Source organism: Oncorhynchus tshawytscha, linkage group LG03, assembly GCF_018296145.1.
Source record: "Oncorhynchus tshawytscha isolate Ot180627B linkage group LG03, Otsh_v2.0, whole genome shotgun sequence".
Lineage (NCBI taxonomy): Eukaryota > Metazoa > Chordata > Actinopteri > Salmoniformes > Salmonidae > Oncorhynchus > Oncorhynchus tshawytscha.
This window is the reverse complement of record NC_056431.1, coordinates 73,316,906-73,424,553: the sequence shown is the minus strand read 5'-3', so window position 1 is coordinate 73,424,553 and position 107,648 is coordinate 73,316,906. Positions and strand designations below refer to the sequence as shown.

General features: G+C 43.6%; 4 protein-coding genes and 2 long non-coding RNA genes across 9 annotated transcripts; 3 read left to right on the top strand and 3 right to left on the bottom strand.

Moving 5' to 3' along the window:
* Positions 1 to 3,050: 3,050 nt before the first annotated feature.
* On the bottom strand, positions 3,051 to 8,725 carry LOC112243056 (ribosomal RNA processing protein 1 homolog B). Of its 2 annotated transcripts, none has more exons than XM_024410900.2 (15): positions 8,499 to 8,725; positions 8,070 to 8,152; positions 7,868 to 7,925; positions 7,601 to 7,686; positions 7,394 to 7,455; positions 7,118 to 7,247; positions 6,790 to 6,854; positions 6,466 to 6,689; positions 6,064 to 6,298; positions 5,926 to 5,945; positions 5,640 to 5,783; positions 4,239 to 5,533; positions 3,826 to 3,999; positions 3,644 to 3,713; positions 3,051 to 3,483 (listed from the first exon to the last, which is right to left on the bottom strand). In XM_024410900.2, exons 1-15 carry the CDS (start codon positions 8,626 to 8,628, stop codon positions 3,284 to 3,286), a joined length of 2,976 nt encoding a protein of 991 aa, XP_024266668.1. In that variant the 5' UTR covers positions 8,629 to 8,725; the 3' UTR covers positions 3,051 to 3,283. The 2 variants fall into 2 exon arrangements, with proteins under 2 accessions (XP_024266668.1, XP_024266672.1); XM_024410904.2 differs by having other exon boundaries at positions 3,051 to 3,474.
* Positions 8,726 to 8,910: 185 nt separating this feature from the next.
* rsph1 (radial spoke head component 1) lies at positions 8,911 to 24,202 on the bottom strand. 3 transcript variants are annotated; one of them, XM_024411197.2, is made up of 9 exons: positions 23,743 to 24,202; positions 23,365 to 23,555; positions 23,093 to 23,206; positions 22,914 to 23,019; positions 22,698 to 22,788; positions 10,371 to 10,506; positions 10,116 to 10,187; positions 9,167 to 9,278; positions 8,911 to 9,035 (listed from the first exon to the last, which is right to left on the bottom strand). In XM_024411197.2, the coding sequence occupies exons 2-9, from the start codon at positions 23,413 to 23,415 to the stop codon at positions 8,971 to 8,973; spliced, it is 747 nt and encodes a 248-aa protein (XP_024266965.1). In that variant the 5' UTR covers positions 23,416 to 23,555; positions 23,743 to 24,202; the 3' UTR covers positions 8,911 to 8,970. The 3 variants fall into 3 exon arrangements, 2 of the variants coding, with proteins under 2 accessions (XP_024266965.1, XP_024266957.1); XR_006083139.1 differs by lacking the exons at positions 22,698 to 22,788; positions 22,914 to 23,019; positions 23,093 to 23,206; positions 23,365 to 23,555; positions 23,743 to 24,202 and adding exons at positions 9,920 to 9,941; positions 21,261 to 21,889; XM_024411189.2 differs by lacking the exons at positions 22,698 to 22,788; positions 22,914 to 23,019; positions 23,093 to 23,206; positions 23,365 to 23,555; positions 23,743 to 24,202 and adding an exon at positions 21,261 to 21,889.
* A 779-nt stretch (positions 24,203 to 24,981) lies between these two features.
* On the top strand, positions 24,982 to 54,683 carry LOC112243164 (glucose-6-phosphate exchanger SLC37A1). The gene is made up of 20 exons (XM_024411005.2): positions 24,982 to 25,138; positions 26,767 to 26,991; positions 32,167 to 32,248; positions 34,364 to 34,469; positions 35,102 to 35,180; positions 35,467 to 35,602; positions 35,774 to 35,850; positions 36,402 to 36,568; positions 36,711 to 36,766; positions 37,319 to 37,396; positions 37,489 to 37,590; positions 39,553 to 39,643; positions 41,435 to 41,497; positions 41,776 to 41,861; positions 44,763 to 44,811; positions 45,012 to 45,085; positions 45,914 to 45,992; positions 46,156 to 46,253; positions 46,570 to 46,646; positions 53,476 to 54,683. Exons 2-20 carry the CDS (start codon positions 26,936 to 26,938, stop codon positions 53,489 to 53,491), a joined length of 1,572 nt encoding a protein of 523 aa, XP_024266773.1. The 5' UTR covers positions 24,982 to 25,138; positions 26,767 to 26,935; the 3' UTR covers positions 53,492 to 54,683.
* Positions 54,684 to 54,976: 293 nt separating this feature from the next.
* On the bottom strand, positions 54,977 to 56,458 carry LOC121846242 (repetitive proline-rich cell wall protein 2-like). Its single transcript, XM_042320104.1, has one exon. The coding sequence runs from the start codon at positions 56,456 to 56,458 to the stop codon at positions 54,977 to 54,979; it is 1,482 nt and encodes a 493-aa protein (XP_042176038.1).
* Positions 56,459 to 56,811: 353 nt separating this feature from the next.
* On the top strand, positions 56,812 to 70,321 carry LOC112243393. Its single transcript, XR_002952575.2, has 3 exons — positions 56,812 to 57,423; positions 57,487 to 57,673; positions 70,267 to 70,321. It is a non-coding gene; the product is annotated as an uncharacterized LOC112243393 (long non-coding RNA).
* Positions 70,322 to 99,172: 28,851 nt separating this feature from the next.
* Positions 99,173 to 99,827, top strand: LOC121846221. The gene is made up of 3 exons (XR_006083138.1): positions 99,173 to 99,190; positions 99,298 to 99,314; positions 99,381 to 99,827. It is a non-coding gene; the product is annotated as an uncharacterized LOC121846221 (long non-coding RNA).
* The last annotated feature ends 7,821 nt before the right edge of the window (positions 99,828 to 107,648 follow it).

The window sequence follows — 107,648 nt, the reverse complement described above, 5'->3', positions numbered from 1 at the left end:
CTGTGTCACTGAAGGACTTTTACATTTTTGTTCTAAAGCCATTTCAGCGTTGCTTTGGATGTATGCTTGGGGTCATTGTCCTGTTGGAATGTAAAATCTTCGCCCCAGTCTAAGGTTGTTTGCACTCTGAAGCAGGTTCTCATCAAGGATTTGCCTTTATTTGGCTCCATTCATTGTTCCCTCTATCCTTACCAGTCTCCCAGTCCCTGCTGCTGAAAAGCATCCCCATAGCATGATGCTGCCACCACCATGCTTCACAGTAGGGATGGTGTTAGACAGATGATGAGCTATGCCTGGTTTTCTCCAGACATATCTCTTTGCATTCAGGCCAAAGAGTTCCATTTCTGACTCATAAGACCACAGAATATTTTGCCTTATGTTCTCAGTCTTTCTCGTGAAAAAAGGCCTTTTTCTCAGGCGTGGATTCTTCCATCTGGCCACTTTCCCATAAAGCCCAGGGCTACATTCATTGTTAGAACCTTCGAAGGAGTATTGTTAAATCTCTAAGCTATTTCCCAAAACCATTGTTAACGTTGCACTTGAATACGCTCGTAATCTAACGGTTTGCTTCAGACCACTTGCAGAACAGCTAAGTGTATCGTTTTGCCTTCCAGCGTCACTTTACACACAGAACTATCGTGGAATAATTTGCATGTTTTAGGTCATATTTGAATGGTTAAAGCTGATCTGAGAGCAGCGTTCCCTTTCGATCCTATCAGTATCGTCATACGCCTCAACATCACACTTAGCGAACATTCTCTCAGTTGGGGTTTTGGGAAACGTTTGTTACATCATCGGCCCATTGTAGGAAAGATGCATTGTTAAAACCTAAATTCCATCGCTATCGAGAAACCGGGCCCAGATTGGTGAAGTGCTGTAGAGACTGTTGTTCTTCTGGCAGGTTCTGCCGTCTCAGCCAAGGAACTCTGTAGTTCTGTCAGAGTAGTCATTGGGTTATTGGTCACCTTCCTTCTTGCCCATTTTCTCAGTTTGGTCAGACAGCCAGATCTAGGCATAGTTCTGTGTAGTTTCATATTTGTTCAATTTCCTAATGATGGAGACCGCTGTGCTCTTGGAAACTTTCATCACTCTAGAAGTTGTTTTATACCCCCCTTCGGATGCATCGTTAAAACCTCAATTCCATCGCTATTGAGAAACTGGGCCCAGATTGGTGAAGTGCTGTAGACTGTTGTTCTTCTGGCAGGTTTCTCAGGAGACCTTCGGACAGTTCCTTGGACTTGATGGTACAGTTTCTGCTCTGACATGCACTTCTTCCCCGATGAGGTTTAACAGTGGTTAGCATACGATAAATGTTGCACCTACTAGACTGGAGTATAAATCCCTTATACTTCGCTTGAAAAAAAAGGGAAATAAATCAACAAATATCCTACCATTACCTCTACCCCAACCACTATATAAACCTATCTACCATTACCTCTACCCCAACCACTATATAAACCTATCTAGTCCTATCTACCATTACCTCTACCCCAACCACTATAAAAGTAAAACGAGTTCTATATCGACATAACCTGAAAAGCCGCTCGGCAAGGAAGAAGCCACTGCTCCAAAACCGCCATAAAAAAGCCAGACTACAGTTTGCAACTGCACATGGGGACAAAGATCGTACTTTTTAGAGAAATGTCCTCTGGTCTGATGAAACAAAAATAGAACTCTTTGGCCATAATGACCATCGTTATGTTTGGAGGAAAAAGGGGGAGGCTTGCAAACCGAAGAACACCATCCCAACCGTGAAGCACAGGGGTGGCAGCATCATGTTGTGGGGGTGCTTTGCTGCAGGAGGGACTGGTGCACTTCACAAAATAGATGGCATCATGAGGTAGGAAAATTATGTGGATATATTGAAGCAACATGTCAAGACATCAGGAAGTTAAAGCTTGGTCGCAAATGGATCTTCCAAATGGACAATGACCCCAAGCATACTTCCAAAGTTGTAGCAAAATGGCCTTAAAGACAACAAAGTCAAGATATTGGAGTGGCCATCACAAAGCCCTGACCTCAATCCCATAGAAAATTTGTGGGCAGATCTGAAAAAACATGTGTGAGCAAGGAGGCCTACAAACCTGACTCAGTTACACCAGCTGTCAGGAGGAATGGGCCAAAATTCACCCAACTTATTGTGGAAGGCTACACAAAACGTTTGTCCCGAGTTAAACAATTTAAAGGCAATGCTACCAAATACTAATTGAGTGCATGTAAACTTGACCCACTGGGAATGTGATGAAAGAAAGAAATGCTGAAATAACTATTATTCTTACGTTTCACATTCTTAAAATGTGTTGATCCTAACTGACCAAAATCAGGGAATTTTTACTAGGATTAAATGTCAGGAATTGTGAAAAACTGAGTTTAAATATATTTGGCTAAGTGTATGTAAACTTCGGACTTCAACGGCATGTCTCCTAATGATGATAGTGTACTTAACATACATCTCGTTCTTGCCCCATCAAGGACCGCCACGTTTAAACGTCTTCTTGATTATTCTGCATTTGATAGGCAGTGTCAACGGTGGAACCTTATATAGACCGGTGTTTCTTTCTAAATCATTTCCAAACAACTGAACTGGCCACAGGTTAACCCCAATGAAGTTGTAGTGGATTTTCCCAAGGATGAGCAAAGGAATTTGGATGTATCCAAGCTCAATGTGGAGTTTAATAGCAAAGGGGTGTGAATACATATGTAAATCATTTAAACATGTTTCACTTTGTCCTTATGTGTATTCAGACTGTTGACAACAAAATGTAGAATAAGTCAAAGTGTACGACTGTGCTGATGAAGTGTATGCGTGTTTAAATTTGTTTCCAAACCCTTCCTTTGGGAAAAAAAATAAAGAAATACAAATGTTGATTGGGATATGTATGACTCGTGGTCTTTCCTTCTAAAATATACTAATCCGATAATCCCCCACGCCAACAACCAAATCCTATATTATTCGGCAAAGCAAGAACGTAGTGCTGTTTAACACAAAAAAAATGCAGTCTGGCTCAAAACTAAAAAGACTGGCTGAAGAAGAAACACCCACAGTTCGATAGGTTCACTAAAATGAGGAAGTGAGTCTTTATTTGAAAACTTGCTCACCCACAGAACAGCAAAACACTGAAAATTTGAAATGACAAAAAAAATAAAATAAACATTTGTATATCAAGATCACTCTCTTCCCAACGGATGAATCTGTGGATATTCAGTTTATAATGATATATTCCTGGCAGACAAACAGTGGGGGTGGGACGGTCATCTGTCTCACCAGTCTCCTCACAGAAGACTAGAAGAAGTCAGCCGCGGTGGGGCGTTTGGGGGTGGTTTTCAGGGTGCTCTTGGTCTTCTTAGTGCTTTTGGTAAGAGAGGCCTCTGGGGACTTCAAGACCCCAAACAGGGGCTTCTGCTGGGGGTCAAACGGCACTCGGGACGACCCCTCTGGACTCACCAGCAGGCTGCGGTCAGTCTTCCTGAACTCTGGGGATCATGAATGGGCAAAAAAACAAATAGGAAAGTCTCATCAAAACTATGGAACGACAAAGAAATGAGGACCTGGAAACTAGATTATCACTGATAACAGAAGATATTTAGGTCATTATAAGTTAATTATAGAGTCCAAGTAAGGTACTATCCTGCCCTCGAATACCTGCAGTTTTGTTTTTATTGAGTCCGAAGGTAACCTTCTTGGATTCGGACTTTGGAGTCTGACACTTCTTCTGTGGAAAAAAAAAAGATAAAATATGAGGAATTCACATTTGTGAACGGAAGTCAAGGACAGATGGTGAGGGAGTAACTTGCTGAAATAGACTGTAGGTTTTGAACCAGTACCTTCTTGCTGGATAGCGGTGTGCTGGGGCTTCCCTTGGTGGTCTTGAAGAAAAGGGGAGTAGGGATGGTGGCATGGTTCTGGAACGTGATGAAGTCAGACTCCGCCCCTGCATTCTTGGGCGTCATTTTTTTGGTTTTCTTGGCGCTCACCGGCGTGGACAGCTCTTTGCTGTCCTGAAGAGACGAGGAAACAAAAAGTTAAAACAAGCTCATTAACTGGAAACCTGTTCAATGGCTGCAAGCGAACACAGCTAACTAGCACTCATCTGCTTCACTTACGCTAACTAAAATGGTACGCATTTACTGTAGCTACTAACTATTTGCATATTTGATGGATGGGGACAGCTATCAAATGTGTCAGGCTGACTCAACCTGGGCCTAGGAAGTGAAGTTATTGTTAACTTAAAACTCACGTTGCTCAGTTTGGCTTTCTTGCCTCCAGCCATCCCGTTGACCTCAGCCTCGAACTCTATCACTACCGGGACCTTCCTCTTCTTCTTCCCTTTCTTCAGGGGCGTGTCCAGGTCAGCATCTGTAGGCTGCTCCTCTGACACGCTCTCCTTCACTGTCGTGGTCTCTAGCTCCTGCGCTACCAGTCCAGAGCTCTTCTTCTTCTTCAGTGGGGTAGGTGTGGCGGCCTCCAGCGTCTGTACCTCAGCCTTGGCATGTTTCTTCTTCTTCAGTGGGGTAGGTGTGGCGGCCTCCAGCGTCTGTACCTCAGCGTCGATCAGTGTGAGGTTTGCGTCTGCTTTCGGCGGGGTTTCACTTTCGGCCCTGGCATGTTTCTTCTTCTTCTTGAGCTGGGTTGATGTAGCGACACATGCTGGCTCCACCTTGGTGTCTACAACCAGGACGTCTGCTTCAGTTTCTGGCCGTATGTCACCCTCGACGCTCTCCTCTCCAGCCTTTGCCACCTTTAGTTTCTTCTTTTTCAGGGGAGTGGCGGCGATGCGGAGGTCAACTGGAGGCTCCTTGGCTGGGGTAGAGTCTGGTTCAAGGTCCACCTCTGTTGTGTCTGTCTCAGCGGTCCGTTTAACCTTGTTCCTCCTCCTCCTCCTCTTCTTCTTCGGTGGGGTGGCCGTGGTCTCGTCTACTGTTTCTAATGTCATTTCAACTTCCTCTACAGTGGTCTGCTCCTCAGGCTCCTGCTTGGTATTTTTCCTCCTGCTTGGGGTGGTAGTAGCAGTCTCAGGGGCAGACGTTGCTGGTTCTGCTACCTCTTTCTTCTGCTTTGGTGCAGGCGTTTTGGACTTCTTGATATTTTTCTTCTTGGCGTCTGGTACCGGAGTCTCTGATTGTTTCTTCTGGTCTACCTCCATGACTGTGACAGATGACAAGTTACCTACCACTACATCCTGTGGAGTTCCTGATTGGACCCCTGTCTCCATGGCTGTCACCTTTGCCTTCTCCTTCAGGAGAGACGCTCCTGTATCGGTGCCCTTGGCTGGGATAGAGGGCTCCGTCTCTGCTTCTTTAGAGTCTGTCGTCTGCGGTGCAGAAGCAGGAGTTGTGTCCGTCTCAACCTTAACCTCCGACTTCGCCGCCACCCCGTTCTGCTCTTCAGTCTTCACCTCTCCAGTCTTCTTCTTCCTCCTCCTCTTCTTCTTCTTCTTCTTGTTATTGGAGTCTCCGGGAGTCTCTGCTGGTTTACTGTCATCTGTTGCGGCAGGCTGGTCAGACGTTCTTGCTTTGGAGTCTTTTTTCTTGCCTTAAGTACAAGATATTGATGATGTAAGAACAACAAATAAATGATGAAGTAAAAGAATAAGTTGAAGATCAAAGGCGATCGTTTAAATAAGAGGGGTTTTAGGTACCTTTCCATTTCTTGGCTGGTGAGCTCTCTTCCTCTTCCTCCCCGAAGCCTCGTCCCCGTTTCATCCTCTTTCTGCTGCCAAACATTTCATCATCATCCTCATCTGTCGACACCTCCTCTGGGTACTCATCCTGTGGAAAGACTCCTGAGAGAGAGAAAGAGAGGAGACAAAGGGAGAGAGAGAGAAAGAGAGGAGACAAAGGGAGAGAGAGAAAGAGACGTCAACTATCCTTGCACATCTATCATGGGGATACGCTGATGAAATGTATGACCATCAGGATTCCTACCTTCACTGAGATCCCGGAGACTGCAGGAGAACAGAGGGAGAGAAGAGGTGTCAGTCAACACACAAACTGAACCAACTCCTCTTCATCAGTGTCCATATCAAGGATTTCTAATTTACGAGTGTGTGTGTGTTTACTTACGTCTTAACGACTTTGTACAGTCTCTGTCTGTTGTGGCTAGGGGTGTTGCTGCGTCTGGCTAGCCCAAACAGCCTGTCTGCCAGGCTAAGGTAGTCAAACTGGAGAACAGGTCCGATCCCAGCGTCATCTGGCATCTCAGACTCAGAGTCACTCTCCATATGAAGCATTTCGTCTTCGTCTTCATCGCCCAGACCATCTTCATCCTCATCATCATCTTCCTCAGTTGACACAGTACCTAAAACCACAAATGAAAATGAGAACAAGACTTATGGATTATATCTGGACATTTGCAAATACAGGCTTTGTGTCATTAATAAGATACTTCCATATAATGCAACATCCTTGTGGTATTCAAGCTAAAGCTGATCCATAAATTATGGATCTTAGGATTTCAATGCCTACCGTTGGTCTGCCCTCCAGTGGTTTTCTTGAGGGCTTCCTTTGCAGTTTTTTTGCCCTTGGGGGGATCCTTCTCTACCTCCTCTTCAGAAGCCTGTCCCGAGTCGGACTCCTCAGCCCCTCCACCTGTAGCCTTCACTTCCTTCAACAGGTCTTCGATGGCGAAGGGAGCCTGGTCCACGATGGCGCTGAAAATGCTGCTGCAGATAGCCCTGAGCAAGATCCGACTGAGACAGAGGGAATGTGCATGAAGGATTGAACCTCAATATAAAAAGGTAGAGGTGATTATCTTGACCCCTCCCCAAAAAATGTCCCTGTAAAACTTACTCTTTCGTTTTAGACGCTGTTTTGCAGAAAGGGTCAATGAATGTCATGTTCTGAGCCGCTGTGAGCTGTAATCACAAGCAAACCACAACCAGTCATTCAACTGTGGTGGAAATGGAACAAATCAGCATACGACCAGCTCACTCACCCAATAGGACCACCTAACACCCAATCAAAATGTCAGATCTTTATCAAACTTAAGTCTCATTACTTCCCTATCCTTAAAGGTGGATTTATTGGTTGATTTATTACCTCCCAATTATAACTCTAATCGTAAACAACCAACTGAACCTAGCGCATCTCTTGGGTCATTAAAATAACCAGTTGATACCTCAGCTGAGCCGACTGCAGCCAGCTCGGTCATATAGATGTCCAGTATGTGGAACTGTAATCCGCAGGGAGCTCCGCTGGAGCTGTGGAGGACCTGGGCAGTCAGGAGCTCCAGAAACCTGGTCACCACACTGTAGAAAGACAGAACAACTCGTTCTAACGTCACAGGAAGCATGCATGCACAAAGACTTAAAGGGACAGTACACCCCCAAAATTAACGTTTGTCAAGTGTGTTCAAGTTTTTTTTTTAAGGGTCAAGGGTCAAAGCGTCACCCACCTGGTCTCCCATTCTTTCCTCTTCATCATCTCAAAAGTGTTCCTGAACACGAAACGAACCAGCTGTCCATCGGAGAGAATGACAAAAAAAAGGATTTGTAATCTCTTTCACGTACGAAATATTTTCTGTTTATCCTCCAAAACGATACACAATGATTTATTGCGTAAGGAAATGCTGATAACATTTTGATTGGATGAATATGCTGACCTGGAAGAACTTATCCATGCGAAGCCTGTCAATGCCGGTCCATTCTCTTTTGATGGTCTGCAGGAAGGTCTCCAGAAACATAAACTCTACAAAAAAAGGATACAAATAAATAAATCGATGTGAAAACAGGAACAGATATTGAAATTGGAGTACACGTTCTGTATAGGGTCTGTCAAAACTCTCAGAACATTTGTTCCCAGACCCGTGGGTAACTTTTTAAAGACAATATTGGATACATAGTAGTACGTAATAAAAATGAGGCCTTACGGCTCTGGATGTTCTGGAAGCTGTGTATCAGGCCAGAGATCTGATTCGACAGCTCCTCCTGTTGGCAAAAATCATAATCAAGCAATTTATAGTCCGAGTATTTTGTGTAGTCCGAGTATTTTGTGTATCAACTCTTCTAGTTTAAACTTTTTTTTTTAAAACATGAACGCAAATAAGTTGGGTCACAGTGGCTACGACTTACCTGAAGAAGTGGCTTGTCCTGCATCCACAGGCAATAAAAGAGGCCTTTCCATAGTTTGAGTAACTCGTCACCTTCAAACCCACCTGGAGAGAAGGCAAGTGCCGGTCAAACAACTAGATACAAAAATCACAACTATAAAAGGAGATGGCAACATTGTTGCTCGCATCGTCACTGGGCGCATACAATTTGTATTCCCGACCAAATGTGATCATTTTCTTTGACGTGTTACATTCTAAGCACTTTTATATCATTTTTCGTGCTCTAACGAGTCCACTATTGTATTGTTAAAACTATATAAATCAAATTGGTTTAACGTGCACAAACGAATCGAAGGTAGCTAAGCTAGGATCACGAAGAGATAATCAGACAAGCTGCGTGTGTGGAAGCCAAGCTCGTGGTCCATTTTCCTGGTAACCTCGTTAGCCTTACCTTGGATTTTCTGTGACCTAACACGAATATATTTTCTTAGCTTCTTGATGGCTTTTGTTCGCATGGGCCTCTCATTAGAAGCCAATCTTTGAGCGAACTGGATCTCTGGTTCTTGTTGTACCGGCGCCATGTTTCCAACAAATTAACGTAGAAACACGTTTTGCCTAGCAGAGACACATTCCTCTCTGCGCTTTCCGCATGCGTTTCCGCTCGTCGCATGACGATGACGTAACGCCTAAACTAAGTGGTCGTTATTCTGGATTTCCCCACAGGGTGGCAATATTCATTAAACTTTTACCCATATTTTCTACCCTGGCTAAACCACACAGTCAATTTGAGATTTTTTATAATCACATCAAACCTTTTCATACTCAAATAATTCCTCAGTGACTCTTATTAATCAGACCAGTAATTATGAGAGAGATGTCTTTATTATTGAAATGTGTGTTTGCTGTGTGAATCTGGCAAGGTCTCAGGTCTCTGGAGTGGGAGGTTTGGATCCCCCTTTCTCGTCTGCGGAGGCCAGTCCTTCTCCGTCTGTTGATAGAAAAACTATTTTAATTGATACATGTAAAAAAATAAAAAATAATTATTCCTCAGACAAGGTACTCTCTTCACAGTCACACGTGATACACAGGACTACAGGATACGTAAAGGGTCCTGCTCACCCGAGGATGGATCTTTGGCTGGGGTCCAGAGGGACAGGCCCGTGACAGCCTTGGGCTTCCACTTTAGGACCATGGTGGATACTGTCTCATCCTCCTCGGCATCCCCTCTGTCCTGTTGTCCATGGAGAAGCAGTAACAGAGGTCAAGAAAAGGTTGGCCATTTCTGCCTAAAGCACCTTTACGCATCTATTTTCATTTCCTCTTCTACGGACACAGTTGGGATGTTTTAAGTGCAATGCCGTGCTGTAAGTGTGCCGTGCTATAAGTGTTTCACTGTCATTGTGTTAGATCTGTGTAGTGCTTCCTATTAGATGGTTAAATTGTTCAAAAACAGCTCCTTCTAAAGCACGGCAAGCCTCAAAACATCTAAAACTCCAGTGCACAACTCAGCCAAAAACACACAGAGAGACTAGAAGACGAACAGTGGATCCATGACTACTGTTACAATATCATGAAGGATGATAATCATGCAAATATCCTGGTGTATGCACTTTAACAGACTAAGCCCAATAGCATTTTGAGAATTGTTGAGGGGGGGGAAAAAAAGCTTTATCTTTGCATCAATCAACCACTAAAGGGTGTCATGCAACAAATGGACACAGGAAGTGGAACTACTATTCTACAACAAAGGCACAGCACAGCAGCACTCTAGTAGTTGCTGTGGCACCTCCTCTCCTGAAGCCCCTATGGAGAAATAGCCCTCCCCATGGCCAGGGTAGGGAGACCTGGACTTCGGGGCTTTCCCATGTTTACCATTCTCCTCATCTGATGCAGTCTGGAGTTTTAGTCAAGAGAGAGAAGCAGCTCTCTGTTAAGTGTCTTTTGTCATGATCTCTTCCAGATACTTCAAACAACAAACATTTGCTAGAGATACATTCTGCTCTTGTACAGGTTATTTTATCATATCATTGCAATTTCTGCATATGCAGATATGTGGTAGTGGTCATACCTGATCCACCTGTAGGTATTCTCCATGCTGCTCACAGCCAATTTCAAACACATACTTCCCTGGGCCTGATGGCTGAAACACAAATGGCTGATAGTGACCGTTTATATATGCTAGTACACAACGATCTTGTTGTATGCTGATAAACTTGTAACTAAACATGTCATATTTGATTTGATCATGCTGTGTTTGTGGTTGGTTTCATTTAAGTCAGTGTTTTTCCTTTAATCATTTCAGATTCCTTCTGGGCTGACTTACGTTGTTGTTGAGGAAGTTGCCCTGGTACCTGTGGTTCAGGTGGATGAATTCTCCTGCTGACTCCATCTTGCCCATCACCCACGTGCCCATGTACCTGGAACCTGTGTCGTTGTAGTGGTATATACCTTGTCCATTTCTGGTATTATAAAGACAAAGAGTGGTAAGATCAGGTGGGGGACTGTAATAGGAATACGTTTCATTCTATATGTATAACTATTATCAGAAATGCTGGTAAATTAGCTTTTTTGTTTGTTTAAATGTAACAGTATAACTTTAGACCGTTCCCTCGCGTGAACCAGGGACCCTCTGCACACATCAGCAACAGTCACCCACGAAGCAGCGTTTACTCATCGCTCCACCGAGGCCCTTGCAGAGCAAGGGGAACCACTACTTCAAGGTCTCAGAGCAAGTGAGGTCACCGATTGAAACGCTATTTAGCGCGCACCACCGTTAACTAGCTAGCCGTTTCACATCCGTTATGTAAAGAACTTATGAAAGAGATGTGTGTTTTTTCACCACCTAATCATGGAATGGGGGTTTGTTCAATGATAGATGTCAAACAAATACATGTCTATCACTTGATGGTATCATTTCAGAGACAAACAATCACGTTGTTGTTGCAAAATGAGATATATTTGCCTGAGTAGCTAGGTTTCCATCCAATTGGCGACGTATTTTAATGCGAACATTCAAAAAAAATAAAAAATACGCATAAAAACAATGTGAACATTTTAACATCAGAGATGTGTTTCCATTAAATTGACTTGTTGCGGATAAAATAATGTGTGTGAAAAAAATTAAAAATACAAATGAAGTGTGCTTCCATCCCATGTTAAATCCTACTGATGGTTTTGTCACAAAGCATATTGCGTTAAATGGCGAACGTGCCCACTCTAGTATTGACACGTGCGAACTACAGCTCGCAGGTACTGTGCGCAGGTAGGCTAGTCTACATGATGAGATTATTATTCTACTTTGCACATTCTTCCATTGCAAAACTACCATTCCAGTGTTTTACTTGCTATATTGTATTTACTTTGCCACCATGGCCTTTTTTGCCTTTACCTCCCTTCTCACCTCATTTGCTCACATTGTATATAGACTTGTTTATACTGTATTATTGACTGTATGTTTGTTTTACTCCATGTGTAACTCTGTGTCGTTGTATCTGTCGAACTGCTTTGCTTTATCTTGGCCAGGTCGCAATTGTAAATGAGAACTTGTTCTCAACTTGCCTACCTGGTTAAATAAAGGTAAAATAAAAAATAAATAAATAAATAAAATTATGGATAAGAGCGAGAATATTTTTATTTGTCAAACAGCAGTCAAGCAACGATCATCATGTCATCGGAATAAGACCATCGATATTTATTGTAAAGGAGCATCAAGCTCATCACCGTGCTCGTTCACCACCCTGTGAAGTTCTGTAACCTAATAAACTATGCTTTCCCAATAAAAGCGTTTCCACCGAAATTTCTCGCACAATTAATTGTACAGACACAAAAACATCCCACTTTTTCTTGCGTAGTTTGTTTTTTCGACATTTGGAAAGTTTACCGACACATTTTCTGTTTTCCATCAGGCCTGTCGTGATATTTTTTATCCAACATGTACTTCACTGGCATCAAACGTCACACATACTGTTTTTAATAAAGAACTGTACAAATGATACCTTTGTGACGTCAACATTAAAAAAAATGTAAAAATCTATTTACATTTTTTTTTAAATCAGTACAGTAATATGAGATGCTGCCCAACTCGAGGCTAGATTTATGATGCTGCCCAACTCCAACCAAACACTACAGCATGAGGCTAGATTTAAAAACCAAAACTACAGCAGAGGCTAGATTTATGACTGCCCAACTCCAACCAAACACTACAGCATGAGGCTAGATTTATGATGCTGCCCAACTCCAACCAAACACTACAGCATGAGGCTAGATTTATGATGCTGCCCAACTCCAACCAAACACTACAGCATGAGGCTAGATTTATGATGGTTTCGATTTTGTATGTTAAAGATACAGGATTCAAACGTTCCATTCCAGCTGATCAATGGACATATAAACCCATTCTAACACACATCTAAAATCTATGAATACAAAATATTACACACACATAAAGGTACAACATAAGCATTCATTACTGATGAAAAAAACACAAATGCGTTTTGTAAATAAACGCTTCAATATTAATGTAAGAATAATTAACATAATGTTTTGCATATTTATATATTTTCCCTTTATGTAATACAAACAACACTGAAAATCATGTGTAACACTAGTTGACAGTCACTATGTTATGGATTAAACTCATATCTGTTGATAGAGATTGACACCTGACTGGAGGGACGAGGACCGAGGACACACGGATTAATATTGTATTCTGTGAAACAATGTGATTCTGTAGCAGCTGACTGTAACAGATCTCGTCCTCCTCTTCTGAGGAGGAGTAGCGAGAAGGATCGGAGGACCAATGCGCAGCGTGGTAAGTGTCCATAATGTTTATTTAAAGACATAAACTGAACACTACAAAATACAAAACAATAAACGTGAAACGAACGAAACCGAAACAGTACCGTGTGGCAACAAACACTCACACGGAAAACAAACACCCACAAACCAAAAGTGAAACCCAGGCTACCTAAATATGATTCTCAATCAGAGACAACTAACGACACCTGCCTCTGATTGAGAACCATACTAAGCCGAACACAAAAACCAACATAGAAAAACAAACATAGACTGCCCACGCCAACTCACGCCCTGTACTGTACACGACCGTACTAAAACAAAGAATAAAATAACAGAACTATGGTCAGAACGTGACACTGACAAAGACACTGGACTTTTTCTTTGACTTCTTACAAGACTCTCAAGCTGGTGTTTACAGTACAGATGTTTACAGTACACTTGGTGCTGTTTTCTATGCATCGTCATGACCCGACGGCAGACTCGGGGAGGACGAAGGGAGGACAACAGCTGTCTGTTAGAATACCTCATGAGGAGCTGCAGACCATACTATTTACCAAGATAGCTTTAAAAATATATATAGATTAAAACTGTCTATTTATCACCACAAACCGATGCTGGCACTAAGACCGCACTCAACGAGCTGTAAAGCACTGTAAGCAAACAAGAAAATGCACATTCAGAGAGGCCGTTTCTCTTGGTCGGTGATTTTAATGCAGGGAGAAACTGAAATCCGTCTTACCTCATGTTTACCAGCATGTCACTTCTGCAACAAGAGGCGACAAAACTCTACATCACCTTTACTCCACACACTGAAACGCATACAAGGCCGTCCCTCACCTTCCCTTTGGCAAATCGGACCATAACTCTCTCCTTCTGCTTCCTGCTTACAAGCAAAAACTCAAAACATGAAGTAACAGTGACGTGCTCAATGCAGAAGTGGTCGAATTAAAAGTATGCTAATCTACAAGACTGTTTCCCTAGCACAGACTGGAATATGTTCCAGGATTCATCCAATAACATTGAGGAGTTAACTGCATCAGTCGCCAGCTTCAGAGTGCATCGACGACGACGTCCCTACAGTGACCGTAAGTACCCCAACCAGAAGGCATGGATTAGAGGCAACAACAGCACTGTGAGAAGTTAAAAGCTACAGCTGCTGCTTTTAAGGAGCGGGACACGAATCCGGACGCTTATAAGAAATACCACTACGACCTCCAATGAGCCATCAAACAGGCAAAACTGACGCACGACGGATGTGGCAGGGCATGCAAATGATCATGGATTACAAAGGGAAACCCAGCCTCGAATTGCCCAGGGACGCGAGCCTACCAGACGAGCTGAATGCCTTCTATGCTCGCTTCGAGGGAAGCAAACCTGAACCATGCATGAGAGCATCAGTTGTTCCGGGCGACTGTGTGATCTCGCTCTCCGTAGCCAAAGTGAGTAACATCTTTAAACAGGTTCAAATTAGCAAGGCCACAGAGCCAGATGGAATAACAGGACACGTACTCTGAGCATGAATTGACCAGCTGGCAAGTGTCTTCACTGACATTTTCAACCTATCCCTGACCCGGTCTGTAATACCAACTTGTTTCAAGGCAGACTACCATAGACCCCATGCCCAAGAACGCCAAGGTGACAACCCATCCACCACGCTGACCATCAACATGGGGGCCCCTCAGGGGTGTTAAGACTGCTAATTAGTTAATCAAATGGCTACGCGTACTACCTGCATTGACCCTTTTGCACTGACTCTATGCGCACACACTGGACTCTACCCACACACTCACACATACTTACACCCCAACACACACACACACGCACACACGCATACTGACGCCACTCACACACCAGCTCACACTGCTGCTACTGCCTATTATCTATCCTGTTGCTTAGGCATGTTACCCCTACCTCTATGTATATAGCTACCTAAATTACCCCTGCACATCAACTCTGTACTGGTACCTCTGTACCTCTATATAGCCATGTTATTTTTTTACTCGTTATTCACAAAGTATTTATTCCTTTTGTAACTATTTCAATTTATTTTACTCTGCATTGTTGGAAAATGACCTGTAAGTAAGCATGTCACTGTTTTTTATGAAGCATTTGGCAAATACAGTATATTTGATTAGTATATTTATTTTACCTTCATTTAACTAGGCAAGTCAGGGGGGCTGGGTCAGTTTGTTATATCTGGAGTACTTCTCCTGTCCTATTCGGTGTCCTGTGTGAATCTAAGTGTGTGTTCTCTAATTCTCTCCTTCTCTCTTTCTTTCTCTCTCTCGGAGGACCTGAGCCCTAGGACCATGCCCCAGGACTACCTGACATGATGACTCCTTGCTGATGCTCTCGATTGTGCATCTGTAGAAGTTTGTGAGTGCTTTTGGTGACATGCCGAATTTCTTCAGCCTCCTGAGGTTGAAGAGGCGCTGCTGCGCCTTCTTCACAATGCTGTCTGTGTGAGTGGACCAATTCAGTTTGTCTGTGATGTGTATGCCGAGGAACTTAAAACTTGCTACCCTCTCCACTACTGTTCCATCGATGTGGATGGGGGGGTGTTCCCTCTGCTGTTTCCTGAAGTCCACAATCATCTCCTTAGTTTTGTTGACGTTGAGTGTGAGGTTATTTTCCTGACACCACACTCCGAGGGCCCTCACCTCCTCCCTGTAGGCCGTCTCGTCGTTGTTGGTAATCAAGCCTACCACTGTTGTGTCGTCCGCAAACTTGATGATTGAGTTGGAGGCGTGCGTGGCCACGCAGTTGTGGGTGAACAGGGAGTACAGGAGAGGGCTCAGAACGCACCCTTGTGGGGCCCCAGTGTTGAGGATCAGCGGGGAGGAGATGCTGTTGCCTACCCTCACCACCTGGGGGCGGCCCGTCAGGAAGTCCAGTACCCAGTTGCACAGGGCGGGGTCGAGACCCAGGGTCTCGAGCTTGATGACGAGCTTGGAGGGTACTATGGTGTTGAATGCCGAGCTGTAGTCGATGAACAGCATTCTCACATAGGTATTCCTCTTGTCCAGATGGGTTAGGGCAGTGTGCAGTGTGGTTGAGATTGCATCGTCTGTGGACCTATTTGGGCGGTAAGCAAATTGGAGTGGGTCTAGGGTGTCAGGTAGGGTGGAGGTGATATGGTCCTTGACTAGTCTCTCAAAGCACTTCATGATGACGGATGTGAGTGCTACGGGCGGTAGTCGTTTAGCTCAGTTACCTTAGCTTTCTTGGGAACAGGAACAATGGTGGCCCTCTTGAAGCATGTGGGAACAGCAGACTGGTATAGGGATTGATTGAATATGTCCGTAAACACACCGGCCAGCTGGTCTGCGCATGCTCTGAGGGCGCGGCTGGGGATGCCGTCTGGGCCTGCAGCCTTGCGAGGGTTAACACGTTTAAATGTCTTACTCACCTCGGCTGCAGTGAAGGAGAGACCGCATGTTTTCGTTGCAGGCTGTGTCAGTGGCACTGTATTGTCCTCAAAGCGGGCAAAAAAGTTATTTAGTCTGCCTGGGAGCAAGACATCCTGGTCCGTGACTGGGCTGGATTTCTTCCTGTAGTCCGTGATTGACTGTAGACCCTGCCACATGCCTCTTGTGTCTGAGCCGTTGAATTGAGATTCTACTTTGTCTCTGTACTGGCGCTTAGCTTGTTTGATAGCCTTGCGGAGGGAATAGCTGCACTATTTGTATTCAGTCATGTTACCAGACACCTTGCCCTGATTAAAAGCAGTGGTTCGCGCTTTCAGTTTCACACGAATGCTGCCATCAATCCACGGTTTCTGGTTAGGGAATGTTTTAATCGTTGCTATGGGAACGACATCTTCAACGCACGTTCTAATGAACTCGCACACCGAATCAGCGTATTCGTCAATGTTGTTGTCTGACGCAATACGAAACATCTCCCAGTCCACGTGATGGAAGCAGTCTTGGAGTGTGGAGTCAGCTTGGTCGGACCAGCGTTGGACAGACCTCAGCGTGGGAGCCTCTTGTTTTAGTTTCTGTCTGTAGGCAGGGATCAACAAAATGGAGTCACTGACATTTAAAGAGTGCATGGGTGGAGGAATTGACCGACAAATCTATGGATATAGCCTAATTTCATCAGTCAAACAGGTAGGCCCACCTCTTATTTCTTAAAGAGGAAGAAATAGGCTCCAACACAAAGCCACTTTTGTTGTTAGTAAAGTCTAATTAAAATTGAGACAGTTTGGGGCTCCCGTGTGGCCCAGTGGTCTAAGGCACTGCATCTCAGTGGCCACTAGTCCAGGCTCTGTCACAGCCAGCTGTGACTGGGAGACCCATGGGGCAGCACACAATTGGTCCAGCATCAACTGGGTTAGGGGAGGGTTTGGCCAGCAGGGATGTCCCTGTCCGCTCTGACACATTGGTGCGACTGGCTTCCAGGTTAAGTGGGCATTGTGTCAAGAAGCGGTGCGGCTTGGTTGGATTGTGTGTTGGAGGACGCACAGCTCTTGAGTCCGGACAGGAGTTGCAGCAATGGAACAAGACTGTAACTATTAATTGGAGACCACAATTGGGGAGAAAAAGGGGTAAAAATACACTGCTCAAAAACATAAAGGGAACACTAAAATAACACATCCTAGATCTGAATGAATGAAATATTCTTATAAAATACTTTTTTCTTTACATAGTTGAATGTGCTGACAACAAAATCACACAAAAATTATCAATGGAAATCAAATTTATCAACCCATGGAGGTCTGGATTTGGAGTCACACTCAAAATTAAAGTGGAACACCACACTACAGGCTGATCCAACTTTGATGTAATGTCCTTAAAACAAGTCAAAATGAGGCTCAGTAGTGTGTGTGGCCTCCACGTGCCTGTATGACCTCCCTACAACACCTGGGCATGCTCCTGATGAGGTGGCGGATGGTCTCCTGAGGGATCTCCTCCCAGACCTGGACTAAAGCATCCGTCAACTCCTGGACAGTCTGTGGTGCAACGTGGCGTTGGTGGATGGAGCGAGACATGATGTCCCAGATGTGCTCAATTTGATTCAGGTCTGGGGAACGGGCGGGCCAGTCCATAGCTTCAATGCCTTCCTCTTGCAGGAACTGCTGACACACTCCAGCCACATGAGGTCTAGCATTGTCTTGCATTAGGAGGAACCCAGGGCCAACCGCACCAGCATATGGTCTCACAAGGGGTCTGAGGATCTCATCTCGGTACCTAGTGGCAGTCAGGCTACCTCTGGCGAGCACATGGAGGGCTGTGCAGCCCCCCCAAAGAAATGCCACCCCACACCATGACTGACCCACCGCCAAACCGGTCATGCTGGAGGATGTTGCAGGCAGCAGAACGTTCTCCACGGCGTCTCCAGACTGTCACGTCTGTCACATGTGCTCAGTGTGAACCTGCTTTCATCTGTGAAAAGCACAGGGCGCCAGTGGCGAATTTGCCAATCTTGGTGTTCTCTGGCAAATGAAAAACGTCCGGCATGGTGTTGGGCTGTAAGCACAACCTCCACCTGTGGACGTCGGGCCCTCATACCACCCTCATGGATTCTGTTTCTGACCGTTTGAGCAGACACATGCACATTTGTGGCCTGCTGGAGGTCATTTTGCAGGGCTCTGGCAGTGCTCCTCCTGCTCCTTCTTGCACAAAGGTGGAGGTAGCGGTCCTGCTGCTGGGTTGTTGCCCTTCTACAGCCTCCTCCACATCTCCTGATGTACTGGCCTGTCTCCTGGTAGCGCCTCCATGCTCTGGACACTACGCTGACAGACACAGCAAACCTTCTTGCCACAGCTCACATTGATGTGCCATCCTGGATGAGCTGCACTACCTGAGCCACTTGTGTGGGTTGTAGACTCCGTCTCATGCTACCACTAGAGTGAAAGCACCGCCAGCATTCAAAAGTGACCAAAACATCAGCGAGGAAGCATAGGAACTGAGAAGTGGTCTGTGGTCCCCACTTGCAGAACCACTCCTTTATTGGGGGTGTCTTGCTAATTGCCTATAATTTCCACCTGTTGTCTATTCCATTTGCACAACAGCATGTGAAATTTATCGTCAATCAGTGTTGCTTCCTAAGTGGACAGTTTGATTTCACAGAAGTGTGATTGACTTGGAGTTGCATTGTGTTGTTTAAGTGTTCCCTTTATTTTTTTGAGCGGTGTATATTTTTCCCGGAGGTTTCAGTGCATTTTCCATGGCGATTTAGTTGTAGAATGGAACATTAGCTACTCACGAATCTGCTTGTATCCAATAGCCAGCTAAAGTTTAGCATAGAGTCACTCACGATAGCTAGCTAACGTTGACGTTTGGCGCGATGACTAGCCTTTAAACGCGGCACTTTTTCAAACTGCCTCCTGGGATGTAATTCTTCATTTACGTCGATGAGATCCAGGTTCTTTTGAGTACCGCTGCCACCAAAACACATTACTATCATCGGATCTTAGAATGTGCCAATGTTTGTGAACGATTCCCTTCATTTGATCAGAGCACTTTGAATAGCGGGAAGTGAGAACGCAAGAATGCTTATTTTTGCAAGACTGACCTTGGAAAAAGGTCATGTTATGTTTTGAATTTTCTCAATGGCAGTATTAATCTGACCATTGTTGTACCCTCTGTTTCAATATGCTTTGTGTTGTAAAGTCACAAACTTTACTAGGCATGTTGTGAACCAGCACATTAATAACGTAAGTAACGACTGGGTTCCGTTTCCTGTGTAACATCAATATTGCTACATCCTGTCTCCTTGAATATTATTTGAGTCTAAGCCATATGTCTGTCAAAATCGGGTTGGTTTTTACAAATTCTTTTGATTCGACAGAATTGGCTGTAGGGCAGACTGTTTTTCAAGGGAAGTGGGTGACAACTATCGGCCCTCAACAAACTGTTACGATCAGTAGGTTTCCTGTAAAGATCAGTGGATAGAACATTATCTTCACACAAGATTTAGAAGATCAAGAAAACTGATTTGACGTGTATCAGATTGCATAGTAAATCTCAGATGTTCAGAAACGCATGGAACCTTTAGGAGGAGAGCTGTTCTGAGATCATACTGCTGGTGTCCTTTAGGAGGGGAGCTGTTCTGAGACCATACTGCTGGTGTCCTTTAGGAGGAGAGCTGTTCTGAGACCATACTGCTGGTGTCCTTTACAAAGGAGGGGAGCTGTTCTGAGACCATACTGCTGGTGTCCTTTACAAAGGAGGAGAGCTGTTCTGAGACCATACTGCTGGTGTCTTACAAAGGAGGGAGCTGTTCTGAGACCATACTGCTGGTGTCCTTTACAAAGGAGGGAGCTGTTCTGAGATCATACTGCTAGTGTCCTTTAGGAGGAGAGCTGTTCTGAGATCATACTGCTGGTGTCCTTTAGGAGGAGAGCTGTTCTGAGATCATACTGCTAGTGTCCTTTAGGAGGAGAGCTGTTCTGAGATCATACTGCTGGTGTCCTTTAGGAGGGGAGCTGTTCTGAGATCATACTGCTGGTGTCCTTTAGGAGGGGAGCTGTTCTGAGACCATACTGCTGGTGTCCTTTAGGAGGGGAGCTGTTCTGAGATCATACTGCTGGTGTCCTTTAGGAGGAGAGCTGTTCTGAGACCATACTGCTGGTGTCCTTTACAACGGGGAGCTGTTCTGCAAGTGGTCTCATAAAAAAGTCAACAAAAGTCGATAGAGGGGTCGTTACAGCATCAATGGCCACTACAATAGGGCGCCCTGGAGGTTGTGTAACATTCTAGTGTAATTTCGTCAAAGTATAAAAAGTGGCAATTTTAGAGTGTTGAATAGCCAAAAAGTCGTGTTCTGTTTTGGATATCTGACCAGAACTTCATCTAGGACAGTAAAGATCATATTTTGAGATTGGACAGTGGGGTCACTTCTGAGTTTATTGTAAAAGGTGTTGTCAAATAGTTGTCTATGACACTCATGTACATAAACTGTCCTATCCATGAGTACAACCGACCCGCCCTGTAAGGACTGACGTATCAGACTGTAAATCAAGCAAAGCTTGTTTTTCATCCTGAGGTAAATTATGTAAAGATTTGTTCTCCTGTTTGTTCTTAAGGAGATCAACAACATCTTTTTCAACCAGTCTGCTATATGTCTCGATAGAGTGATTGTGATTGGCTGGGAGGTACAAAATAACTCTTACATCTAAAAGCAGTTGGAGAATGTGCAGGTGAGCAACTTACCTGTTCAGTAGAAACATCACGATTAGGAGAGCTAAAATATTCCCTTAAACGAACGTTTCTAAAAAAAAAAACGTAAACATGTCTACCTTAACATCACAATAGTTGCACTGAGTTGTAGGCACAAAATATAACCCTTTATTAAGCAAGGAGACATGGGCAGGGCTCCATATCTTGCTTGATAAATTAAAGACACTCATTCCCGTGGGTTCTGGGACCGTTCTGAATGGTCCCCTATGCCTCTGGTAGTTGTTTCTTCTTACCCCGTCGGGTGTGGCATCTCGTCGGTGCGCGTGCCCCCGGTCACCTCCGCTCTTCCGTCGGCCCAGTCTCTCGTTGGATGAAAAACTGGCACTGGAAGCAGATGAGGCGCTGGTTGTAGAGCGTTGATCAGACGCGGGTGGATCCTGCGTCTGCCATGGAGAGGAGGAGCAGGACCTCCCTTGTCAGGGTTTCTCCAGAAGTCGACTTTGTCCTCAGCCTTGCCTTTTTCGTCTTGGTTGAATTTCTTGATTTTAAGTTCCTTTATTTCTGTGGACAACTTGTTCTGGAGCGCATAGTTAGTGTTCATCAGTTCATTAAATATGCCATCATCATTAACAGCTCCTTGCAGAGCTGTGCGTTTCTCTTCAATCGTGTTATCCATTTCAATAAAATACTTTTTCAACTGGTCAACAATTAATGTCATTAAATCAATCAAGCATTTGTTCAGGATGGCACAACAGCGCTCACAGAAATCATCTGTGCGCTGTCCCAATGATGGTTATTTTTGCCACCTTTGTGAGTCCCTGTGGAATAATGCCTTGACGCACATAATCACTAAGAGTGACTATATGTAAATGTGTTCCCGTCTGGCGCACAGATAAATGTAACAGTTCTTTCGGGAGGTCAGAATTACCCCCCGGCATGTCAAAAGGGACTACGATACAATTATCTTATCACGCTCCCTTTGGCTATATTCAAAGGAACTCAGTAAATTTGTTGAAATTGTTACGTTTATATATTTTTTCAGTGTATTAATCTAAGATGTGTCAAATAAATTATATCCAGCATAGGAGCCCTAAGAGCTATGCATTTGATTACTCTACCCAGGCCCAATTGCTTCTGCCAAATTTAAGGCCTGGCCCTGCCCGAAACCAGGAATAACTTCCTCCATTAGTAAATCCATTAGCTGCTCCTCTCTGTCTGTCACACGCGCTCATGACGGCTCTGAGTCTGTAAGTATCCATAGCAACGGCTACGCTTGGGCTGCTCTGCTCAATGTAGAGACGTGAGAGCGGTTAGCTGTTAGCTACTTTTCGTCACTCTAAAATCCAACAAAACTCAATGAACATTTATTATTTTCTGTGAAATAATCTCTCCTGACTATTTGACGAGGTTGAAGCACTTCTGACACTTGTTATGATCTTAGTCAGATATGACTGTACTGTGCAGCAGAGCACGAACAAGTGGCTCAGCTTCAAAATGTTAATGATCAATTTAGTGATACCCAAGCCCTGCCCGTACCCTAGCTATTGATGAAAAAAAGGCCCTACCCGGCCCTAACCTAAAACAGGCCCTACCCTAGTTATTGATGAAAAACAGGTCCTACCCGATGTATAATGTCGGGCTCGGGTTGGGTAGCAGAGCTCTACCCTGTTGCCTAAATACAGAAACGGTATGAAGGTATGAGAATCTGGATAGCGCCCAACTCTAACTACCTTTGATGGTGTACCCACTCTCCTTCATATGTGTCTTGGTTGGGGTATGTGTAGAGGCCATGGCCCTGGCGCTGGTCATCAACCCAGCTGCCTGAGAGAAAGAGAGAGAGAGAGAGAGGGTAGGGGCGTATATGACAGACAGACAGACAGACAGACAGACAGACAGACAGACAGACAGACAGACAGACAGACAGACAGACAGACAGACAGACAGACCTTCATATTTGGATCCATCTGGGTAGTAGAAGATACCCTGTCCGTGCTTCAGGTTCTGGTAATATTCTCCAATGTACCTGGCCCCATTCTTAAATCGGTATGTTCCCTGGGACACACGGAAATAATCAAGGAAATGGTCAAAGGAAACAACAAATACTATTATTTGTGGTGAAAGTTACCTGGCCAGACCTTTTCCCGTTTTCATACATTCCTTGGTAAGTGTCTCCATTGGGTAGGACAGCTCTCCCGACCCCATGTCTCTCTCCAGCTTCATTTCGGTCCCCTTCATATTCCTGTGTCAGTCAATTACATCGTTTTGTCAATGTTGCGTAGGCGCAAGTAACGTTAGCTGTTAAAGTTAGCAAGCTAACGTTAAATTGGCATTGCTAGCTCAAAATCGGATTGTTGAGGTTTTTTTTTTCTTCCCAAGTTACAGCATACTTTTACTCACTCCAAGGTAACCCTGATCATCATCAAAATCCTCTGATCCAACATCCGACATGTTTTGCTAGTCGTTTCTCTTGGCTCCTGTAAAACTATAAAGTTTCGCCTCTTCAACTCGCCGCTTCCTCTGTTTACCGTTGCCATGACAACGACGGACTGGAGCGCAGACACGAGACCCATGGATAAACGTAGCAAAACCTACGAAAATATTATAAACAAAGCGTCAATATCTTCAAAACTGTTAGGTGTACGTTTTATTAACATTTTATATCCTAATTTATTCTGTGCCATGTAAAAGCTGTTCAGCCTTATCGTTTGGTGATAAGGATATCTCAGAAATTCCTGTTCAAATAGAGCAACTATAAGAATTTTAGTGTTCCAGTACCTAGGTTTCCATCGAAATCGGAGAAAGATTATATGCGCATTTTTTTCCAGAAGATATGTGTTTTTTATCAAGTTGACTTTGCTTGATGACGCAGTACCCATAAAAATTACTTTTACTGTTAAATTCCCGTGTACTGAATAAAAAATATAACTTAATCAAATGGGTTTCCATCGCATTTTAAACTCTACTGATGGTTTTCTCACAACAATGTCTGCGTTATAGTATAGCGAGTGTTGCCACTCTGTAGCAGGCACGTGTACTCTAGCCAAACGCGCTATGTTGCGCGCTGTTGGTTATGCCGCGTTCAAAACAACTAGGAACTCGAAACTGGCAACTCGGAAATCTCCGACTTCGGACCTCAGCGGCTTTAAAACTGGAAACTCATTTTTTAAAAATAGCCCCGACTGGGAAATCTCGTTTTAAACGGTCATCCAACTAAGAATTCAACTCGGGAACTAGAGCTCCGACTTTCCGACCTGAAGATCACTGACGTCATGATTTGACCTCGTATTTGTCCGAATTCCCAGTTGTCTTGAAAGCACAATTGTTATGGACAGAAAGCAACAACAAAAAATATGGACAAAAGCGCGAGATTGTTTTTATTTGTCAAACGGCAGCCAAGCATCGATTATTATGTCACCAGAATAAAACGCTCGATATTTATTTGAAAGGAGCATCAAGCTCATCATCGTGCATTTTCACCACCCTGTGAAATCTATCATAACTTTCATCTGTAGCCTAAAAACTGCATGCTTTTCCGACAAGTCCTAGTTGGAGGACCACACAACATGTCAACGCGAGACTCCAAGTTTACTTCGATAGAATGGTTATTTTATCAATATTTTTGCATAAAAGCATTTCCACCGACATTACCTTTACCGACACAAAAATATTCCACCCTGTCTAGCATATTTTGTTTTGTCGACATTTGGAAAGTTTACCGAAAATGTTGCTCTTTCCATCAGGCCTGTCATTACATGACATGTAACGTTACTTTACTCGCATAAAAAGGATGGAAACCTGGTTAGTAACAGATACATATTGTATCTGATTTCCTTGTGTTATTACATGTTTTCTATAATCCGATATGTACTTTACTCGCATAAAAAAAGGTTGGATGGAAACCTGTTTAGTAGCATATAACTATTGTATTTCATTTCCTTGTTGATTTACAAAGGCATTTTTTGATAATTAGGTAGGACCATCAAACGCTCACCAGTTTCTATGTACTGTTCTGACGTCATTTGTAGACCAAAGTGGAGGTTGGGCGACCAGTGTGACTGTGAATGACAGTTCCACGAAGCTCTGTGAAAGAACAAGGAAGTGATAGCTATACCGCCCGAGTTGGACGAGAAACAAGACGGTTCTTTTGAAATTTTCCGCGATTTCAGCCACGGTAAGTTTGATCATTTATCCCTCCATGTGTGTGAATTGATAGGGTCGGCGATTTTCCACAGATAGACCGCTGTTTTTGTCTTAGTATCGAGGGCACGAGGATGAGCAGAAAGTGAAGCCATGGATATTTGAACACAATGGTTTAAACAAAGAGCTGTCGGATACATTGTAAGGAGGATTCTTCATCTAAAACCATTGTATCTTTCGACTGGAGTATCGATTTGGTTACAATGATGCTGATGATCATAATGATTGGGAACATTGATGTATGTGACTATCAAGCAAACTGGCAAATGTCCTACAGCAGGCTTCTCTCTCTTTGATGTCTGCCACACTGGGAAGTCAAATGTGTTTTCACTGTTTTTACCACAGTCCAAGAAAATGGTAAAACAACAGTATTGGGCTCTGTATAACAATCTCAATTTGAATGAAAAGCCTGGTCCAGTTGATGTGCCATCCAAGATTCCACGTATGAGGTTTTGCTATAAACTGTAGCCAACTGTAGGCCGCTGTACTGTATAGGCCAAATATTTTTGGGGAAATGGTGTTTAAGTTTTAGTCATTTAGCAGACGCTCTTATACAGAGCGATTTACCTTAGTGAGTGAATACATTTTACTACTTGTCTCCCATGGGAATGGGAAACTATTGAAAGTTTTGGTATGTAGAATTAATCAATTAAACTTACAAAATGATGACAGTGACCATATCAGTAGTGTAAATGACTAATGTCGTGGCAGAGGCTCATGACAGAGTTAAATAGTATGCATAGTTTAGCAAGCCAAGCTGTCGATATACACAGTTGGTGGTTCAGTGCTTGGCAACGTCATGTTCCCAGACCAAGATTCTGGCATAGAAGGGTACTGGTATTCATGCTACATGTGATCCCCAGAGCATTAAGCAGAAGTTGTATGAATGTGAGCAATATCTCTGATACCCCCAATGAGATGAGTGGCTATGGAAAGTTTACTGTATCCTACTATGCCTTTCTGGAGAGTTGTTCCGTGTCATTTCAACAAGCCATCACACACACCCTCTTAGATAATTCAGAACTAGTTTCTGTAGTTAGAAACAGGTCATATTGACATTCCTGAGGGGGAAAAAAATATTTTCAACAAAATAACAATAAAGAAGGATAAAACTGAATTGCTTTCGTCGAGGACTAGCTAGAAATGTGAGAATGACCACACAACAGGTCAAAACCTGGTACTTTCACACTATTTAATGGTAAATAATGCAAGTGACTTCAATGACACATTTCTCTGAACAGGGGGGAAAAAAGGACATCACCAGATTCACAGGGAATAGATTACATAATATGGAGAAGCAATACTCCAAGCCACAGGTTCATATGACTTGTCAAACAGAATTTGTTTCTCAGAGATCAAATTATATTTCAACAAAATAAGGTTTCACAAAAGGTCATTGTATCGGTTACTAACTACAAAAACAATCTGAGATGGTTGGTGTCAAACCTCTTTCTTGTGATTTTTGAGGTGGAAGGACCCTGGACAGATACATGCACAAAGTATACGTTCGAGAACGTACACTATAGAAATGGAACGGAGAGAGATGCCATCTTCAGATGTCCTGCTGTGTTTAAAACTCTTGAATTATTTTGCCCCGTACAGGAGAATACAGCTTCTGAGGGGATGTTCCTGCAGCCTCTTGGTCATGTTTCCTGGGCCTTGCATTAAGCTCACAGAATGGAGCTGTAGGTCTGCGTGTTGGTCATCATCATCATCATCATCGCTGTGAGACCTGCCTGTCTGACTGCCCAGTGCCTGTTATCGACAAATCATGGCCCCCGTGCCACCTGGCATCCGTTTCCTGGCATCCTTCAACAGAGATCAGTGGTGAGTTTTGTTTTGTCTGTGTCTGTCCTTCTGCCCTCCCGTCTGTCCACCTTCTGGCCTGTGTCTGTCCTTCTATCCTGCCCATCTGTCCACCTTCTGGCCTGTGTTTGTCCTTCTATCCCGCCCGTCTGTCCACCTTCTGGCCTGTGTCTGTCCTTCTATCCCGCCCGTCTGTCCACCTTCTGGCCTGTGTCTGTCCTTCTATCCCGCCCGTCTGTGCACCTTCTGGCCTGTGTCTGTCCTTCTATCCCGGCCCATCTGTCCACCTTCTGGCCTGTGTCTGTCCTTCTATCCGGCCCATCTGTCCACCTTCTGGCCTGTGTCTGTCCTTCTATCCCGCCCATCTGTCCACCTTCTGGCCTGTGTCTGTCCTTCTATCCCGCCCGTCTGTCCACCTTCTGGCCTGTGTCTGTCTTGTCTGTACGTCTATCTGCCTGTCTGTCTTTTTGTCTCTGTCTTTCAGATCAAAATGCACTCTGTCATAAGTAGTTCATCAATTAATTAATCTAGATGGCAATGTCGTCAGAACAATATGAGTGGGTCAGGGCTAATGACTTGCTTTTGGTTGGTGACATTTGGTTCAAGAAGCAGGCTGTCCTCCTCTGACAAGTAAGCCCACTATTCATGTCCCTCTTGTAATCAAACCAGATATTCGTGTTTCTGTTTTATAATTCCACAGAGTCCTGTCTGTCCACTTGGGTTGTGTGCTTGTCTTGACATTCTTTAGGGTGAAAAGTGAGTGAAGGATACACAGCCCATCATTCTGTTGGTTTGTGCTACTCTGTTTATGGGGATTTTGCCTCTGCGGGATCTTGCTCACACTTGGACTTAGTTGTAAATGGTTGATTACTTATTATATCAGGGCTCAAGCCACACTATACCTGTGTGTGTGACCCTAGTGTCAGTGTACTGTATGTGCCTTGTCTTGCGCCTGTTTGTGCTGCCCGTATCAATTTTATATTTAGTCCAATATAATTATGTGTGCGAGACAGGGAATTGGCCGTGCCACAGAGAGAGAGAGCACTGTGCTAACAACAGACATCCCATAGATCATGTAGTGTATAGGGCTTACAGCTGTAAATGATAGGTACGCACCATCTATGTGACGTTGGCCCAGAATACTTGCAGGCAGGTTAATGATTACTGAACAGCTTCTATCCCCAAGCCTTAAGACTGTTAAATGGTTAACCAAATAGCTACCTGGACTATCTGCATTGACCCTTTCTACACTAACTCTTTTGACTCATCACACACTGCTGCTACTGTTTATTATCTATCCTGTTGCCTAGTCACTTTCATCCTAGTTATATGCACATTGTCTCAGTACTGGTACCCCGTGGATCGTTACTCATTGTTCACTTATTATTGCATGTTATTACTTTTCTATTATTTCTCTATTTTCTTTCTCTCTGCATTGTTGGGAAGGACCTGTAAGTAAGCATTTCACTGTTAGTCTACACCTGTTGCTTATCCCATTCATTATTAGGGCCAAGAATTGTTCCTTGTCAAGTCACGTGATTACTTCTATTATCAGTAGAACTATAGTCAAAGGTCAAACTGAAAAAGAGTGGAGAACCAAGTTGTTAACCTGAATCTTCATAGGAGTATTACACTTTGAAGTATTTCTTTGAACTCTCCCACATTCCATTGCATTCCGACTGACAGTTATTCCGTGTGAGTGGCATGCTGAAGTCAAGGTTGTAGACCTTTTGTCCTGTGTGGCTGTAGCCACTCTCTGTCTGGTGTTCTCAGAGCGGTGGAGCTGGGACAGTGGTGGTGTTCTGTGTTGTCACAGAGCCACTGACGTGTTTTACACTAAATTACTGCTGACAGGGAAGACACTGCCAGTGTCCTAACTGTCTCATTTCTGTCCTGCCTTGGGAGAGAACACAACCCCCTTTCCACTAGACACACACACACACACACACAGATATAAACACACACATGCTGCCCAGCTATTGTGAGTGTACATAGGCAATCAGGGATTCTTCCCTCTGACTGCTTTCCTCCCCTTAGCAACTGGTCTCTAGGGCTGGTTTATGGTGGTGTGACTTAACCTGCCATAAGTGTCTGTTTCAGGCTTGATCAGGGGAAGACCCACGTCAGGGTGGCTGTGTTTGGCTAGGTCAGGGGTGAACCCACGTCAGGGTGGCTGTGTTTGGCTAGGTCAGGGGTGAACCCATGTCGGGGTGGCTGTGTTTGGTTAGGTCAGGGGTGAAACCCACGTCAGGATGGCTGTGTTTGGCTAGGTCAGGGGTGAACCCACGTCAGGGTGGCTGTGTTTGGTTAGGTCAGGGGTGAACACACGTCAGGGTCTGTCGAACTCAACTTGTTGGCCCTTTGCACAAGTCCACCAGGAAATAACTGATGAGTGGGAAATCTACAAAAACAGGACTTCATGGTTTTTATTATACTCACCTGCTCTCGCTGGGTTTATTATGCTCACCGGTGATGTGAGTAATGACCATGAAAACATGCCAGACTGGTTATACAGTTGAAGTCGGAAGTTTACATACACTTAGATTGGAGTCATTAACTCGTTTTTCAACCACTCCAGAAATTTCGTTTTGGCAAGTCTGTTAGGACATCTTCTTTGTGCATGACACAAGTATTTTTTTCCAACAATTGTTTACAGACCGATTATTTCACTTCTAATTCACTGTATAACAATTCCAATGGGTCAGAAGTTTACATACTCTAAGTTGACTGTGCCTTTAAACAGCTTGGAAAATTTCAGAAATGTATGTAATGGCTTTAGAAGCCTCTGATAGGCTAATTGACATAATTTGAGTCAATTGGAGGTGTACCTGTACATGTATTTCAAGGTCTACCTTCAAAGTCAGTGCCTCTTTGCTTGACATCAATGGAAAATCAAACGAAATCAGCCAGACATCAGAAAAAGATTGTAGACATCCAAAAGTCTGGTTCATACTTGGGAGCAGTTTCCAAACGCCTGAAGCTACCACGTTCATCTGAACAAACAATAGTATAAACACCATGTGACCACGTAGCCATCATACCGCTCAGGAAGGAGACGCGTTCTGTCTCTTAGAGATGAATGTACTTTGGTGCGAAAAGTGCAAATCAATCCCAGAACAACAGCAAAGGACCTTGTGAAGATGCTGGAGGAAACCGGTACAAAAGTATCTGTATCCACAGTAAAACGAGTCCTATATCGACATAACCTGAAAAGCCGTTCTGCAAGGAAGAAGCCACTGCTCCAAAACCGCCATAAAAAAGCCAGACAACAGTTTGCAACTGCACATGGGGACAAAGATCGTACTTTTTGGAGAAATGTCCTCTGGTCTGATGAAACAAAAATAGAACTGTTTGGCCATAATGACCATCGTTATGTTTGGAGGAGAAAGGGGGAGGCTTGCAAGCTGAAGAACACCATCCCAACCGTGAAGCATGGGGGTGGCAGCATCATGTTGTGGTGGTGCTTTGCTGCAGTCTGGTGCACTTCACAAAATAGATGGAATCATGAGGCAGGAAAATTATGTGGATATATTGAAGCAACATCTCAGGACATCAGTCAGGAAGTTAAAGCTTGGTCGCAAATGGATCTTCCAAATGGACAATGACCCCAAGCATACTTCCAAAGTTGTGGCAAAATGGCTTACGGTCAACAAAGTCAAGGTATTGGAGTGGCCATCACAAAGCCCTGACGTCAATACTATTGAACATTTGTGGACAGAACTGAAAAAGTGTGTGTGAGCAGGGAGGCCTACTTACCTGACTCAGTTACACCAGCTCTGTTTGGAGGAATGGGCCAAAATTCACCCAACTTTTTGTGGGAAGCTTGTGGAAGGCTACCTGAAACGTTTGACCCAAGTTAAACAATTTGAAGGCAATTCTACCAAATACTAATTAAGAGTATGTAAACTTCTGACCCACTGGAAATGTGATGAGGGATATAAAAGCTGAAATAAATCATTCTCTCTACTGTTATTGACATTTCACATTCTTAAAATAAAGTGATCCTAAGACAGGGAATTTGTACTAGGATTAAATGTCAGGAATTGTGAAAAACCGAGTTTAAATGTACTTGGCTAAGGTGTATATAAACTTCTGACTTCAACTGTAGCTACTGTGTGTTCAACATGTATACAATTCTTCTGGTTTTATCTAACTCGTTTTGAGATATTTGACCTTGCCTTGTTGACATCTAGGTCATCACCCTCTGATATCTGCGATGTTGTAGACGATAACCATCTGATTTCATGTTGGTTAACCTGCATGAGCAGCATTTTGAAGTTGTGATGCACGGATAGGTCAACAGAGAGCTTTCTGATGAAGAACTGCACAACTTTTCATGACGCTGACAGGCGATGGGTGTACAGGGCATTCGGAAAGTATTTGGACCCCTTGATCTTTTCCACGTTTTTGTTACATTACAGCCTTATTCTGAAATTATTTAAATAGTTTTTTCCCCCTCATCAACCTACACACAATACCCCATAATGACAAAGCAAAAACAGTTTTTTTTTTTTTAAATTCCAAATGGATTTTTTTTTTTAAAAAGAACTGAAATATCACATTTGCTGAAGTATTCAGACCCTTTACTCTGTACTTGTTGAAGCACCTTTGGCAGCTAGTACAACCTTGAGTCTTCTTGGGTATGATGCTACAACCTTGGCAAACCTGTATTTGGGGAGCTTCTCCCGTTACTCTCTGCAGGTCTTCTTAACCCTTGTCAGGTTGGATTGAGTGTCGCTGCACAGCTATTTTCAGGTCTCTCCAGAAATGTTTGATCGAATTTTATAAAAAGGCTAACGTAACAAAATGTGTAAAAAGGGAAGGGGTCTGAATACTTTCCAAATGCACTGTATATCTCACCCTGAATCAGTGGATGAATGCCACCCACTGACTACCTCCCCTCCAGTCCCTTACTGATGCCCCCTGTGTTGTCTCCCTGTAGGTACAGAGCCTCCAGTCCCTTACTGATGCCACCTGTGTTGTCTCCCTGTAGGTACAGAACCTCCAGTCCCTTACTGATGCCCCCTGTGTTGTCTCCTGTAGGTACAGAGCCTCCAGTCCCTTACTGATGCCCCCTGTGTTGTCTCCCTGTAGGTACAGAGCCTCCAGTCCCTTACTGATGCCCCCTGTGTTGTCTCCCTGTAGGTACAGAGCCTCCAGTCCCTTACTGATACCCCCTGTGTTGTCTCCCTGTAGGTACAGAGCCTTCACCTTTGGCCTCACCTTCCTGCTGTACACCAGCTTCCACCTGTCCAGAAAACCCATCAGCATTGTCAAGGTAACACATACAGACACTGATGTATTCCTATAGGGAATTCACTGTATTACACTGGCATGTTGCATAAACAGAGACTTACTTACTTACTATACACTCGTCTCCACACACTATATATACATGTTATCAGCACAGGTGGTATTGTAACCTGGTCAGCATGACCTCTATGTGGTTCAGCCTGCTACTATAACCTGGTCAGCATGACCTCAATGTGGTTTAGCCTGCTACTATAACCTGGTCAGCATGACCTCAATGTGGTTTAGCCACGCACATTGACTCGGTACCGGTACCCCCTATATATAGCCTCGTTATTTTATTCTTGTGTTACTTTTTATTTGATTTCTTACTTAATAAGAAAATATTGACAAAAAAATTAACTCTTTCTTTCATTGTTTCTTAAAACTACATTGTTGGTAAAGGGCTTGTAAGTAAGAATTTCAGGTAAGGTTGTTGTACCTGTTGTATTCGGGGCATATGACAAATACAATTTGATTTGAATGCTAATTGGATGAAAGCTGTGGTATATCAGACCGTATACCACTGGTATGAATAGGAAAAGATACGCCAGTAACCAGGTTATAATAGCAATAAGGCACCGCGGGGCTTTGTGGTAAATGTCTGTTTTCAGGCACTCCGTGATGCGTTGTGCGTTACAACAGCCCTTACACGGAACCCAAACCGGCTGCCCGCAAGCGCTATCATGCATACATTTATTTTGTCCCCCTACACCAAACGCGATCACAACACGCAGGTTAAAATATCAAAACAAACTCTGAACCAATGACATTAATTTGGGACAGGTTAGCTTGCTGTTGCTAGCTAAAAGCAGCTTGCTGTTTAAACATTTGTAGCTTGCTGTTGCTAGCTAATTTGTCCTATTTAGCTAGCTTGCTGTTGCTAGCTAATTTGTCCTATTTAGCTGGCTTGCTGTTTCTAGCTAATTTGTCCTATTTAGCTAGCTTGCTGTTGCTAGCTAATTTGTCCTGGGATATAAACATTGAGTTGTTATTTTACCTGAACTGCACAAGATCTTCTACTCCGACAAATTAATCCACACATAAAACGGCCAACCGAATCGTTTCTAGTCATCTCTCCTCCTTCCAGGCTTTTTCATCGTTGAACTTGTATGGTGATTGGCATCTAAACTTTCATAGTATTACCACGACTACCGGCAAAACAGTTAGTCTTTCAATCACCCACCTGGGTATAACCAATGAGGAGATGGCACGTGGGTACGTGCTTCTATAAACCGATGAGGAGATGGGAGAGGCAGGACTTGAGGCGCGATCTGCGTCAGAAATAGAAAGGACTTATATTTTAGCCCATGGCATCGCAGACGCTAGTTGGCGCGCGCGCAATAATTGAATAACATGGATTTCTAAAATTATTTTGAAAGGCGACGCACCGTGTCCGGTCTGGTCAGCATGGTCGCCGTGGTATATTAGCCCTATACCACAAACCCCTGAGGTGCCTAATTGCTTAATTATAACATGGCATTGTTGAATACTCCTTTCTGATTGGCTTGAAGGGCATTCTAGAGTGTGCATTATTTCCCTATAAGGCACGGTATATTTACTTGGGAAAATTCAATGGCTATAGTTCATTCTTAGATGTTCAGTTTGAGCTGCTTGAGGTCAAACATGATTGGCATTGTTGAATTCGATTTTCATAATAGAAAGCTAGGACTGATGTTTGGTTTGCTAAACGAGCAAGTGTGTTAGGTTACCAAGGCAACTACTGTCACTATCAAGTAAACTTGCTAGCTACCTCAGTGGATGTTGAACACACTTCTTATACCTGCAAATGAACACAGTTCATAGTGGTAAATGTGTTTAAATTATAGCCTCGGTATAAAAAGGGATAATCAACTCGGGGCTCTATGTGTTTTCTGGTGAATAATGCCTCTCTGCTAGCGCGTTGTGGACCACACCCTCCACATCCTTCATTATTTCCCAGAGAACGCATCAACCATTGTTTACTTTGGAACCATAGCTGCAAACTGCTTGACATTGGGATGAATGACAAGCTACATGTATGCTGTAGCAGGATGGGTTTTTTTTTTTCTCACTATGAGGGTAATGAATATGTTTTCTCATGGAGATCATACTTGCTCCACAGAGTGAGCTGCATAAGAACTGCTCAGCTCTCCATGAGCTCTCCACGGCTGGTAGTAGGCAGCTGCCCAGCCTCCACACAGAGACGGACTGCAGCTGGAAACCTTTTGGTGAGACCCCACTCAACCCTCGTTCTCCCCCCACTTTCTCTGCCTGACACACTTTCTCTGATGACCCTCTTCTTCTCAATCCCTCGTACACCAATTCCCATTCCCTCCCACCTATTCCACCGATCTACCTTCCCTACACTTGTTACTATTCGCTCATTTTTGTTGATCCCCATAACCAAATCCAGTGGTCAGTTTTCAGATACAGTGGGACAAAAAAGTATTTAGTCAGCCACCAATTGTGCAAGTTCTCCCACTTAAAAAGATGAGAGGCCTGTAATTTTCGTTATAGGTACACTTCAACTATGACAGACAAAATGAGAAGAAAAGAAATCCAGAATCACATTGTAGGATTTTTAATGAATTTATTTGCAAATTATGGTGGAAAATAAAGTATTTGGTCACCTACAAACAAGCAAGATTTCTGACTCTCACAGACCTGTAACTTCTTCTTTAAGAGGCTCCTCTGTCCTTTTTTGCCCCACTGTATGAGGAAAATGACAGGCCTCTCATCTTTTTAAGTGGGAGAACTTGCACAATTGGTGGCTGACTAAATACTTTTTTGCCCCACTGTAAGTGGCCATTGGTTGAATTGATGTTATTCTTATGCAAAAACTTTTTTTCACAATTTCTAGATAAAAGCAACTATAAGCAGCTTCTGGGAGCCATGGACTACTCCTTCCTCTGTGCCTACGCTGTGGGAATGTACCTCAGGTAAGGCCTCAACTAGACTGTCCATTTAACCTGACCAGGGGGAAATCTCTGGCTGTGTTATTCGCTAGAAAAGTCTTGGAGTTGATCCTGGACAGGTCAGGTGATTAGGAATATCCCCCATTATCTTACTGCTAGCTGCTATTTTAACTTGAGCAAGAGTGTCAATGCTGAAGATCTGAGTTGGTGACAGTTTGTATTCGATAAGAGGCCTAGTGATGTTAAGTCCTGAACCTGGCAGGAGATTGTGTCTATTCTTATGATTGTGTCATCATTGTGCGTCCCGCAGTGGCATCATCGGCGAGCGCCTGCCTATTCGTCTGTACCTGACGTTCGGCATGCTGATGAGTGGCCTCTTTACCTGTCTGTTTGGTCTGGGCCGCATCTACAACATCCACAACCTCAGCTTCTATATATTTGTCCAGGTGAATCAAATGCATACATAGAATGCCATACACTCACTCACACACACACACACACAAATGTTGGAGAAATCAGAGAACAACTATTCTGTATTCTGAATGTTTTTCTAGCTGCTCTCGTTGCTCCCAAGTCTAACACAACATACTCCTCTGTGTGTTTCTCCGCTGCCTCAGGTGGCCAATGGCTTGGTTCAGACCACTGGCTGGCCCAGTGTGGTCACGTGCATCGGGAACTGGTTTGGGAAGGGAAGGTAAGCCCCAAGATGTGTTGTTGTTGTTATTATTCTGATGATTCCTCTATAGTTCAGATACGTTGGAGTTACAATAGGAATTTAACTATGTTATTTGGTGTTCCCTACAGGAGGGATCTGATCAGAACACTATCCTAACCCTGTTTTGAACTGATCAGAACACTATCCTAACCCTGTTTTGAACTGATCAGAACACTATCCTAACCCTGTTTTGAACTGATCCGAACACTATCCTAACCCTGTTTTGAACTGATCAGAACACTATCCTAACCCTGTTTTGAACTGATCAGAACACTATCCTAACCCTGTTTTGAACTGATCAGAACACTATCCTAACCCTGTTTTGAACTAACCCTGTTTTGAACTGAATACTATCCTAACCCTGTTTTCAGAACACTATCCTAACCCCTCAGAACACTATCCTAACCCTGTTTTGAACTGATCAGAACACTATCCTAACCCTGTTTTGAACTGATCAGAACACTATCCTAACCCTGTTTTAACTGATCAGAACACTATCCTAACCCTGTTTTAACTGGCATTCCCTACAGGAGGGGTCTGATCATGGGCATATGGAACTCCCATACCTCAGTGGGCAACATCCTGGGCTCTTTGATTGCAGGTTACTGGGTCTCCTCCAACTGGGGCCTGTCCTTCATTGTCCCCGGCCTCGTCATCGCTGCTATGGGCGTCGTCTGCTTCCTCTTCCTCATCGAACGTGAGTACTGCTCTGTGACTGGTTGTAGGAAGATTGGATGGGACTTTCTTCCCGTTGACCTCAGAGAAGTTTCCGTGCATGATTTTTGTAATGGTAAAACGTTTGCATGCTGACATCTAATCTGACCTGGTTTTGTCTGCAGATCCAAATGATTTGAAAAGCATCCATGATGTACAGAACCCTGCTTCCAGCAACACTGTGAGTACTTATCATGTCTCTCTGGGTCTCCCAAAGCATCTCTTAGTATAGACATAATATGGGGATGACATTTCAAAGGTATGAATCTCAGATAGACAAAGTCCCCTTGTTTTTGTCCTATGCCGAGTGTAAGTGCCATTTTGGAAATGTGTTGTGGACATTGTTTGTTTGTTTTGTGAGCCATGAGTGGTTTCATTGTGCATAGCCCACGTCTTCAGAATTTGCCTGAATAGCATCGTTTCCATAACAACTGTCTCCCACTTTATCCCACTGGTAGCAGCAGAGTACCTGAGTGTCACACATCCAAAAGGGAAACAAAACATTAATTGTTTACAATGTGGGTGGATTCATTGTAAAAGCTTTATTTAGGGTTATTCTTGATTGACAGGTGATGTTTTCATCCTCCCACACTACTTTGAACTGCGTTACAGATGTTTACATTGGTGGCTGCTGGAACACTGTATCTTGATGGTGAAAACTGAATGTAGCTTCATGTGGATTCTGTAATATGATGGTAAATGGTGTTGTACTTGGTTTTGTTTTCTAATGTAGAAGCTGACCAATAGCTGGAAAGGGTTGAATGGACATAACCAGCTCTATCATTCGTACAAACAAGGAGGCAAATCTCAGGTGTGTGTCTGTTTTTATCTGAGTTTGTCTGTGTTTTTTTGGTTAATGTCTGTATCTAGATCTGTGTTATTAACCCTTGGTCTCCCTCTCAGAACTGGGACACAGAGCTGCTGCTCCCTGTACAGCAGGTGGTAGTGGTGAAGAGCGAATCGGAGCCCTCGGCCATCAGCTTCATGGGAGCATTACGCATACCGGTCAGTCACCTGAGCTCTCACACCACCCATATCACACACACACACACACTTATGTATTGCTATCCTTGTGGGGACCAAATAATTGATTCCCATCCCAAATCCTTTTTTCCTTCACCCTAAACCCCTAACCCTAAAACTACACCTAACCTTGACCCTAAACCCTTAACCCTAAAACACCTAACCTTAACCCTAAACCCCTAAACCTAAAACTACACCTAATCCTAAACCTAACCTTAACCCTAAACCCCTAACCTTAAAACTACGCCTAACCTTAACCCTAAACCCCTAACCCTAAAACTACACCTAACCCTTGGATCTAGCACTAACCATAATTCCTAACCCTACCCCTAACCCCTCACTCCTTACACCTCATTCCTAACCCCTCACTCCTAACCCCTCATTCCTAACCCCTACATTAAACTTAACCCTAGCACTAACCCTAACTCCTAACTCTAACCCCTCACTCCTTACTCCTCATTCCTAACCCCTCACTCCTAACCCCTCATTCCTAACCCCTACATTAAACTTAACCCTAGCACTAACCCTAACTCCTAACTCTAACCCCTCACTCCTCACTCCTCATTCCTAACCCCTTACTCCTAACCCCTCATTCCTAACCCCTACATTAAACTTAACCCTAGCACTAACCCTAACTCCTAACTCTAACCCCTAACTCCTCAAACCCCTCACCCTAACCCCTCATTCCTAACCCCTACATTAAACTAACCCTAGCACTAACCCTAACTCCTAACTCTAACCCCTAACCCTCATTCCTAAACTCCTAACCCCTCATTCCTAACCCCTACATTAAATAACCCTAGCACTAACCCTAACTCCTAACCCTACTCCTCATTCCTAACCCCTCACTCCTTCATTCCTAACCCCTCATTCCTAACCCCCTCTAACTCCTAACCCATTAACCCTAACTTAACCTAGCTCATTCCTAACCCCTACATTAAACTTAACCCTAGCACTAACCCTAACTCCTAACCCTAACCCCTCACTCCTTACTCCTCATTCCTAACCCCTCATTCCTAACCCCTCATTCACTAAACCTAGGCCTAACTATAATGTTAAAGTCTAAAATAGCATTTTTACTTGTAGAGAACGGCAAAATTTCCCAACATGTCAGAATTGTCCTTGTTTTACTATCCTTATGAAGACTTCTGGTACCCACAAGGATAGTTCTGGCTTATTATTATTATTGGACCATGCTGGTCATTTATGAACATTTGAACATCTTGGCCATGTTCTGTTATAATCTCCACCCGGCACAGGCAGAAGAGGACTGGCCACCCCTCACAGCCTGGTTCCTCTCTAGGTTTCTTCCTAGGTTTAGGGAGTTTTTCCTAGCCACCGTGCTTCTACACCTGCATTGCTTGCTGTTTGGGGTTTTAGGCTGGGTTTCTGTACAGCACTTTGAGATATCAGCTGATGTACGAAGGGCTATATAAATACATTTGATTTGATAGTTAAACAAAAAGGCTACTGAGGGGAGGAAGGCTCATAATAGTGTCTGGAACGGAACGAATGGATACCATTCCACTGTTTCCTCTCCAGCCATTACCACGAGCCCTCCCCATTTTTAAGGTGCCACCAACCCCGTGTGACACACACACACCAACGCCCAGGCCCTGTTCCCCAAAGCCCAGGGTGTTAAACTCATTTCCTGGAGGGCTCGTATCGGCTGGTGTTTGTTATTTTCTTTCAATTCAAGTCCAGTTTAAGACCTACACATCCAGGTGAGGGGAGTTCTAATCAATGACCTTAATTGATCAAATCAAGTACAAGGGACAGCGGAACCCTGCCGGCTCTTAAATAGATCAAAAAGAATTGCATAGGTACTGTATAAGCAACTGGGGAAAACGCTGGCCCTAAACATAAACCAAGTACCTTTCTATTCAAGACAACTATATAGTTTTTATTTGTTGACAGTCTGCTTCTCTCTCTTTCTCCATCCAGGGAGTGATCGAGTTCTCTCTGTGTTTGCTGTTTGCCAAGCTGGTCAGCTACACTTTCCTCTTCTGGTTGCCGCTCTTCATCACGAAAGCAGGTATGTAGCAGTGGTGGGAAAATGACTTGATTGTCATACTTGAGTCAAAGTAAAGATACCTTAGCAGAAAAATGACTTGATTGTCATACTTGAGTCAAAGTAAAGATACCTTAACAGAAAAATGACTTGATTGTCATACTTGAGTCAAAGTAAAGATACCTTAACAGAAAAATGACTTGATTTTCATACTTTTTTATTTTATTTTTTATTTCACCTTTATTTAACCAGGTAGGCCAGTTGAGAACAAGTTCTCATTTGCAACTGCGACCTGGCCAAGATAAAGCATAGCAGTGTGAGCAGACAACACAGAGTTACACATGGAATAAACAATTAACAAGTCAATAACACAGTAGAAAACAAAGGGGGGAGTCTATATACAATGTGTGCAAAAGGCATGAGGAGGTAGGCGAATAATTACAATTTTGCAGATTAACACTGGAGTGATAAATGATCAGATGGTCATGTACAGGTAGAGATATTGGTGTGCAAAAGAGCAAGTAAATAAATAAAAACAGTATGGGGATGAGGTAGGTGAAAATGGGTGGGCTATTTACCAATAGACTATGTACAGCAGCAGCGATCGGTTAGCTGCTCAGATAGCTGATGTTTGAAGTTGGTGAGGGAGATGAAAGTCTCCAACTTCAGCGATTTTTGCAATTCGTTCCAGTCACAGGCAGCAGAGTACTGGAACGAAAGGCGGCCAAATGAGGTGTTGGCTTTAGGGATGATCAGTGAGATACACCTGCTGGAGCGCGTGCTACGGATGGGTGTTGCCATCGTGACCAGTGAACTGAGATAAGACGGAGCTTTACCTAGCATGGACTTGTAGATGACCTGGAGCCAGTGGGTCTGGCGACGAATATGTAACGAGGGCCAGCCGACCAGAGCATACAGGTCGCAGTGGTGGGTGGTATAAGGTGCTTTAGTGACAAAACGGATGGCACTGTGATAGACTGCATCCAGTTTGCTGAGTAGAGTGTTGGAAGCCATTTTGTAGATGACATCGCCGAAGTCGAGGATCGGAAGGATAGTCAGTTTTACTAGGGTAAGCTTGGCGGCGTGAGTGAAGGAGGCTTTGTTGCGGAATAGAAAGCCGACTCTTGATTTGATTTTCGATTGGAGATGTTTGATATGAGTCTGGAAGGAGAGTTTGCAGTCTAGCCAGGCACCTAGGTACTTATAGATGTCCACATATTCAAGGTCGGAACCATCCAGGGTGGTGATGCTAGTCGGGCATGCGGATGCAGGCAGCGATCGGTTGAAAAGCATGCATTTGGTTTTACTAGCGTTTAAGAGCAGTTGGAGGCCACGGAAGGAGTGTTGTATGGCATTGAAGCTTGTTTGGAGGTTAGATAGCACAGTGTCCAATGACAGGCCGAAAGTATATAGAATGGTGTCGTCTGCGTAGAGGTGGATCAGGGAATCGCCCGCAGCAAGAGCAACATCATTGATATATACAGAGAAAAGAGTCGGCCCGAGAATTGAACCCTGTGGCACCCCCATAGAGACTGCCAGAGGACCGGACAGCATGCCCTCCGATTTGACACACTGAACTCTGTCTGCAAAGTAATTGGTGAACCAGGCAAGGCAGTCATCCGAAAAAACGAGAAAAAAAACTTGAGTAAAAGTAAAGATACCTTAACAGAAAAATGACTCAAGTAAAAGTGAAAGTTACCCAGCAAAATACTACTTGAGTAAAAGTCTAAAAGTATCTGGTTTCAAATGTACTTAAGGTCAGTGGTAGAAAAAGTAAAAAGAAAAAAAGAAAAAGTCTGTCTGTCTGTCTCTCAGCTCACCTAGATGCCAAGAAGGCCGGAGAGCTCTCCACTCTGTTTGACGTGGGAGGAATTGTGGGTATGTTCCCTTTTTTAGTTTTTTCAGTGGTTGTTTTTACATCTTTTTTTTCATGTAGCTTCATGATGTCAAAACGAACCATATAACTGTCTTATGATCTGGATGTTTCTGCTCCTTTGTGTGTGTTTTTTGTGTCAGAGATGGTTTTTTATTTGTCGAGATTATCATTGGAAACTAATAGACATCATTCCTGCATCATTGGATAGAACTACCCTCAAACCACTCCTATTTTCTTGATTGTTGTGCTCATCACATAGTCTGTCTGTCTGTCTGTATAGGGGGAATCCTTGCTGGGGTCATATCTGATAAGCTGGGAAAGAGGGCCACTACCTGTGCAGTGATGCTGCTGCTGGCTGCTCCTACTGTGAGTCGGTCCGTCTCTCTCTCTCGGTCTTGCTCTCTGTCTGTCTCCGCCTCTTTCCAAGCCTCCCCCTGTTGTACAGGACAGGAATCACAGTTGATCATCTCAATGAATAAAAATATGAGCATGCATCATGAACCTTACAGGACATGTACACTGAGTGTACAAAACATTTAAGAACACCTTCCTAATATTCATTTACACCCTCCAGTTTTGCCCTCGGAACAGCTTCAATTGGCTGCTAACCAAGTTGGCTGCTAAACATGTGTATGTGACGAATACAATTTGATTTGATTGGTCAGGGCATGGACTCTGCCAGGTGTCGAAAGCGTTCCACAGGGATGCTGGCCCATGTTGACTCCAATGCTTCCCACAGTTGTGTCAAGTTGGCTGGATTTCCTTTGGGTGGTTGGTCATTCTTGATACACACAGGAAACTGTTGAGTGTGAAAAACCCAGCAGCGTTGCAGTTCTTGACACTCAAACCGGTGCGCCTGACATCTACTACCATACCCTGTTCAAAGACACTTCAATCTTTTCTTTCTCGTTCAACCTCTGAATGGCACACATACACAATCTACACTGAACAAAAATATAAAAAGTAAATTGTTGGTCCCATGTTTCATGAGCTGAAATAAAATATCACAGAAATGTTCCATACGTACAAAAACCTAATTTCTCCCAAATTTTGTGCACAAATTTGTTTACATCCCTGTTTGTGAGCATTTTCTCTTTTACCAAGATAATCCATCCACCTGACAGGTGTGACATATCAAGAAGCGGATCAAACTCCATGATCATTACACAGATGCACCTTGTGCTGGGGACAAAAGGCCTCTCTAAAATGTGCAGTTTTGTCACACAACACAATGTGCAATTGGCACGCTGACTGCAGGAATGTCCACCAGAGCTGTTGCCAGAGAATTTAATGTTAATTTATCTTCCATAAGCCACCTCCAACTTTGTTTTAGAGAATTTGGCAGTACGTCCAACCGGCCTCACAACCACAGACCACGTGTAACCACGCCAGCCCAGGACCTCCACATCCCGCTTCTTCACTTGTGGGATCGTCTGAGATCAGCCACCCGGACAGCTGATGAAATGGTGGGTTTTGCACAACTGAAGAATTTCTGCACTAACTGTCAGAAACCGTCTCAGGGAAGTTCATCTGAGCGCTCGTCGTCCTCTCCAGGGTCTTCACCTGACTGCAGTTCAGCGTTGTAACTGACTTCAGTGGGAAAATGCTCACCTTCGATGCTCGCTGGAGAAGTGTGCTCATCACAGATGAATCTCAGTTTCAACTACCGGGGAGATGGCACACAGCCTGTATGGTGTCGTGTGGGCGAGCTGTTTGCTGATGTCAACGTTGTGAACAGAGACCCCCATGGTGTGGCAGTGGGGTTATGGTATGGGCAGGCATAAGATATGGACAACGAACACTATTGCATTTTATTGATGGCAATTTGAATGCACAGAAATGCCGTGACGAGATCCTGAGGTCCATTGTCGTGCCATTCACCCACCTCCATCACCTCATGTTTCAGCATGATAATGCACGGCCCCATGTTGCAAGGATCTGTACACAATTCTTGGAAGCTGAAAATGTCCCAGTTCTCCCATTGCCTGCATACTCACCAGACATGTCACCCATTGAGCATGTTTGGGATGCTCTGGATCGACGTGTATGACAGCGTGTTCCAGTTCAGGCCAATATCCAGCTACTTCGCACAGCCATTGAAGAGGAGTGGGACAACATTCCACAGGCCACAATCAATAGCCTGATCAACTCTATGCAAAGGAGATGTGTCGCGCTGCATGAGGCAAATGATGGTCACACCAGATACTGACTGGTTTTCTGATCCACGCCCCTTCCTTTAGGTATCTGTGACCAACAGATACATGTCTGTATTCCAGTCATGTGAAATCCATAGTTTAGGGCCTAATGAATGTATTTCAATTCACTGATGTCCTTATATGAGCTGTAAAACCGTTAAAATTGTTTGCATCCTGCGTCTATTTTTGTTCAGTATATTTCAATTGTCTCAAAGTTTTTATAAATCGTTCTTCAACCTGTCCCCCCTTTATCTAAACTGATTTTGAAGTGGATTTAACAAGTGACATCAATAAGGGATCATATCTTTCACCTGGATTCACCTGGTCAGTCTGTCATGGAAAGAGCAAGTGTTCTTAATGTTTTGTCCACTTGTGTACACAGGTGTTCTTAATGTTTTGTGTACACAGGTGTTCTTAATGTTTTGTCCACTTGTGTACACAGGTGTTCTTAATGTTTTGTGTACACAGGTGTTCTTAATGTTTTGTCCACTTGTGTACACAGGTGTTCTTAATGTTTTGTCCACTTGTGTACACAGGTGTTCTTAATGTTTTGTCCACTTGTGTACACAGGTGTTCTTAATGTTTTGTCCACTTGTGTACACAGGTGTTCTTAATGTTTTGTCCACTTGTGTACACAGGTGTTCTTAATGTTTTGTGTGCACAGGTGTTAATGTTTTGTGTACACAGGTGTTCTTAATGTTTTGTGTACACGGGTATTCTTAATGTTTTGTCCACTTGTGTACACAGGTGTTCTTAATGTTTTGTGTACACAGGTGTTAATGTTTTGTGTACACAGGTGTTCTTCATGTTTTGTGTGCACAGGTGTTAATGTTTTGTGTACACAGGTGTTCTTCATGTTTTGTGTGCACAGGTGTTAATGTTTTGTGTACATGTTTTGTGTACACAGGTGTTCTTCATGTTTTGTGTACACAGGTGTTAATGTTTTGTGTACACAGGTGTTCTTCATGTTTTGTGTGCACAGGTGTTCTTAATGTTTTGTGTGCACAGGTGTTCTTCATGTTTTGTCCACTCAGTGTATTTGATAGCTGTTGTTTTTTGTTCTTTGTTTCAGCTTTATGGCTTTTCTATGATCAGTGAGTTTGGACTGGGACCCACCATCGGTAGGGATAAATTCTCATATTCTCCAGTTTGTGTTGAGGGATTGACTGAATCCTCTCCTGAGCCCATTGACTTATAGAGATATTGGCTGTGCTATTTTGACTGTCAATGACTTACAGGTGAACAGTGTTATGTCACAAGCTTGGTTGGTTTTGACATTCATCAAGTGAATGGTGTTTTGATGTGCCCGTGTACCTCCTAGGTATGCTGCTGGTGTGTGGAGGGCTAGTGAATGGACCATATGCCCTTATTACAACAGCAGTGTCTGCTGATCTGGTGAGTGTGTGTGTGTGTGTTGCGAGTCTGTCTCGCTATCCTTTTACACAGTTTATAATCCTCCCTAGTTTTATCTTCCTAAACTTTGAGTGGCCATACTATTTCAGTATTTCCTGTGTGTGGGCCTCTCTGACCTCAAATCCTGCCTCTATCTGACCTCAAATCCTGCCTCTCTCTGACCTCATCCTGTCTCTCTCTGACCTCAAATCCTGCCTCTCTTTGACCTCAAATCCTGCCTCTCTCTGACCTCAAATCCTGCCTCTCTCTGACCTCAAATCCTGCCTCTCTCTGACCTCAAATCCTGCCTCTCTCTCTGACCTCAAATCCTGCCTCTCTCTCTGACCTCAAATCCTGCCTCTCTCTGACCTCAAATCCTGCCTCTCTCTGACCTCAAATCCTGTCTCTCTGACCTCAAATCCTGCCTCTCTGACCTCAAATCCTGACCTCCTCTCTTTGACCTCAAATCCTGTCTCTCTTGACCTCAAATCCTGCCTCTCTCTGACCTCAAATCCTGACCTTAAATCCTGCCTCTCTGACCTCAAATCCTGCCTCTCTCTGACCTCAAATCCTGCCTCTCTTTGACCTCAAATCCTGCCTCTCTCTGACCTCAAATCCTGCCTCTCTTTGACCTCAAATCCTGCCTCTCTCTGACCTCATCCTGTCTCTCTCTGACCTCAAATCCTGTCTCTCTCTGACCTCAAATCCTGTCTCTCTCTGACCTCAAATCCTGCCTCTCTCTGACCTCAAATCCTGCCTCTCTCTGACCTCAAATCCTGCCTCTCTCTGACCTCAAATCCTGTCTCTCTCTGTTTGACCTTTTGACTCCAGGGAACACACAAGAGCCTGAAGGGCAACTCCAGAGCCCTTTCTACTGTCACAGCCATCATCGACGGCACAGGATCAGTAGGTTAGTCCCTCGCCCTCTTCTCCGGGTCACCTCCAGCCCCACCAGTAGATCCTACATGATAAATTAGCTCCACAAGGCGGTAGCTAACGACCACGGGTTGCTTTCGAATTCAGCATAGGACTATCTCTGACTTACTAACTGTCCTGGGATGCTGTTTTCTCAGGTGCAGCGATAGGTCCCCTCCTGGCAGGAGTGTTGTCGTCACGGGGATGGAACCAGGTCTTCTACATGCTGATGGCAGCTGACTTCCTAGCACTGATGGTGTGTGCGCATGCTAATTTTCGAAATAGTTGACATGAAATGTGCGTGTGGATTTCATGGAATGAGGTTTTAATGTGTGTGGATTTCATGGAATGAGGTTTTAATGTGTGTAGATCTCATAGAATGAGGTTTTAATGTGTGTGGATTTCATAGAATGAGGTTTTAATGTGTGTAGATCTCATAGAATGAGGTTTTAATGTGTGTGGATCTCATGGAATGAGGTTTTAATGTGTGTAGATCTCATAGAATGAGGTTTTAATGTGTGTGGATTTCATAGAATGAGGTTTTAATGTGTGTGGGTGTGCTTTCTCTGTAGCTGTTGCTGCGGCTGGTGACAAAGGAGCTGACCTCTGCCAATGTGGTTAAACCTCGTTCTGGCAGCACCACAGTAGAGTAAGTGACTTCTCTCTGTTTGGTGTATATTCTACATTTATTTTATCTTTTTATTTAACCAGGCAAGTCAGTTAAGAACAAATTCTTATTTTCAATGACGGCCTAGGAACAGGTTAACGGCCTGTTCAGGGGCAGAACGACAGATTTGTACCTTGTCAGCTCGGGGATTTGAACTTGCAAACTTCCGGTTACTAGTCCAACGCTCTAACCACTAGGCTACCCTGCCACCCCGGTATTAGGGTGGTATCCAGGCTTGATAATCATGATTGAGGCCACTGATCATGTTCTATGTTGATGATCTATGTTCTACGATCATACCACCAAGACATGCTAACCTCCTCTGTTATTGGTCAAAGTGAGAGGTTAGCATGTCTTTGGGGTATGATCTTTGACCTTCTGTAACTTTCTCAATCATCATTATTCACGATTCATTCAGGATTATCTGTAATCATGGTAGCATCCACATTATAGTAGAAATGTTAAGAAACGTATTATATTCTTATTTATAATAAAAAAGTAAATCCAAAATGAAACAATACATTATTTACCATTTTAATTTCTATTGGGCACAAAATAATCTGAAATGCATCGAAAAGGAATTGCAAATGCATCCAATAGGTTTGTAGTCACAAGCTTGATGTCGTCATTGTGCTCTAGGAAAACCGGACAAAATACTTCACTTTTGACTACTTTATTTATAAGACTCTTTAGAGGTGTCAATTTTGACGTGTAACTTTTTGAGAGAAGACAAAATGTATTACTTGTTAAACAAAATCTCTTTTCTTTGAGCAATTGTACAGTGGCATGTATGTGAATCCTTTTGGAATTACCTGGATTTCTGCGTAAATGTCACTTAAAATTTGACGAAGTCACAACAATAGACAAACACAGTGTTCTTAATACTAATAACACACAAATTATTGTATTTTTCTTGTCTATATTGAAAACATAATTTAAACATTCACAGTGTAGGTTGGGAAAAGTATGTGAACCCCTAGGCTAATGACTTCCTCCAAAAGCTCATTGGAGTCAGGAGTCAGCTAAACTGGAGTCCAATCAATGAGATGAGATTGGAGATGTTCGTTCGAGCTGCCTTGCCCTATAAAAAAACATTTACAAAATTTGAGCTTGCTATTCACAAAATGCATTGCCTGATGTGAACCATGCCTCGAACAAAAGAGTTCTCAGAAGACCTACGATTTAAGATTTGTTGACTTGAATAAAGCTGAAAAGGGTTAGACAACTATCTCTAAAAGCCTTGATGTTCATCAGTCCATGGTAAGACAAATTGTCTATAAATAGAGAGTTTATAGACAAGTTCAGCACTGTTGCTACTCTCCCTAGAAGTGGCCTTCCTGCAAAAATGACTGCAACAGTGCAGAATGCTCAATGAGTTTAAGAAGAATCCTAGTGTCAGCTAAAGACTTACAGAAATCTCTGAACATGATAACATCTCTGTTAAAGAGTCTACAATACGTAAAACACTAAACAAGAATGGTGTTCATGGGTGGACACCATGGAAGAAGCCACTCCTGTCCAAAAAAACAACATTGCTTCACGTCTGACGTTTGTAAAAAAGCACCTGGATGTTCCACAGCGCTACTTGCAAAATATTCTGTGAACAGATTAAACTAAAGTTGTGTTGTTGTTTGGAAGGAACACAACACTATGTGTGGAGAAAAAAAGGCACAGCCACAACAACATCAAAACCTCATCCCAACTGTAAAGTATGGTGGAGGGAGCATCAAGGTTTGGGGCTGCCTCTGGGCCTGGACAGCTTGCGATCATCGAAAGAAAAATGAATTCCCAAGTTTATCAAGACATTTTGCAGGAGAATGTAAGGCCATCTGTCCTCCAATTTGAAGCTCAACAGAAGTTAGGTGATGCAACAGGACAACAACCCATTAGACAGAAGTAAATCAACAACAAAATGGCTTGACCAGAAGAAAATATGCCTTCTGGAGTGGCCCAGTCAGAGTCCTGGCCTTCTGGAGTGGCTTCTGGAGTGGCCCAGTCAGAGTCCTGACCTTCTGGAGTGGCCCAGTCAGAGTCCTGACCTTCTGGAGTGGCCCAGTCAGAGTCCTGACCTTCTGGAGTGTCAGAGTCCTGACCTCAACCCGATTGAGATGCTGTGGCATGACCTCAAGAGAGCGGTTCACACCAGACATCCCAAGAATATTGTGGAACTGAAACGGTCCAAAATTCCTCCTGACCGTTGTGCAGGTCTGATCCGCAACTACAGAAAACATTTGGTTGATGTTATTGCTGCCAATGGAGGGTCAACCTGTTTATTAAATCCAATGGTTCACATACTTTGTCCGACCTGCACGGTGAATGTTTACACACTGTGTTCAATGAAGACATGAAAACGTATAATTGTTTGTGTGTTATTAGTTTTAAGCAGACTGTGTCTATTGTTGTGACTTAGATGAAGATCAGATTAAATTATTTGACCAATTTATTCAGAAATCCAGGTCATTCTAAAGGGTTCACATACTTTTTCTTCCCACTGTATTACTATAAAATAATATAATTATCAAAATGTGTTGAGCATACAAAATAGCTCTATTTTTATTTTATACAGTCGTTTTTGTTCATCTTTATCAAGGGTGTCAATAATTTCGGAACCCCCACTGTATGTCACAGAAATACTGATAAATCAGCCAGATGAACTTGTGGATACCATTTTTATGTCTGTGTGTATTATGACGGAAGTTAGGTGGTTTCGCTAGTCAATGCTAATTAGCGTTAGTACGATGATTGGAACATTGAAGGTTATTATAGTAATCAAAAACTGAAACTAAAATTGGAGAAACTATTTAGTGAACTGAAATAAAATAATTAAAAACTTTTGAAAAACAATACTGAAACTATTATATTTCACTGTGAAACAAACAAAAAATACATTGTTTAATTGTTTTGTTTTTTCTCCTGTTCTAAAATCAAATCGGGTTTTCAACCTTTTTTTCCAAATGGGGTTTGTGAGCTTTTGAATCTGGCGGGTAAATGCTGACAGTAGATGGCAACCTTTCAAATAGGCCTGGCTTGTGCATCACTGTCACTAGCTATCAGTAGCTAACAGGGACAACATCTGAGGGAGGTGGCGGACCATAGCTGTGAACAATGGCAGCAGCAAACCCAACACCAGCAGTGGCCGATCACAAAAGATGGCAGCGTGTGTAGAACAGTGGGTTAACAAGGCAGTTCTTACGCTGTAATTGAAAATAAGAATTTGTTCTTAACTGACTTGCCTGGTTAAATAAACGTTAAAAAAAATTTAAAAGTGGAAACACCCAACCAATTTATAAGTTCATCTGAACAGCACCCACAAAGAATTTCAGGATAAAGATGAGTTGAGACGGGCATTTTTTTATTTACATTTATTTTGTTTTTGGAATTCGCTCAGGATTCAACTCCTAGTATCATATGAACACACATAAGACATGGAAAATTAGTTGAATTGCACGAATTTAGCATTAACAAACAAGACTGGTGTGGACAGTTGGGGTTGCGTGGTGTCGGGGGTTTGTTACTATGCCGATAAATGACAATATCCATCTGGAACTTTGCCACCAAGGAAATAAATGTGTGTGACCAAACCATCTCAAAAAGTACTGAAGTACCCTATAGGCCTACAACCCATACTGTCCCTAACACTAAAACTGAAACTAAATCATATAAAGACTAAATAATAAATGCTTTTATCAAACTGAAATGGAACAGGTAAATCAAGTCTGAAAACTAACTGAAACTAAACTGAATTTCAAATAGAAATAAAAACGAATAAAAATCAGAAAACTATAAGGTGATACAATCTTCGGCAAAATCCATTCGCAAGGAGATTCCTGCAAAAATATTATTTGAAGATGAGGTACGTTAGCGTATGCATGAAAAGGTGTTATCCCACGAGTTAATCTTGCTAAGTAGATAAACTGCTTAATTGCCAGAATCTTACATGCTTTTTATTCGAAAATGTTTTTACAAATTCCAAGAGGAAATCCATAATAAATGATCTACTATCCCGCGTTCAATCCACCAAATTCCTAGGTATCCTTATTGAGGAAAAAGATCGTATTTAAATTCTCTCCGATAAAATTGCAAAAGCTACCGGTGTCATGGGACGAGTTCAACATCTCATCCCAAGAAAATATTTGGTTTTATCTGTAGCCTAATACACCTTAATCTATTATTTTATCTCAGATTGCAATATAGTCTGGGCCACTACTTATAAAAATAACCTCAATAACATCTTCTTTCTCCAAAATTGTTTTGTGAGGATAGCAACTCACTCAGACAGTCGTGCCAGTTCCTCGCCTTTTCAATCCTCAATATTTATGTCAACCATCTTCAAGTGTGTCTTTTTTTGTATTCCAAATCAAAATGAATCTTCTCCGTTTCTTTCCAAACACTATTCAAATTCAATATTAAGGTTCCTCATTATTCTACGAGAACTGCCAGCGATCTCCACATCCATTTTTTTTCCATACAAGATTGACCTAATCTTCCATCACATCTGTTTTTTTTTGGAACAGTCTCCCGGACCACCCAATGATGTATATAAACCCTGGATTGCTGGTGCTTAGTATTGGCCATTTGAATCCACTTGTCGGCCATATTGGCGCTCCACAGTAGGAGCAGTCTTCCATGTGAACGCATGGCATTGTACAAGTATTTCAATTAAATGTTTCAAGGACAAAATTACAAGGATTTAAGTATTGTTTTTGCTGTAGTGGGGACAATAATGCTAGTAATCTCAAAGAATTAAACTTTAAGAAATGATTTTTTTACATTTAGCTTTAGCTCACATAATATAATTTAAAAGTGTGCATTATGGTGTATGTAATAGATGTTTTTACAATGGTGGGGGAATACCAAGATTGAGGAACAGTGGCTTCAAAACAGCGCCCACTGTTAGTCATCTAGTGTGTTATATATATATATATATATATATTCAATTCAAGGGCTTTATTGGCATGGGAAACATGTGTTAACATTGCCAAAGCAAGTGAGGTAGACAACATACAAAATGAATATATAAAGTGAAAAACAACACAAATTAACAGTAAACATTACACATACAGAAGTTTCAAAACAGTAAAGACATTACAAATGTCATATTATATATATATACAGTGTTTTTACAATGTACAAATGGTTAAAGGACACAAGATAAAATAAATAAGCATAAATATGGGTTGTATTTACAATGGCGTTTGTTCTTCACTGGTTGCCCTTTTCTCGTGGCAACAGGTCACAAATCTTGCTGCTGTGATGGCACACTGTGGAATTTCACCCAGTAGATATGGGAGTTTTTCAAAATTGGATTTGTTTTCGAATTCTTTGTGGATCTGTGTAATCTGAGGGAAATATGTCTCTCTAATATGGTCATACATTGGGCAGGAGGTTAGGAAGTGCAGCTCAGTTTCCACCTCATTTTGTGGGCAGTGAGCACATAGCCTGTCTTCTCTTGAGAGCCATGTCTGCCTACGGCGGCCTTTCTCAATAGCAAGGCTATGCTCACTGAGTCTGTACATAGTCAAGGCTTTCCTTAATTTTGGGTCAGTCACAGTGGTCAGGTATTCTGCCGCTGTGTACTCTCTGTGTAGGGCCAAATAGCATTCTAGTTTGCTCTGTTTTTTTGTTAATTCTTTCCAATGTGTTAAGTAATTATCTTTTTGTTTTCTCATGATTTGGTTGGGTCTAATTGTGCTGTTGTGTGTGTGTGTGTGTGTGTAATATATATATAAGTTATTGGAACCACCACTGCAACACCTTCAAATACAAAATTAAGGAATATCTACTAGACATTCCATACAATGACTCATCCCAATAACCTCTGCCATATGTCCATAATAATTATGCTGATTTTGACTGGCTGAGAAAAGCTGCATGCCTGTCTGTCTTGTCCAGAATCCCGACCCCTACACGTTCATTACTATGGCACAGCTGGAGATCGAATTTCAATATTGAAACAATGTTGCAAATGTCAGAGAGAGGGAGAGAGAGAAAGCAAGGTTTATACAAATCTCCACTATTGTAAACCAATTGCTAGTCTAAAAGAAATGGGAGATAATGTCTCAATGCTTTTTATAGTGGAGCTCAAGTTTATTAATTGCCTGGCTGGGCTGATGAGACAGTGAGATGGAACAGAGTAAATGGCCATTTCAGCATCATAGATTTAGCTGGTGGTAACTTGTGGAATAGACACTGGGCTGGAATGTGTTTTTAACCAATAATCCCCCAGGGTTAGACCCACCCTTTGTATAAATCCCATTATTAACTGAGTGGTTCGAGCTTGAAAGCTGATTGGCTGACGGCTATGGTACATCAGACCATATACCACGGGTATGACAAATCATTTATTTTTACTGTTCTAATTACGTTGGTAACCAGTTTATAGTAGCAATAAGGTACCTCTGAGTTTGTGATATATGGCCAATAGACCACGACTAAGGGCTGTATCAAGGGATTGCGTCGTGCCTAAGAACAGGCCTTAACCGTGGTATGTTGGCCATATACCACACCCCCTCATGCCTTATTATTAAATAACCTTCTGCCTATCTTTGTCCCGTAATAATAATAATCGTTATTATTTCATTTGAACCTCCTTTCTCTTTCTTTTTTTTTTCTGGTTCGTCATGTTTTCATTTATTCTTTCTGTAAATCTATTTGTTTCTTATATCAGGATACTTTTTTGATTTTGTTATATAAACATTTGAAAGCGAGAAGTGCCTTAACGAGCATCTCTTGTTTTTTTGTTTTTTACCTCATGCAAATAAATAAATCATAGTCCCTGATCGAAGTCTGTTTTTCTGTTTCTCTCTTGTAGGATGAAAGAGCACTGAGCACTTTGCACTAACTCCAGACAAAGGAGTGAACAGACTGTCCCTCAGCACAGACACAAACGCTGCATCTTATGCCACTAACCTGTACCTCCGTCCAGTAACTGAACTGAGCTAGTGTGAAGCAGCACCTCCTTAGAACCGAATGAAAGCGGATTTGAAGATTTGGTAACAAGATAATAAGAAACCAACCAAGCCATCCAGAGTTCCTCTGAGCACGTACCACTATAACTTTTGTTTTTACTTGTTCTACAGCACACTGGGCCTTAAATATATATATATATATATATATATATATATATATATTACTGTCAGGTCTGCCTTATGGAACCAAAGATTGTGTGGAAATGCATTATAATTTATATGAAATGTATTATTATTTTTGAAAATTAAGTTGCCATTATATTATTCTATTCTGTGGTGTATTTTCTCTGTAAATGAAGTATATGCAGGTACTGCTATGTTGTATTTGTATATGATCAACAAATGATGTTTATTATGTTTGGTGACTTCAATCCTATGAATGTAACATTTTGTGTAGAATTTCATACTCAAACTGATGAGCAGGATCAATAATTTCTCAATAAGCTTTTCTTTAGGCAGTGCAATGTTGAAAATGTTAGTGATGATTTATGTAGATGTAGAAAATATCAAATACCATCATCCCAAACCTTAAATGATCATATAAAAGTGAGTTCATTTATTCTGCCTCTACAATGTGAACATTTTGAATGTGTTCCTTTTGACTAATGCCTGCTAACTCAAGTCCATTTAGAGTGTAAAAAGCACAAAATGCCAAATGAGTGAAGAAATGTAGGTGATAATCATCTTCTTTTTTTAAATTAAAAAAAAAAATCATTTATATTCTTAACGTTCATGATGGCACATGCAGAGGCTGTGGTCAATTCCAATTCACTTCCTGTGTTAAACAGAATTGAAGTGGAATAGACCCCATCCAACAACATGTCCATTTTATTTATGTGGAGATCGAGCACATCGTGGAGGAAGATAAAACATTCATCGAAGTTCTTCAGTGGCAGTACTTGAAATACTGTGTGCCTTTTGTTGTTTGTCAGGCAGTTGCTTCGTTCAGTGACGTATGTGTGAGCCTTACTTGATTACTATAGCTACATGGTCTTGGTGACAATTGTAGATTTGTAATGACCTCTTGGTAAATAAATAAAAAAAGATGGCATGTCTGTATTACCAAATTTTCTGGAAGCCTCTATAACCAAAGCAAAATGTCTCAATCTTGGTTTTGAAGTATAATGTTGAGTTGTTTTGTCAACCAAGCTAAAGGTGTTACAGTCAGGGTGAAGAGTGGTCTGAAGTCTCTAGCTGTCTCAGCTGGTGGTCTGAAGTCTCTAGCTATCTCAGCTGGTGGTCTGAAGTCTCTAGCTATCTCAGCTGGTGGTCTGAAGTCTCTAGCTATCTCAGCTGGTGGTCTGAAATCTCTAGCTATCTCAGCTGGTGGTCTGAAGTCTCTAGCTATCTCAGCTGGTGGTTGAAATCTCTAGCTATCTCAGCTGGTGGTCTGAAGTCTCTAGCTATCTCAGCTGGTGGTCTGAAGTCTCTAGCTATCTCAGCTGGTGGTCTGAAGTCTCTAGCTGTCTCAGCTGGTGGTCTGAAGTCTCTAGCTATCTCAGCTGGTGGTCTGAAGTCTCTAGCTGTCTCAGCTGGTGGTCTGAAGTCTCTAGCTGTCTCAGCTGGTGGTCTGAAGTCTCTAGCTGTCTCAGCTGGTGGTCTGAAGTCTCTAGCTATCTCAGCTGGTGGTCTGAAGTCTCTAGCTATCTCAGCTGGTGGTCTGAAGTCTCTAGCTGTCTCAGCTGGTGGTCTGAAGTCTCTAGCTGTCTCAGCTGGTGGTCTGAAGTCTCTAGCTATCTCAGCTGGTGGTCTGAAGTCTCTAGCTGTCTCAGCTGGTGGTCTGAAGTCTCTAGCTGTCTCAGCTGGTGGTCTGAAGTCTCTAGCTGTCTCAGCTGGTGGTCTGAAGTCTCTAGCTGTCTCAGCTGGTGGTCTGAAGTCTCTAGCTGTCTCAGCTGGTGGTCTGAAGTCTCTAGCTGTCTCAGCTGGTGGTCTGAAGTCTCTAGCTGTCTCAGCTGGTGGTCTGAAGTCTCTAGCTGTCTCAGCTGGTGGTCTGAAGTCTCTAGCTGTCTCAGCTGGTGGTCTGAAGTCTCTAGCTGTCTCAGCTGGTGGTCTGAAGTCTCTAGCTGTCTCAGCTGGTGGTCTGAAGTCTCTAGCTGTCTCAGCTGGTGGTCTGAAGTCTCTAGCTGTCTCAGCTGGTGGTCTGAAGTCTCTAGCTGTCTCAGCTGGTGGTCTGAAGTCTCTAGCTGTCTCAGCTGGTGGTCTGAAGTCTCTAGCTGTCTCAGCTGGTGGTCTGAAGTCTCTAGCTGTCTCAGCTGGTGGTCTGAAGTCTCTAGCTATCTCAGCTGGTGGTCTGAAGTCTCTAGCTGTCTCAGCTGGTGGTCTGAAGTCTCTAGCTGTCTCAGCTGGTGGTCTGAAGTCTCTAGCTGTCTCAGCTAGTGGTCTGAAGTCTCTAGCTGTCTCAGCTGGTGGTCTGAAGTCTCTAGCTGTCTCAGCTGGTGGTCTGAAGTCTCTAGCTGTCTCAGCTGGTGGTCTGAAGTCTCTAGCTGTCTCAGCTGGTGGTCTGAAGTCTCTAGCTGTCTCAGCTGGTGGTCTGAAGTCTCTAGCTGTCTCAGCTGGTGGTCTGAAGTCTCTAGCTGTCTCAGCTGGTGGTCTGAAGTCTCTAGCTGTCTCAGCTGGTGGTCTGAAGTCTCTAGCTGTCTCAGCTGGTGGTCTGAAGTCTCTAGCTGTCTCAGCTGGTGGTCTGAAGTCTCTAGCTATCTCAGCTGGTGGTCTGAAGTCTCTAGCTGTCTCAGCTGGTGGTCTGAAGTCTCTAGCTGTCTCAGCTGGTGGTCTGAAGTCTCTAGCTGTCTCAGCTGGGGGTGGAAGTCCTCCACTGAACTGACACATTATCTCTCTCTCGCAGGACAAATCACATGATTTATTATTTTCTGAAACGGTCCTGTAATAAACATTAACAGTCCTTAACAAATCAGTCATAACTGGTGGTTAGCTGCTCATGTTGTGCCTAAGTAAACCAGAAGGTAATTATAAATTCAATTAGTGTTTATTGAAGGTATAATTAGTATATTGTTTTGATCGTCGATGACTCATCTGACATACATCACAAAACATCTGAGCTGACTCGAATCTGCAAAACTGGATATGTTATCGAGTGAATCTCACAGGCGGGTGCCCACGCAACAAACTAAATTCAATTTGAAACTTCCCTTTTCACAGTGCTTGCTCCTGGCTTTGGTTATCTCTCCTTTGTTTTTAATTCCTTGACAAATAAATACCGTTTATATAGACGATTTTAATAGCCATACTCAGGGTAGAATTTAGCCTGTGTTTTTAAAAGTTGAATGGACGTAGCGGACAGACAGATCGACTGCGTTCTGGGGGTTGAGTGGGCGACCTGCAGGCAAACCTGTACCAGCCGCGCCTGCTTCCTTCAGGAGACCCAGTAACTATGGCGATGACAGCGGAAAAACGCACTGGGCACATGCCAGTTCAGCGTCTAGTTTTGACTTAGGCCTACATGTGGTTGAGTTGTCAACTAACGTGAATTCAACGTGAAATCAATCAAACATTTCACCCTGTCATTGGATTTAGGTTAAAAGTTTTTTTTTTTAAATACGAAATTCTCTTAAATTGCTGACTTTGCTAAACCAATCGGTTTTCCACATTGATTCATCGTCATCACATGGCATTGTTTGGTTTAAATTACATGGAAACAACGTTGATTCAAGCAGTTTTGGCTCAGAGGGAAACTATAATTCCTGCTCTCCAGTGTATGTGCGATTATTGAGGGAGGCTGAGACGGACGGGAGGGGGAGAAGAAAGGGAGTTTATGAGATGAGAGAGAGAGCTAGGTAAGTGACGGAGAGAGAGATAGAGAGATGATGTTGAAACGCTAATTTAATTTCCCCATTCAGAGACGCACCGACAGCTCTCGGGGGGGGTTCCAGCTCGACCACCGACGGAGCGGAGCGGTAGCCCACATTCCGAGTCCTCGACCTAGGTGACGGCGACACAGGCTAGAGGGGAGGAAAGAGAGAGATGGGATCAGCTTCGTCGGTGTACCGAGTAATCTACCTGGACGTCGATGGCAGAATTCAGAAGGTAAACTGTCAATCAACCGTTTTATATCGTGTCAACCTGTTTCATCATCAACTACACCCTTTCATGTACCTTGCAAGAGGTCCAATATTGCATGAGAGAAATTAGGAAGAAAGGTGCAATGATAGTTTTGCTTTATATAGGATAACCTCAGTTATCATACTATTAATAATAACTATTCAAAATAACTATTCGCACATGTTGATGCATATCGAAAAACAGAATTTCCAGAAAATCCTGTACATTGGACACATTCACAGTAATCTCTAGTTTTTTATGGTGAGTTCTCATACTTCTGAGCTCTAGTCCGAGTTTGACTGTGTTACATTGTATTCTTGTCATTAGGTCTGGTTGGTTTCACGTTGCCAAAGGTCAAGCGAACAAAAATTGCTAAACTAAACCACCTGTCCATGTAAGTAATTTGTTTCTTGGACAAATAGGCCTGTGCTCACGTTGAATCAATGTATGACTATCACGAAGCATCACTTCATTTAAACTTTCGATTTGGTCTTCCAACAACATGCGGGAGGAAACTGCGCAATAGCCGCTCTAAATGCGACGTGAATAGTCTATATTCAGTAGCCCTGATATAGCTCTCCCCTAATCTGTATCGGATGCGCTCATCTATGCGCTGCAACTCACATAATGTTTCAGAGATGTCAAATTATGACGATGAGTACATCATGTTGTTGAACGACCAAAGTGAAATAATAGATTGGGACACACAAGTGATACTTCATGATAATCATAAATTGATTTAACGTGAGCATATTGTCCAATAAACAAATTACTTGCATGAACATGCGGTTTTGTTTTGGAATTTTATACTGAACAAAAATATAAACGCAGCATGTAAAGTGTTGGTCCCACGTTTCATGTGAAATAAAACATCAGACATTTTCCATACGCACAAAAAGGTTATTTCTCTAAAATGTTGTGCACAAATTTGCTTACATACATGTTAGTGAGTAGTTATCCTTTTCCAAGATAAACCATCCACCTGACAGGTGTGGCATATCAAGAAGCTGATTAAACAGCAGGATCATTACACAGGTGCACCTTGTGCTGCGAACAATAAAAGGTCACTGAAATGTGCAGTTTTTCACACAGTACAATGCCACAAATGTCTCAAGTTTTGAGGGAGCGTGCAATTGGCATGCTGACTCCAAGAATGTCCACCAGAGCTGTTACCAGAGAATTTAATGTTAATTTATCTACCATAAGCCCCCTCCAATGTAATTTTAGAGAATTTGGCATTATGTTGAACCGGCTCACAACCGCAAACCACGTGTAACCATTCCAGCCCAGGACCTCCACATCTGGCTTCTTCACCTGCGGCATTGTCTGAGACCAGCCACCCAGACAGCTGATGAATCTGTGGGTTTGCACAACGGAAATATTTATTCACAAACTGTCAGAAACGGTCTCAGGGAAGATCAAATGCATGCTTGTCGTCCTCACCAGGGTTCTTAACCTGACTGCAGTTCAGCGTTGTAACTGACTTCAGTGGGCAAATATTCACCTTCGATGGCAACTGGAGCGCTGGAGAAGTGTGCTCATCACAGATAAATCTCAGTTACGAGATCCTGAGGCCCATTGTCGTGCCGTTCATCCGCCGCCATCGCATCATGTTTCAGCATGATGTGAAACATGATGCGGCCCCATGTCGCAAGGATCTGTACACAATTCCTGGAAGCTGTAAATGTCCCAGTTCTTCCATGGCCTGCATACTCATCAGACATGTCACCCATTGAACATGTTTGGGATGCTAAGGATCGACGTGTACGACAGCGTGTTCCAGTTCCCAAAATATAGAGCAACTTCGCACAGCCATTGAAGAGGAGTGGGACAACATTCCACAGGCCACAATCAACCGCCTGATCAATTCTATGCAAAGGAGATGTGTCGCGCTGCATGAGGCAAATGGTGATTCATACTATCACTCAAAACTGTGTGAAAACGCCCTTACACACTCTCTCTCTCAATTTCAATTCAATTTAAGGGCTTTATTGGCATGGGGAAACATATGTGTACATTGCCAAAGCATGTGATAATAAACAATAAAACTGTAAACATTACACACTCTCTTTCTGTTTGTGCAACATTTGTTTCTTCAGCAAATCACGTTTTGAAACATTGCACTATGTTTATGAACCTGCGTGGAATGGTAAAATACGTGTAGATATAGAGTAACATTTTGGTGACAGCATGGTAATTTAAGTGGGCAAAAATAACAGTCTTAGAGCTAATAGTTTTTGCGGTTGCTTAGAGGGCGGGAGTACAGGTTGAAGGATAACTCCGTTGAGGATTAACATGAGAGGACCAGCTTTTTACTGGGTCTACTTTGCTGGACCATTGTATAGTTCTGGAATAGATCTGGAACAGTTCTGGAATAGATCTGGGACAGTTCTGGAATAGATCTGGGACAGTTCTGGAATAGATCTGGGACAGTTCTGGAATAGATCTGGGACAGTTCTGGGACAGTTCTGGAATAGATCTGGGACAGTTCTGGAATAGATCTGGAATAGATCTGGGACAGTTCTGGAATAGATCTGGGACAGTTCTGGGACAGATTTGGGACAGTTCTGGAATAGATTTGGGACAGTTCTGGAATAGCTCTGGAAACGTACTGCAACTGTCTATGTAGACTGCCTCTACCATACTTTAAGCCCATCTTCTGTTGTTTTAAAACACATGTAGTTTACATCTCTTTATTATACCCGCCATGCTGGATTCTAGGCATCGATTATTCAGGTTTCTTACTCGAGCAAAACCTCAGCAAATCTTAACTTGAGACACATCTAAAACCTTTGATTAAATTGCTTGGAATACTTGCTATATGACATGCATGCATCTAATATTAGGATTTGGCACAAAGACCAATTTTGATAATGTGGTCACGAACTCCCTAATCTCATCCAGTCTGTATCTGTTGTACTCCATGTGAACTACCCTCCACAAACACAGCCGGTATAGTGGGTGTAGACCCCGTCCAGAGGTCTGTTTACACTTAGGCCTACACCCAGTGATGCTCCGATGGCTCTTTGCATTTATTGCAGTTCGTGTCACTTTTTCTACAGTTTTTCTATAGTTCTCTCTTTGATGTTTCTCTGTGAGCTTGTTTGGCCAGTTGTTATAGGATATGCTGTGGTGTATAGGCTAGTAGTCTGTGAATCCACATCTGTGAGCTCATAGAGAGAGATTCATTTATTTCTGTGTTTGAGCTGTTGTTCTCTTTCTGATGTTGATCTGTTTGTTCGTTTGTCATTGGTCAGTTGTTGCTTGGGAAAAAATATGGCACCTTGTCTCTTTCTCTCTCCCGCTGTCATTCTCTCTCTCTCTCTCCCGCTGTCATTCTCTCTCTCTCTCTCCCGCTGTCATTCTCTCTCCTGCTGTCATTCTCCCTCTTTCTCTCTCCTGCTGTCATTCTCCCTCTTTCTCTCTCCCTCTCTCCCTCTCTCTTTCTCTCTCCTGCTGTCATTCTCCCTCTTTTCTCTCTCCTGCTGTCATTCTCTCTCTTCTCTCTCCCTCTCTCCCTCTCTCTTTCTCTCTCCCGCTGTCATTCTCCCTCTTTCTCTCTCTTTCTCTCTCCTGCTGTCTTTCTCTTTTTCTCTCTCCCTCTTTCTCTCTCCCTCTCTTTCTCTCTCCTGATGTCATTTTCTCTCCCTTTCTCCCTCTTTCTCTCTCCCTCTCTCTTTCTCTCTCCTGATGTCATTTTCTCTCCCTCTCTCTTTTGCTTGTCTATGTGATGCTTCATTTTCTCATACTGTTACTGGTATCAATCTCTCACACCCACATTCTCTCTCTCCTTTCCTTTATCTCTCTCTCTCCTTTATTTCTCTCCCTCCCTCCCTCCCTCCTTTCTCTCCCTCCCTCCTTTCTCTCTCTCCTTTCCTTTGTTTCTCTCTCTCTCTCCTTTGTCTCTCTGTCCTTTCCTAAGGCTAGCTTTTTCAAACAGAAATAAATCTACGATAATTGATAATATCAATAAGCATTTTTCCACGGCTGGCCATGCTTTCCACTAGCCCGGCCAACATCTCAGCCCCACCTGCAGCAGCTTGCCCCCACCCCCGCTCCCCTAATCCGGGCAGCAGATGTTCTGAAAGAGCTGCAGCACCGTACCTTCTCCACTATGCAATCTGGTTTTCGAGTCCGTCATGGGTGCACCTCAGCCACACTCCAAGGTCCTAAATTATATCACAACCGCCATCGATAAAAGACAGTACTGTGCAGCCGTCTTCATCGACCTGGCCAAGGCTTTTTACTCGGAAGACTCAACAGCCGGCAGACTCAACAGCCTTGGTTTCTCAAATGACTGCCTTGCCTGGTTCACCAACTACTTCTCAGATAGGGTTCAGTGTGTCAAATCGGAGGGCCTGTTCTCCGGACCTCTGGCAGTCTACATGGGGGTGCCACAGGGTTCAATTCTCGGGCCGACTCTTTTCTCTGTGTACATCAATGATGTCGCTCTTGCTGCTGGTGATTCTCTGATCCACCTCTATGCAGACAACACCATTCTGTATACATCTGGCCCTTCTTTGGACACTGTGTTAACAACCCTCCAGACGAGCTTCAACGCCATACAACACTCCTCCCAACTGCTTTTAAATGGTAGTAAAACTAAATGCATGCTCTTCAACCGATTGCCTCCCGCCCGACTAGCATCACTACTCTGGAAAGTTCTGACCTAGAATATGTGGACAACTACAAATACCTAGGTGTCTGGTTAGACTGTAAACTCTCCTTCCAGACTCACATTAAGCATCTCCAATCCAAAATTAAATCTATAATCGGCTTCCTACTTCGCAACAAAGCATCCTTCACTCATGCTGCCAAACATACCCTCATAAAACTGACCATCCTACCGGTCCTTGACTTTGGCGACGTCATTTACAAAATAGCCCCCAACACTCTACTCGGCAAACTGGATGTAGTCTATCACAGTGCGATCCGTTTTGTCACCAAAGCCCCATATACTATCCACCACTATGACCTGTATGCTCTCGTTGGCTGGCCCTCACTACATATTCGTCACCAAACCCACTGGTTCCAGGTCATCTATAAGTCTTTGGAAGATAAAGTCCCGCCTTATGTCAGCTCACTGGTCACCATAACAACACCCACCCGTAGCATGCGCTCCAGCAGGTATATCTCACTGGTCACGATAACAACACCCACACGTAGCACCCGCTCCAGCAGGTATATCTCACTGGTCACGATAACAACACCCACCCGTAGCACGCGCTCCAGCAGGTATATCTCACTGGTCACGATAACAACACCCACCCGTAGCACGCGCTCCAGCGGGTATATCTCACTGGTCATCCCCAAAGTCAACACTTAATTTGGCCGCCTTTCCTCCCAGTTTTCTGCTGATAATGACTGGAACGAATTGCAAAAATCTCTGAAGCTGGAGTCTTATCTCCCTCTAGCTTTAAGCATCAGCTGTCAGAGCAGGTAACTGATCACTGTACCTGTACACAGCCAATCTGTAATAGCACACCCAACTACCTCATCAACCCTCTTACTCTTTTGCACCACAGTATCTCTATTTGCACATCATCATCTGCACATCTATCACTCCGGTGTTAATCTGCTAAATTGTAATTATTTTGCCTCTATGGCCCATTTATTGCCTACCTCCTAATAAGTCTAATACATTTGCACACATTGTACATGGATTTTTCTATTTATTCATTATAATGTTTTTTTCTATTGTGTTATTGATTGTAGGTTTGTTTATCCCATGTGTAACTCTGTGTTGTTTTTGTCTCACTGCTTTGATTTATCTTGGCCAGGTCGCAGTTGTAAATGAGAACTTGTTCTCAACTGGCCTACCTGGTTAAATAAAATCTCTCTCTCTCTCTCTCTCGCTCTCTCGTCAAGCCACCAGCGGTAGTCAGCCTCCTCACTAGTCCATCCACCAGCTTCTTACTGTCTCGCTTTTTCAATTCTCTTCCTCGTTTCTCTTCCCATTCAGTTTGCATTTTATGACTAGGTCATAGGAGTCTTTCCTAGGCCAGGTTTCCCATGGCGATGGAATTTAGGCTTGCAAGTGTTTTAACAATGCATCTTTCCTACAACAAAGATGGAATTATTCCACAATACTGACGACGGATCAGCTCCTGGAAAGATATCACTTATGGCTGCAAATATTGAGCCGGCTTATTCTAATGCTCACCCTATAACAATGCACTAACTCAAGATTTGGCACATCCTTGATTACGTTAGTATAAGGGCACAAGGCGAGACCCAGATGGAGATACGGGAGGCAGATGGTTTGAGTCTTGATATTTATTAACTTCTTATGGTTGCAGGGGCAGTATTGAGTAGCTTGGATGAAAGGTGCCCAGAGGCGCCCAGAGTAAACGGCCTGCTCCTCAGTCTCTGTTGCTAATATATGCATAGTATTATTAGTATTGGGTAGAAAACACTCTGAAGTTTCTAAAACCGTTTGAATGATGTCTGTGAGTATAACAGAACTCATATGGCAGGCAAAAACCTGAGGAGAAATCCAAACGAAGTGAGAAATCTGAGGTTGGTATATTTTCAACCCAGGCCCTATTGAATTCACATTGGGATATGAATGAAGTTGCACTTCCTAGGGCTTCCACAAGATGTCAACAGTCTTTAGAAACTTGAATGAGGCTTCCACTGTGTTGTGGGACTGAATAAGAGCTGAATGAGTCAGTTTACTGGCAGAGAGCCATTTCCTGGTCATGTGCATTCCACATGATATCGACTTGCGTTCCGTTGCTCCTTTAGACACAAAGGAATTCTCCGGTTGAAACTTTATTGAAGATTTATGATAAAAACATCCTAATGATTGATTCTGTACTTTGAAATGTTTCTTTGACCTGTAATATAACTTTTTGAAGTTTTTGTCCGAAGTAATGCACGAGAGTTTGGATATGTATACCAAACGTGCTAACAAAACTAGCTACTTGGACATAAATAACGGACATTATCGATGTGTATTTTGCTAAGGTATACTTTCGACTTCAACTGTAGAAGCTCAACAAGAACAGAGTTGAGGTATGATAGAGGAACTGGTTATTATTGGATGACATGGAGGGTCCATAAACGTCTAGGTTTGTCAGCACTATCCACAGATCTGCTTCCTCATACAACACAGAGCTCCCATGCTTACCATACCACCTTCTGCTCTATCAGCTCTTTAGCCTACTCTCTGTTGTCAGGCTAATGCCATCCATCATAGAGAAAAGAAATGCACTCTGACACGGTCGCCAGGTGTACGGTGTTTCCACCGACACATTGGTGCGGCTGGCTTCCGGGTTAAGAAGCGGGCATTGTGTCAAGAAGCAGTGCGGCTTGGCTGGGTCGTGTTTCGGAAGATGCAGGGCTCTCGACCTTCGCCTCTCTCGAGTCCGTACGGGAGTTGCAGTGATGGGACAAGATTGTAACTACCAATTGGACACCACGTAATTGGAGACAAAAAGGGTCAAAAATATGTTTATGTGTATTGCATCACCTTAGAGCCCTCAAACTCAACTCTGGGCCCCGAAGCCAGTTCAACTGCTTTTTTTTCTCCATTGTTCCCCTCTAATCACGGACTGATTTAGACCTGGGACACCAGGTTGGGCAATTAATCATCAGGTAGAACAGAAAACCGGCGGTCTCCAGACCTAGTAAGGTAAGACTTGATTACCCTTAAAGTCTAAGCGTTCGGGCTGGGTTTCTACTAAGCTAATATATGGATTTTTTTTTAAAAGATGGACATACCAGGGATCATTTAGCTATTTGATTTGGAATTGTAGAATCCCAGTAGGTATAAAAATATATATATATATTTGATGAAACATTGAATTTGACCCGACATCTATTAGCCCATATAAACTCATTGAATAACCGATTCATATGTGAAAAAAACATACATTCAAAAATTCAATCAAAAGTAAGATTTGAAGTGTTTGTCCTGTATCTGAGAGATATAAGTAAGCTCAGAATATTTTTTTATTACAGTGGAATTACCCATATACCTTTTACATGTGGAAATGCCGGACAAAACGGATAACACCATAGTGTTGGTGAAAATCTCATCTTCCCATAGAGGGGTCATATTAGTGTGTAGCCCAAACCGTTCGGATGCTACAGACTTTTTCGTGAGAATACCAATTTTCGGGATGTCTGCTGGTCTGACAAACACCACTGTAGCTTTGTCACCTTCCACCACAGATGCGGAAGACTGACAAGGTGGATTGAGACAGAACCCATAGGACAACAAAATATCTTTAGTTTAAACAGACAAATTTTGATGAGGATTTTTAAAAATTGATTTATTATGCCTCAAAGCAGATCATAAAAATAATATGATGCTCAGCTCATGAAGCCCCGTGATGATGTGAGGCCTGAGGTAATTGCCTCTTCTGCCTGATTGTAAATCCGCCAGTGTCTCTGGGAGGACCAGGATTATTATTTTTGTCTTTGTTGAATTGAAATAGAGTGAAATTGAATAAAAATTTCACACCAGTAAAAATGTTAAAAATCTGAATAAAATAATATAAACATTTCCCCACCAGAGATGTTTCCATCAAACGGATTTATTGTGGATAAAAGTCAGTGTGGGATGACGTTGTGCTGATTTAAAAAAATAACGCTTGCGGTTAAATTCTCATGGACCGAATTAAAAATGCAAGTTCAATGGGGGTTGTCACAAAAACTGTTGTGTTATATAGCAACTGCAACTGTACCCACTCTGGTCTTGGCACGTGTGCCAACAGCTGGCAGATACAGTGCAGCTAGGCAACCTACATGATGAGATTATTATGGATAAGAGCCATATTATTGTATTTGTCAAACGGCAGCCAAGCATCAATCATCATGTCACCAGAATAAGACCATCGATATTTATTGGAAAGGAGCAACGTGCACTTTCACTACCCTGTAACTTATTTCATCTGTAGCCTAATAAACTGCATGGTTTCCCGAGTCGTAGTGGGAGGACCACACTACATGTCATCACGTGACTCCCAAGTTTACTTCAATATTATGCAATTTCTCACATAATACATTTTACAGACACAAAAAGATCCCACCATGTCCAATGAACAAATAGTCTGTCAGCATTTCTAAAGTTTAATCTGTATATCCTGTTTCCATCAGCCCGGGTTGTAACTCAGCTGTATGAAATGGTTGGATGGAAACCTGGTTAGTGCCTTCGAGCATTATTCTGGAAATGGATATGGGAAATGAATTAACAATATATGGGAAATGAATTAACGATATAGGGGAAATGAATTAACGATATATGGGAAATGAATTAACGATATATGGGAAATGAATTAACGATATATGGGAAATGAATTAACGATATATGGGAAATGAATTAACGATATATGGGAAATGAATTAACGATATATGGGAAATGAATTAACGATATATGGGAAATGAATTAACGATATATGGGAAATGAATTAACGATATATGGGAAATGAATTAACGATATATGGGAAATGAATTAACGATATATGGGAAATTAATTAACGATATATGGGAAATTAATTAACGATATATGGGAAATTAATTAACGATATGGGAAATTAATTAGTGATATACAGTGGGGCAAAAAAGTATTTAGTCAGCCACCAATTGTGCAAGTTCTCCCACTTAAAAAGATGAGAGAGGCCTGTAATTTTCATCATAGGTACACTTCAACTATGACAGACAAAATGAGAAAAAAAAATCCAGAAAATCACATTGTAGGATTTTTAATGAATTTATTTGCAAATTATGGTGGAAAATAAGTATTTGGTCAATAACAAAAGTTTATCACACACTGTTGCTGGTATTTTGGCCCATTCCTCCATGCAGATCTCCCCTAGAGCAGTGATGTTTTGGGGCTGTTGCTGGGCAACACGGACTTTCAACTCCCTCCAAAGATTTTCTATGGGGTTGAGATCTGGAGACTGGCTAGGCCACTCCAGGACCTTGAAATGCTTCTTACGAAGCCAGTCCTTCGTTGCCCGGGTGGTGTGTTTGGGATCATTGTCATGCTGAAAGACCCAGCCACGTTTCATCTTCAATGCCTTGCTGATGGAAGGAGGTTTTCACTCAAAATCTCACAATACATGGCCCCATTCTTTCCTTTACACGGATCAGTCGTCCTGGTCCCTTTGCAGAAAACCAGCACCAAAGCACGATGTTTCCACCCCCATGCTTCACAGTAGGTATGGTGTTCTTTGGATGCAACTAGGCATTCTTTGTCTTCCAAACACGATGAGTTGAGTTTTTACCAAAAAGTTATATTTTGGTTTCATCTGACCATATGACATTCTCCCAATCTTCTTCTGGATCATCCAAATGCTCTCTAGCAAACTTCAGACGGGCCCGGACATGTACTGGCTTAAGCAGGGGGACACGTCTGGCACTGCAGGATTTGAGTCCCTGGCGGCGTAGTGTGTTACTGATGGTAGGCTTTGTTACTTTGGTCCCAGCTCTCCTATAGGTCCTATCGCTATGGAGTAGACACTGCACCCCTCTGTGGTGGGACTGGTTCTTCAGGGCCGATGTAGATTCTTATGCATCTTGAGAAGAGGACAAGGGTTGCACATTTATCCGGGTTACCGGATAGACCCTTTTGGTTAATAAAGGTCAAATAAATAAACACACACGCTGCATATCATCGAACAGAGTTGATGAACCACAGCAGCCCAAGGCTCCTTACCAGATATACGCTTTTGGGGATTGTGGATGATCTGCAGAGATAGACGCTTTTGGGGATTGTGGATGATCTGCAGAGATAGACGCTTTTGGGGATTGTGGATGATCTGCAGACCCTTTTGGTTTGAGCCTTTATTTAACTAGGCAAGTCAGTTAAGAACAAATTCTTATTTTCAATGACGGCCTAGGAACAGTGGGTTAACTGCCTGTTCAGGGGCAGAATGACAGATTTGTACCTTGTCAGCTTGGGGGTTTGAACTTGCAACCTTCCGGTTACTAGTCCAACGCTCTAACCACTAGGCTACCCTGCCGCCCCATGTGCTGACAGGTGTTCTGTTGTTTTGAACTTGCGGTTTCTGACATTTCAGGCTCGCAAGGTAAGTACTGTTCTTGGAACCGTGGTGTCTATGGACTTGAGCTGCAGTGGCAACGTGTCAGTCCGCATAGCCAAGTTGCAGTAGGTTTTGGTTCCCTTTATGAGGCTCTGACAGTTCAGGCTTCTCGGCTAAGTATTAGTGAAAAAGGTGGCTTCTGTCACCCCTATTTGGAGCCCGTGGAACCTGTGTGTGCTTGGGCTGCTGTGGGCCTCCTAGTTTGGTACCCTCTGAGCCGGCTTGAGGTGTGATTGTATGTCCCCCATTGTATGTTTTACAGAGTGAAGGACTGAAAGGGAACGCACAGTTCTGAATATAACTACTGTTCCCTGAAGGAGAGAATGAGGTATAACCAGTGGCGACCCTTCATTCAGAGCCCCACCTGTTTTGAGCCCCACCTTTTTAGCATGTTATTTTGACATTAACACATACCAATTTGCAAATAATGTAATAAAGCGGCAAACAAACTTCTCTTTTTTGCTTTCTTGAGTAAGGCAGCTCCAAAATACAGGTGTTTCAGCCTAGCTCAGTGCTTTCTGTGTTGGTGGGGCAGCCAGCCAGAAAATACACAGTGTAGGGGTTGGTAATGTTTTCAGTTGCACCGTGATTGGGTAATGTTCTCTAGTTGCGCCGTGATTGGCTCAGTGTTCTGTCACTCATGGGGACACTACGTCACCGCCAAGTCTAAGGGTAGAGCTCGAAAATTCAAGCCCCTTGGGTGCTGCCATAGAGTTACATTAGAAGTGCCCATCCAAGAAGGCTCAAGGTCATTGGCCACAGATAAAATCATGTTATATCAACAGTAGCTTTGATTGGACTGTCAACATGATACTTTCAAAATCTTAGCTAGCAATCTAGCAGTCATCATCATGAATCAAGTCGACAATCTACTGGCAAATGCTTTTTAATCCTTGTCATATGAAGAGAAATAATGAAGAGAAATTGTAGATAAACATATTGGTGCTCATTGGACAACAATTTGGAAATCACAAATTCAACAATGAGTGGTTTAGAAGGAATTAGTGGCAAGCATTGGAAAGCAATCACTAGCCTGCTATTCAGTGGAGTGGGTTTGTGGTCCCAAGTCTGGGATTGAGGGTCTCTTTTCCAAGCTTAAAAGGATAAACATTCAACATTGGCAATGCTGTCAATCCAGCATAACTTCTGCAGTGCTCAAAACAACTGTAAACTCAGACCTGGGAAATCTGACTTCCATGAGTTCTAGACAATGGAACTCGGGAAAAAAATTGTTCTGACTAGGAAAATACATTTTGAACGGTCCTCCAACTCGGGATTGCAAGTCGTAAATTCTGGCCTCTTCTAGAGCTCTGACCTGAAGATCACTGATGTCATCATGAATGACCGAATGAAAGGGATTCAGAAAAAAACGAGTTCTGACTGGGAAAATACGTTTTGAACAGTCATCCAATTCGGGAATTGCAAGTCGGGAATGCGGGCCTCTTCCAGAGCTCTGACCAGAGCTCTGACCTGAAGATCACTGATGTCATCATCAATCAACCTTGTTTTTTTCCTTGTTCCCAGTTGTCTTGAAAGCACCATAAATACAGAGAATGCCAGCCAGACTTTGATGACAACATTTGCCCACGAAGGACTGCCGTACCACCTTCCTGTTCAAGTGAGCACAGCACAACAAGGTGAGTCCAAAAATGTCTTGTAGGTTAAATTATGTAATATGACAGGGAGATATGTTACTGTAGCTGATAAAGTAATACGAAGTGTATGTTGTGTAGTAAGACACTAGTAGCCCATGTGCCTCCCCCTAATAATTTGGTCCCTGTTCTGACTTGGTGGTGCACATGTAGCCTATAGCCTGTTTTAGTGAAATTTAATCACTGAATATTGTAAGAGCTTTCATTGTCTGCTTATATATGCCCCCTGTATTTATCCTACAGTTCTGACTTGGTGTATAGGGAGAACACTGTAAGAACGGCCCATGTTCTGAATTCTATCGCGGTACATTTCAAAAGTGCCTAACAAATTATTGACAACGTCCATCCTAGCTCGCTCATTAATGTCATAATCAAAATTACAGATGGCCTGTTATCCGCTTATTGTCCCCTTATGCCATAGTTTGTACATCTCAATTGTCAGTAGAAACCACATTTATTAAAGCAAGTCAGCCATATCAGCTATGTTTTTTTAAAGGCAGTAAATGAGGCTGAATTAACTGTTTTCGCTGGCAGACAAGGCTCCGCTGATAGCCAGTTGTAGTAGTGGTAAGGTGTTGGGACTGGGACTCTGCTGGTGGGACTCTGCTGGTGGGACTCTGCTGTCAGGACTCTGCTGTTGGGACAGCTTTATGTAGGCCCTAACAGTGTGTGGGCACCGTGTGAGCTGTTTGGAAACAATGAGCGCCGACAGAGATGGCCGCCTCGCTTCGCGTTCCTAGGAAACTATGCAGTTTTTTGTTTTTTTTTACGTGTTATTTCTTACACTAGTACCCCAGGTCATCTTAGGCTTCATTACATACAGCCGAGAAGAACTACTGAATATAAGATCAGCGTCAACTCACCATCAGTACGACCAAGAATATGTTTTTCGCGATGCGGATCCTGTGTTCTGCCTTACAACCAGTGTAACGGAGTGGATCACATGCAGCAACCCAAAAAAACGACTCAGAAAAAGAGGGAAACGAAGCGGTCTTCTGGTCAGACTCCGGAGACGGGCACATCGTGCACCACTCCCTAGCATTCTTCTTGCCAATGTCCAGTCTCTTGACAACAAGGTTGATGAAATCCGAGCAGGGTAGCATTCCAGAGGGACATCAGAGACTGTAACGTTCTCTGCTTCACGGAAACATGGCTAACTGGAGAGACGCAATCCGAAGCGGTGCAGCCAGCAGGTTTCTCCACGCATCGCGCCGACAGAAACAAACATCTTTCTGGTAAGAAGACGGGCGGGGGCGTATGCCTTATGGCCAACGTGACATGGTGTGATGAAAGAAACATACAGGAACTCAAATCCTTCTGTTCACCTGATTTAGAATTCCTCACAATCAAATGTAGACCGCATTATCTACCAAGAGAATTCTCTTCGATTATAATCACAGCCGTATATATCCCCCCAAGCAGACACATCGATGGCTCTGAACGAACTTTATTTAACTCTCTGCAAACTGGAAACGATTTATCCGGAGGCTGCATTCATTGTAGCTGGGGATTTTAACAAGGCTAATCTGAAAACAAGACTCCCTAAATTTTATCAGCATATCGATTGCGCAACCAGGGGTGGAAAGACCCTGGATCATTGTTACTCTAACTTCCGCGACGCATATAAGGCCCTGCCCCGCCCCCTTTCGGAAAAGCTGACCACGACTCCATTTTGTTGATCCCTGCCTACAGACAGAAACTAAAACAAGAAGCTCCCACGCTGAGGTCTGTCCAACGCTGGTCCGACCAAGCTGACTCCACACTCCAAGACTGCTTCCATCACGTGGACTGGGAGATGTTTCGTATTGCGTCAGACAACAACATTGACGAATACGCTGATACGGTGTGCGAGTTCATTAGAACGTGCGTTGAAGATGTCGTTCCCATAGCAACGATTAAAACATTCCCTAACCAGAAACCGTGGATTGATGGCAGCATTCGTGTGAAACTGAAGGCACGAACCACTGCTTTTAATCAGGGCAAGGTGTCTGGTAACATGACTGAATACAAACAGTGCAGCTATTCCCTCCGCAAGGCTATCAAACAAGCTAAGCGCCAGTACAGAGACAAAGTAGAATCTCAATTCAACGGCTCAGACACAAGAGGCATGTGGCAGGGTCTACAGTCAATCACGGACTACAGGAAGAAACCCAGCCCAGTCACGGACCAGGATGTCTTGCTCCCAGGCAGACTAAATAACTTTTTGCCCGCTTTGAGGACAATACAGTGCCACTGACACGGCCTGCAACGAAAACATGCGGTCTCTCCTTCACTGCAGCCGAAGTGAGTAAGACATTTAAACGTGTTAACCCTCGCAAGGCTGCAGGCCCAGACGGCATCCCCAGCCGCGCCCTCAGAGCATGCGCAGACCAGCTGGCCGGTGTGTTTACGGACATATTCAACCAATCCCTATACCAGTCTGCTGTTCCCACATGCTTCAAGAGGGCCACCATTGTTCCTGTTCCCAAGAAAGCTAAGGTAACTGAGCTAAACAACTACCGCCCCGTAGCACTCACATCCGTCATCATGAAGTGCTTTGAGAGACTATTCAAGGACCATATCACCTCCACCCTACCTGACACCCTTGACCCACTCCAATTTGCTTACCGCCCAAATAGGTCCACAGACGATGCAATCTCAACCACACTGCACACTGCCCTAACCCATCTGGACAAGAGGAATACCTATGTGAGAATGCTGTTCATCGACTACAGCTCGGCATTCAACACCATAGTACCCTCCAAGCTCGTCATCAAGCTCGAGACCCTGGGTCTCGACCCCGCCCTGTGCAACTGGGTTCTGGACTTCCTGACGGGCCGCCCCCAGGTGGTGAGGGTAGGCAACAACATCTCCTCCCCGCTGATCCTCAACACTGGGGCCCCACAAGGGTGCGTTCTGAGCCCTCTCCTGTACTCCCTGTTCACCCACGACTGCGTGGCCATGCACGCCTCCAACTCAATCATCAAGTTTGCGGACGACACAACAGTGGTAGGCTTGATTACCAACAACGACGAGACGGCCTACAGGGAGGAGGTGAGGGCCCTCGGAGTGTGGTGTCAGGAAAATAACCTCACACTCAACGTCAACAAAACTAAGGAGATGATTGTGGACTTCAGGAAACAGCAGAGGGAACACCCCCATCCACATCGATGGAACAGTAGTGGAGAGGGTAGCAAGTTTTAAGTTCCTCGGCATACACATCACAGACAAACTGAATTGGTCCACTCACACAGACAGCATCGTGAGGAAGGCGCAGCAGCGCCTCTTCAACCTCAGGAGGCTGAAGAAATTCGGCTTGTCACCAAAAGCACTCACAAACTTCTACAGATGCACAATCGAGAGCATCCTGGCGGGCTGTATCACCGCCTGGTATGGCAATTGCTCCGCCCTCAACCGTAAGGCTCTCCAGAGGGTAGTGAGGTCTGCACAACGCATCACCGGGGGCAAACTACCTGCCCTCCAGGACACCTACACCACCCGATGCTACAGGAAGGCCATAAAGATCATCAAGGACATCAACCACCCGAGCCACTGCCTGTTCACCCCGCTGTCATCCAGAAGGCGAGGTCAGTACAGGTGCATCAAAGCTGGGACCGAGAGACTGAAAAACAGCTTCTACCTCAAGGCCATCAGACTGTTAAACAGCCACCACTATCATTGAGTGGCTACTGCCAACACACTGTCAATGACACTGACTCTACTCCAGCCACTTTAATCATGGGAATTGATGGGAAATGATGTAAATATATCACTAGCCACTTTAAACAATGCTACCTTATATAATGTTACTTACCCTACATTATTCATCTCCTATGCATACGTTGATACTGTACTCTATATCATCGACTGCATCCTTATGTAATACATGTATCACTAGCCACTTTAACTATGCCACTTGGTTTACATACTCATCTCATATGTATATACTGTACTCGATATCATCTACTGTATCTTGCCTATGCTGCTCCGTACCATCACTCATTCATATATCCTTATGTACATATTCTTTATCCCCTTACACTGTGTATAAGACAGTAGTTTTTTTGGAATTGTTAGTTAGATTACTTGTTCGTTATTACTGCATTGTCGGAACTAGAAGCACAAACATTTCGCTACACTGGCATTAACATCTGCTAACCATGTGTATGTGACAAATAAAAATTTGATTTGACTTGATTTGTTTGTCACCGTTATAGTGCAATTCATGTATCGTTCAGTGTTTTGTTGTGTAGTGGCTTTGCTGGCATGCATCTAAAAAAAAGTTTGCCCCACCAAGATTTACACGCTAAAATCCCCACTGGGTATAGCACATTTTGGGGTTTGGGCTCGCTGAAGAGCGGTACTGAATTGAGGAAATGAATGCAAGCCACGGTATTATAGCCAGGAAGGCAAGGCTTCCGAGGCTGGGCTCGGCATCCATTGGCTAGTTGGGCGTGATTTGTTTCTTCAGGTGAATATGATTGGTCAGTGACTCCCCATAGTATGCTATACCTCGTTCCCTTCTTCAGAGAACAATAGTTATATTCATAACTGTACTTTTGGAAAATCACTTTTTTTTTTCTTCTTTTAATTCTACCCTGTGATGTCACAGAGAAGCATTTTCTAGGACCTTATCTTTATAACCTCATATTATAGAAACGCGCTAAGTGCGTCATTGTATGCTTTTTTTTCCCCCCTCCCGCATCACTTTATACACAGAAGATCTCCGCTAAACATAGAATCACATAGTTTATCCGCGACCTCCGATAACTGCAGAACAAATTTGACCAAAAAAAAAAGCTAATGATAATGTCTTTACAATTGATATAAACAAGCAACGCATCAAAAAAATTCTGGGTCAAAGTTATCTGTCTTGGTGAAGCTGGTAAGTGAAGCTCGGGGCTGGGGTTGACAGTAGAGATGACTGGCTGACTTGTCACTGTTGATGATGGCGCTCAACCTTGTTTGGAAGGCAATAAAAGAAGGGTGATAAGGGGAATCTGCATATTTGTTAATAAAAGAAGGGTGATAGGGGGAATCTGCATATTTGTTAATAAAGAAGGGTGATAGGGGGAATCTACATATTTGTCAATAAAAGAAGGGTGATAGGGGGAATCTGCATATTTGTCAATAAAAGAAGGGTGATAGGGGGAATCTACATATTTGTCAATAAAAGAAGGGTGATAGGGGGAATCTACATATTTGTCAATAAAAGAAGGGTGATAGGGGGAATCTACATATTTGTCAATAAAAGAAGGGTGATAGGGGGAATCTGCATATTTGTCATTAAAAGAAAAGCCCAGAATGGGAGACCTGCCAATGCAGACACCAGGCAGAGTCCTTTTCAAATCAAATCAAATTGTATTTGTCACATGCTCTGAATTCAACAGGTCTACCCTTACCGTGAAATACTTACAACCAACAATGCGGTTTTAAGGAAATAGAGTTTAAAAAAAAAATTTACTAAATAAACTCAAGTAACATTTTTAAATTAAAAAGTAACACAAGAACACAACAATAATGAGGTTATTTACAGGGTGTACCGATCGATGGTGGGTTTTGTCCATTTTCTCTCACACTGTACTCTGAGGACTGTTGTAGAACAAGCTGACTAAATACACTGGTTTTCTGTACCACCCTGATCATTAGGAAAGTATTCCACATCTAGAAACAGTATCAGCATCTCCAACATCTATTTACATAACACTGTATGTGTCAGCATTTTCAATATATTCTAGAAATGCTTTCTCCCTTATACCCACACACATGATGGTTGTTATATGAACATGAACGTTTTGCCTCACATGCCAAACATGATGTACTAAGTGCGGACTCTGTTTCCATTTTACATCATTATATATTTTTGGATTATCACTATGTTGCATGTCTTGGCTACTGTTCCCGTAGGTGGTCTTCAGCAGGTTCTGCAGCCCGTACGATATCAGAGAGTTGTTTTGCAGCGTTCTGGGTATCCCAAGGTATTGCTTTGCTCGTCCCTCTTTTCTTCTCTTTAGTCTTAAGTATTTGTCTTTGATCCTTTCATTTTCATGTACTCTTGACTGGTTTTCTACTTAAGCAATAAGGCACCTTGGGGGTTTGTGGTATACGGCCAATATACCACAGCTAAAGGCTGTTCTTACGCACGACGCAACACGGAGTACCTGGATACAGACCTTAGCCGTGGTATATTGGCCATATACCATGTACCAGAAACCCCCAAGGTGCCTTATTGATATTATAAACTGGTTACCAATGTAATTGGAGCAGTAATAATGCTATACCACGGCTGTCAGCCAATCAGCATTCAGGGCTCAAACCACCCAGTTTCTGTTGTTTTGACAATCACTTCTATTAGATGAGTACACAACCATAATGAAAGGATACAAGGTCATAGGTCCCAGTAGTCTTGAATATCTCTCGCTTGGTTTCTTTGATTGATATTTTGGAATATGCCAAACGCCTACACACCCTCTTCATTGAACTTTAGTGGGACACATCCTCAGAGAGAGTGTCCCTGCTTTGTCTGTTTTGGACAGGAACACCACCTTGTCTCTGCTGGACTCCACAGGAGCCATGGTGTCCATCGTCCCCAACATGTCACACAACACCGAGAGGTAGGCGCTATCGTGTTCACATTTATAGAAAAACATTACACATTAGTCCGTGAAGGTACAATCTGTCATTTCAGCAGCCTAAGCTCACAAGCATAATAAATGATGTTCTTCAAGGGTTAATGGTTATATCATTGAAATGTCCATTGAACAGAAGGACATATCCCAGATTGTGCCCTATGGCCCAGGGTTAGTAAAAAAACAAAAACACTATCAGATCCAATGTCAGGGTGAAACAGTGAGCCAGATACTGCTCACTCTCTCACACACACATCCACCAACGTGTCCTCACACTTCAGATGCTGAGTAAGACAGTGGGAGGAAGAGGAGAGGACATTGACAGCACGTCTAATTAGAAGGAAGGGGGGGCGGATGTATAGTATTGGAGTGCCGCACCACTTCCTGTCTAAACGTGTGTGTTAAAGGTCACCGTACAGCGTGGTGCCCCTGACTGGTGGACAGCTAGCTGGTGAGTCCTAGTGGGCCAGGGGGTTTTCACACGCTACGCAAATAAACACACATAGCTGACAAGCACATACCAAATTAACATATATTTTTTTCTTTATTTAACTAGGCAAGTCAGTTAAGAACAAAATCTTATTTACAATGACCGCCTACACCGGCCAAATCCAGACGACGCTGGGCCAATTGTGCGCCGCCCTATGGGACAATCACAGCCAGTTGTGATACAGCCTGGATTCGAACCAGGGTGTCTGTAGTGACGCCTCCAGCACTGAAATGCAGTGCCTTATACTGCTGCGCCACCTGGGAGCGCGCGGGCTCCTAAAATAAATGCCCTTTATATTAGTCACATCACATTTGTATTGCCTCATGAACCTATATTAAACATAAATCACTGACTTCCATGAGCACAAACACACATCGCCTTGTCCTCCACTCTTAAAACAAAAAGGTGCTATATAGAACCTAAAAGGGTTCTTCGGCTGTCCCCATAGGAGAACCCTTCGAAGAACCCTTTTCGTTTCCAGTTAGAACCCTTATTACTGTTACTGTTAAATAAAGGTATTCAATGATCTATCTGTTATTACCTGAGCGTATTATGCTCTAAATGTGAATGGGACCGCGCCTACCTCAGTGTTTTGTGGCGTGGATGGGGTCGATGATATATATTGAGGTTTCAGATGTCTCTCCAGGTTGGTAGTATTTTTCCCAATGATGCACAGTGACTTAGACCCCTTTACTTTTTCCACATTTTGTTACGTTACAGCCTTATTCTAAAATGTATTGCAGTGTTTTTTTCCTCATCAATCTACACACAATACCCCCATAATTCATCAAAATAAAAACAACTGAAATACCACATTTACATAAGTATTCAGACCCTTTACTCGGGACTTTGTTGAAGCACCTTTTGGCAGTGATTACAGCCTTGTGTCTTCTTGGGTATGATGCTACAAGTTTGACACACCTGTATTTGGGGAGTTTCTCCCATTCTTCTCTGCAAATCCTCTCAAGCTCTGTCAGGTTGGATGGGGAGTGGTGCCGCACAGCTATTTTCAGGTCTCTTCAGATATGTTTGATCGGGTTCAAGTCCGGGCTCTGGCTGGGCCACTCAAGGACATTCAGAGACTTGTCCCAAAGCCACTCCTGCGCTGTCTTGGTTGTGTGCTTAGGGTAGTTGTCCTGTTGGAAGGTGAACCTTCACCCCAGTCAGGTCCAGAGCGCTCTGGAGCAGGTTTTCATCAAGGATCTCTCTGTACTTTGCTCTGTTCATCTTTGCCTCGATCCGGACTAGTCTCCCAGTCCCTGCCGCTGAAAAACATCCCCACAGCATGATGCTACCACACCATGCTTCACCATAGGGATGGTGTCATCCAGACGTGATGCTTGGCATTCAGGTCAAAGAGTTCAATCTTTGTTTCATCAGACCAGAGAATCTCGTTTCTCATGGTCTGAGAGTCTTTAGGTGCCTTTTGGTAAACTCCAAGCGGGCTGTCATGTGCCTTTTACAGAGGAGTGACTTCCGTCTGGCCACTCTACCATAAAGGCCTGATTGGTGGAGTGCTGCAGAGATGTTTGTCCTTCTGGAAGGTTCTCCCATCTCCACAGAGGAACGCTAGAGCTCTGTGGGAGTGACCATCAGGGCCTTGGGCACCTCCCTGACCAAGGCCATTCTCCCGCGATCGCTCAGTTTGGCCGGGCGGCCAGCTTTAGGAAGAGTGTTGGTGGTTCCAAACGTCTTCCATTTCAGAATGATGGAGGCCACTGTGTTCTTGGGGACCTTCAATGCTGCAGACATTTTTGGTACCCTTCCTCAGATCTGTGCCTCGACACAATCCTGTCTCAGAGCTCTACGGACAATTCCTTCGACCTCATGGCTTGGTTTTTGCTCTGACATGCACTGTCAACTGTGGGACCTCATATAGACAGGTGTGTGCCTTTCCATATCATATTCAATCAATTGATTTTACCACAGGTGGATACCAATTAAGTTGTAAAAACATCTCAAGGATGATCAATGGGAAACAGGATGCACCTGAGATCAATTTCTAGTCTCATAGCAAAGGTGTTTTTTATTACACATTTGCATAAATGTCTAAAAACATGTTTTCGCTTTGTCATTATGGGGTATTGTGATGTCATTATGGGGTATTGTGATGTCATTATGGGGTATTGTGATGTCATTATGGGGTATTGTATGTATATTCTAGAGGAAATGGTTTTATTTCATCTGTTTTAGAATAAGGCTGTAACGTAACAAAATGTGGGAAACGTCCAGGGGTCTGAAGACTTTCCGAAGGCTCTGTATTTAAACCCTGTATTGCTGATGCTATTTATTGGTCATTGAGAGGCTTTGAATCCACCAGTTGGCCATATTGACATTCCTCAGTATTTCAATTCAATGTTTCGAAGACAAAATGACATGTATTTTTTATTAACATTTTTTGTCGTGGGGACAGTAACAATAGTAATCTCAAAAATATTATACTTTCAGGAAAATGCTTTTACATATTTGTATTTATTTATTATTTTTATATGTTTTAGCTCACATAATATAATATAAAAGTATATATTAAGGAAGTCGTCACCAACCTTTTCTGAGCCCGAGATCACTTTCTGGGTCAAAATGCAGGTCGAGATCTACTGCTCAGAATAAAAATCATGAACCTATTAAAAACAGTACTGTAGCAATTAGGTTTGTGTAGTAGGCTAGAGGCTCAATACATTATTGGCTATTAAAAACAGTACTGTAGCAATTAGGTTTGTGTAGTAGGCTAGAGGCTCAATACATCATTGTCTATAATTGAATTGCCATACCAATGTTCTTCCCAGACCATTTTACACAATTCTTGAAAGCTAAAAATGTCCCAGTTCTCACATTGCCTGCATACTCACCAGACATGTCACCCATTGAGCATGTTTGGGATAATCTGGATCGACGTGTGCGACAGCGTATTTCAGTTCCCGCCAATATCCAAGCAACTACGCACAGCCATTGAAGAGGAGTGGGACAACATTCCACAGGCCACAATCAACAGCCTGATAAACCCTATGTGAAGGAGGTGTCGCGCTGCATGAGGCCGTGCCTCACACCAAATACCGACTGGTTTTCTCATCCACACCCCTACCTTTTTTATCAAGGTATCTGTGACCAAAAGATTAGTTTCTGTATTCTCATTCATGTGAAATCCATAGACTAGGGCCTAATGAATTTATTTCAATTGACAGATTTCCTTATATGAACTGTAACTCAGTAAAATCTTTGAAATTGTTGCGTGTTGCGTTTTTATATTTTTGTTCGGTGTATGTTGTATTATACAGGGCAGGAAAAGAGACCTAAGTCTCAATATGTCTTCCCTGTTAAAATAAAGATGAAATAAAAACATAATAAATAATGCATTTCTATAGCTTCCAAAATATTTTTTACAATGGTGGGAGAGAGCCAAGATGGAGGCACAGTGGCTTCAGCACAATGGTGGGGGAGAGCCAAGATGGAGGCACAGTGGCTTCAGCACAATGGTGGGGGAGGGCCAAGATGGAGGCACAGTGGCTTCAGCACAATGGTGGGGGAGAGCCAAGATGGAGGCACAGTGGCTTCAGCACAATGGTGGGGGAGGGCCAAGATGGAGGCACAGTGGCTTCAGCACAATGGTGGGGAGGGCCAAGATGGAGGCACGGTGGCTTTGGAACAATGGTGGGGGAGGGCCAAGATGTGGGCACAGTGGCTTTGGAACAATGGTGGGGGAGGGCCAAGATGGAGGACGCGGTGGCTTTGGCACAATGGTGGGGAGGGCCAAGATGTGGGCACAGTGGCTTTAGCATAATGGTGGGGAGGGCCAAGATGGAGGCACGGTGGCTTTGGAACAATGGTGGGGAGGGCCAAGATGTGGGCACAGTGGCTTTGGAACAATGGTGGGGAGGGCCAAGATGGAGACGCGGTGGCTTTGGCACAATGGTGGGGAGGGCCAAGATGTGGGCACAGTGGCTTTAGCATAATGGTGGGGAGGGCCAAGATGTGGGCACAGTGGCTTTAGCATAATGGTGGGGAGGGCCAAGATGGTGGCTTTAGCACAATGGTGGGGGAGGGCCAAGATGTGGGCACGGTGGCTTCAGCACAATGGTGGGGGAGGGCCAAGATGGAGGCACGGTGCTTCAGCACAATGGTGGGGGAGGGCCAAGATGGAGGCACGGTGGCTTTAGCACAATGGTGGGGAGGGCCAAGATGTGGGCACGGTGGCTTTAGCACAATAGTGGGGAGGGCCAAGATGGAGGCACGGTGACTTCAACACACTGGTGGGGAGGGCCAAGATGGAGGCACGGTGGCTTCAACACACTGGTGGGGGAGAGCCAAGATGGAGGCACGGTGGCTTCAACACACTGGTGGGGGAGGGCCAAGATGGAGGCACGGTGGCTTCAGCACAATGGTGGGGGAGAGCCAAGATGGAGGCACAGTGGCTTCAGCACAATGGTGGGGGAGAGCCAAGATGGAGGCACAGTGGCTTCAGCACAATGGTGGGGGAGAGCCAAGATGGAGGCACAGTGGCTTCAGCACAATGGTGGGGAGAGCCAAGATGGAGGCACAGTGGCTTCAGCACAATGGTGGGGAGGGCCAAGATGGAGGCACGGTGGCTTTGGAACAATGGTGGGGGAGGGCCAAGATGTGGGCACAGTGGCTTTGGAACAATGGTGGGGAGGGCCAAGATGGAGACGCGGTGGCTTTGGCACAATGGTGGGGAGGGCCAAGATGTGGGCACAGTGGCTTTAGCATAATGGTGGGGGAGGGCCAAGATGTGGGCACAGTGGCTTTAGCATAATGGTGGGGAGGGCCAAGATGGTGGCTTTAGCACAATGGTGGGGGAGGGCCAAGATGTGGGCACGGTGGCTTCAGCACAATGGTGGGGAGGGCCAAGATGGAGGCACGGTAGCTTCAGCACAATGGTGGGGAGGGCCAAGATGGAGGCACGGTGGCTTTAGCACAATGGTGGGGGAGGGCCAAGATGTGGGCACGGTGGCTTTAGCACAATAGTGGGGGAGGGCCAAGATGGAGGCACGGTGACTTCAACACACTGGGGGGAGGGCCAAGATGGAGGCACGGTGGCTTCAACACACTGGTGGGGGAGAGCCAAGATGGAGGCACGGTGGCTTCAACACACTGGTGGGGGAGGGCCAAGATGGAGGCACGGTGGCTTCAACATAGCGCCCCTATCAGTCATTGCATTCGGTCTTGTTTGAATCGACACGATAAGTGAAGTGGCTCCTGTTTCTACCGGGTGCTTGTACCACCAGGAGAGTAGCCATGGCGTGCCTTATTTGCATCAGTGATTTGTAACCTGGGCATGGTATTTATTTTCCACCAATTACAGCATTGCAACATTGCAGTGAGAAAGCCTTACAATTCTGAAAATGCCATGCATGCTTTTGATTGGACCAAACAAATAACACTGAAAAGCCCTCATTCTCTCTAAAACATCTTGTCCAGTCCATTTACTAGTTAAACATCTTGTCACAGACAAAATCTAGTCAGCCGAAATGAAAAATCTGTTTATCTGGGACTATTTAGTCAGTTACCGTCTCGTCAATTGCCACTGAAATATAGGTGTTTGACAAATATATTTACGAAAGTAACACACACACTCACTTACCCACATACCTGACGTGCAAACATCACGTAAAAGAGCATAATCAATAACATGTTTAGGCAATAGACACACTTGGACAAACACACAAACACACACACACACACTATTTCATTAACTGTCTTGCTTGGTTACAACAACATATTGTCCTCATCACTCAAACACAAGAGCACACAGACAAACCAGCTCAACATCTGAGGGGGAAAAAGTCCATAAACAACAGGTTTTTGTCTTTGTTCCCAATCTTTACTGCAGTCACCTGTTTCAATTCCACATCACTCAAATGGGTTGTTTTATTACAACGATGTAACCTTCTGGGTAGTGATACAGACACACACTATCTGTGGCTGTCGTGGAGGCGAGGCTTAGTATGGTCCTAACCTCTGACCCCTGGTGAAACAGTATTCTGTGATATAGTGTAGAACGGGATAGCAATAATGTGATATAGTGTAGAACGGGATAGCAATAATGTGATATAGTGTAGAACGGGATGGCGTTAATGTGATATAGTGTAGAACGGGATGGCGTTAATGTGATATAGTGTACAACGGGATAGCAATAATGTGATATAGTGTACAACGGGATAGCAATAATGTGATATAGTGTAGAACGGGATGGCGTTAATGTGATATAGTGTACAACGGGATAGCAATAATGTGATATAGTGTACAACGGGATAGCAATAATGTGATATAGTGTACAACGGGATAGCAATAATGTGATATAGTGTACAACGGGATAGCAATAATGTGATATAGTGTACAACGGGATAGCAATAATGTGATATAGTGTAGAACGGGATAGCAATAATGTGATATAGTGTACAACGGGATGGCATTAATGTGATATAGTGTACAATGGGACCCGGCCAACCGGTGGTTTTACTAGTTCACATACCTGCACTTTTATTGGCCTCTCAGGTGAACTTTGGCCACCACTTTGCTCTGCAACAATAGCAGGGCTGTGTTTTTGTCATTTAGTTATAAGTGTCTTGTTAAGATATCAAGCTGGCACCATCACCAAACACCACTACTGTATTCAGCTGGCACCATCTCCAAACACCACTACTGTATTCAGCTGGCACCATCACCAAACACCACTACTGTATTCAGCTGGCACCATCTCCAAACACCACTACTGTATTCAGCTGGCACCATCTCCAAACACCACTACTGTATTCAGCTGGCACCATCTCCAAACACCACTACTGTATTCAGCTGGCACCATCTCCAAACACCACTACTGTATTCAACTGGCACCATCTCCAAACACCACTACTGTATTCAACTGGCACCATCTCCAAACACCACTACTGTATTCAGCTGGCACCATCTCCAAACACCACTACTGTATTCAGCTGGCACCATCTCCAAACACCACTACTGTATTCAGCTGGCACCATCTCCAAACACCACTACTGTATTCAGCTGGCACCATCTCCAAACACCACTACTGTATTCAATTGGCACCATCTCCAAACACCACTACTGTATTCAACTGGCACCATCTCCAAACACCACTACTGTATTCAGCTGGCACCATCTCCAAACACCACTACTGTATTCAGTAGTGAGACAGAAAAAAACAATTACTCCCTCTTCTTTTGCCATCTGTTGTGTCACTTTCATTCTCTCGTTGCCACTGGTTTACATAAGGTGTGTGTGTGTGTGTGTGTGTGTGTGTGTGTGTGTGTGTGTGTGTGTGTGTGTGTGTGTGTGTGTGTGTGAGTGTGTGTGAAGGAGAAGGGCCAATCAATATCTGTTACACCGCCAGGCTCAGTTCCAATGAAAGGCAGATAGTTGAGTGAAGGCTTCAGTCAGATAGTTGAGTGAAGGCTTTAGTCAGATAGTTGAGTGAAGGCTTCAGGCAGATAGTTGAGTGTATCTGACCTGTGTGCAGTGTTGTCTTTATAACACAGAGTGAAGTGGTATGAGTTTGAGCTTTTCTGTGTAGTACCATCCTACACCTTCCTTCCCACAGGTAAAGAGGAACTCTTCCAGAATGTATTGACACAGGTGGCAGAGCAGTTTTCCAGGTAAGAGCACTGATATTGCGTTCATGGACATTTTGCGTCTTCGTAAATGCTTTTTCTCTCTCTGGTTTTCGTAAATGCTTGCTATTTGTCTGTTACTGTATTAATGCGTGTGCTGCTTTCAGATAATCAATACTTTCTGTCCCTGTTGTTCTCTCCCCTTCCCTCCCTCCCTTGCTATCTCTATCCTTCTACTAATTTTCTCTCTCTTTTCCATCGATCTGCCTTTTCTTTTTTCTCATTGTCTCTATCTCTGTCCATCTCTCTCATTGTCTCTCTCTGTCCATCTCTCTCATTGTCTCTCTCTCTGTCCATCTCTCTCATTGTCTCTCTCTGTCCATCTCTCATTGTCTCTCTCTGTCCATCACTCTCTCTCTGTCCTCCACTCTCCTTTTCTCTCTCTGTCCATCTCTCTCTCTCTGTACATCTCTCTCCTTTTATCTCTCTCTCTCTGTCCATCTCTCTCTCTTGCTCTCTCTGTCCATCACTTTTTTGTCTCTGCAGAGCGTTTAAAATCAACGAACTGAAGACGGAGGTGACAAACCGCTTGGCGATGTTGGAGAAGAGAGTTGAGCGTGAGTCACACAGTACTGTGTCTGTCTGTGTTTTTATTTCTCCCCAGAGTGGAGGCAGCCTCTTTCATCACAGTGAGTTTCTCCCCTAGAGAGGAAGCCTCTTATATCACAGTGAGTTTCTCCCCTAGAGAGGCAGCCTCTTACATCACAGTGAGTTTCTCCCCAGAGTGGAGGCAGCCTCTTATATCACAGTGAGTTTCTCCCCTAGAGAGGAAGCCTCTTACATCACAGAGAGTTTCTCCCCTAGAGAGGCAGCCTCTTACATCACAGTGAGTTTCTCCCCAGAGAGGAGGCAGCCTCTTATATCACAGTGAGTTTCTCCCCTAGAGAGGCAGCCTCTTACATCACAGAGAGTTTCTCCCCTAGAGAGGCAGCCTCTTACATCACAGTGAGTTTCTCCCCTAGAGAGGCAGCCTCTTACATCACAGTGAGTTTCTCCCCTAGAGAGGCAGCCTCTTACATCACAGTGAGTTTCTCCCCAGAGAGGAAGCCTCTTATATCACAGTGCATGTCCAGTTACCTGCCACGGGGAATAGTAAGGGGACCGCAGAGCAGATACCCTGAAATGCAGACAATAGAAGAATGCAATATAGTCCTTTAAGATGCTTTGGTTATCAGGAGACTTTTAGTTAAAGCGTGACATACAATGATTCAAAATAACTCAAATGGAAAACCAAGCAGATGCCCTGAGAACCAAGCGGATGCCCTGAGAACCAAGCGAATGCCCTGAGAACCAAGCAGATGCCCTGAGAACCAAGCAGATGCCCTGAGAACCAAGCAGATGCCCTGAGAACCAAGCAGATGCCCTGAGAACCAAGCGGATGCCCTGAGAACCAAGCGGATGCCCTGAGAACCAAGCGGATGCCCTGAGAACCAACCGGATGCCCTGAGAACCAACCGGATGCCCTGAAACCGTAATACCAAGCAGATGGCCTGAAACAGTATTCAGTGTTACATTTACATTTGAGTAATCTCACCTTTTTAATTCAGCGATTAACCTAGCTGTTCAGTAACCTAGCTGTTCAGTAACCTAGCTGTTCAGTAAACTAGATGTTCAGTAAACTAGATGTTCAGTAACCTAGATGTTCAGTAACCTAGCTGTTAAGTAACCTAGCTGTTAAGTAACCTAGCTGTTCAGTAACCTAGCTGTTCAGTAACCTAGCTGTTCAGTAACCTAGATGTTCAGTAACCTAGCTGTTCAGTAACCTAGCTGTTCAGTAACCTAGCTGTTCAGTAAACTAGATGTTCAGTAAACTAGATGTTCAGTAAACTAGATGTTCAGTAAACTAGATGTTCAGTAACCTAGATGTTCAGTAACCTAGCTGTTTAGTAACCTAGCTGTTCAGTAACCTAGATGTTCAGTAACCTAGATGTTCAGTAACCTAGATGTTCAGTAACCTAGCTGTTTAGTAACCTAGCTGTTCAGTAACCTAGCTGTTCAGTAACCTAGCTGTTCAGTAACCTAGCTGTTCAGTAACCTAGCTGTTCAGTAACCTAGCTGTTTAGTAACCTAGCTGTTCAGTAACCTAGCTGTTTAGTAACCTAGCTGTTCAGTAACCTAGCTGTTCAGTAACCTAGCTGTTCAGTAACCTAGCTGTTTAGTAACCTAGCTGTTCAGTAACCTAGCTGTTTAGTAACCTAGCTGTTTAGTAACCTAGCTGTTTAGTAACCTAGCTGTTCAGTAACCTAGCTGTTCAGTAACCTAGCTGTTTAGTAACCTAGCTGTTCAGTAACCTAGCTGTTCAGTAACCTAGCTGTTCAGTAACCTAGCTGTTCAGTAACCTAGCTGTTCAGTAACTGTATGTGGTGCCCGTGGTGGTGTATGGGGCAATCGAACCCTCCCTGAAACTGCAGTAAAGTGTGCAGTAAACATTGATGTATGTGAGAGGCATTTTTTTAATAGGTTCACTCGCCACTCATTAACTTGACTGGATGGGAAATAGAAATGGTAGCCCGGGAGATGGAGTCATGAAGCGAGGATGTTAAGGTCATGTGACCCCTGAAAAAGGGGGCATTTAACTATTTGGTAGCGTTTCAATGAAGTGTTTAGTATTTATTATGGATCCCCATTAGCTGCTGCTCTTCCTGGGATCCAGCAAAATTAAGGCAGTTTATACCATTTTAAATACATTACAATACATTCACAGATTTCACAACACACTGTGTGCCCTCAGGCCCCTACTCCACTACTACCACATATCTACAACACACTGTGTGCCCTCAGGCCCCTACTCCACCACTACCACATATCTACAACACACTGTGTGCCCTCAGGCCCCTACTACACCACTACCACATATCTACAACACACTGTGTGCCCTCAGGTCCCCTACTACACCACTACCACATATCTACAACACACTGTGTGCCCTCATGCCCCTACTACACCACTACCACATATCTACAACACACTGTGTGCCCTCAGGTCCCTACTACACCACTACCACATATCTACAACACACCCCTCAGGCCCCTCCTCCACCACTACCACATATCTACAACACACTGTGTGCCCTCAGGCCCCTACTACACCACTACCACATATCTACAACACACTGTGTGCCCTCAGGCCCCTACTACACCACTACCACATATCTACAACACACTGTGTGCCCTCAGGCCCCTACTACACCACTACCACATATCTACAACACACTGTGTGCCCTCAGGCCCCTACTACACCACTAACACATATCTACAACACACTGTGTGCCCTCAGGCCCCTACTACACCACTACCACATATCTACAACACACTGTGTGCCCTCAGGTCCCTACTACACCACTACCACATATCTACAACACACTGTGTGCCCTCAGGCCCCTCCTCCACCACTACCACATATCTACAACACACTGTGTGCCCTCAGGCCCCTACTCCACCACTACCACATATCTACAGTACTAAATCCATGTGTATGAATAGTGAGTATGTTATCGTGTGCGTGCGTGTGTGTGTGCGTGCGTGTGTGTGTGTATGCATGTGTCTGTGCCAAATGTTGGTGTTGCCTCACAGTCCCCGCTGTTCCATAAGGTGTTTTTTATCTGTTTTTTAAATCAAATTTTACTGCTTGCGACAGTTACTTGATGTGGAATAGAGTTCCATGTAGTCATGTCTCTATGTAGTACTGTGTGCCTCCCATCGTCTGTTCTGGACTTGGGTACTGTGAAGAGACCTCTTGTGGCATGTCTTGTGGGCTATGCATGAGTGTCTGAGCTGTGTGCCAGTAGTTTAGACAGACCGCTCGGTGCATTCAATATGTCAATACCTCTCATAAATAAAAGTAGTGATGAAGTTAATCTCTCCTCCACTTTGAGCCAGGAGAGATTGACATGCATATTATTAATATTAGCTTTCTGTGTACATCCAAGGGCCAGCCGTGCTTCCCTGTTCTGAGCCAATTGCAATTTTCCTGAGGCCTTTTTTGGCACCTGGCACCTGAACAGACCAAAACACTGTAGGACTGAACAGTAGTCAAGGTGCTAGGACAAAACTTGTTGATAGTGTTGTTAAGAAGGTAGGCCTGTAGGACCTGCCTTGTTGATAGTGCTGTTAAGAAGGTAGAAACTAGGACCTGTAGGACCTGCCTTGTTGATAGTGTTGTTAAGAAGGTAGAAACTAGGGCCTGTAGGACCTGCCTTGTTGATAGTGCTGTTAAGAAGGTAGAAAACTAGGAGCCTTGACCTGTTAAGAAGGACCTGTAGGACCTTGTTGATAGTGTTGTTAAGAAGGTAGAAACTAGGCCTGTAGGACCTGCCTTGTTGATAGTGTTGTTAAGAAGGTAGAAACTAGGGCCTGTAGGACCTGCCTTGTTGATAGTGTTGTTAAGAAGGTAGAAACTAGGGCCTGTAGGACCTGCCTTGTTGATAGTGTTGTTAAGAAGGCAGAGCATCACTTTATTATGGACAGACTTCTGCCCACCTTAGCTACTACTGCATCAGTATGTTTTGACCATGACAGTTTACAGTCTAGTGTTACTCCAAGCAGTTTAGTCATCTCAACTTACTCAATTTCCACATTATTTATTACAAGATTTAGTTGAGGTTTAGGGTTTAGTGAGTGTTTTGTTCTAAATACAATGCTTTTAGTTTTATAAATATTTAGGGCTAACTTATTCCTTGCCACCCACTCTGAAACTAACTGCAGCTCTTTGTTGAGTTTTACAGTCAGCAGTTTTGAGTTATTTAGCGATGCAACTTTGTTCAGCTTTAAAACTTACTTGTATATTGGGGTTGTTATACAGTGATTTTGACATTTCAAATTGTCTTACAAACAAAACCTTCCACTAACTTACAGAATCTGGGTCTTTAATTTGATCTTTGAGTCCTGTTGTGTAACACAATAGACTGACTTATCAGGTAGATGCCTGCCGTCATACATTCTCTAGAGTCCATTCCTCTTGTCACGGATCCCTCCGGTAATGTTGCTAATTCCGTGCACCAGTTTCAGAGGTCTACTTCACCGGCCTCAAGGAACTGAACTGGTGATTACGTACACCTGGTGCCCATTTCTCAATGATTAGTAATTGTATAAGTGTGCCCTTTGGTTCACCATTGGGCTGTTGATTTATTGTTCCAATGGTCCGTTGGGTTGTGTGAGTAGCTATGCGTCGTTTCAGCTTCTGTGCTGCGTGTTTTGTGCAAATGATTACGGGTCTCGTCCTGTGTTGTATCGTTGTGTACTTGTGTTTTCGGGTCTCGCTCCATTTGATTTATTTGAGGTACTCCTCGCTCTTTTGTTTTGGGTTTCAACCCTGTGTTTTGTTATGTGTTTTTTGTCTTCGTGCCTTGACATGGCACGCTGTAATTTGGATCAATAAAATCCCCTATTACGCATTACTGCGCCTGTCTCCCGATCTATTTATACCCCTATTATTCTCCTCTTGTCTAGACCAGGGTTTTCCAACCCTGGTCCTCCAGTAACCCCAACAATACACATTGCTGTTGTAGCGCTGGACAGACGCCACTCATTCAGCTCATTGAGAGCTTGCTGACTAGTTGACAAATTTAATCAGGTGTGCTTGTTGGGGGTAATGGAGGACCAGGGTTGAGAAACACTGGTCTAGACTATTGGATTAGAGAAGTTAACTAGGTCACATGTTACTAGCTATGTTCTCTACTATAGTTTAACAGGCTTCTGGACTCGTTATTTGCCGGTACATTCAACATGCAGAATTCACATAGAAATACCATGGAATTAGTGGGAGATATGCATTGTCATAGACGTATACAACGCTAGCTGTAGCCTTGACATGGCTAGCCTCCACTAAACACCATAATAACGGAGGTTAGCTAAATCAAGGCTATGCTAGCTGTCCTTGACCATATAGTTAAAGCTACTGCTGCTTCCTAGTTCTACCCATTTCATCTATTTCTGTCCTTTTTTGTTGTGTGCCAGGAAGTTAGTTTACACACTGTCCTACACTGTGCTCAAAGGATTTTCTTTGATTTAATGTATTAATTGTCTGTAATCACATTGTAAACGGGCCTTTAAAATAAAATCGATAAAGATCGTTTGTTCTTATTCATTCCAGTTAAGTCCTGGTAGTAGAGTTATTTTGTTGCACCCTGCTGTTTCAGAGGCCTCTACGGCCTTCAGCTGTTCTGTCACAATTTGTTCCGTACACAGCTTCGCTGTGCAGTCCAGTGGGAACATTTAATCAGTAATCAATCTTTAATCATTACATCGTCGTCCTTCACTGTAAAGTACTGCTACTGTCAGGGCCGCGTGGTGTTTGTTCTGGTTTGACTGGATGCCTCGAGGTCTTTGGTGGAACACCCTGAACCCAGATTTAAACCATTGTGAAATTGTGTGAGTGCGTGCATGTGTGAATGTGTGTTTCAATGTGTGTGTTTCTGTGTGTGTGTGTGTGTGATATTTCCGACTCAATTCACCCCTTCATCCCCCACATTCTGAACTACAAACAGCAGATTTCACAATGACACCTACGTAAACAGGAAACAAGCCAACAGCTGCTAACAGGCAAATGATGTACACTGACAGGCAGCATTCCATTAATACACACTTTAACACATAATGGTCCCGTGTCCTCATAACAACCTTCTCTGATCTCTCAGTCACAGTGGCAACCCCACGGTTGTTACGGAGACAACGTACGAGCGGACGGGTCTCTCATGGAGACTGAGCTCTCAGTCCACAAAGATTCATCCTCCCCTTGCTCTACATTATTTTTTGTTTTCTCCCCCAAGAGGTCAGCCTAATGGCTACATATACAAATGGGACTTGGAGAGGCGTCAATCAAAGACATTGATTCAGGGATTTCTTTATCTACTCGGGACATAACCTTGTCCCCAGGTTCGAGAGAGACGTCTGAGGACGAGATTACTTGGGACGTGCTTCTATCAAACGCAATTTGCAGAGGAGCATCGCAGAACAATTTGCATTGCAAAAAAGCACAGTGCAGAAAATAAAGATATTAGGCCCTGATCTACGAATTTCACATGACTCGGAATACAGGTATGCTTCTGTTGGTCACAGAAACTTTAAAAAACAGGTAGGGGTGTGGATGAGAAAACCAGTCAGTATCTGGTGTGACCACCATTTGCCTCATGCAGCGCAACACATCTCCTTCTCATAGAGTTGATCAGGCTGTTGATTGTCGCCTGTGGAATGTTGTCCCACTCTTCTTCAATGACTGTGCGAAGTTGCTGGCCTGAACTGGAACATGCTGTCGTACACGTCGATCCAGAGCATCCCAAACATGCTCAATGGTTGACATGTCTGGAGAATATACATGATTTTTACATCAAGGGGCCGTGCATTATCATGCTGAAACATGAGGTGATGGCGGTGGATGAATGGCACAACAATGGGCCTCAGGATCTCGTCACGGTATCTCAATGCATTCAAATCGTCATAGATAAAAATGCAATTGTGTTCGTTGTCCGTAGCTTATGCCTTCCCATACCATAACCCCACTGCCACCATGGAGCACTCTGTTCACAACTGCTCGCCCACACAATGCAGGGTAGCCTAGTGATTAGAGCGTTGGACTAGTAACCGGAAGGTTGCAAGTTCAAACCCCCGAGCTGACAAGGTACAAATCTGTCGTTCTGCCCCCTGAACAAGCAGTTATCCCACTGTTCCTAGGCCGTCATTTGTTCTTAACTGACTTGCCTGGTTAAATAAAGGTAAAATAAATAAAATGCCATACACGTGGTTTGCTGTTGTGAGGCCGGTTGGGAGGGCATAAGCACACCCACTTGGGAGCCAGACACAGCAAATCAGAATATTTTTCCCCCACAAATGGCTGTATTACAGACAGAAATACTCCTGAGCACCCCTCCTCCCCCTCCTCAGATGATCCCGCAGGTGAAGAAGCCGAATGTGGAGGTCCTGGGCTGGCATGGTTACACGTGGTCTGAGGTTGTGAGGCCAATTGGATGTAGTTCCAAATTCTCTAAAACAATGTTGGAGAAGACTTTTGGTTGTGGAATTGAACGATCTGACAGCTCTGGTGACCATTCCTGCAGTCAGCATGCCATTTGCACACTCCCGCAAAACTTGAAACATCTGTGGCATTGTGTTGTTTGACAAAACTTTCACAGTTTAGAGTGGCCTTTTCTTGTCCCCAGCACAAGGTGCAACGGCGTAATGATCATGCTGTTTCATCAGTTTCTTGATATGCCACACCTGTCAGGTGGATGGATTATCTTGGCAAATGAGAAATGCTCACTAACAGATTTGTAAACTAATTTGTACACAACATTTAAGAGAAATAAGCTTTTTGTGCAAATCAAATCCAATTTTATTGGTCACATACAGCAGATGTTAATGCGAGTGTAGCGAAATGCTTGTGCTTTTAGTTCCGACCATGCAGTAATATCTAACAAGTAATCTAACAATTTCACAACAACTACCTTTTACACACAAGTGTAAAGGAATGAATAAGAATATGTACATGTCATTATATGGATGAGCGATGGCCGAACGGCATAGGCAAGTTGCAGTAGATGGTATCGAGTACAGTATATACATATGAGATGAGTAATATAGGGTATGTAATAATTATATAAAGTGGCATTGTTTAAAGTGACTAGTGATACATTTATTACATCAAATTATGAATTATTAAAGTGGCTAGAGATTTGAGTCAGTATGTTGGCAGCAGCCACTCAATGTTAGTGGTGGCTGTTTAACAGTCTGATGGCCTTGAGATAGAAGCTATTTTTCAGTCTCTCGGTCCCAGCTTTGATGCACCTGTACTGACCTCGCCTTCTGGATGACAGCGGGGTGAACAGGCAGTGGCTCGGGTGGTTGTTGTCCTTGATGATCTTTTTGGCCTTCCTGTGACATCGGGTGGTGTAGGTGTCCTGGAGGGCAGGTAGTTTGCCCCCAGTGATGCGTTGTGCAGACCTCTCTACCCTCTGGAGAGCCTTACGGTTATGGGCGGAGCAGTTGTCATACCAGGCGGTGATACAGCCCGACAGGATGCTCTCGATTGTGCATCTGTAGAACTTTGTGAGTGCTTTTGGTGACAAGCCAAATTGCTTCAGCCTCCTGAGGTTGAAGAGGCGCTGTTGCGCCTTCTTCACCACGCTGTCTCTGTGGGTGGACCATTTCAGTTTGTCTGTGACATGTACGCAGAGGAATTTAAAACTTTCCACCTTCTCCACTACTGTCCCGTCGATGTGGATAGGGGGGAGCTCCCTCTGCTGTTTCCTGAAGTCCACAATCATTTCCTTTGTAGTGTTGACGTTGAATGTGAGGTTATTTTCCTGACACCACACTCCGAGGGCCCTCACCTCCTCCCTGTAGGCCGTCTCGTCGTTGTTGGTAATCAAGCCTACCACTGTAGTGTCGTCTGCCAACTTGATGATGGAGTTGGAGGTGTGCATGGCCACACAGTCATGGGTGAACAGGGAGTACAGGGGAGGGCTGAGAAGGCACCCTTGTGGGGCCCCAGTGTTGAGGATCAGAGCGGGGTAGATGTTGTTTCTTACCCTCACCGCCTGGGGGCGGCCCATCAGAAAGTCCAGGACCCAGTTGCAGAGGGCAGGGTCGAGACCCAGGGTCACATGGAACTTTTCTGGGATCTTTTATTTCAGCTCATGAAACATGGGACCAACACTTGTGTCCCAGTCCAGCGGCAGCTCTAGCCTTTAGCTCAGTGTGGCTGTTTCCTGTAATCCAAGGCTTCTGATTGGGTACAGTGCCTTCAGAAATTATTACTTCATACCCCTTGACTTATAACACATTTTGTTGTGTTACAGCCTGAATTCAAAATGGATTAAATTGGGTTTTTTCTTACCCATCTACACACAATACCCCATAATGACAAAGTGAAAACATGTTTTTAGAAATGTGAGGGAAATGTATTGAAAATTACTAATTTACATAACTATTCACACTCCTGGGTCAATACTTTGTAGAAGCGTCTTTGGCAGCGATTGCAGTTGCGAGTCTTTCTGGGTAAGTCTCTAAGAGTTTACCACACCTGGAATGTGCAATAATTGCACATGATTATTTTCAAAATTCTTCAAGCTCTGGCAAATTGGTTGTTGATCCTTGCTAGACAACCATTTTCAGGTCTTTACCATAGATTTTCAAGTAAATGTATGTCAGAACTGTAACTCAGACACTCACTTCTTGGTAAGCATCTCCAGTGTAGATTTGGCCTTGTGTTTTAGGTTATTGTCCTGCTGAAAGGTGAATTAATCTCCCCGTGTCTGGTGGAAAGCAGACTGAATGAAGCAGGTTTTCCTTTTGGATTTTGCCTATGCTTAGCTCCATTCCATTTATTTTTGATCCTGAAGATGCAGCCACCACTATGCTTGAAAATATGGAGTGTGGTACTCAGTAATGTGATGTATTGGATTTGCCCCAAACATAACACTTTGTATTCAGGATAAAAAGTGCATTGCTTTGCCACATTGTTTGCAGTATTACTTTAGTGCCTTGTTGAAAACAGGATGCATGTTTTGGAATGTTTTTATTCTGTACAAGCTTCCTTCTTTTCACTCTGTCATTTAGGTTAGTATTGTGGAGTAACTACAATGTTGTTGATTCAGTTTTCTTCTATCACAGCCATTAAACTCTGTAACTGTTTTAAAGTCACCATTGGCCTCATGGTGAAATCCCTGAGCGGTTTCCTTTCTCTCTGGCAACTGAGTTAGGAAGGATGCCTGTATCTTTGTAGTGACTGGTTGTATTGATACAACATCCTAAGTGTAATCAATAACTTAATCATGCTCAAAGGGATATTCAATGTCTGCTTTTTTTTTTACCCATCTACCAACATGTGCCCTTCTTTGCGAGGCATTGGAAAACCTCCCTGGTCTTTGTGGTTGAATATGTGTTTGAAATTCACTGCTCGACTGAGGGACCTTACAGATAATTGTGTGTGGGGTACAGAGATGAGATTGTCATTCAAAAATCATGTCAAATACTATTATTGCACACAGAGTGAGTCCATGCAACTTAACATGTGACTTGTTAAGCACATTTTTACTACTAAACTTATTTTGGCTTGCCATAACAAAGGGGTTGAATACTTATTGACTCAAGACATTTCAGCTTTTAAGTTTGAATTAATTTGTAATTCCACTTTGACATTATGGGGTATTGTGTGTGGGGTATTGTGGGGTATTATGGGGTATTGGCCAGTGACAAAACAATCTAAAATACAGGCAGTAACTCAACAAAATGTTGAAAAAGTCCAAGGGGAGAGAATACATTCTGAAGGTACTGAATGTACGCATGGTCACTTTGGGGACAATGTCATCGATGCACTTATTAATGAAGCCGGTGACTGATGTGGTAAACTCCTCAATGCCATTCGAAGATTCCCGGGGAACATATTCCAGGCTGTGCTAAGCAAAACAGTCCTGTAGCTTAGCATCCACTTTATCGGACAACTTCTCTATTGGTTGCGTCACTGGCACTTCCCATTTGAGATTCTTGCTTGTAAGGAGGAATCGGGAGGATAAAGTCAGATTTGCCAAGTGGAGGGTGAAGGAGAGCTTTGTATGCGTTTCTGTGTACGGAGTAAAGATGAAAGATGTGGCGATGAGTCCAAAGAGTCCTGATAAGGGTTTCTCATCGTCATGTTTATCAATAAGGTCATCTGACTGATATAGATCCCAGACGTAGTCGATATTAATAGTTTTTACATTACAGAAGGCATGGAACAGGTTTTTCTGATGTCAGACGAGGAGGAAATAGGTGTTGCACCAAACTATTGGTATCATAGGATACATTAACCTCTCTCCCTCCCTCCCTCCCTCTCTCTCTTTCCCTCCCTCCCTCCCTCCCTCCCTCCCTCCCTCCCTCCCTCCCTCCCTCCTCCCCTCTCTTTCCCCTCCCTCCCCCTCTCTTTCCCCTCCCTCCCCCTCTCTTTCCCCTCCCTCCCTCTCTCTCTCCCCCTCTCTCTTTCCCCTCCCCCTCTCTTTCCCCTCCCTCCCCCTCTCTTTCCCCTCCCTCCCTCCCTCCCTCTCTCCTCCTCTCTCTTTTCCCTCCCTCTCTCCCCCTCTCTCTTTCCCCTCTCTCTTTCCCCTCCCTTCCCCTCTCTTTCCCCTCCCTCCCCCTCTCTCTTTCCCCTCCCTCTCTCCCCCTCTCTCTTTCCCTCCCTCCCTCCCCCTCTCTCTTTCCCCTCCCTCCCCCTCCCCCTCTCTCCCCCTCTCTCTTTCCCCCCTCTCTCTTTCCCCTCCCTCCCTCTCTCCCCCTCTCTCTTTCCCCTCCCTCTCTCTCTCTCCCCCTCCCTCTCTCCCTCTCTCTCTCCCTCCCTCTCTCTGCAGTGGAGGGGATGAAAGTGGCAGAGATAGAGTGTCACAGCGACATCAAGAAGTTCAGGGAGGAGATGGCCTCCATGAACAACAGGTTAGTCACCTTATTACGTCGTCATCTTTGAACGTTTACCTCTCGCTGCGACCTGAATCCTGATAACGTTGTCCAACGCCTGAATGGTGTTTTCTGCATCTGACATTTGAACAGTCCTATCTGAGCTCCTACTTAGTGTAAGTTAGTAGAGGAAGTATTGACGGAAACCTCCTCCTCAGTCGGTCATTAGCAGGGCTTTACAACCAGGGTCATGCTCATTAGGTTATATATTTAGATCAGGTACTATTATTATACTTTAAATTTAACCCCCCCCCCCTCAGAGATCTCACTCTCTTGCTCCGGGTAGATCAGTGGCATAACAATGGGATCAGGTTGGACAATTATGAAAGGATTTAGTTAAGCTCATTGTGTCCCGCATCATACAGTGTTATTAATAACCTAAGGCGTCTGATAAGGTCACATACTGTCTAATTTATTGTTTGCTGCTTGCTTTGAACAGTAGTAATTTCCTGGATGACAAAAAGAAGCTGACACCTCAGAGAGACGTGCCCTCTTACCCCAAGGTAAGGCAGTGGTCTGCAAATTACTCCTACTTCATTGTGTCAAGTGTTTGTTTTGTCATTGTCAGTGAGCCTGTTACCAGGGACTGTAGGTCCATAGTGTCAGAACACCACCTGTAGGTCCATAGTGTCAGAACACCACCTGTAGGTCCATAGTGTCAGAACACCACCTGTAGGTCCATAGTGTCAGAACACCACCTGTAGGTCCATAGTGTCAGAACACCACCTGTAGGCCCATAGTGTCAGAACACCACCTGTAGGCCCATAGTGTCAGAACACCACCTGTAGGTCCATAGTGTCAGAACACCACCTGTAGGTCCATAGTGTCAGAACACCACCTGTAGGTCCATAGTGTCAGAACACCACCTGTAGGTCCATAGTGTCAGAACACCACCTGTAGGTCCATAGTGTCAGAACACCACCTGTAGGTCCATAGTGTCAGAACACCACCTGTACGCCCATAGTGTCAGAACACCACCTGTAGGTCCATAGTGTCAGAACACCACCTGTAGGTGGCCACGGAGTGTCAAAGGTCCTAGTGTCAGAACACCACCTGTAGGTCCTAAAGTGTCAGCCAGCATCTGTCACCTGTAGGTCCTGGTTTCACCTGAGGTCCAGGTCAGGTGAGGTCCAGGTATGTCAGAGGTAAGCCCTGTAGGCCCACTAGTGTCAGAACAGACTGGGTCCAAACTGGGAGCTCTGTGGCTTGCAGGTCCATAGTGTCACCTGCAGACCATAGATGTCCTCAGAACAGCCTGCCCTTTGACCTCTGGCTATGGGAGGCCAGAACAACCTTTGGTCCTGACTTCAGAAAACATTGTTGTTCTTCCCTCTCCCCTCTCTGTGCACCACCTATAGGTCCATGTGTCAGAACACCACCTGTAGGTGGTGTGGAGTGTGTGGTGGGTAGTACCACCTGCCTCAGGAGACATTACAGCCAGCATCTGTCATCCCACGCTTTGGTTTGGCAGTGGGAGCCCAGGTCAGGTGAGGTCAGGGATTGGACCATAAGCCCATCAACTACCACTAGAGGTTCAGACTGTCACTGGGAGGTTGTGGCTGTCATAGAGGTTCAACAGACCATAGATGTTCAAGCCTGTCATTGAGGTTCAACTGTCATGGGAGGTTCAACTGTCATAGAGGTTCAACAAAACATAGTTGTTCAACTTCTTCAGAGAGGTTCATATCTACCATAGTGGTTCAACTACCATAGAGGTTCAACTGTGTGAGGTTCAACTACCACCTAGAGGTTCAACTGTCATAGAGGTTCAACTCCCACCTTTGATGTTGGCACTGTCATAGAGGTTCAGGACAGGGGATTGGACCATAGAGGTTCAACTACCATAGAGGTTCAACTGTCATAGAGGTTCAACTGTCATAGAGGTTCAACTGTCATAGAGGTTCAACTGTCATAGAGGTTCAACTGTCATAGAGGTTCAACTGTCATAGAGGTTCAACTACCATAGAGGTTCAACTTCCATAGAGGTTCAACTACCATAGAGGTTCAACTGTCATAGAGGTTCAACTACCATAGAGGTTCAACTACCATAGAGGTTCAACTGTCATAGAGGTTCAACTACCATAGAGGTTCAACTGTCATAGAGGTTCAACTGTCATAGAGGTTCAACTGTCATAGAGGTTCAACTGTCATAGAGGTTCAACTGTCATAGAGGTTCAACTGTCATAGAGGTTCAACTGTCATAGAGGTTCAACTGTCATAGAGGTTCAACTGTCATAGAGGTTCAACTGTCATAGAGGTTCAACTGTCATAGAGGTTCAACTACCAGGTTCAGAGGTTCAACTGTCATAGAGGTTCAACTACCATAGAGGTTCAACTGTCATAGAGGTTCAACTGTCATAGAGGTTCAACTGTCATAGAGGTTCAACTGTCATAGAGGTTCAACTGTCATAGAGGTTCAACTGTCATAGAGGTTCAACTGTCATAGAGGTTCAACTGTCATAGAGGTTCAACTGTCACTAGAGGTTCAACTGTCATAGAGGTTCAACTGTCATAGAGGTTCAACTGTCATAGAGGTTCAACTGTCAGGTTCAACTGTAGAGGTTCAACTGTCATAGAGGTTCAACTACCATAGAGGTTCAACTGTCATAGAGGTTCAACTGTCATAGAGGTTCAACTGTCATAGAGGTTCAACTGTCATAGAGGTTCAACTGTCATAGAGGTTCAACTGTCATAGAGGTTCAACTGTCATAGAGGTTCAACTGTCATAGAGGTTCAACTGTCATAGAGGTTCAACTACCATAGAGGTTCAACTGTCATAGAGGTTCAACTGTCATAGAGGTTCAACTGTCATAGAGGTTCAACTGTCATAGAGGTTCAACTGTCAGAGAGGTTCAACTGTCATAGAGGTTCAACTGTCATAGAGGTTCAACTGTCAGAGGTTCAACTGTCATAGAGGTTCAACTGTCATAGAGGTTCAACTGTCATAGAGGTTCAACTGTCATAGAGGTTCAACTACCATAGAGGTTCAACTACCATAGAGGTTCAACTACCATAGAGGTTCAACTGTCATAGAGGTTCAACTTCAGAGGTTCAACTGTCATAGAGGTTCAACTGTCATAGAGTTTCAACTGTCATAGAGGTTCAACTGTCATAGAGGTTCAACTGTCATAGAGTTTCAACTGTCATAGAGGTTCAACTGTCATAGAGGTTCAACTACCATAGAGGTTCAACTACCATAGAGGTTCAACTACCATAGAGGTTCAACTGTCATAGAGGTTCAACTGTCAGAGGTTCAACTGTCATAGAGGTCCAACTGTCATAGAGTTTCAACTGTCATAGAGGTTCAACTACCATAGAGGTTCAACTGTCAGAGAGGTTCAACTGTCATAGAGGTTCAACTACCATAGAGGTTCAACTGTCATAGAGGTTCAACTGTCAGAGAGGTTCAACTGTCATAGAGGTTCAACTGTCATAGAGGTTCAACTGTCAGAGAGGTTCAACTGTCAGAGAGGTTCAACTGTCATAGAGGTTCAACTACCATAGAGGTTCAACTGTCAGAGAGGTTCAACTGTCATAGAGGTTCAACTGTCATAGAGGTTCAACTGTCATAGAGGTTCAACTGTCATAGAGGTTCAACTGTCAGAGAGGTTCAACTGTCAGAGAGGTTCAACTGTCAGAGAGGTTCAACTGTCAGAGAGGTTCAACTGTCAGAGAGGTTCAACTGTCATAGAGGTTCAACTGTCATAGAACTGTTGCTCACACTCTGTCTCACTTCTCCACCTTCCTTCATGTGGTCAGATGCTGAGCTGCCTGGAGCACATGTACAATGACCTGGACCTGGTCAAGGGCTTCAACATGAACCCCATCACACTGAAGAGTTGGCTGGTAAGACATCTAGAGATATCTACAACTGTTGTTCATATACTGCTGCACCACTTGTTACCAGTGTCAGGTTTGTTGTAGATGTCTGATGGTCTCACGTCTTCCTTCCCCTCTACCTCCCTGCAGCTTTGTATCCATGACAACTACCAGGTGAATCCCTTCCATAACTTCCGTCACTGTTTTTGTGTCACCCAGATGATGTACAGCATGATCTGCCTCTGCAGCCTACAGGTAATACTACAGTAATACTAAAGTCATACTACAGTCATACTGCAGCTATAATACAGGTAATACTACAGTAATACTACATGTAATACTACAGTAATACTACATGTAATACTACAGTCATACTACAGTCATACTACAGTAATACTATAGATAATACTACAGTCATACTACATGTAATACTACAGGTAATACTACAGTAATACTACAGTAATACTACAGTCATACTACAGCAATAATACAGGTAATACTACAGTAATACCACATGTAATACTGTTGTAATACTACAGGTAATACAACAGTAATACTACATGTAATACTACAGGTAATACTATAGTCACACTACGGGTAATACTAAAGTAATACTATGGATAATACTACAGTAATACCATATTCATACTACAGTAATACTACAGTAATACTGCATGTAATACTACAGGTAATACTATAGTCACACTACGGGTAATACTACAGTAATACTATAGATAATACTACAGGTTATACCACAGTAATACTAAAATATTACTAGAATAGTGCTCCTGGTAATACCAAATACTATGGGTAATACTACAATATTTACTACAGTAACACTACATGTAATAACACAGTCATACCACAGTAATACTAGAATAATACTACAGGTAATAATATAGTCACACTACGGGTAATACTACAGTAATACCACAGTAATATGGATATGGATAATACTACAGGTTATACCACATTAACACTGTACTATTACTACAATAATACTACAGGTAATACCAAAGTGATACTATGGGTAATACTACAGTAATACCATATTCGTAATATTACAGGTAAAATCGCAGTCATATCACAGTAATACTACAGGCAATACTACAGGTAATACCACAGTAATACTACAGGCAATACTACAGGTAATACCACAGTAATACTACAGGCAATACTACAGCAACACCACAGTAATACTACAGGTGATACTACAGCGATACTACAGTAATAATACAGGCAATACTACAGTAAGACCACAGTAATACTACATATAATACTACAGATAATACCACAGTAATACTACAGGTGATACTACAGGTAATACTACAGTAATACTACAGGTAATACCACAGTAATACTACAGGTAATACTACAGTAATACTACAGGTAATACCACAGTAATACTACAGGTGATACTACAGTAATACTAAAGTAATACCACAGGTGATACTACAGCGATACAACAGGTAATACTACATATAATACTACAGTAACACCACAGTAATACTACATATAATACTACAGGTAATACCACAGTAATACTGCAGTAATACCACAGGTGATACTACAGCGATACTACAGGTAATACTACAGTAACACCACAGTAATACTACATATAATACTACAGGTAATACCACAGTAATACTGCAGAAATACCACAGGTGATACTACAGCGATACTACAGGTAAAACTACATATAATACTACAGTAACACCACAGTAATACTACAGGTAATACTACAGTAATATCAAATCAAAGTTTATTTGTCACATGCGCCGAATACAACAGGTTCACCTTACAGTTAAATGCTTACTTACAGGCTCTAACCAATAGTGCAAAAAATGTATTAGGTGAACAATAGGTAAGTAAATAAATAAAACAACAGTAAAAATACAGTGAAAAACAACACTAGCGATGCTCAGTCAGGATGGTGCAGCTGTAAAACCTTTTGAGGATCTCAGGACCCATGCCAAATCTTTTTAGTTTCCCGAGGATGAATAGGCTTTGTCGTGCCCTCTGTAATTCCACAGTAATACTACTGTAATTCCACAGTAATACTACAGTAATTCCACAGTAATCACAGTAATACTACAGTAATTCCACAGTAATACTACAGTAATTCCACAGTAATACTACAGTAATTCCACAGTAATACTACAGTAATTCCACAGTAATACTACTGTAATTCCACAGTAAGACTATAAACCTCAGCTCTATAAAAGGGCATCAATAATACTGGAGAAAGAGAGATTGGTGAGGAGGAATAGTTTTTGTCTTGAAGAGGAGGGAGAGAGAGAGAGAGACGCTGAGAGACGAGTTTGGAAGAGAAATTCTACTCCCTTGGAGACGCTCTGTCATCCATTCATGTGAGATTTATTTATCATCAAAGGCTATAATGAGTGATTATGAGGCGGCCATGTTAAAGACGTGCTAATGAGATCTCTCACACACACACACTCACACAAACACGGACTTACCTACCTGTGCAAACTTGCATGCCGGGAAAACAAACACCCACACACACACACACACACACACGCACACACACACACACACACACACACACACACACGGATTTACCTACCTGTGCAAACTTGCATGCCGGGAAAACACCCACACGCACACACCCACCCACACACACACACACACACGTGCGCACAGTACACAGATGGCCCATTCATTGACATAATGAGCCTGTGTTGTGTGTCTCCCAGGAGATATTCACCCAGGTGGACATTCTGATTCTGATGACAGCTGCTGTGTGCCACGATCTGCAGCACCCCGGGTACAACAACACGTAAGACTTCTCTTCTCTCTCTATCCCTGCCATCTGGCCATCCGAATTCAATGAAACTAGACACAGTCTGTATATACTACTTCAATGAAACTGTACACAGTCTGTCTATACTAATTCAATGAAACTAGACACCCAGGTTTCATTCAAGAAGGGATTTGAAAGCATGGCCTGTGAGACTAATGGCCTGTGAGCATGGCCTGTGAGACTAATTCTCTCTCTCAGGTACCAGATAAACGCACGGACGGAGCTTGCGGTACGCTATAATGACATCTCTCCTCTGGAGAATCATCACTGTGCCGTGGCCTTCCAGATCTTCTCCCAGCCTGACTGCAACATCTTCTCCACCTTCGATGCTGAGGCCTTCAAACAGATTCGTCAGGTAGGGGGTAGGAGTGTGTGTCTGAGTGCTGACCTGTATCTCTGTCTTAGGGAATCATCACACTGATCTCTCTCTCTCTGTCTTAGGGAATCATCACACTGATCTCTTTGTCTTGGGGAATCATCACACTGATCTCTCTCTCTGTCTGTCTTTGGGAATCATCACACTGATCTCTCTCTCTGTCTGTCTTAGGGAATCATCACACTGATCTCTGTCTGTCTTAGGGAATCATCACACTGATCTCTCTGTCTTAGGAAATCATCACACTGATCTCTCTCTCTGTCTGTCTTTGGGAATCATCACACTGATCTCTCTCTCTGTCTGTCTTTGGGAATCATCACACTGATCTCTCTCTCTCTCTGTCTGTCTTTGGGAATCATCACACTGATCTCTCTCTCTCTGTCTGTTTGTGGGAATCATCACACTGATCTCTCTGTCTGTCTTTGGGAATCATCACACTGATCTCTCTCTGTCTTAGGGAATCATCACACTGATCTCTCTCTCTCTGTCTGTCTTTGGGAATCATCACACTGATCTCTCTCTCTCTGTCTGTTTTTGGGAATCATCACACTGATCTCTCTGTCTGTCTTTGGGAATCATCACGCTGATCTCTCTCTCTCTGTCTTAGGGAATCATCACACTGATCTCTCTGTCTGTCTTGGGAATCATCACACTGATCTCTCTCTCTCTGTCTGTCTTTGGGAATCATCACACTGATCTCTCTCTCTGTCTGTCTTTGGGAATCATCACACTGATCTCTCTCTGTCTGTCTGTCTTTGGGAATCATCACACTGATCTCTCTCTCTCTGTCTGTCTTAGGGAATCATCACACTGATCTCTCTCTCTCTCTGTCTTAGGGAATCATCACACTGAATTCTCTCTGTCTTAGGGAATCATCACCCTGATCTCTCTCTCTCTGTCTGTCTTTGGGATTCATCACACTGAATTCTCTCTGTCTTAGGGAATCATCACACTGATCTTTCTCTCTCTGTCTTAGGGAATCATCACACTGATCCTGGCCACAGACATGGCACGACATGGCGAGATACTGGACTCATTCAAGCATAAAGTGGACCGCTTTGACTTCAGTGATGAAGAGCATGTCACTTGTGTAAGGATACACATGACTATGTATTTGCCCCTAGAAGACATATTTTCCACTACCTTACAGTTTGTGCAAATCGGTGTATTTGTTCTACTGCCCTATGCAGTAATACTATATTTACAACTTCCCTCGGTGTGTTTGCTAGTCCTTTCTGCTGCTATTTATGTGGGCCATCTGGTAGACCCCCTCCCTATATTAAACTCTGCTCTGTGTAACCTTTGATCCCTAGCTGAAGATGGTGCTAATTAAGTGCTGTGACATCTCTAACGAGGTGCGGCCCATGGAGGTGGCTGAGCCCTGGGTCGACTGTCTGCTGGAGGAGTACTTTATGCAGGTACGTAAAGCCCCACATGTACTGTATATGCGTTTTTATACAGTACATAGCCTACAGTGTAAAGCCCCATATACAGTGCCTTCGGAAAGTATTCAGACCCCTTGACTTTTTCCACATTTTGTTACATTACAGCCTTATTCTAAAATGTATCAAATAAAATCCTCATCAATCTACACACAATACCCCCATAACTGTTTTCAATTTGTCATTTTTTAGAAATGTTTGCAAATGTATAAACAAAACTAAAATAAATACTTTATTTACATAAGTATTCAGACCCTTTGCTTATGAGACTCGAAATTGATCTCAGGTGCATCCTGTTTACATTGATCATCCTTGAGATGTTTCTACAACTTGATTGGAGTCCACCTGTGGTAAATTCAATTGATTGGACATTATTTGGAAAGGCACACACCTGTCTATATAAGGTCCCACAGTTGACAGTGCATGTCAGAGCACAAACCAAGCCATGAGGTTGAAGGAATTGTCCGTAGAGCTCCGAGACAGGATTGTGTTGAGGCACAGATCTGGGGAAGGGTACCAAAACATTTCTGTAGTATTGAAGTTTCCCAAGAACACAGTGACCTCCATAATTCTTAAATGGAAGAAGTTTGGAACCAACAACAGTCTTCCTAGAGCTGGCCGCCCGGCCAAACTGAGCAATCGGGGGAGAAGGGCCTTGGTCAGAGAGGTGACCAGAACCCGGTGGTCACACTGACAGAGCTCCAGAGTTTCTCTGTGGAGATGGGAGAACCTTCCAGAAGGTCAACCATCTCTGCAGCTCTCCACTAATCAGGCCTTTATGGTAGAGTGGCCAGACGGAAGCCACTCCTCAGTAAAAGGCACATGACAGCTGCTTGGAGTTGCCAAAAAGACCCTAAAGGATTCTCAGACCATGAGAAACAAGATTCTCTAGTTTGATGAAACCAAGATTGAACTCTTTGGCCTGAATACCAAGCGTCACGTCTGGAGGACACCTGGCACCATCCCTACAGTGAAGCATGGTGGTGGCAGATACTGGGAGACTAGTCAGGATTGAGGGAAAGATGAATGGAGCAAAGTACAGAGAGATCTCTGATGAAAACCTGCTGATATTTTTTAATCATCGTTATCAAGGGATCCAATAATTCCGGACCCCATGTATGTGCCGTTTTGTATTAAAAGTGAAGGATTGCACTGAACTTTCTCTCTCTTCTCCATTCTTTCATCAGAGTGACAGGGAGAAGGCAGAGAGTCTGCCTGTAGCCCCCTTCATGGACAGAGAAAAGGTCACCAAACCCACCGCCCAGATCGGATTCATCAAGTTCGTCCTTATCCCCATGTTTGAGACCGTAATGAAGGTGAGCGACGGATGGATGGGACTGTAAAATGAGAATACGACCTGTGACGATGACGATAAAAACCGGCCTCTTGTCTCTCTCTCAGCTGTTCCCTCAGATTGACGAAGTGATGATCCAGCCTCTGAGAGAGTCACGAGACAGATACGAGGAGCTCAAGCAGATTGACGATGCCATGAATGAGGTCCGATATATTTATGTGTGTGTTTGATTGTTTTCTTTGAGGACACGTCAGCATGTTCTCATGTGTAGCAGTGACTGGAACAGTGCTGTGAATGTCTCTCTCCTTCAGGTGCAGACAAGTGAGAACCTGACTATGGGGAAGA

Excerpts from the sequence above, each read along its gene's own strand:
- LOC112243056 (XM_024410900.2), bottom strand. The coding sequence starts at position 8,628 with ATGGCGCCGGTACAACAAGAACCAGAGATCCAGTTCGCTCAAAGATTG. Across the intron at positions 7,456-7,600 it reads GCATGGATAAGTTCTTCCAG|CTGGTTCGTTTCGTGTTCAG; the intron begins GTCAGCATATTC and ends TCCGATGGACAG. Across the intron at positions 3,484-3,643 it reads CAATAAAAACAAAACTGCAG|GATCCCCAGAGTTCAGGAAG; the intron begins GTATTCGAGGGC and ends TTGCCCATTCAT.
- rsph1 (XM_024411189.2), bottom strand. The coding sequence starts at position 21,685 with ATGACATTAATTGTTGACCAGTTGAAAAAGTATTTTATTGAAATGGAT. Across the intron at positions 10,507-21,260 it reads GAGATGCCACACCCGACGGG|AAATGGACAAGGTATATACC; the intron begins GTAAGAAGAAAC and ends TTATAATACCAG. Across the intron at positions 9,036-9,166 it reads AGCCAAAGATCCATCCTCGG|ACGGAGAAGGACTGGCCTCC; the intron begins GTGAGCAGGACC and ends TTCTATCAACAG.
- LOC112243164 (XM_024411005.2), top strand. The coding sequence starts at position 26,936 with ATGGCCCCCGTGCCACCTGGCATCCGTTTCCTGGCATCCTTCAACAGA. Across the intron at positions 35,603-35,773 it reads GCTTCTATATATTTGTCCAG|GTGGCCAATGGCTTGGTTCA; the intron begins GTGAATCAAATG and ends CCGCTGCCTCAG. Across the intron at positions 36,569-36,710 it reads CTTCCTCTTCCTCATCGAAC|ATCCAAATGATTTGAAAAGC; the intron begins GTGAGTACTGCT and ends TTTTGTCTGCAG.
- LOC121846242 (XM_042320104.1), bottom strand. The coding sequence starts at position 56,458 with ATGTGTCAGTTCAGTGGAGGACTTCCACCCCCAGCTGAGACAGCTAGA.